This window comes from Eumetopias jubatus, unplaced genomic scaffold, assembly GCF_037043125.1.
Source record: "Eumetopias jubatus isolate StellerSeaLion01/CBP00866 unplaced genomic scaffold, mEumJub1_p1.0 scaffold_16, whole genome shotgun sequence".
NCBI classification, from domain to species: domain Eukaryota; kingdom Metazoa; phylum Chordata; class Mammalia; order Carnivora; family Otariidae; genus Eumetopias; species Eumetopias jubatus.
Genome location: NW_028274822.1, coordinates 59,909,619 through 60,053,797, shown reverse-complemented (window position 1 = coordinate 60,053,797; position 144,179 = coordinate 59,909,619). Strand labels below are relative to the sequence as shown.

At 43.2% G+C, this 144,179-nt stretch overlaps 4 long non-coding RNA genes across 8 annotated transcripts; 2 read left to right on the top strand and 2 right to left on the bottom strand.

The window, feature by feature from the left end:
- Positions 1-51,590: 51,590 nt before the first annotated feature.
- Positions 51,591-57,749, bottom strand: LOC148162278 (uncharacterized). Its single transcript, XR_015766978.1, has 2 exons — positions 57,510-57,749; positions 51,591-52,839 (listed from the first exon to the last, which is right to left on the bottom strand). It is a non-coding gene; the product is annotated as an uncharacterized LOC148162278 (long non-coding RNA).
- A 1,414-nt stretch (positions 57,750-59,163) lies between these two features.
- LOC114224709 (uncharacterized) lies at positions 59,164-105,762 on the bottom strand. Its single transcript, XR_015767031.1, has 10 exons — positions 105,596-105,762; positions 105,212-105,392; positions 99,942-100,067; positions 91,571-91,738; positions 88,865-89,066; positions 88,542-88,740; positions 87,347-88,120; positions 77,203-77,464; positions 69,190-69,298; positions 59,164-64,594 (listed from the first exon to the last, which is right to left on the bottom strand). It is a non-coding gene; the product is annotated as an uncharacterized LOC114224709 (long non-coding RNA).
- Positions 77,807-79,233, top strand: LOC148162277 (uncharacterized). Its single transcript, XR_015767032.1, has 2 exons — positions 77,807-77,874; positions 79,021-79,233. It is a non-coding gene; the product is annotated as an uncharacterized LOC148162277 (long non-coding RNA).
- Positions 105,763-105,848: 86 nt separating the features above from the next.
- LOC114224708 (uncharacterized) lies at positions 105,849-123,643 on the top strand. Of its 5 annotated transcripts, XR_003612440.2 has the most exons (7): positions 105,849-106,101; positions 106,773-106,921; positions 113,656-113,802; positions 114,978-115,101; positions 120,835-120,894; positions 121,611-121,743; positions 122,430-123,643. It is a non-coding gene; the product is annotated as an uncharacterized LOC114224708 (long non-coding RNA). The 5 variants fall into 5 exon arrangements; XR_003612442.2 differs by lacking the exon at positions 106,773-106,921; XR_003612439.2 differs by lacking the exons at positions 105,849-106,101; positions 106,773-106,921 and adding an exon at positions 106,928-108,121.
- The last annotated feature ends 20,536 nt before the right edge of the window (positions 123,644-144,179 follow it).

Genomic DNA, 144,179 nt, shown 5'->3' with positions numbered 1-144,179 from the left:
GCCCCCATATTTAGTTAGATTTGTAGGATCATTTGCTTCTCACATATGAGGAGGTTCTCTCCTCTCCTTTCCTTTTACTATCACTTGGCTAGACCCTATCTTCTCTAAAGTATTACTGGGGAAAGGCTTGACATACACGGCATAACCAGAAGCTCTACCTGGTTTTCATGCCCTGCTTTGCTCAGATTGCCATATCTTAGGTTTCCCAGTGGTGATTTCTCCATCATCAGCAAGCTGGGATCAAGATTCCTGGCTCCTGTTCTCTACTGGCTAGTGGTGTCATGGATGAGTTCTGTAATAGATGGGGAAGTTGGTACATTTCAAGAGCTGGTTGATGGTCCCATCACTGAATATGCTGATGGTCTTCCCTGTTGTCCAAGAGCACTTTATGAAATGGGAAAGTGTGGATGACCCCTGGAAGAAGCCCTTTGTGTCAGGATGGACTTTGCAGGCTTCAGATGAATCTCAAGGTGGGTCAGAGACCCTGCAAGTGGTGATGGTGGCCTGGGGCTGGGGTTTGCCTGGCCTGAGATCTAAGAAAATTACTCTACTATTTCAGTATTAACTAAGGAAAATTTAAGAGTCTAGTTTTACATGTGGGACTTGGTATGATAAATGTCAGCTATAACAAACTTACTTATAACTCATTATGAAAATTAGTGTACCTGGCTTAAATAAATAAACAAACAGGACAGACTCTAGCAAACAACTTACTACCACTTCTTTCGTTTGGAAAGAGGTTTGCCCTTTTGTGGATGAAAACAGAGACATTTTTGTATCAGAGTTCCAAAATAACTTTTTACAATTTCTATTCCTTTTGGATGCAAAGCTCTTTGAAGTTAAAATAAATAGAAATAAGAAGACAGAAAACAAACAGTAAAACGAAAAACATTTCTCTGGACTACAGTAAGCTTTGTGATTCTTTATGAGATAGGAAATGCAAAGAAAAGTGGTACTTTTTTTTTTTTGTCCTACTGAGAGGTGGGCTCTCCATGTTTATTTAAAATTTCCCTTTTGTTTATTTTCTTCTTTCAAAGTAGAACAACTTCTTCTAGTAATCTGAAGATGTAGCATTTTCAATGTATTCAGGTAATTTCCTATGGAAACAGAAGTTGTTACAAAGGAGAAATGGAGTAGTTTAGCTTTAACTCATTTGCTTTTGGGGGCTTAGTTTTACTTATAACCCATAAAATATACAGCATGGCTAAAAAGCTAGCCTGAAATTACACACACAAAGAAAAATAATGATCATATTAAAGGACATTGTATCTTACTACACAATGAAATGATCTTCAGGCAGTTGCTAAACAATCAAGCTTTGTGTGGGTGTGAGGCTGGGAGGTGCCTGCTTCATACATTCACGGAATACACGTGGCAATATGAATAAACTGGAGAAAAACACAACAGGACTGGATGAAGTTCATATGCCAGCCAGTTGACAATCTCCTGTGAGCATTTTAGCACTAACATTCATACAAAGAGGGAAAATATTAAAATCATGGCGAAGAGAACCAATTCCTTTCTTGAAGTGTATGAAGTGTAGATGGTGTCACTAGATTAGACAACACAGCTTTGTAAAAGTAAACTAAACCATCTGCTCGGCAAGACCAGTGCACAGGGAGGCGTGACCAGGGCTAGGATCTGCAATGAATGAGCATTCAGTGCACTGATTTTCTATTGTCCCAACGTCAGTGATGGCATGGCTCAGCCTCAAGACAGATGACAAAAGAGATGTTCAATTAGGTAGCACCAGCGAAGCTGGGACTGACTCAGACAAAGCAGGAAGGCTGCTGAGTAGATGCTTAGGACAAATTCTGATAATGTCTCCTGGTAAGTGTTTGGTCAGATAAGATCACTCGCCACCTGATTCATTGATGGAGTATCTGGCCCTCAGGGAGTAATCTGTCCCAGCAGAGAGAACCATGGACCGCTGCAACTGCTGCACGGTGGGAGACAGGTTTCTCTTCTGCTACTTAAGGCTACGGAGTCAACCATGGTTTAGGCTTTTTTTTTTTTTTCAGTGACACTGTAAGTCATGGCCATAGCTACAGTGACCTGAACCAGCCAAGTTGACAGCTATTTCTCAAACCTGCATTTTGGCAGCAAAGGTCTGAATGTCTAGGTTGAAAACTGCTCCCAGTTTTAAAATTAGTTCGTACTGGATCAAATTGTGAGGTCCAGTCAGGGTCAGGAACGTGTTGTTGGTCTGCATGGTGGTAAATAACTACGCATCTGGGGGAAAGAGAAGGCAGGACTGGAGGTCAGTGCATGGACTTGGGTCTGTGATGGGCCCGGTTTTGAATCTTTCCTATAGCTGTGGGGCTTTGGCACATTATTCAATCTTTTGAAAACCTTATTTTCTCGTTTGTAAAATGGTAAGGACAGCAGTGTGGATCTCAGAGCATCGTGTGAGGATTAGCTGAGATGACACAAAAAGCTCTGCGCACCATGCCTGGCACCTAGCGGATGCCAGTAAACGAGTGTTTAGTGGGAAGAGCTGAGCAGCCTTTGAGATAAGCGGGGCAGATGAGTTCTTAATGGTGCTAACTCGTGCCAGCAGCCAGTCTGAGAGCCCGTGGCAGCTCTTCACGTTTTCCTTGAAATCTATTTGAATCGCTCATTGTACAAGTTAGGGTTCTTGGCTATAAAGCAACACAGACCACTTTCGTTGATTTAAACTGAAAGCACACAGCTGGTCTGGTAAAGACACAGGCACGGCTGTCACTGGACCAGACCATGAAGATTGCCCCATGGACACCACTGACACTGAACCCCTTGGGGAAGTATGGGCTATTCTTATTCAGGCTGTCTGCACTACTGCCCCCTAAGGACTGTATGATTCTGCAGTGGAGAATCAAGTTCATTCCAGCACCTGGCAACTGTGGCTCAAGAAGGGATATTTGAGGATGGGACGGTGGCTGGGCTCTTATGTTTCAGCCCACCCATCAGTAATGGTCTCAGTCTTTCCTGAAGCTTAGAAAGTGGGAACTGGTAGGTCTCTTTGCAGAAGACATCTAGGGGGTTAAATGACAGAACACACAGTGGGAATAGAAAGCAATACGTGGGAATATGAATATGGAAGAAGACACCACTGGATTTTGAGAAGGGAAGTCAGCTGAGGGAACAGGATCCAAATCCCCAGCGTATCACTGGCTATCCTCCCGTGCAGGAGAGCACCTGGGTTGCCGGGAGGTCAGCTCAGAGTAGCTTACGCCTTGTCACATGGCTCCAGCATGGATTGTCCCAACCCTGTGTACTGATGAGGGTTGAAGAAGCTCCTCGTACCCCTACTGGGTGCTCATGGAGCTTTTACTCCTACTTAAACCAGGAAAATCCATGAAAGATCATCAGTGTTTTTCCCCACTCCTAGGTCCATTATGTGGAGAGGAAAGAGTTACCGACATCAGCTTTCTCCGGATATAACTGGCAGGGGCTGATTTAACATCATATAACATGGTTATACTTTTGCTTCGCCCCAAACCTTAGATCAGAGACAGGAGGATGGAATACACAAACATGACTGGGAAAGCCACAAAACAGTTATTTCCAAAGTGGTCCGTGTGCACTTCCTGCCTCATAAGGGGACAGCAGCATTTGTACTTACTTTTACTCTTGTGTCAAAAATAAGAAAAAAGATGGAGCTTTCTTAACTTTTCATACAGAAGCTGACCTGTTACCCTCATTTGGTCTGTGTATCGCAGGGTCTCAGGGCTCAAACGCGCAGCCTGGGCAGGACCCTCACGGGTGCCGGTTACAGCCCGCTGGGGCACAGCTGTGCACGTCCCAGGAGTCTTTGATTTGCTGTTTTCACAAACTAAGAACTTCAGATGGGGAATGTTCATAAAACTCTGTAAGGAGATTGTGAGTTAACAGATCTTTCGTACCACCCTGAGGTTGACTGTTAAGTCTTATGGGAATGTTCTTAGGAGAGTTATCTATTATAAAATAAGTCGTATCTTTTCTCTTATTAATAAGGAACAACATGCTTGAGAAACTCTGACCTTTCCTTTTTTCTTTTTAAAGATTTTATTTAGAGGCAGAGAGAGAGAGCAAGCAAGAGCATAAGAGCAGGGGGAGGGAGAAGCAGACTCCCTGCTCATCAGGGAGTCCGATGCAGGACTCCATCCTAGGACCCTGAGATCATGACCTGAACCAAAGGCAGACGCTTAACCTACTGAGCCGCCCAGGCACCCGAGAAACTCTGACCTTTTCTTTAACCATAAGTCCATGTCAATGGAAAGCTACCTAGCAGGGTGTTTTGCGGGGACAGGTGGGGAGGGGGCGGATGAAAGAAGTAATCAGACAAAGCGAGGCTCAAAAATAAGTAATCAGCAGTTACTTATTACCCACCAAGCAAAGGTAACTTTAAAAATAATAAATGAGAAACTGGTTTTCAAAAGAGACTATTCTACCCTCAGATATTGAAAATATATCCTTGCAATTATTGTAATCACTATATGATTTTGTTGCTAACATAGTATAAATACCTTCATATCTCTACCCCTAAAACACTTGGAAAGAAAACTTTCTAAACTGTCCAACTAAACCCCAAATATTAAAGTGTAAAACTTTCTGATTAGTTTGCAACGAAACAGAATAGTTCAAAGTCTTGATTGACATAAGAAAATGGAAATTTTTTTAGCCAATTTCAATGGAAACTTTGATAAAATTGGTAGATAGGATTGAAAAATGAATGCCATGATTTAGAACACCCAACCAATACAAAGTTTCTTCCATTTGGAGTGATGTAACATTGAGTATTGCCTGCTTCAGCCACCACGGCTCTTACAGCCAAGAATGAAGATAACCATTTAACTCTCTTTATTACAAAGGATTAAAGCAAGATTTTCAAAGATTTTTCATAAAAAAAAAGCATGGTCAAAAAAAAAAGCACAGTGAGTCATAAAGCAAAAAGATACTGTTTAACACCATTAATAATGTTTAAGATACTGTTTAACCTTATTTCATCCTTTTAAAAAATCGTCTTTTTATGTATGTTTTATCAAGGATGTAGTAGAGTGCTGCCTTTTTTTGTTTTAACTGATAGGGGTATAAGAGCAAAAATGTTAAGAGATCTCGGTTGTAGGTGTTTTATAAAACAGGCAGAAATTGGATCCCTTCTATAGGAAAAGGCAGATGGAAGATGGTCTTCTCCCCATCCTTAGAGGCATGAATCATGTAAAGCTAAATTTAAAACCTCAAGGGGTTTACTGAACTTTGCTAATTTTGTGTCTCAGAAAGTTAAGGACAAAGTTTAGAGTATTAACTTGAGAAAATGTGTATAATTTTACATGCTGAACTATTTATAAATATGTTGATTATTAAATTTTTTTAAACATTGCCTGAATAAGTGAGGGTCAAAAATAGCTGGTTGTAGTAGATTAAAAATTATAATAAGACAGACATAATTGACCAACTGAATACAGTCAGAGGAATTTTAGCCTCTTTAATTTCTATTTATCTTAAAATACTTATTTTCAGCTTCTAATTTTGATACATTTTAGATAATGGTTTACTAAATATCAGGGCTTTTTTTTAAAGGGTTTTTAGAGCAAAAATAATATGCTCTAAGGCGGAAGTTTGGGGAATGTTTATGCCACATTAACTTTATCAAAAAGATTTATATATTCTACAGGTTCAGTGAACTCTACCTATGTCAATTTAGCTCTTCATGATTAGCATTCTGCCTGATTTTAATTACAGGATCCTGTGGAGCTAGTAACAGCAGCATTTGGGTTTTTGGCTTATTCACCTGCTTACTTTTGATCCATCAAAACATTGTTACTTCCAACTAGTTTCTCCTTAATCACCACCCACATCTATATATCTATGTGCTCTTTTCATATCATGTCTCCGAATGTAGCCAAACTGGATAACTTTGAAATATCTGGTTGAAGTTAAGTTAAAAAGGCAATATAGTACAAGATAATATCTGTTAGGAATTTACAATAGTGATTGAAAAATTACTAAAACATCCAATCTATTAAACATCTGTAATGAACCAACCACTATTTCAGCTGTAAGCAAATAAACAGATAAAGCAAAATGCTTATTTGACCTGAAACTAACACTTCACTCTATGTTAACCAACTTGAATTTAAATAAAATCTTGAAAAATAAATAAATAAATAAATAAATAAATAAATAAATAAATAAAACTAACAGGAAAAAAACAACAAAAACCCCAAAATGCCCATTTGAGCTGTCATAAATTTAGAACATTTTCTGTATGAACTATATTGTAGGTTATTACATGATTGCATATGAGTTTATTTTGTGTCTATTCAGCAAAATGAGACAGATAAGCCCTTTCAACAAATACCAATAACGTGGGTCAAGCTGAACAAATTTCAAACAAAATCTCAAGCATTGCTATTAATGCCTTTAAGATAATTTTTAAATGAATTTCTCATATTATTGCCTTAAAAACTTTCCACTTAATTCTGACCCTAAATTTTCCTAGTCCTTCAGAAATCCAGGGCCCTGGCATAGGATTTGCTTTCTAGTGAGTACTGGGGAAGTCTTGCCCCAATTGCTCCCAGATGTCTCTCCCTAACCCAGAGCAGCAACTCTGTAACATATGCACTTGTTTGGGGGAGGGAATAATCCTTTCGAATCAGAATCTGTTTTTCCAATGTTCAGTGTATGAACTGGACCATTAGGACTTGGACATTTGATGTGGTCCAAATTGCATCTCTCCTTCTTATGTATTTGATGAATGTTAATTAGTTGTTTTAGGTTTTCTTCTAATGATTTACTTTTAAAAAAATCTCCCCTAATGTATACTCTTTCAAGACAATACCATATAAAACATACATCTGAAATGTCACATGTGGTTTGCTGAAAACAATCATGTTTCTTCATTGAAAGTTTTTTCTTTTTTTTTCTTCATAGTTTCACTGACTCTTAAAATGTCAAGTAAAAATGCTAGGGGAAAAAAATCAGTTAAATTATATTCACATGAACAAATAACACGTTGCCTCAGAAGGCAGATTATTTGACCACAACATACAAATACCAGTATCAACGTAAATGTGCACACGCATATGCTTATGTGTGTACTTAGATCTGTATCTTCAGACACCAAATGGCAATCATAAATCTTTGAAGATTAAGTCTATTTTAAAAAACAAAACCAAAAAAAAAAAACTATAAAGGGGAAGAAAGCTTTGAAACATGTCTGTAAACCATGTGAATTGCATTTAGGTTTTTCAAAGAGAAATGAAGGCTTTTAATTTCAACAGAAGTAAATTGCTGTCATTATTAATAGCAGACATGTGGCAATGTTTTTAATTGAGACCAAAAGTGTGGGTTCTTCATAGCACAAAGACGGTGCAAACTCGGAGGCTGTGAAATATTCAAGTCAAGTTTTAGGCCCCCAGAGGTTTTTTTTTTATGCCTAAAAATTTAGTGTGCAGCCTTAGAGCTCAAGGAATAAGATATTTTGAAATGTAGTGATAATCCTTTGAGCAGGAAAAGAATGTCTATCATTACAATTAAATGAGGGGAGCCAAGAATTGTGGCTTTTAATGAGAATTAGGGCAAAATCTACTCATACAGATGCTTCCAGGCAGCACGCAAACACCTGCTTCTTTGTCAATCTCTGACATTTCTTTCTCCTAGGATTACACACTTCTCTACAACGTGGTTTGATTTAGGGAACTAAATATAATCTAGTAAGTCTGTTCCCTTCATAAAAGAGTTAATCAAACTGCCCCAAATTTATAAATAGACTGATATTACCTGGAAAGCAACAGAAAGTGGCCAGGCTGCCCTCAAAGAACTTTGTAGTCAGACTGGGGAAGTAGCTATGTAGGCAAATAATTGCAGTTTAGTGTCTAAGTACAATGATACAAAGTGAACTGGCCCGGTAATCGAGAGCAGGGAGTTGGCAAGGTTGCTGAGGGAGGGGCCCTTGCTCAGGGAAGGTTTCTGGAGTCATGGTTCTCCTACTACAGGGAGCATCAGAATCCCCTAAAGGGCTTGTTATAACACAGATTGCCCAGCTCCACCCCAGAGTTGCTGGTTCAGTAGGTCTGGGGTGGGACCCAAGGGTATGCATTTCAGACATGTTCACAGGGGATGCCTACCCCGCTGTTAGGGGCCCACCCTTTGAGAATCAATGTCGCAAATGATGAGGTGCTTGGTTGGGTTTTGTTGAAGGAGAAAGAGAGGATCATTCTTTGTATAGGCTTATAAAATACCAAGGGTGAGGGCCCATTTAGGGAGCCTTTGGGGAGCTATAAATAGCCCTTAGGGCTGTAGAGAAGGGTCCCAGTAGGGATACCAATCCTTCTGGTTGTCCAATGACTGGGAGGTTCCCAGGATACAAGACTAAAACCAGGACAAACCTGGGTGAACCTAGATGATTGTTCACCTGGGAACAACAGGGGATGAAGCTAGATAGGTGGGCATAATTCACACCCCGATCTTCCCTGGAGCCAAGTCACAGGGCTTTAACTCCAACTGGGAAGCCACGGCAAGCCATAAAAGGACCTTCAGCAGAGAATCTTAATAAGGTTTATGTTTTAGGAAAATCACTTCAAAAGTTCGGTGGATGGTCTCGATTAAAAGACGGAGCAATGGAAGGCAAGCAGGAGGAAGCTGCTGTGGTAAATTCAGGGATCCAGTGAGAGCCAGCATGACCTGGGGCAAGGTGTTTGAGTTGTGACGGGTAAGGGGGAAAGACGCCAAATACACTCGCTGACGGAATCGCTGGACCCGCTGTCCTGGGTTCCAGGCATCGAAGCCGGACGGTGGCTCCCAGGTTTGAGCTTGGGAGCTGAGTGGATGGTGCTGATAAACAGAGCATCCTTTCGCGGGAGGAGATAGGAGACTGTGAACGTTTGAACGAGTGGCCTAGGCTACCCTGTCCACTGGGGGAGGAGCTAGAACCGAGTATTTCCCAATAGCATGCATTTGCTACCACACTTCTCTACCTCTTGGTTCACGTTTTTTTTTTTAATGCGGTGTTTATGTTTTTGTTGTGTTTTGTTATGTTTTTGTTTATGCGGTGACTTTGACGTCCTCCTAGGCTGTGGGGGCGGGGGGTGCTATAGCCTTCCTTCTTCATGGAGCCTGAGGACCTGGGAGGAAGTGAGAAGCTGTTTCAGCACCTGTGTCCACAACACTCTACTCCTCGACTTCCTTTAAGGGAGGCATCTTGCCCCTTCAGGGAACACCATTTATTATACTTCATTTGTGGCTTTTTTTACTCCCACTCCTACTCTGTGCGTGCTGGCTTGTTCTAATCTTTGTTCCAAGTTTCACATCAGTGAGGCGGCATGCAGACTCAGGCTTTGTTAGCTGTTGGGTATACACTAAAGTGACTAATATTGGTTTTTAAATGAGTTTCTATTGCTCCGAATTAATCCCGTCTCCATTTGACACAGTGGGTAATAATGCTTCCAAACACAAGCTTTGTGAACCATGTTGACACAGTGGGAGTGTTTCAAGGCTGTCTGAGGAGCACATTCTACTTAACATTGCTGCTAATTGGAAATAAATCCCGAGTTTCAGTGTGAGTCAGCTAGCTTCATAGGAGCTCAGGGCCATTTCTGTACCACTGCTGTGCAAACAGGGGCCAAGCAGGCTTTTTGCCTTTGGCTAGGGTTAACCAGTTTAAAATCCAGAAACAGGTGAGGGTCTTGGAAACGGCTGTGTGTACAGAGTGACCAGCACGGATATATCCCCTCCCCTGATCAAAAGGAGACCAGTGCTTGCTACCTAAACAGACTTTTTCTAGTAGCTCTTAGGCATCTATGCCTTGGCTTATTTCAAGTTTCAACAGGGGCAAGGCTAGCTGAAGATAGGGGAATGTCTGAAGACTATGAGGCTGATCTTTGGGGCTTGATTACACAACGCCCTTCTCTACAAACACCCCTCCTTTCAGGCTATGCAGTGCCCACTCTCAGTGGAGACTCCGTCTCTGCCACTCCCAGGCTACTGTGGGACGCTTTTCCAAGTCAGCCTAATTCAAACCATGCTAATATTTGAGCCTTTTGACTACACTCCTTGGGACCCCTAATTTGGCAACTTGAGCCTGGAATGTGAGCCAGGGGCCTCTCAAAGAAGGGTCTGGCAAACAACTCTTGCCCAAAGGAAATTACTCATAGTGTCCCCATCTCGAATTTATACTTCCATCCTATCTGCCCCTTAGTTCCTTATTTGACTTTGGCTCTCAAACTGACCTCCTTTGCGGATGTATTCAGTCTTCGGGGTCTCTGCTTTATCAATACCTGTTCCTTGGCCGGTTTTGCTTTCTGCCCACCAGCTCTGCTTCCTTCCATCCTCATACCCCCAGGCACCTGCTGCTGACCTTGGGCATTACTTTTATTAGCTCAGTCCAGGCTTCCAGCATACATCTATCGTCCCTTTGGATCTTTGTCTTTCACCTACCAGCAGGTTGATAGGAGAAATGATAAATGAATTCATGTGGTTGTAACCATAGTTGATTAATTCAAAGGGTTGGTAATTTTCGATGGGCTGGTGTCTTTCTGTGTCCTTCAAATCACACAACATAGGCAAGTGCCTTCTCTTTAAGGTTAGTTCTGTGCCCGTGGGAGCGCCTTTTAAACTGATTATTGGTGTACATAACCCTCTCCCTCCAGATCCGCTAATTTTTCACCCCCTGAGGCCAATTTATTTTCCTCTAAGAATGACTACTGTATACTTCTTGTAAAAATGGTTCATAGTTGATATAAAAATCTAAGCAATGCAGAAAAATATAAAGAAAGAAAAAAATCATCCTAAACCTCATCACCAAGATGATGAGGTTTAAGTATTAAGTATTATTAAGTATATGCTAAGTATTAAGTATTATTAAGTATATGCTAAGTATTATTAGCATTATGGAACAAATTTCCAGCGATTAAGTATTATTAAGTATATGCTAAGTATTATTAGCATTATGGAACAAATTTCCAGCGATCTTTCCAGGAACATATACAAAGAAAAACATAGACTCACAACATTGTCTTATAAACACGACATCATGCTGTCCATTCTATTTTTTAAAAAAGAATTAAAAATCATCTTTCTTAAATTAAGCAGAAACATGTAAAATAAAGGGATTTCAGGAATTCAGATTATTTTTTTCCTCCATGAAAGAGTCTTTCCTGAAGAGAATCTTCTATGATTGATGAAAAAGATCCAGAAAAATTTAAATGGCAGGAGGCGTTGGTTATTTTAAAGTCCATTTCACTTTTAGATGGGATAGAGTCACTCTTGTGAAAGTGGGATATTTGTGTGCTTTTATTCTTCTTCCTGCCTCCTCTCTTAGGTCCTATGTGAGTTTAAGTTTTGTAACATTGATATTTCATTTTGTAACCGTAGTTCTCTTTGTAAATGATTCTTTGCTCACTTTTACTGTGGTTATTCTATTCCTTGTTTTTTTTTACTTTGATTTATCACTTAATTGGCTGGATTTCATTCTTAAATGCTTGAAAGGAAAACTTGGCCAGATATCATATTCCTGGATCACTTTCCTTTAGCATCTTATAAACATTGCTTCACTATTTTCTGGCATTAAATATTAGTCCTCGGTTTGTCCATTTATCCCTTGGTTACATCAATACATAGTTTTTCAAGAAGGACTCTAGGGTGCTGTATTTCTTGAGTTCTTTCATGTTTGGGACTTTCTGTACTTGAATGACATCTTGGTTGGGTGTAACATTCCTGGATCATGCTTTCTTTCCCTTATAACATTGCTCCAATGTATTTTGGCTATGAATGTTGTTGTGGACAAGTCTGAGGCCTCAGATATTCTCTAGAAGCTTCTCTATTTGGATGACTGAAGAATTCTTGATTTTTACTTGGAAGGTTAATACAACCAGGATAAGTCTCAGCAGTCATAATTTTTGTATCGATTTTCTGGAAAACGTGTCCCCGTGGTTAGGAAGTTCCCTTGTCCCTACATTAGAAAAATTCATTTCTTGATGTATCTTTGAATATTTTTAGTTTTCATTTGCTGGCTTTTTTCCTTTAAGGGTACTAACTTTTACCTATTACATTCTTTTTATTGTGATTTGTCTTTCTCCTCTCCATTTACTTTGATTATTTGAATCTGTTATTTTATGTTAGTAATTGACTTCTGACTTTAACTATTTTGTTTCTTGCTATTTCTAATCTATTTATTGGTTCTGGAATGGTATTATTTCCATGCTTAATTTATTTCTTCAGTTCTGCAATTCTATAAACCTCAATCTGCGGTTTTTCCACATCCTATTTCGCCTCTTGTTTTCTGGAGTTCTTTTTAATGTTAAAGCAGTGACTTTATGTACAGAAAGGATTATTTATGAGTTATTTGGCTTAAAATGAATATTTGACTGACTAAAATTGCAAATGTTAAAATATAATTTCAACTTCGTTTAATCCACAAATCTAACTGTTCTATTTATAAATATAAAATTTGCACAAGAATTAATAATGTAAGTTTGAATTACTTTATCTCTGTACTTATTTCTCAAAGCCCCATGATTGATATATTTCCATATTCAACAAAAAGGAATAGTTTTGCCTCCTCAGGTAGAGTGGCATTTTCAGAACCAAAACACTCTGGGCATCAGTGCTGTTGTTTATCAACCAGGGATCCGAGTGAGGATGCAGGAGCTGAGTCTACACAAGCAGGAGGAGTTTATCCACGTAAAGAAGTCAAGCATAGTTGTGCAGGTTGTGCCCCACACCAGAGTATCTTCAAGGGCGCCTTAGCAGAGTTGAAATCCAGCCGGCACTCTGTGAAGCCCAGCCGGCAAGGGTGCGTGTCAGCCTGGAGGAAGGGCGGTTGCTAATTGTTCTGCCCAGGGGGCTGGCCTCTTCCTTGTTGTTGTTTTTGTTTGTTTGTTTTAATTTTAAGTAATTTCTACCCCCAACGTGGGGCTTGAACTCACAAGTCCCAAGATCAAGATTCTACCCACTGAGCCAGCTAGGTGCCCCTTGCCTTTTTCTCCCTGGTCCAGCCAGAAGGGCACTTTTTTATTCATCAACTTGTTCTCCTATTGCTGGTGACTTCTTCTAACTTGTACAAAAGCATCTTACATTGTCAGGTGTGAGTGGTGTCCCCAGACCACAGATGAATATGCTCCACCTCTCTGATGGCTTTAGGTCAGCAGAGGACCCCAAACCCCTCACTTTTAGGTGGCATTTAGTTTTACAACCAGCCCTTCCTGTGCTCACCATTCATGCGTCCATTTCTGCTCTTCCATTCAGTGCTCATCTCTGACTTGGATAAATGTAATTGCGCACTGTGCTCATGTCCCTGCCAATTGATTTTGTGACATGATAGGTTCAGTGAACCTCTCTACTGCCTTATTGGATTCGGCATTATTTATTTATTTATTTAGGCTAGATCATTGCCATTCTACAGTCATTTGTTAACATGTGTTTTCAAAATTCCCGTAGTATAAATCACTTGAGGAATTTCTTTTCCTTTAAGTTGTATTTAAATTTTTTCCATTTCTTAAGTTATGTGTTTTTCCTAATTGGATCCTTTGTCATATAATGTTTCTTTCCTTCCCTCCCTCCCTGTCTCCCTTCCTTCCTGTCTCTCTTTCTTTCTCCCCCCTTTCTCTCCTCTCTTATTTTGTTGCAGCAGACTTATATACCAAGAGGAGGCTTTTTTTCCCTTAATTAAAATACTTTTTAAAAAATCAGTTTTAAGTTTACAGAAAAAATTAAGGGGAAGTAAAGAGTTCCCACATACCCCCTCACTCTGTGCCCCAGTTTCCCGTTTTTAACATCTTGCACTGGTGTGGGGTACATTTGTTACAATTGATGAGCCAATATAGATACCTTATTAGTAACTAAAGTCCCTGGTTTACATTAGGGTTCTCTCTTTGTGTTGCACGTTCCATGGGTTTTGACAGATGTATCCACCAGTACAGTATCATACAGAATAGTTTCACTGCCCTAAAATTCCCCTGTGCTCCCCTTATTCACCAGAGGAGGCTTTTATCACCTGAGCTGGTTTGGGTGGCCCCATTGATTATATCTGATGTTTGCTGAGGTTCTATCTCTACCACAAATTGGAAAGAAGATGAATGGTAAACTCCAAAATATCAACCATTCTGCTCTGTGCTGCAGGTAAGAGGGAAGCCAATGGTATAGATGGGGGCATTGCCTTGGGACAGAAATTGTGGGTTCCATTACCATGGTCCCTACTTAAATGTGAATGCCCCACTTAAGTCCTGGTAAAACCAAGCTGACAAAAATGAAGTTGGTTTACAACACATTTCCTGAATAAAATTCAGTAAAGTATGTTTTAAAATACATAACTGAAAAGAACTGGTTTCCTCATGAGTGCAATTTACCTGCCCTTATTTATTGGCACAATGGGAAGTTCATTAAAATCTATTAGAAATGCCTTAAATGTCTGACAGGGAGGGACATCCATCTTTGGAGCTTGTTTTGCCTCATGATTCTAGTAACACTATTCATAAATAGAATAATCGAAGATAAGATTTTGACCTCATTACTGGTAACATTACTGACAATATCCTACAAAAACATATGATGAGAATTGCCAAAAGTATAGAGATGTGAAAACGGCCCCAACTTTCAAAAAAAGGGAGAAAAGTTGATGGCAAAACTCAACAGCAAGTTATTCAAGAGTCATGTATAAGCATTTCTTTTTTTTTTTCTTTTTTTTTTAAAGATTTATTTATTTATTTTGAGAGAGTGAGAATGAGAGAGAAAGAGAGTACATGAGAGGGGGGAGGGTTAGAGGGAGAAGCAGGCTCCTCGCTGAGCAGGGAGCCCGATGCGGGACTCGATCCCGGGACTCCAGGATCATGACCTGAGCCGAAGGCAGTCGCTTAACCGACTGAGCCACCCAGGCGCCCCTGTATAAGCATTTCTTAAACAAAGGAAGTTAAGAGTTCCATGGGGTACCATCTATGTAGAATGGCAGAGGATTCTGAGTAGCCCATTCTGGCAAGTTTCTTGGCATTTTGAATCATCTTTGGGAAAGAAATATATCCTTGCTCTCCAAGCCTTTAAAGGCTCCTCTTGATCTCAAGAGGAAGTTGGCACTTTGTTATATGACATAGGAAGCCACAGAGAAAGGACTAGTTTATTTTACCTGTTTAGCTCTGATATCAGCCAGATCTGTTTTTGAATCCTGACGGTGCCAGTTATCAGTTGTGTAACCAAAGGCAAATTAACTAGCATGTCTAATCCCCAATTTCCTTATCTACAAAATAGGGACATTGGTAGTTCCTATCTAATAAGTCTGTTATGAAGACTAACTAAGAATATGCAAGTGAGACACTTAGCATGATGTGTGATAACTTGTGTGCTCTCAACAAGTGGAAGCTACTCGTTTGGGTTTTAAGATTTTTTATTTATTCATTTTAGAGAGACAGAGGGAGAGCATGAGCAAGGGGGAGGAGCAGAGGGAGGAGGAGAAGCAGACTCCCCACTCCCTATGCGGGGCTTGATCCCAGGATTCCGGGATCATGACCTTTAGCAGAAGACAGACACTTAACCTACTGAGCCACCCAGGTGCCCTGGAAGCTATTAGTTTTGTAAAGACTCTTTATGGTCATGCCCTGGATACCTCTTCAGCTGGAAAGTTTGCTCATCCTTGCAAAGATTTTGTACATCCTGCTAGGGATACTTTAGAGAATATTCCTGGACTGATTGAATGTTGGAGTAGATGATCTTAACATCCCTTCCAGCTCTAAGATTCCATGATTCTTGAGCTTGTACAAAACCACAGTTCCCAGGCAGAACTGAAATGGTATTGCGCCCCAGAATGACTCCCTTTTTTTCACTAATTTGGGATACTTGTGTTGCTGTGCCTTCCTCTTGCCTAGTTATCACCGTGACTCTTCCACACGGTGGGTGACTTTCTTTAGGGGAAAACAATCCTCTGGCACCCCGACTTCAGAGAACATTTTGCTGCCTCTTATGAAACCCAAAGGAGAGAACTGGGCAACATGTGTCCCAGTAGCCTCACATGGAGGAGGAAGGACAGGGTCAGAAGGGTAAGGTCCTTCCCCCAGGAATCTCTGAAAGTCAAGGCTGCTGCAGTTGGCTCTTCCTTATGCATGGGGTTCCCTCTCCCACTCCACCTCTATTCTGAGTGTACCTACTGGGTCATGAAACAGTAGTTCATAGAGTCTGTCCCCCAGAAGCCAGGGAGTTGCCTATTGCAGGCTTAATGCATGTATTAATTCATCCAACAAAAGGCATGTGCTCACCTCCTTGGTCACTGCAGAGGAAAACCCTCAGGGGCCAGGCACAGTGGGTATTTGTGGCCTCAAGGAGCAGGGCTCAGTGGTGGGTGTGGGTGTGGGGCTGGCAAACACTGGGGATGCTTTTGCTGCCATTTCCCAATCTGGCAAAGGCAATAGTCTGCATCACCATTTTCCTAAATTGGGAAGAAATTGTGCCTAGTAGGAGCTATTCAACCCTTTAATTCTGAGCAGTGAAGTATTTCCCAGGATTTGAGACAAGAGGAGACAAAGGGAAACAGGATCATCAGAAATACAGTCAGGCTGTAAGGAGGAATGTGACAGTAGCTCTAGTCGTGTTTTTGTTACCACACATGTTTATAAATGTAGATTTTTAGGCAGAACAGCCATTTCAGCAATTTAAGCTAGTGCTGGTTAGGCCACTGCTTATAAAGAGTACTTTGCCCTCAAACCTCATTTTCTAACCCAAATTTCAAAAACAAAAGAGATCAGAAATTTCAACTGCAATTGTTTGATTAAGTGCCTCGGCTTGGCGTTGCTGCATGTTCGAGAACATCATAGCTCAGTGTCAAGAGTTCTGGTAGAGGTCACAACTAAGGAAGGAAAAAATCAAAAGCAGCAGCAGGGAGTGATCTGAACATGGAAATCCTGCCAAGATATATCCTTCCAGTGACATAAAACTGAAACCAATCAGTAAATTTGCTTCATAATGAAATGCATACTGCTTTTAAACTGTGCTGTCTTTTCTGGAACATTTATGAATTCTGAACTTGTATGTTCATATGTTCATGGGTTTACCATTTGAGAGCGTGTTCCTTCCTAGCCCAAGTGCCTGTCCTTGTGGTTTTCTGCGTGTTTGCTAATCTGTAGTAGAGTCGGCCACCCGGTGGAGGTCAGAGAGAAACCTCCCATGTCCCACTGCCCACATCCGGCCCCCATGTCCTCTGCCCCACTGTGTCGTCTCTGAGTAGCTCTGTGCTGAGAACCTTCCTTTTATCTGAAACTGAACTTCGGTTTGGAGTCTGCCTAAAATCTGACTTTCACATTCACCTTCTGGAAGTATTTTTATTATTTCACTGTTTAGGGTAATTCCCTTATTACACACTGCTTTCGAGAAAGTAAAAAATGCAACATTAGGGGCATTACCAGTGTTACCAACTCTCTTTTTTCCGGAACATATTTATTGAGGACTGCCTATAGGTCGACCACCACGCAGGCACTGTGTAGGCCACCAAGGAGAAAGATTAAATATAAGATCAAGGCCAAGATCAGGTGACCATCCTCTTCACTAGGGCTGGCTTTGGGGTTTGAAGGACTCTGGGCCAACATTTTGTGTGAGGTCCCTAACTGTACAACTTGATTTAAATATTACAAAGTATACTAATACTAAGTATTAGTATAATACAAATAATACAAAGTATACTAATACTAATACTAATACTAGTACTAAGTACTACATTACATACTAGTACAAAGTATACTAATACTAATACTAATACTAGTACTAAGTACTACATTACATACTAGTACAAAGTATACTAATACTAATACTAATACTAAGTATTACAAAGTTCATGGGTCCATAAGAGGTATAGTGATTTATCAAAAAAAAAAAAAAAAAAGACTGAGAATAATGGAGAGAGAGAGGTATTTATTTGCTGGCTTATTGTCCATCAGTGAATGTGCTTCTTGGGCTCCAGGCACCATCTCTGCCTGTTCTTTACTGTCAAGTCACTGTTCCTGGCTAACGTCATAGCTCCTATTTTGAGAAAAAGTAGCCATATGGGGTTGGGGTGGAGTGGTGGGCACAGGGCAAGGTCTAGGGGACTGAGCACATTTTGTTCAGGCCAGGCCAACCTAGAAAAGTGCCCTTCGAGGTACAGGAGGTGATGCAGCTGACACCAAGCAAAGGCCCCTGGGGCTGTGTGGAGTGTTATGTTGGCCAAACTTGGGTCACCTCTTGGGGACATGCTGTTAGTGGAACTGTGTACCCTAGCAACTTTCTAAGCACTCAGCAGTAGTGAACCAAAGTACATTTCTTTAACCAAGACCCCCAGGAGAAGCTCTATTTGCCATCATAACCTGGTTATGCTTAACTGAAATGATGCTTCACAGAACAAGCCATACTCTTACTCCGTAAAATATTCTTCCACGCTGTCTTATCCTATCCTAGCCTAGCCTAGCCTTCAAAAAGCTGGCCTTGAAATAGATCAAGGAATTCTTCCAAGTTCAACCACATGCCACACTTCTGCTCAATTGCCCCAAACCTGATTCCCCTTGTGCCTGGATCCTCACTGGGAAGGACTGCCTCACTCTTGATTTTGGTTTCTACATGAGGTGTGTTCTCTTGCCTGGTTCCCTTGTCTCTAAGCGTCAGAGCCCAGGGGCAAGTTCTACCTGAACTGCCACACCCAGTCTTGGCATGCAGACCCCACCCACCCCAACTCAGGTGCAGCGCCCCAGGTTCTGTCGTGTGGGAGGAAGGCTCAGATAGTGAGCGACAACTTATGGGCTTAACAAACGGGGAGTCTACCCCACGCTTCCTGAGTCAGGGCAAGCAGGCTCTGTGACCCTGAGCATGATGGCTCATTGTCTGGGACCCTGGAAGAGCCCAGTAGCCAAAAATAAAGGCACAAAGACACCACTGAATGACCACGTGAACTGACCACCCCTGTCTGGGTCAAATTCATTCCATTCATCGGTTTGGGATTTTCATGCTGCCTGTCTGTCCTGGTTGACTTTTCCTTTGGGAATGTTTCAACTGCTAGCTGCTTGTACTTTTTACTTTACTCTTTATATACTGTGTGCAAAGTTGTCACAGATGTAGGTGCAGCTCCCACAAGCTCGGTGTATACTTACTGATAAATCTGGGGTAACCTCTGTCCCTCTGAGGGCCTGGGTACTCTTTCTCAAACTACCCGCCAAGAGTGTACATGTAAACCTTGGTATTTCTTATGCTTTTCCTTAAACCCAGAAAAAAATATCATACACTATTGGTTCAGATTCCTTCTCGGAATGTCTAAAACCTTTCCTTTTGAGTTCTAGGGCTTACCTCATATTAAGAAAGAATGAATATATTAATTCCAGCGTGTATCTAGCCATTTAACTTTGAGCTTGGAATTCTTTGGAATTATCACCTCATGAAATGCCTTTCCTCTATGTATGAGATCTTAGATCAGCAGGTCATTTCTCTTTGAGAAACATGTTAGAAAACAAATTGTTTTACAATGTTATTAGCCCTCTGGGGCACAATAATCTATACATATATACATACGTTGCTAGGCTGAGGGTCTGCGTTTTGGGAGTGTCATTAACTCGGAGGGGGGCGGTGGCCTATTGGGTAAGCAGATAGACTGATCACACTGGAGTGGAAAAGGCATCCTAAATGTGATGTGGTGTCAGCAACTTGACCTTGTCTATGAACTGCTAATTGCTGAACATTTTGAATTTCAAAGGTTACAAAAGACAGTGCTTTAACCAATGGAATTTCTTCCCTGGTGATCAGAGGTTCACACTGGTGACTTGAGACAATTGTTCAGATAGGAACCATAAATCAGATGCTGGGTTCTATCCCAGTTCTGTACTAGCTATTGGGCCCTGAGCAATTCACAACCTTCTGGGCTGTCTTTTCCTGTGCAAAAAAAAAAATAAATAAATAAATAAGGGTTAGGATCAGAATCAGTGTTTTCAAACTTTAGGTTATAAACTTAGTGGGTTGTGAAATCAATTTAGTGAGTAGAGCCATGCTTTTAAAGAATGGGATGGGATGGGATAGAATCAAATCGAACTGAACCGAATCGGATCGAATCGAATCGAATCAAATTGAATAGACTAAAAATATAAGAGACCATTTTATGTACTTAGGGTACGGATTCTTCCATGAATTCCTCATTTCAGCTACGTATGTGTATGAGTACCAGGTTCTGACATAAAATGTGATTCATACTGTGGGTCTTGGTTAAGGAAAAAAGGAATTAAAAGCCTCTAGGCTAAATAGACAATCCCAAGTTTCCTTCGAGTTCTGGTTATATGTTCAATGATAAGTTAAGACCTAAAAATTACTTTTTCTTTAGTTATCAATATATATGCGACCAAGATACCTTTTGGATCCCCAAAGATGAGTGGCGTAGGGACTGGAATATATTTTTGTCATAGAAGCATGTTTTGTTTTTAAATGTCAGAGGAATTAGGTCTCCACTAGGAGACCCAAAGGAATAGAACAGTGGTGTTAAGCAAACATTGAAGGCAAAAACATTGTTCTTATGATTGTGTTCTTGGAACATATTTTTCCTTTGCTGGGTTCAAATGGTCATTTATATTATGCAACTAAATTTTGTTCCCATGTGTGACCAGAAGAGCATCACATTCCTGCAAGTTTGTGAATAAATAAGTGTGCCTATGTTGAGAGTCTTATGGGCACAGAAATTGGGGGGGGGATTCTCACAGTGTTCTATAGATTCATTCATTCTTAAAAAGGAGTGATGGAGTATATCAATATCCCCCAGGACTGTCCTAGACGATAAGGACACAGTTGGCCTGTCCTCATGGAGCTTACATCCCGGTGGGAGAGATAGACAGTAAGAAAGAAAACAGCAAGCAGCAGTAAATGCAAGGCAAGGAATGAAAACAGGCTTTTAGGGCCTGGGTAGCTGGTCCAGTGCTAGTGCGGATGATCCAGAAGGGCCTCTCTGATGGCTTAACTTATCAGCTGAGATGTGAAAAGCAAGAAGGGGGACCTGGGTAGCACAGTATTTTAAGTGTCTGACTCTTGGTCTCAGCTCAGGTCGTGATCTCAAGCGTTGTGATCTCAGGGTCCGGCTCCATGCTCAGAACAGAGTCTGCTTGAGGATTCCCTCTCCTTCTCCCTCTGCCCTTCCCCCTACTTGCTCACTCTCTTGCTCTCTCTCTCTCTCTCTCAAATAAATAAATAAATAAATCTTTAAAAAAAAAAAGGAAAGGAAAGCAAGAAGAACAATTACTCAAAGATCAGGGAAGATGAGTAAGTATTTGTGAATTGTGGCCCCACATCCCTTGCTCTGTTAGTGTTGATTAAATACATTTAAAATAAATAAAATCAGAGAAGAACACTGGACAGGCTAAGGGAGGAGTGAATGAAAGCTCCAAGGTGAGAATACGCTTGGCAAGTTCAAGAACAAAGAAAGCAGGCCTGTGTGCCGGGGCAGAGCGGGTCCAAGAGGAGGAGCCCCGAGGCAGGGGCCAGGCAGGTGTGGCAAAGTCACAGCCTGCAGGACTCTGCATCAGGTCAGAGAGTCTGAATTGTGTTCTGAAAGGGGCATGAAGCCTTTGCAGGCTCAAGCAAAAAGGGGCATGAGAAAATAAGTGTCAAGAAAATGAGTCTGGCCACTGGATGGAAAAGGGATTGTGGAGAAGCCACACTGGGGAGGGAGACCAGCCCAAGCAACAGAGAAAGAAATTGGGGTGGCCTCTGGGAGGATACCTGCTCCCCACTCCATGCTTTTGGTAGCCAAAGCCTTCTTGCTTGGCCAAGTAGTGGAAGTTATGCCTGCCTTCTGTGGACACCATTGGGATTCTTTTCCGCAGCCTCCATAGTGTTTTATTTTGGAAGGGAAAGCCAAAGCCCATTGCCTAAGGATAATTCAAACTACCTGGTACTACAGGAATTTTCTTAGGGAAAATGTGAGAATGTCCAGTGCACCAGCTGCTTAGCAAAGGGACAGGTGATATTCCCACACCAGCAGACAGCTGGGTTGGAGCACAGGCTGCTGTGGCCATGCGGGAGCCTGGGGCAGGCTGGCGGCGATTACTTGTTGGTGCCCAACTACCAGACTGTCAGTGGAGCGCCCTGCCGTTGGGGCCCACACAGGGCTCCCAAGATCAAAACAGCCATTTGTACTTCAAATAATAGCTTTGGTGCCATTTCCGAGATGCTTCTGAATGCTGTTACCTTCAAAGAACCTACTTCCCCCATGAAAAATGGGTATTTTAATGTGTGCCAAGCCACCATTTTGTGAGGTGTGATAGTGTCCAGAATGTTCTGGAGGCTTCCAGATGAAAGATCTCTAAGGGGCAGAACTTACTGAAGTCATGTAGGCCACCTCTAAAAGAGGCAAGGCTCAAAGGTAAATACTAGCATCAAGAGAAGTCCTTTGTCATGATATGTCCCGTATCACTCAGCTTTGCTCCAGCTGGGCTCGTTGTGGGCGATGAAGGAGGAACCAAGCAATTCTTGATTTGGGGAAGGAGAGCAGAGCACTGTGAATGTATGGATGTGATTGTCTCCAGAATGGTGGTGATAAGAGGGTTGATAGGAGGGTCTGAACTCAGGGATACATGCTTGCATGACGTGTGTCCAGACAGCCTTGCCTTCTAGGTTTTGCAGATAGCTTAAGTGGGGATCCTGTCACCGGTAAAATCTACCAGGGCACCCTGAGATAGAGATGAAGGAGAGATTTCTCAGCCTGATTCTTTTTTTTTTTTTTTAATAAATCAGAAAGAGAGATGCAATGTGGGGTTTCCTGGGGTTGGGACTTGACGGAGAGGTTCCCTATCTCCTACTTGTGTTTACTCCATTCCAGCCACCACTGTTTAAGGGAGCCCCGGGGCCAAGGAGCGCCCACACGGCCGCGAGATGCTGGATTTCACAGCAAGCTCATTAGGCAAGGGTGCCCTTCCCACACAGTGGTGGTGCCTTGCAGGCACAAGGACGGGAAATTATGTGAGGAATGTGATAGCACCAAGTCTGAACAGAGAGGATGGGACGTTGGCGCAGGCCTGCTCCGTCTTGATTTCAGCCTCTGGAGGAGCTGGAGAAGGTTGGCCTCCTTTCTCTGCCTAACGGATGGGACAGCCAGACTGCCAGTGGCTCTTCTGCACTCTGCCCACATAGCAGTGCCTTTGGGGGAGGACGAGGAACACACCCTCGTGACTTGGAATCCACCATGTCAATTGGGAGGATGAAGAAGAGTTGGCCAGGCCCCTTGTTGGGGTGCAGGTGGCAGGGGACAGTGAGGGGAGCAGTAGCGAGTACCCCTGGGGCAAGCACCTGGCTTGCTCTTCTTCTACTTCTCCGCACCCTGAGGTGAGATCTGCAGCATGCTTCTAGAATGACAGACAAAAACATGTCCGGGAGAGAGAGGTGGAAAACCTGCCCCGGATGAAGACCTGGGAGTAGATAAGACAGAACAATGACTGTTTGCAAATGTGGAGGACTGTTAAGGAGAACAGAGATGAGACTCGTTTTTTTTTAAATCAATGAATAGCACCTGGGGTAAGTGGAAATACCAGAGAAAAGGTGCCTCTCAATATGTGTGTTTGCTGATGATAAGAACAGCAAAGAGTGGGGGCTCCAGGTGAGGGTGCCCAGAGTTCAAATCCCAGGCTTGTGACTAACCAGCTCTGCCACCCTGAGTAAGTTAGACAACTGCTGAGTTTGTTTTCCCATCTGTAAAATGGGCATTTGTTCAACAGTTTCTTACTCAGCACCAATTACAGGCCATGTTCTAGGTATGAGAACCCCAAGAGTGGGGAAGAAAAGAGACAAAATCCCACCGTCTGTATTCTAATGGGGAGAAAGAGTAAGGAACAAAGTACAGTACCCACCATACTGTACGGTGGAAAGGATAATGAGAGCAAAAGATGGAGACGCACCATAAAGGGTGGGGATATGGATGTGTGTGTTCGTAGTAAAAATCTCTACCTCCTGAGGTTTTTAAGATTGAATGAAAATATGTGCATCAAAAGCCCTCCACATGGTAAACGATAAAAACTAGACTCTTTCTTGTCCTTTCCAACAATGGAAAGGCTGTTGAGCCTTCGATGGCCCAGGGCTCTCTGCCTCTGACTGTGTGACAATGGGCAAGTTACTTCTCTCTTCATGAAAATGTTGTATTAGGAGTAAATGAGCCGGTGTGTGGCCTGCTTAGAGCAGTGTCCAGCACATAGTAGTAGGTGCTATGAAAGTAATAACCAGTGCTGTGAGCGCTTCCCCCCGAGTAGCAGGACCCCCTCCCCCCCGCCCCAGCCCCATCCATCCGCTGTCCTGTCGTGGAACACTGAAGATGCAGAGCAAGGACTCGGTCAGAGTAAGAACACACAACCAGCCAAGAGGAGGCTTGCTCCAAAATATGACCCCATCACCCTAAAGAAAGTCCTGAGCAGTAGCACGGCCTTCCTCTGGCAAAGGGCTGATTCTGTTGACGGCATGCGTGTGGACCCTCAGGCCATCCATCCCAGAGCTGAGATGATGATGGGCGTGCAGCCTGGTTAGCGATGCTGTCAAGGTTATCCCGTTGCCAATGTCACAGGCAGGCTTTGTTGTTCAGAGGGGTGACAACTGAGGTGTGAATGAGTCGGGGAGGCTTCCATTAGCTAGGTGGGGTGCACTGAATTCGGGTTTCTCTTTTGCACGGGTGCAAACCGTCACCCACATCCTTCTTAGCCTCTATCAGCTGCTTGTTTCATGCAAGCTGCAGTACCAGACAGAGAGCTGAGACAAAGCCAGTACCATCCATTTCCCACTTACTGTGGAGGGGATGGAGGCGTGAGGAGGATAAGCAGTTTATCCAGCCCATGTAGCCAGGGGTGGGGAGCTGGCAACAGAAACTTCGGGATCTGATTTCTGATCTCAAAACTGGATTTTATCAAACTTTACAAGTTATGTGTTTCTTAAAATAAGTTATAGTGATGTCATGGTTACCCCTAGATCCAGTATCCTCCCGCACTTGGCGGGGGGGGGGGGGGGGGCGGATGGTGGGTGGGAGCCAGCGCCACCAGCCTGGGGATGTGGGTGCATGGCACGTGGGAAAGTACTGGGTGGGTGTCATGGACCGGGGCAGGGCATGCTTACGGAGGAGCAGGATTGAGACTTGCAGCCCTAGCTATCTCCCTTACCCAGAATCATAGCATTCTCCTCTTCACCCTATGGACCCTCTGGAGAGGAGAGGAGGAATTCCTCTGGGAGCTGGGATTTTATTGTTGCTGCTGGCCAGAATGGTGGAGTTGAATTGGCCCCGAAAGGAAAGGCAGTCCCTACACTTCCGATGAGTATGGGCCCCCTGCCCTGTGTCCAACAGCTGCCATATCAGCTGTACTCAGTTGGCCTTCAGCACTGGATACACCCTACAACGCGATGGCCCTGTCCCAGGGACTGCTGCCCCAGCTCTCAGTGGGGCTGGCCAGTCACTCTCTTCATTCCTCAAACTGTGGGGAACATGTGCAAAGCTGCCCGGAGGCTGCAGTCGTTGGCTGAACTTAGCCTGGTCCTATTTGAGTGTAATTGCAAGCCTGTCGGAGAAAGGGGAGTTAGAATCGAACTTTGCAAACCTCTTGCCAGTTCACAAGGCTGGAGATACGTTACGTCCGCATTTGACTTGACATTCATGCCTCTGAGAGGGTATTATTGAGGCTTCTATTTGCTGCTCAAGAGAAGGGAGCTCAGGGCTATTAAGTTACCAGCTTAAAAAGATCATAACCATCAAGAAGCATCCATGAAGCCAAGTTTTATGATTCAGAATCCATGTTCTTCAGGCATTCCTCAGTAGGTGGTAATGAGATATAGAATAGCATATGCATGTAAAATAACAATAAGTAAAGAAGCAAAATTTACATATTGTATGTAGCCAGAGTGCAGGAAGCAGGAATACATAGCTGGGCATTGATAAAAGTAAGAGGGAAATGGAATTGATGGAAACAGAATCTAGTGATTATTTGCTCTTACTTCCTGTTAAACTTTACGCACATCCACCTTAAATAAATGTTTGTATATAAACGTTCATCTTACAGACATGGGTTACAAAATGGTCCTGCTTTCCTGAGTAGCGTCCCTGGATTTTCTTGTGTTTGTTTTCCCTTTTCCCCGTATTCTATGGGAAAAAGAAATAGGAATTGATGTGTCATTTGCAAAACCCCCTATTATTGGGGAACTCAGATCATCCAAAGTCTCTGTACCTTCATGCTGGTAAATTGTATTTCCAAGGAAGAAAATAGTTAAGTGTGCAGCTCATCACGGAGTGTATTCAGTCTCTAAAGCTGCCAGGTTTTACCCTGGATGGAAAAGAAACATTAATACCCCTTGAGGGAACTCAAAGGTCGTATCTGTTGATGAAGTGGAGACTTCTTTTCTTCTCTGTATGAACTATCTACTGCTGTGTCACAAATTACCACAAACTTAGTGGCTGAAAGCAAAACCCATTTATTGCCTTGCATTTCTGTACACAGTAGTCAGGGCATACCTTGATTGGATCCTTTGCTCAGGATCTCACAAGACTGCTATCAGGGCGTCAGCCAACCCCACAGTTCTTAGCTGGAGCCCAGGGTCATCTTCCAAGTTCATTCAGCTTCATGGCAGAACCCAATTCCTCATGTTGTAAGACTGAGGTCCCTGTTTTGTGGCTAGCTGTGGGCTAGGGACCACCCCCAGCTTACTAGAGGCTGCCCCTAGTTCCTAGCCAGCATGAGGACACCTGGAAAAGTCCAGCTGGTAACTTAATAGGGCTTATTTATTGCGTGAACATTTTGTAACAACCTCATAATAGAAGCTTGGGAATTTTTTAGGAGCTTCACAAATATTTGCTCATTTAATCCACACAAGATATTAGGAGGTAGGCAAGATTCTTATTGCTATTTTACAGATGGGAAAAACTGAGGCACAAAGAAGATAGGTCATGGCCCACACTCACACAGCCAGCACATGCAGCCCCAATTCAAGTCTGTGCCCTTAACCCCTGTCCTCGCTGCCTTGTCTATCTTCCCCGGCAGGTGAGTCCTTCCCACTGCGGGCACTGTGGGTTGGGCATTCTTTCCAACAGCTTGAGGGGCCTGGCTGGGGAAAGCAGAGCTCCTTTTGCAAATAGACCCTTCCCCCTCAGCTCATCATTTCACCCGGACGCTCCATTGTACAGCCATGTCCTCATGCTTGAACCTGCACATCGTGACTTTGAAAGCTCCATGACATTACCTCCATTGAAACAGTGTGAAGGGTGCAAACTATTATGTACAAAAGTGGTCTGGAATGCATTTAAGTTGATTTTAATTTTCCTCTACTTTTTCACAAGAGTCATTTAATTTTTTCTTAGATTATTTCTGGATGTTGCGGGGGGGCTGATATTTAGAATGATGAAGGCCAAGTTTGAACAGTCAGCTTTACTCTTCAGACATATAGCGCCAGAAATACTGGGGCCATTCACATTGCCACAGAAAATTGAAGGGTTTACTTACTATCCTACACAGGCTAGGTTTGATGGTTCTTAGATTTTTTGTTAGGTTTATGATGATTATAATGATGTCTTAGAATGGCTTCAGTTAGCATTTCCTTTATTGTCAGTGATATGGTTAGTGTGCACTTGTAGAATGGAAGTTTTTACTTTTTGAAATCATTTCGTGTGTACTTCCTTAAGTAACATTACAGAACTTTAAACTAGAAATATCAATCTATGGTATGGTAGCATGCGCCTTATCTCCATATAGTTTATGTTATGCTGAAACCGGAGTTTTGGACTTTGGGCTTACAGGAAAGCTAAAACACAAGAGGTAACCCTGGGCATTATGTGATTTTTTGAGCCCTTATACGTCCCTGGTAATTGACTGACTTAATGCAAGTGGCTTCTAGTGTAAGTTCAGCACGTAACAATTCCTTCTCATACAAGCTGAGAACAACACATCACATCATGGGGGATTGAGGAAGCAGGAAAGGGTATGCAGGGCAGATGGGAGTATTGAAATGGGAGCTTTAGAGAACTGCTTGGAGTCCAGAGGTGCTTCTAACACTCCTTTCCTCTGATGTTTAAACTTGGATTCTGAGTTTACTTTATAAACAATGGATCTCAAGCATCCTGGCTGAAAGTGCTGATGAATCAGAAGAAAGCACCCAGCTGGGGTACTTCCAGTAAAGTCCTTGATGTCAGGACTGAGTGGGAAGGTTCTCCCTCACCATGGGGAGAAGCTGAAACTTCCTTGGCGGGGGCTGTGGGGCTGGCTTCCTCCTGGGGAGGGGGCTTCGTGGACTGCGCTAAAATCAGGCTCAGGTTGAGGGGGAGCTTCTGCTTAAACAAGGTCGAGGTGATTATGGGGTCACTCTCGCTGTGACAGACATTTACACAGGTGCCAGGCCGCCAACACCTCTCAGCTCCTTTGTGGAGCTCCCAGCCAGCATTTCCTGGCCACATCGACAGATGGTTCCCTGAAGCTGGCTGGAAAGAAAGACCTCTTGATAATGAGCCCAGCGCTCTCTCCCTCCCACCCCCAGGCTCTCCCTTTCTCTTTCTCTCACAATTTCTCTCTCTGACAATTTACATTCCTGGGCATGAAAGGTGTAAGCACTTTAGTTTTACCTTTCTGACCAGCTCAAGAGGGGAACATGATGGCCCACCCCCCACCCCTGGTGCCCACATGTGATCATGAGCACACCTGTTAACACAGGGAGAGGGTCTGAAATCTCAGGGCTAGCACCTTCTGATGGATGGGTCTTCTGTTTCTGCTGGGCTGGTGTTGGAGCAGAGGCAGTACTCCTAGACAGAAACCAGTTTCCCTGCCCAGTGTAGGACTGCACATCCTGAGCACCAATTTCTAAGGTTTTTCAGAAACCCGGTGTGGATTCGCACAGCAACAGCTATCTTGTGAAGGTCGGTATCCATCCCGGTTTGACAGGGTCACGGCCCTTAGATCAGTGGTTTGTAAGTGGAGTTGGATGCCATGGGCAGTGTCTGTGGGAAAGATTTTCCTTGAGAGCCCTTACAGCTTTGGGGGTCCCATTCTGAGAGAAGTTGGTCTTGTTTAAGTTTTCCCTTTGTAGATAATAATATGCCAAAAACCTGGCTTTGTGGCCATGACACAAACCTTCTGAGTGCTGTTTAAGATACACATCAACTTAGACCTTGGCTTTGCTTCTTCTCACATAAAGTGGAGCTAAATTTCTTATCTTCCGGTATAAAAAAGTATACCAAAAGCCACTGCATTTAAGGGAACATGCCGCCCCTGTCTCCTTGTCATATCACCAGGAGAACTTCAGCTTTCATTTCATATCCCTTTCTTCATCCTTAATTATTTCCTCTTCATTTTGATTTCAAACATTCTTCACCATCAGTTGATAATTGATAATGAATTGGCTAGAACATAATGGATCCACATAAAGGATGAGGCTATTTAATGTTTTCCAGATGCAGGCAGTTGTCAGGAGAATCAAACAAGGCTGGAGGTCCCGGGACCCCATGACTCACATAACCAGGACTCTGAGGCCATGCTCTGTTTTCCAGAATCCACATTCAAAGCATGGGATGAGGTGGGAATGAAGGGAATGATTAGCAGTGTGTGTGAAGTTTTACCACGGTGCTGTCAAATCTTATCTCCTAGTTAAAAAAAACAATAATACTGGGCACCATTTCTATCACACTGCTGGAGGGTTCATTTTTGGTGAAATTACAGTCCCAGAGCTGACGGATGCTGGACTGCTCACAGATGTGAAGAATGGAATGAAATGGCACCCGTAATGATAACTACACGGCCGTCGGTCATCTTTAGCTTCCAAATTCCTATCTCTTTAATAAATGATAAGCCAGGTAGTATTTGAAATCCATTTCCGAGCTAGAGGACGGTGTGGGGGTGACCACAGATGGCAGGTACAAGGCGTCTGGGACTCGTTCTAGTTGCAACTCTGATGCAATAGTATGTAGTGCGACTTTGCTTCGTGCCGTAAATGTGCCAGTTTGAAAACTGATGGCGTCTGCAAATAAATATTATATTTTAAGTTACTCTGGAAGCCTGGGTCGTTTTTAAGCCATTTTTCCTAGTTATCACATCCAGGAGCAAAAGGAGGGGTTAGGGACCCTGGTCCCCATGCACGACGTTAGAACGACTTACAACACAGCACCTCTGTCTTCCTCATTTGCCGCTAGAATTGGAGATGAGATGATACAACAAAAGCTTACAGCCTTCACCATGGGTGAGCCCCCCTCTCTCCAGCGCCTGCCGTTTGTTTTCGGCGTCTCTCCTCAGTGGACAATTTAATCCTCTTAGGCTCCCATTCTCTCGGGTTGCCCTGAACCTCTGGGAACAGAAGAAGGAATTGGCTGTGATCACATCCATTGGCAGGAAGACCAGGCGGGGCTGGTTATCCTGCCTGGGACTCTGTGCACCGCAAAAGGCATGGTGGGCTTTGGGGCACCATGCTGGGGGCAGACAGTCGGGCTGCGGCAGGCGGGTCCCTTGGCTGGATGAGCCGGACCCGCCCAGGGCAGGGGGCTGAGTACAGGGCCAAAGCATTAGTGCGGAAGCTGCTTTAAGGGCTGGAATAAGATGTTACTCTTAAAAGGCCTTGTCTGAAACTTTAGCTTGACACAGTGCATTTTAGGGATAAGGGTTTCTCGGAGTCTCCCTTTTATTTTATTCCTAGTAAGTCAAAGTGCTTTTGAGTTCTTCGCGTGAAGGGCACTCAGGGCATTCAAGGCTATGTAGCGTTATTATGATTTTGATGGGTGGAGTGCAACCCACTGCTTCAAAGCCCCAGGAAAGGAAACCCATGCAGTAAATTAGCCACAGACTCAAAGCGCCAGCTTGGGCCCAGCTAGTCACACTACGCCCTGTGTCACGTGTTTCGGCTGCTCTTTTCTCTGCCCTCCATGTAATCCTTGGAAAAAAAAAAAATAGAAGCCTTTTTGTGTGCCGGGAATGGGTGGGGGTGGGGCCGGCCGTGCAAACTCCCCCACCCCCCACCCCCCCCACCCCCCCCCACCCCCCGCTGGATGCAAAGCTGCCCGGGGTTGCCAGGGAGATTTTTCAGCCTCTGCGGAAATTAAAGAGCTCATGGAAGCAGCTTATTCTCCATTTGTGGCGAGTTCAAGTGGGACAATGCATCTGTGTGGCAAAGGATTACCCAGCCAGTCACAAAAGCATCAGGACCTTTTAATCTGAAAATCAGAATTGTGTACCCAGTGACCCCACCACCAGAGGAGGGCGTCATGCTGGAATGAAGGGACATTTTCTTTCTCTTGCTGGCAGAACTTTCTCGTGTGGAAATATCACTGTGAAGCTTCTGACATTTCAGAACTCAGGGTATATGCTAACATTCCCTCAGGATCCCAGCAGGGTTGGATCTCTCTGCGAGGAGCCGTGGGCTGCCACCTTCCGACGTGCCTATGGCCTGGGATGCCCCAGGGAAGGGGGAGTTTGTGTTCGTTTTAGAGGAACAAAGGATGTCTGGGGCGCCAGGTGGGACTGTCCATTCTCCCCCGACACATGGGTTCCTCTGAAGAATGTGCAAGGGCTTCATTTTATTTACCAGCTCACTTCTTGCCAATTCTTTTAACTCAAAGGCTTTATCCACTGGGAAGGCCAACATATCAAAGTACAAGTCAAAAGAATAGTAAAATATATGTCATGTGTCTATGAGATGTATTCCAAAGCCAAGTGTAAACTTTTTGCTAACTCGTTGGCTAGGATTAATCATTACTTTTTTTGTGTGTGTATAGATAAGAATGCAGTTTTGAATGTCAAGAAGATGTTAAATCTTACCAATGGCATTCATTCCAGTGAGGCATTCAGAGAGCCTCAAACTTCTCTGGAGATAGCCCTTGCTTTAATGTCTATGTCTCTTAGTGATTGGGATACAAGGGTGCACCTCTTTACGTGCTTTGTCAGCTGTGAAGTCCCTAAGAGCATTTCCGTGAAGGAACACATCAAGGTGGCCAGAAACTCGCGTGCCTGATCATGGGTGTTTCGAAGTTTGGTTTTAATGGCTCCTCTTTATGAACCTGTGTCTGTTGAAAAGACCAAGGCTGACCAAAGTACTCCTGAAACCCAGAGAATATGGCAAATGAGTCTGTGTGCAAAGTTTACAGTAATGCCTTTGGGGCATAGTGTTCTTCTAAGATGATGGGCTCTGAGTTCCTGGCCTTAGGAATTACTATAGATGTGTTTCTGGAAATCATCAGCCCATTTTCCGCTGTCCTATGGAAGGCCGACCGGAAGACAGACTGAAAGCTGACCGTCGACTGGAAGATCGTGAAGCTAGGAACAGGACCCCTTGTGGGGACCTGTGGATGTGCAGCTCTGGGTGCCCCAGTGAAGGGTCCCCGAGGAGGGTGAGGAGAGGAGGAGAGGGTCCGGGGCCAGAGCACCGAAGGTACTGCTGCTTTGGGGGGTGATGCCAGGATTATGGCATTCTCCACTGGCTGCTCTACAGTGAAATCTGACAACATCCTGGGAGGAAGAGCAAGACCAATATGGCTTGACTCCGTTTGTCATAACAGAACTGAAGACTCAGATGGTTGAAGTGACTTCCAACACAACAGAGGCTCGCCAGAGTTGTGCTGGAATTCGAATCCAACATTCTTCCTTCCTTTTATTGGTCATGTTATTACCATTGTGAAGTAAACAGATTGGTGGGTATTTGTTTCTCAAATGACCAAACACTATGATTAAGTAATACCGTTGGGTCATTACTTAAGAAATGGGTCATTTTTGTTGAAACAAAAGGAAAAACAGATGGTAATGAACTTACCTAATTTATTATTCCAAGAATAATTTCAGCCTAAAAGAAGCCTTTATCAGGAAAGCAAATGCTATGTTTCCTCTTCTCCCCTCCCATCCCCTTCCCTCTCCTCTCCTACCCCCCTTCACCTCCCCTCCTTTCCCCTCTCTCTCCTCCCCTGCCCTCTCCTCCCTTCCTATTTCTGGTGTTTCAACCTAGCCTCCAAAATGGCAAATTCGCTTTAATAATTGAAAATTTATTTCTTTAATTTTCGATTAGGTAATACATTAATGTTTTACCCATCCGAAAATATAAAAAATTATGGCCAAGACCTTCTTCCCAGCACATTCCACATCTACCCAGTTTTCTCCTTTATCAAATTAGAACAAAGCAACAAGTAACCATAATAAATGGCCTCTTGTATATCCTCTTAGAGATTTTTTTCATCCTTCCATAAGCAAATACAGATATACATTCTCCCCTTTGGAAATGTGCCCTATATGTCTGTACCCTAACGTAACAATGCATCTCACAGACTTTTCCCCATCAGCACATACAGAGCTCCCTTATTCTTTTGGCAGTTGTATCATACTACATTGAAGCGTGTGCCGGAATATGTTAAATATAACTGATGAATGTACCAGCCTCCTACTAATGGACACTCAGATTCTTTACACTCTTTTGCAGTTACAACAATATATTTCATAACTTCATATATATGTGTATATATGATATACATACAACATATATGTAGGATACATTCCTGGAAGTCAAATTTCAGGGTCAAGAATGGATGTGTGTATAATTTACTAGATATTTCCAAAGAGCCATTCCCAGTCATCGTACATATTTATACACCTGCCATTCTATATGAAAATGCTCTTTATGCCACAGCCTTAACATAGGTGTTTTATCAAACTTTATTTTTATCAAACTGTTAAGTTATAAATTGCAGCTTAACGGGGTTTTATTTAGCATTTCTCTTACTAGGAGTGAGATTGTTTCTTCTCATGTTTAAGATGCATTTTTTTCCTAATCATTTCTGAGATTGACATTAGGAGTATGTGCATCCCTCATGTTGTTACCAGGACCAGAGCACTTAGCAGTGAGGGTCATTAGTGAGCATGAGTCCCATTGACAGAGGGAGGGAATGGCATTCTCAGCTGAAGGAATGGCCAAGCAAAGACACAGAATTTTGTAGGTCCATGGCTTGTTTGGAAATGGATCAAGTCCATATGACAGGGCCACAGGTGCCATGAGGTGGCACATGGGATTAGACAGCTAGGATGGAGCCAGATTATGGAGGGCACTGACTGCCAGGGCAAAGAGTTTAGACTGTTCTGCCTGGTGTGGACAACAATAGCAAGTTACTGGATAGAAATCAGTATCTCGATTGCCTCCAACTGTTAGTGCAATGTGCACTGCTGTGTCCTGGACATAATATATAAGTTTATACTGACAAGCAGAACATGTTAAAAAGTCAGCTACTAAAAATAACATTAGTTGCAGAAAATCCTGGAGAGTCACAGATTGTTGGCGATTTGTGTTGTGGTCCAATTTCTGGTATCTTAGCAGCCCTCCCAGGCATCGGCTTTGCTGATGTCAGAGATCCTACCTCCACTCCCAACTCAGTCTCAAAGATAATGCTTCCGGGAGGTGCTTGGTTGGGTCAGATCGTTAAGCAACTGCCTTTGGCTCAGGTCATGATCTCAGGGTCCTGAGATCGAGTCCCGCATTGGGCTCCCTGCTCAGCAGGAAGTCTGCTTTTCCCTCTGCTCCTCCACTCTGCTCGTGCTCTCTCTCAAATAAATAAATAAAATCTTAAAAAAAAAAGATAATGCTTTTGGGAATTGAAACTGGAGAGGGGAGATGGAAACCATCCCCCTTCCCTAACTTGGGAGCAGTCAGAGGGCAGTACCCCTAGGGCACTTTCTTCCTAAAGGGGATTCCCTAGGTTAGTAGATAAAGGAGAGGAAAAAGAGAAACTAGGTCAACTGAAGTCCAGAAAAGTTAAGGGTTTCCAGATCTCAAGATTTTCATTTCTGATCATTCTTACATGGATGAAGTCCAACATCCATTGATATATCCTGTTTTCATAGATATGAAGAGCTTATCACCAAGAAATGGAATGGGTGTTCATACCTAAATATAAATTGTTTTTTGCGTTGGCTTCCGATCTGGGTGATTTTTGTGTTATGTGTTTCTTATTGGCATGAGCAGCCCAAGTTGAGAAATGTACACTGATTTCTTACTGTGCTCAGGGCTTGGGGGAAGGGAGGAGGTCCTGTCACCTTTACTGAAGTCCACATACTCATTCATCGTGCCTTCAACAGAGGGGAAGAGACCTCCGGTCCCTGTTTTATGATCTATTTTATGAGCCTGGCTTTTTCATGTAAACTACAAGCTTTATAATCTTTCAACCTGTTCATGAACATTTATTAAGAAATGATCGTAGAAGTTGATATTATTTAACCAAATTATGAGAACAAACGTGCAAGCAGAGACACACAAGACAATTTGGATAATTCTGCTTTACACTTGGACGTTTGGAAGTGCGTGAACAGGTGTGAGTGTGTGTGAGTGTGTGAATGTGTGTCTGAAGAGACACCTAACAGGAGCAGGCCCTTCAGTTGCTCTCTTACCCCCTGGTACATCTTCACTCAGCATTGTTCGTTACCTCTCCTGCCCTAAGAGACAGATGGTGTCCATACTCATGCTTTGCCAGAGATAATTACATGGACTCTCAGCAATTCTCAGATCTCCTGGTCATTCCAGTCTCACAGCTGATGGGGAGGACTCCCAGGGTGGATGAGTCTGTGAGAAATTGGCTTTCAATATCAAAATAATGAATAGGCTTTAATGTGAGTCTAAAAAATCATTCAACCAGGAAAAGTTGGCTCCGATGAGAGAAGCTGTTTTCCCTGAGTTCTCATTTACATATGGTTTTCTAACTGCATTTTCTTAAGAACACAGAAGTACCAGTGGCTTGCCCAATAATTGAATTAAAAATGATTTCCTTATTAACTGTAGGTACTCCCTACCAACCAAACAAATACCAGTTTTTCTATGCTTTATAACTTTCTTCAAGGCCATAATTTCAAATTATCAAATGAAAACAAAATCAATGAGGGATGCCTGGGTGGCTCAGTTGGTTAAGTGTCTGCCTTCCACTCAGGTCTTGATCGTGGGGTCCTGGGATCCAACCCCGTGTTGGGCTCCCTGCTCAGCAGGGAGCCTGCTTCTCCCTCTCCTTCTGCCCCTCCCCCCGCTTATGCTCACTCTCTGTCTCTCAAATAAATAAATAAAATCTTTAAGAAAAAGAAGAAAAGAATATCAGTGAAATTAGGGACTTGGCTATTCTATCACCATGTTCTTGACTCCTAGTAATCACAGTCAGAGTGCTCACCTACATAAGTTATTTTATATAATGGAAAAAAAAAACTCTGCAAATATGTCACTTGGTCCTCATATAACCCTACAAACTATTGATGTTACTGTTTTTCAGATAACAAAACTATCTTGGGATGGTTATTGAGTTTCCCAAGGTTCCACAGTGGTGAGTGCCTTTTGTCTGAATCACACGATCTTTACTGTCATTGTGTGTTATACCTTGATGTGAAATTTTAAACTTGGCAAGACAGTGACTCTACATTTTTCTTGCATACATTTTATTCCTAGGGAGCACAGTTCTCTTTTGTACACAGTACATGGTTGTATTAATGTCTGGAGCAATAAAAGGGCAAACTTATGCCCGTTTTTAGGTGAGATTCTAGAAGGCCATCCTCCCAATTGTCAACATTACTGAGATCATCACCTCAGTGGAGTAGACACTCTTTACCTTGGCAGTACCTGAGTGCCTGCCTGCTTGGGGTCTTTTTCCTCCCTTTTTGTTTTTTTTAAAGCAGAATATACAAATACCCAACTACTCACTTTAAAAGACAAAAAAGTTAACATTTAGTCATTTTTTTTTTGTTCTGGATTTTATTAAAATGGAATATGTAGAAGATGATAAAGTTGCATCTGGCTTTAACACCCAAGTACAAACCTGTTCACCTCCTCTGCATAGAACCACTGCCACAAATTTGGTAAGTGTCCCTCTAGTTTCTATCTTCTACATTTTCATTACTTATATCCTCTTAAACAATATGTACTACTGCTCTTTTAAAATTACATTATAGGTTATATCTATCATCTTAGAAAACAATTCATTTTTTAGGGGCTCCTGGGTGGCTCAATCGGTTAAGTGTCTGCCTTCAGCTCAGGTCATGATCTCAGGGTCCTGGGATTGAGCCCCATGTTGGGCTCCCTGCTCAGCAGGGAGTCTGTTTCTCCCTCTCCCTCTGCCCCTCTCCCTGATCGTGCTCTCTCTCTCTCTCTCTCTCAAATTAATAAATTAAAAAAATCTTTTTAAAAAATTTCATTTTTTAAATTCAGCATTACATTTCAAAATCTATTTATTTTCATTTATATAATCAGCATGTAGCTGACTTTTAAAATTCAATCTCTGTATTTTAACATGTGAGTTAAATTAATTTATAGTTCATGTGATTATTGGGCATGTTTGTACTTATTTCTACAATTGTATGTATGTTTTCCATTCACCATGTAAAAGACATGTTCTAACTTTCATTCATTCATTTATTTAAAGCCATAAGTTCATTAAAATGCACCCTTATGAAAAAATCTCAACATCACTAATCATCAGAGAAATGCAAATCAAAACCATAATGAGGTACTACCTCATACCTGTCAGAATGCCTAAAATCAAAAACACAAGAAACAAAAAGTGTTGGTGGAGATGTGGAGAGAAAGGAACCATTGTGCACTACTGGTGGGAATGTAAATTAGTGCAGCCAATGTGGAAAAATGGAATACTACTCAGCCATAAACAAGAATGAAATCTTGCAAGATCTAGCTGAATCTAAAGGGTATAATGTTAAGTGAAATAAGTCAGTCCGAGAAAGACAAATACCATATGATTTCACTCATATGTGGACTTTAAGAAACAAAAACAAATGAACAAAGGAAAAAAAGAGACAAACGAAAAAACAGACTCTTAATTATAGAGAACAAACTGATGGTTACCAGAGCAGAGATGGGGGAGGATGGGTGAATGCTTACCATGATGAGCACTGAGTGGTGTACAGAATGGTTGAATCACTGTGTTGTACACCTGAATCTAATACAAATGCAGTATGTTAACTATGCTGTAATTAAATTTTTTTAAAAAAGTGAACCCTTATGCATATTTTCATTTTATCCTTGCAGCAACCCTTCTAGGCATATTTTTATAATCATCTTAAGAACTTAACTCATGTATGATCCTGGGCAAGTTTCTCCCTCCCTCCATTATTTTTCCTCTTCCAGTTGGCTAGTTACATGTCAGGGGTTTTCCCCACATGCTGGTCATCTTTGATAACAGTACCAACCACAGCAGTAATGACAGCTGTCTTTTATTGAGGGACTGCTATATTTTAGAGAGCATTTCTAAAAAAGAATAAGTTCTTGGTAAACACAAGGTTCTGAACCAATTGCAAAATAGAGCAAAAGTCAGAGATGGTTGCCTTCTCAGCTGGACTAAGAATGTGTCATGACCACCATCTCAAATGAGACTTCTCATTCCTTCCTTCTCAGTTTAGATGGGAAATAAAAATGAATATATAATCACACTGGGAATCTCTGGCCTATGAGACTGTGAATGCCCTTGAAACTGTCATCCCTCAGATAGAGAATAGAGACGTTATGATAAAAGACGTCTCACTTTCAATTCATGCTCATCTTATTACTGTGATAAATTCTTCTTGAATCAAACACTTCCACATTCTTATCATTGGCAAGGTGCAGTGGTGGAGACGATACTCTGAGCTGATAACTCATTAAATGTCTAAACAAATCACCAAGTAGAAACCAATTCATAATCAATCTTTCCATCTCTGTTTACTTATGATCCAGATCATTCTGGTAAAACCAACTTATTGCTCGTTCAGCTTTGATAAATCTAAAGAGAAAAAACTTTATAAATTCAAACAAAGAAATGATTGAGCAGGATCATTTGATAGAATAATATCTCTTAAATATGTGGGGCTTGAAAGAATGAGAATTACACAAGCTTGAAATACCAACTTGTTCTCATTTTTGGAAGATTTTCCAAGAACTACTTATTGGTGAATTGTTACTTTCTAATGTAAACTTCAGTGCTATTATTTTCTCTCAGCACTGCTTTAGCTGTGTCCCACACATTTTGGAATGCTTTATTTTTATTTTTATTCAGTTCAATGTGTTCTTTTTTTAAAGATTTTATTTATTTTACAGAGAGTGAGAGAGTACAAGCAGGGGGAGCAGTAGAAGGAGAGGGAGAAGCAGGCTCCTTGCTCGATCCCAGGACCCTGGGATCATGACCTGAGCTGAAGGCAGATGCTTAACCATCTGAACCACCCAGGTGTCCCAGTTCAATGTATTCATTTTTTTTTTTTAAGATTTTATTTATTTATTTGACAGAGAGAGAGCACAAGTAGGCAGAGTGGCATCCAGAGGGAGATGGAGAAGCAGGCTCCTCACTGAGCAAGGAGCTTGTTGCGGGGCTTGATCCCAGGACCCTGAGATCATGACCTGAGCCAAAGGCAGACGCTTAAGCGACTGAGCCACCCAAGCATCCCACAGTTCAATGTATTCTTAAAAATATTTTCCTTGAGACTTTTCCCTTGACCTACAGATTATTTAGAAGTATACTGTCTAGTTTCCAAGTGTTTCAAGATTTTCCTGTTATTTTTCTATTGTTTGCATTGTGGTCAGAGAACACACTCCGTATGGTTTCAGTTCTTTAGTATTTGTTGAGGTTTGTTTTACAGCCCAAGATATGATTTGTCTTGGTAAGAGCTTTGTGAACACTTGAAAAGAATATGTCTTCTGTTGTCACTGGGTGAAGTATTCTATAAATGTTGACTATATCCTGTTGATTAATGGCATTACTGAGTGTTCTATATCCTTTCTGATTTTCTGTGTAGTTGTTCAACAGTTGTTGAGAGAGGTGTTCCATACTTTTATTTTTAACTTATCTATACTGTATTTGAAGAGAATTCCTTTCAGATGTGTGTGTGTGTGTGTGTGTGTGTGTGTGTGTGTGTGTGTGTATAGTTGGGACATATTTACACATTTCTTTTTTTTAAAAATCTACTTTGCCAATATCTGCATTTAATTGATATATTTAAACCATTTACACTTAGTGTAATTATTGATATGTTAAAGTTTAAGTCTGCCATTTTATTTTTTGTTTTCTTATTGTTTCCTGTTTTTCTCTTTCTCGTCTATGGTGTTTTTGAGTGTTTCTTTTCATATAGATTTTTAGTGGTTCTAAGTATTATATTATACATGTATAATGTATCACAGTCTATTGATGTTGACATTTTATCAATTTGAGTGATGTGCAGAAACCTTACTCCCTTTCAGTCCTTTTACCGTCCCCCATTTATAATAGAATTGACTTTAATATTTCCTCTACATATGTTGGAAACACATCAGAAAATGTTATAATTTCTGCTTCAAAATCAAACATAATTTAGAAAACTCAAGGAAAAGGAGTCTATATAAAAACATATTTTTGCTTTTTTCATTATTTTTCATCTTTCCTAATATTCCCCAAATTCCTTTTTTTATCATTTCCTTTCAGTTTCAAGAACTTCAATTAGCCATTACTAAGGGTAGGTCCACTGGTGACAAATTCTCTTAGTTTTCCTCTATCTGAATATGTATTGGTTTCCCTTACATTTCTGAAGGACATTTTTGCCGAATATAGGATTCTGGGTTGACAGTACTTTTATTTTAACACTTGAGAAATCTTGTCACACTTCCTTCTGGCCTTCAAGGCTTCTGATGAGAAATCTATTGTCATTTAATCTTTTCTCCTTACAACTAAGGTGTTATTTCTCTTTTGCTGCTTTCAAGATATTTTCTTTGTTTTTAGTTTGCAGAAGTTTGATTATATTGTTTCTTGGCATGAATTTCTTTGGGTTTGGAGTTCATGCTTCTTCTTAAATGTTTAGGTTTATGTCTTTTGCCAACTTTGAAAAATTTTAGTAATTACAATTCTTTGAGTGCCTTTCAGCCCTACTTTCTTTATTCTCCTGAGGCTATCATAACACAACTATTAGGTTTTTGTCATAGTACCACAAATCCCTGAGGCCCTGTTTATTTTGTTTTTTCAAAACAAAAGACTTTTCTTTATTGTTAAAATTAGATAATTTGTATTGTTCTCTCCTCAAGGTAGTTGACTGCTTTTTTTTTTGTCTTCTCTATTCTTCTGCTGAACTTATCCATAGAAATTTTAATTTCAGTTATTATATACTTAAGTTCTAAAATTTCCATTTGTTTCCTCCATATTTCTTGGTATTTTTTTCTATTTCTTTGCTGAAACTCTGTATTTTTAATTTGTTTCAAACATGTTCATAATTGCCCAATGAAGCATTTTTATGATGGCTGCTGTAAAATCCTTAGATAATTTCAACATCTGTGTCACCTCAGTGTTGACCTCTTTTAATTACCTTTTCTCATTCAAATTGAAATTTTCTGTGTTCATGATATGATGAGTGATTTTCAACTATATCCTGGACATTTTGGGCATTATATTTTAAGACTTTGGATCTTATTTAAGTCTTCTGTTATAGCAAGTGTGTGTGTGTGTGTGTGTGTGTGTGTGTGTGTGTGATGTTATTATTGTCATTCAGTTTATTTCTAAATATAAGTCCCACATTATTAATATTTTTGCTTTATATATTTAATTATTTTTTAAAAATATTAAAAGAAAAATGTCTGCTGTATTTAATACCATTTTTATTATATCCATCACCCTTTTCTTGTGAACATCCAAATTTCCATCTGCTATCCTACTCTGTCTTCCTGAAAAATTTTCTTCAGTATTTATTGGCAGTAAATTCTTTCAGCTTTTGTTTGTCTAAAAAGTCTTTGTTCTGACTTAATTTCTTTAAGATATTTTCTCTGGACATAGAATGCTGGGTTGATTGATTTTTCTTTCAATACTTTAAAATGTCTCTCAATTTTCTTTAGGCTTGATTAATTACTGATGAGAAGTTGGCTTTAATTTTCTTTTCTGTCTGTGCAAGTTTTCTTTATTCTCTGGCTGCCTTCCAGAATTTTTTAAAATCTATTTTTTATAGTTTGATTTTGATGCACTTAGGTTGTTTTTTTTTTTTAAATCTTGCTTCAATTTTTCTGAGATTCTTGTTTGTTAACTCTTATTAATTAAAAAAGTTCTCCAGCCATTGTCTGTTCAAATATTTCTTCTGCCCACTCTCTGTCTACTACAATTATATGTATTTGATAATGTCCTACAACTTTTATGTTTTGTTCTATTATTTTTTCTTTGTTTTATGTATTTCATTTTAATTTGTATTTACCTACGTGTTTTCACTGATTTTTTTTTATTCCTTTATGTCCAGTTTGCTGATAAGCCCATTGAAGGATTTCTTCATCTCTGGCATCATGTTTCTTTCTTTTTTTTTAAATTTTTTATAGTTATGTTAATCACCATACATTACATTATTAATTTTTGATGTAGTGTTCCATGATTCATTGTTTGTGCATAAAACCCACTGCTCCACGCAGAACGTGCCCTCTTTAATACCCATCACCAGGCTAACCCACCCCCACCCCAGAACCCTCAGTTTGTTTTTCAGAGTCCATCACCTCTCATGGTTTGTCTCCCACTCCGATTTACTCCCCTTCATTCTTCCCCTCCTGCTATCTTTTACTTCTTTTTTTTTCTTAACATATATTGCATTATTTGTTTCAGAGGTACAGATCTGTGATTCAACAGTCTTGCACAATTCACAGCACTCACCATAGCAAATACCCTCCCCAATGTCTATAACCCAGCCACCCCATCCCTCCCACACCCCACCACTCCAGCAACCCTCAGTTTGTTTCCTGAGATTAAGAATTCCTCATATCAGTGAGGTCATATGATACAAGTCTTTCTCTGATTGACTTATTTCACTCATAATAACACCCTCCAGTTCCATCCACGTCGTTGCAAATGGCAAGATCTTATTCCTTTTGATGGCTGCATAATATTCCATTGTGTATATATACCACATCTTCTTTATCCATTCATCTGTCGATGGACATCTTGGTCTTTCCACAGTTTGGCTATTGTGGACATTGCTGCTATAAACATTGGGGTGCACGTACCCCTTTGGATCCCTACATTTGTATATTTGGGGTAAATACCCAGTAGTGCAATTGCTGGATCGTATGGTAGCTCTATTTTCAACTTTTTGAGGAACCTCCATACTGTTTTCCAGAGTGGTTGCACAAGCTTGCATTCCCACCAACAGTGTAGGAGGGTTCCCCTTTCTCCACATCCCCGCCAGCATCTGTCGTTTCCTGATTTGTTAATTTTAGCCATTCTGACTGGTGTGAGGTGGAATCTCATGGAGGTTTTGATTTGGATTTCCCTGATGCCGAGCGATGTTGAACACTTTTTCACGTGTCTGTTGGCAATTAGGATGTCTTCTTTGGAAAAATGTCTGTTCATGTCGTCAGCCCATTTCTTGATTGGATTATTTGTTCTTTGGGTGTTGAGTTTGATAAGTTCTTTATAGATTTTGGATACTAGCCCTTAATCTGATATGTCATTTGCAAATATTTTCTCCCATTCTGTCGGTTGTCTTTTGGTTTTGTGGACTGTTTCTTTTGCTGTGCAAAAGCTTTTTATCTTGATGAAATCCCAATAGTTCATTTTTGCCCTTGCTTCCCTTGCCTTTGGCAATGTTTCTAGGAAGAAGTTGCTGCGGCTGAAGTCGAAGAGGTTGCTACCTGTGTTCTCCTTTAGGATTTTGATGGACTTCTGTCTCACGTTTAGGTCTTTCAAACATTTGGAGTCTGTTTTTTTGTGTGTGGTGTAAGAAAATGGTCCAGTTTCATTCTTCTGCATGTGGCTGTCCAATTTTCCCAACACCATTTGTTGAAGAGACTGTCTTTTTTCCATTGGACATTCTTTCCTGCTTTGTCAAAGATGAGTTGACCATAGAGTTGAGGGTCCATTTCTGGGCTCTTGATTCTGTTCCATTGATCTATGTGTCTGTTTTTGTGCCAGTACCATACTGTTTTGATGATGACAGCTTTGTAATAGAGCTGGAAGTCCGGAATTGTGATGCCGCCAGCTCTACTCTTCTTTTCCAACATTCCTCTGGCTATTCTGGGTCTCTTCTGGTTCCATACAAATTTTAGGATTATTTGTTCCATTTCTTTGAGAAAAGTGGATGGTATTTTGATGGGGATTGCATTGAATGTGTAGACTGCTCTAGGTAGCATTAATATCTTCACAATGTTTGTTCTTCCAATCCATGAGCATGGAACGTGTTTCCATTTCTTTCTGTCTTCCTCAATATCTTTCATGAGTTATCTAATTTGCTGGCATAGATTTGCTCATAATATGTTCTTATAATTGTTTGTATTTCTTTGGTGTTGGTTGTGATCTCTCCTCTTTCATTCATGATTTTGTTGATTTGGGTCATTTCTCTTTTCTTTTTGATAAGTCTGGCAAGGGGTTTATCAATCTTGTTAATTCTTTCAAAGACCAGCTCCTAGTTTCGTTGATCTGTTCTACTGTTATTTTGGTTTCTATTTCATTGATATCTGCTCTGATCTTTATTATTTCTCTTCACCTGCTGGGTTTAGGCTTTATTTGCTGTTTTTTTCTCTAGCTCCTTTAGGTGTAGGGTTAGGTTGTGTATTTGAGACCTTTCTTGTTTCTTAAGAAAGGCTTGTATTGCTATATACTTTCCTCTTAGGACTGCCTTTGCTGTATCCCAAAGATTCTGAACAGTTGTGTTTTCATTTTCATTGGTTTCCATGAATTTTTTAAATTCTTCTTTAATTTCCTGGTTGACCCATTCATTCTTTAGTAGGATGCTCTTTAGCCTCCATGTATTTGAGTTCTTTCCGACTTTCCTCTTGTGACTGAGTTCTAGTTTCAGAGCATTATTTCTGAAAATATGCAGGGAATGATCCCAATCTTTTGGGATTGGTTGAGTCCTGATTTGTGACCTAGGATGTGATCTATTCTGGAGAATGTTCCATGGGCACTAGAGAAGAATGTGTATTCCGTTGCTTTCGGATGGAATGTTCTGAATATGTCTGTGAGGTCCATTTGGTGCAGTGTGTCATTTAAAGTCTTTATTTCCTTGTTGATCTTTTGCTTAGATGATCTGTCCATTCAGTCAGGGGGGTGTTAAAGTCCCCCACTGTTATTGTATTGCTGTCAATGTGTTTCTTTGCTTTTTTTATTAATTGCCTTATATAATTGGCTGCTCCCATGTTAGGGGCATAGATATTTACAGTTGTTAGATCTTCTTGGTGGATAGACACTTTAAGTAGGATATAGTGTCCTTCCTCATCTCTTATTACAGCCTTTGGCTTAAAATCTAATTTGTCTGACACAAGGATTGCCAACCCAGCTTTCTTTTGGTGTCCATTAGCATGGTAAATGGTTTTCCACCCCTTCACTTTCAATGTGGGGGTACCTTTGGGTCTAAAATGAGTCTCTTTCAGACAGCATATTGATGGGTCTTGTTTTTTTATCCAATCTGATGGCCTGTGTCTTTTGATTGGAGCATTTAGCCCATTTACATTCAGGGTAACTATTGAAAGATATGAATTTAGTGCCATTGTATTGCCTGTAAGGTGAGTGTTCCTGTATATTGTCTGTGTTCCTTTCTGGTCTATGCTGCTCTTAGGCTCTCTCTTTGCTTAGAGGACCCCTTTCAATATTTCTTGGAGGGCTACTTTCGTGTTTGCAAATTCCTTTAGGTTTTGTTTCTCCTGGAAGCTTTTTATCTCTCCTTGTATTTTCAATGAGAGCCTAGCTGGATATAGTATTCTTGGCTGCATGTTTTTCTCGTTTAGTGCTCTGAAGATATCATGCCAGTCCTTTCTGGCCTGCCAGGTCTCTGTGGATAGGTCTGTTGCCAATCTAATATTTCTACCTTTATAGGTTACATACCTCTTCTCCCGAGCTGCTTTGAAGATTTTCTCTTTGTCTCTGAGTCTCATAAGTTTTACTATTAGATGTCGGGGTGTTGACCTCTTTTTATTGATTTTGAGAGGGGTTCTCTGTGCCTCCTGGATTTTGATGCCTGTTTCCTTCCCCACATTAGGGAAGTTCTCTGCTATAATTTGCTCCAATATACCTTCTGCCCCTCTCTCTGTTTCTTCTTCTTCTGGGATCCCAATTTTTCGAATATTGTTTTGTCTTATTCTATTGCTTATCTCTCGAATTCTGCCCTCATGATCCAGTAGTTGTTTCTCTCTCTTTTTCTCAGCTTCTTTATTTTCCATCATTTGGTCTTCTATATCGCTGATTCTCTCTTCTGCCTCACTTATCCTAGCAGTTAGTGCCCCCATTTTTTTATTGCACCTCATTAATAGCCTTTTTTATTTCGATTTGGTTAGATTTTAGTTCTTTTATTTCTCCAGGAAGGGTGTCTCTAATAACCTCCATGCTTTTTTCAAGCCCAGCTAGTATCTTTAAAATCGTGATTCTGAACTCTAGGTCCGACATCGTACTAATGTCCGTATTGAGTAGGTCCCTGGCAGACGGTACTACCTCTTGTTCTTTTTGCTGAGGTGATATTTATTGTCTTGTCATTTTCTCCAGGGGAGAATAGATGAATGAGAGAACAAAATGCTAACAGGTTAACAACGTCCCCAGAAAATATACTCTAAACAAATCAGAGAAGACCTGAAACCAGGGGGGGAAAAAGGGAAAGAAAGAAAAAAGAGAGAAAAGAAAAAAGAAAAAGAAAAAGATAAAAACAAACAAAAACAGAACAAAGCAAACAAACAGAATATGATCAAATATGATCAGGCTAGTGCATAGATCAGTGCCACACACTAGATTTTGGGTGTATTTTGGTCTGTTAGAAGATAGTGCCTCCTAAAATTGTAAAGAAAGACATACACGTATGTACAAAATAAGGGTTGATACAATGAAGGGATGGAAGATGACTGTAACGATGAAAGTTATAAAAGATTTTATAAAAGGAATTGATAAGTTGTTTGAAAAAAGAAAGAAGAAAATTTAAAAAAAAAGGGGGGGAGAATGTGATCAGGCAGGAGACTAGAACAAAGCCATACACTAGAGATTCAGGGTATATATTGATGTGTTAGAAGAAACTGTATCTCAAAATTTTAAAGAGGGAACAACTTATATATATATATATGCCAAAAATAAGGGTAACTACTATGAAGGAATAGAATATGACTCTAAAAATGAAAAATAAAAAAAAATTTTTTAAAGGGATTGATAAGATGTTGGTTGAAAAGGGAAAAAGAAAAATTCAAAAAAAAAGTTAAAAAAATTAACTTTGAAAAACTAATGAATGATGGTAAAAAAGCCATGAATTCTATGTGCAGTATTCCCCTAGCGCTGGAATTCTCCCATTCTCCTTGATCAGTAAACTTGGTCTTGGCTGGCTGTTAGTGCTGATCTTCTGGGGGAGGGGCCTGTTGCCGTGGTTCCCAAATGTCTTTGCCGGAGGCGGAATTGCCCCGCCCTGTGAGTCCCGGCTAAGCAATCTGCTCGGGTTTGCTCTAGGGAGCTTTTGTTCCCTGCAAGCTCTCGGTACAGCTTTGGAGGATGAGAGTGAAAATGGTGGCCTCCCAATCTCCACCCAGAGGAGCCGAGAACTCGGGGCCCTGATCCTCAGTGCGCCCCCAGAGAAAAGCAGTCAATCACTCCCGTCTACCCGGTCTCTGGCCGCACACCGTGCTCACCCGGCCTGTGACCGAGCGTTTGTATCTCTGGCACCCTACCCAGTGTGGAGTCTCCAAACCCAGCAGATCCCTGCGGTGCGCTCCCGCGCCGCTCCTCCCCGGGGGAAGAAGGGGAGTCTCCCTGGCTCTGCCGCTTGTTGGGTCCCTGCTGGAGGAGCAGTGGCCCAACTGTCACTGATCACCGTTTATGGCAACCCCGAGCTGAGAGCCCGCTCCTCGGCTCTGTCTCTGCAGCCAGCTTCCCCGCTCCGATACCTGGGAGCTCTGCCGCATTCAGGCACCCCCGGTGTTTCTGTGACCCCGAGGGTCCTGAGACCACACTGTCCCGCAAGGGTTCCACCCCCCCGCTTAGCCACTGGAGCGAGGTCCCTCAGCGGAGCCGGCTTCTAAAAGTTCCGATTTTGTGCTCCGTGACTCTATCACTTGCCAGAAGCGGTGGAGACCCCCTCCCCCGCCGTCTATCCTCCCGAATATCGCCTCGGATTCACTTCTCTGCACGTCCTACCTTCCAGTAAGTGGTCGCTTCTCTGTTCAGAGAGTTGTTGCTACTCTCTTCTTCGATCTCCTGTTGAGTTCATAGGTGTTCAGAATGGTTTGATCCCCATTCAGCTGAATTCCTGAGACCAGAGGAAATCCAGGTCTCCTCCTCCTCTGCCATCTTGCCAGAAAATCGGGCATCATGTTTCTTATTACTAGCACTCACATTTGACTCTTTTTATGGTTTATATCTTTCTGTCCAAATTCCCCATCTAGTCATACATGTTGTTCACCCACTGTACTAGATTTCGCAACACATTTAACATCTTTATTTAAATATTTATTTAATTAAGTATTTAACATATCCCCTATGTTTCCAATATATGGGTGATTTTTGGGTCAAAGTATGTTGTCTGCTTCCTATCCTTGCTACATCTTAACCTGGTACTCTAGATGCTGGCTATCATTATCAAGAAAGAAAGGGGGGGAAAGCAGCATGATGATTGAAAAGGAAGAAATAAACCTATGATTATTTCAGACACTATGATCATAGAAAATTCAGTGAAACCCACTAAAAATAGAAAATTCAATGAAACCCACTAAAAACAGTAAGAGTTTAGTAAAGCCAAATTTCAAAAATCAATACCATTTTTCAAGCTGATCAACTATCAATCAGAAAATATTAGGAAAAAAATCAAAATTATAACAAAATATTAGGAATTAACAAATCGTGAACAAAAGCTGTTCAGAAAATGTTAAAATTTAATTAAATTTTGTAAAATATAATCTGAATAAATGGAGAATTAATCATGTTCTTGGAATGACTAATTTTTGAGGATATTACTTCTCCCAACAGTGTTCTGTAATGTCAGAACTACCTCAATCAAATGTCATATATATAGTTTTAAGGCACTTGGTAAACTTATTCTAAAATGTATGTGGCATAATATTCTAATATTTAATGGTCTATGAAGAGTAAATGAACTTTGAAAAAGAGGAACACAGAGTGGGATCTTGCTCTACAAGCTATTAACATATGCTTCAAAGACACAGTACTAAAAAAGAAATGAGGTAAGAAATGAGTTTCCTTGAAGCTAAATGTTTGATCTCACTTGGAATTATGATGAGATGGTCTATATCATTTAAAGTGAAAATGAGGGGCGCCTGAATAGCTCAGTCAGTTAGTTGTCTGACTCTTGAGTTCTGCTCAGATCATGATCTCAGGGTCATGGGATGGAGCCCCATATCGGGTTCCATGCTGGGTATGGAGACTGCTTGGGATTCTCTCTCTCTCCCTCTCCCTCTGCCCCTCCCCACTCATGCTCCTCTCTTTCTCTCTATAAATAAATAAATAAATAAATAAATAAATAAATAAATAAATAAAATGATAAGAAATTGACAGTAGGAAATAGGTGAATAAAGAATAAATGAGGGCCTAAGGGGGTATTAGCAATATGGAAACAATACTGAAATTAAGGATGGCTGAGAACAGATAACCTGAAGGACAATATGAACACCATACAACAGGAATCTAAGAGAAAGCTACCAAGCAATGGAACACACTAGGGAAAGGGCAGTAGTTAACTCAAGAACATCCATAGTGCTCAAAGCAAATGTTTCATATCAGGGTTTAAAATGACTCCTGCCAAGAGCCACAAATGGAAGGGGAGACAAGATGCCCAGTTCCAGAGGATGAGTCACTGTGAGCATCGTGCAGGGAACAGAGGAGGTCCCAGTGCTAAAAAATGTAACTTGTGATTTTAAGAGAATAAATCAGATTTTTGGAACCCAAATCACCTTGGAAAACCTTAATGCTTATTCTAATTATGCTTCCATTGCTCAAATCTTCTTTTGTGGAGAAATCTTTAGACCCTAATGTAGGTTCTGTGGGGAATGCCTAACCTGCTGGCAAATCTTTCTTAGAGTGTCTAGATTTGTGATATAAAATAAAATCATGTTGAGCAGTCTAGTGATAAAGGTAGGGGAATAATCTGGGTGATAACATTTTTGGCAAAAAAACATGAGAAATAAGTATCAAGTAATAAGACAGATTTTATGTGTGGTTAATATCCCAGCATCAACGATATTTCCCAAAAAAGAACAGAGGTAAACTGTTAAAATATCTTCACCAACTCCTAAAGTAGCTAACCTCAACCAGAAGAATTCTTGGTGTGTTTCCTGAAAGCGGGAAAGAACATTTAATGAGCTCTAAAGCTCTTCTATTACTCAATGTCTATTACCTACTCACAATGTTGTCAGAACACATGGAATGCACTTAGCACAGTACGGGGAATATAGTAAGGGCTTCATAAATGCTAGTTAATATATTGTTGGTGTTCAGAGCCTTCCATATTCAAGTCACCCTGCTGGGAGCACCTAAAAATTACCTTATCTAATGCACATAAGAGTTAGAGATTATAATCTTCATATTTCAAGTTGAAATCCTAAATCTCATTAATGGAAGTAGCAGCAGTGAGTAAGTGGTGAGTGGGAGGATTCCAGCCTGAGTTATTGTGGCTCCATGCTCAGCGCTCCTTCTGTTTTGTGTTACATGCAGTATTGCTTCAGGTAACTGCAGATTTAGGTAGGTTAGATGTTACTCTCCCACTTAATAGGTGAGGCGTTTGATGAGGTTCCCCTCACCTAGTAAATTTGGGAACCTAAACTTGAACCCACATTGATGGCCTTCCAGTCCAGAGTTCTTTCTAAAACTGGTATATACACTTTCTCTCACACCAAGTCAACAGACATGGTTCATTTGTAGATTTCCACTCTGAAAATCATAATTTGCAACCCTCACTGATTTCCTGAAACATGGCCCCAAAACATCATGCAATAACATAAGATGCATGGAGATATTATTCACTAGGACATCTTTGTGATGAGCAGGGAAGGATTTGGCTAAAATCACTTACCATGGGTATCTGTTGTAAAACGTTTGTGGAAAATGGTCGAACTTCTTTAGAGAAAAGATCTGCCAATATCACCTGCTTGCTTTTGCTACAACTTCCCATTTCAAATTTTTATGTTTCTGTGTGAATCTGGAGTCTTGTCAGCTCAGTAGGAAATGATCGTTGCTGGGTGAAATGCATGAAATTCTCAACACATGAAGCAGTCTTTGATGGAGCCACTTTTGGTTTGTTGTGAGGCACCTCACTGGTCTGTATGACAGCACTTAGATTTATCTGGGTGTCAATGACTAGTCATTTACAACCTATAGATTATGCCATCACCATGGGTTCCAAACCATGGCACGTTGTTCTTCCATTATTATGGTGGTGCAAATTTTTAAACAGCTGTTCATTTTTTAAATTCTCATAGAATGGTTCTAGTGTGTAGATGCTTCTGCTGTTTACACTATTGGGCAAATGGTCTTTTACTCTATTTTCTTTTGGAGACTAGGGTGTCATTTGGTAAAAATAGCCCTTATGACACCTCGGGCTCCCTGGTGACTGCTGTGCTAGAGGATTAACAATGACCTAGACCTTTGAGCATTTTTGTGCTTTATAGAGCCAACCATGTTTATGCTATGGGATTGTGCCACGTGGGAGTTCTCCATTAAATGCTGGGCTTCCTTTGTACTGTATGCTCATGAGACACCATTACTCTTCTGACTGTATCTACCCTCCTGCTTACCTGGAAGGTGCTATGGCTTTGGATTGGTTAACAGTAATTTTTGTAGTTACGAATTAAGACAAATCTAGACTCTGTTTATTTAGTTGGTTAATGTTTAAAACAACTAGGCATTTGGGTTGAAGAAAGAGGTCTTTTTGGTTAGTCAGTGCTTGGGGCAAGTGCATTCATTAGTGAGCACATACTTACATTAGTTTCAGTAAAAACACATTTGTTTGTACAAACATGGAACAGAATAGGAAAATGTTTACAGCATCCCCATTTGCCAACTCTTACCCTGCAGACAAATAGATGAATCAACCTCCTCCTACCCTCCGCCTGTATATTAGCATGGAAAGTAGCTGCAGCTCTTTGGGGTGATTTGTAAACGTTGAATTTGCCTTTTAAACAAGGAGCTCTGGCTGTCCCAAATTGGAGGTGTGTCCTCCAGCATCCTTGACAGGTGCTTCTCTAGCTCTTCCTGAACAAGTTCAAAGATCCCTTCCTCCTTAGAGAAAGAGTATTGCTTTTCTAAACAATTCTGCTAGAATATTCTTTTTACATTGATGCAAAGTCTGGATCCTTATAACCTCTTACTATCTGTTCTCATTCCATCATCTGGAGCCAAGCAAAACAAAGCTTTTTCCTCCTCCAGACAATAGTGCTTAAAACATTTGAAGGAAACTCTGTCATCCACCCTTTGTTTTTTGTCTCCAGTAAACATTTAGTTCGTTAAGCAATTCTTCTAAGCCATGGCTTCTAGTTCTTGCACAATCCGGGTGCCCTGCCCTGCCCTTGGGTTTGGTCTGGTCCAGAGACAAGGACACCCCTTCACCTTGAACTTCTTCTGATAGATTGTAAATACCTAGCCACCAAAGAAAGTCAGAAAGTAATTGTTTTTGAACATAATATTATCACTAGAAGGTCATGGAAATGTATCTGATCTTCGGATTAATCAGTAGTTGGGTAGAGATGTGTGTTCCAAAATCTTACATGGTTCAGTTGCTATCACTTCTCCTTCTGAAAAAGTAGTGTGGATGGGCTCAGCTGGCATTGCCCCGGGGCGGAGGTGAAGTGAAGTGAGGTGATGGAGCAGCTGGAAAGCCCATTCCTTCAGGGGGATGGAGGCAAGGAGACAGTCACAGAAGGCTTCCAGGTGACCTTGATATGCACATGTCTCTTTCAAGGATTGAGAACTCCTGATGCAAAGATTGTTCTGCCGTTGGAGGAAAGACAACTGATTTGTCCTTCGTGGGTTCCATGGAGAAATCCTTCTCACCGCCAGAGTGAACCTACTTATACCCACCGAACTGCTTTCTCAGAATCCTCAGGAAAGAACCAAAAAAGTTGTCTGTGAATTTGGAAGCTGATTCTGGACTCTGATGTCCACACACAAATGGTTAGGAATGTTGTATCCCATGGGAACACCAAGCGCCCAACTGCTTATGTTCCCACTCAGCACGACCCGTGTGTGTTCCCTCCCAGGACCCCCTGCCAATCTCTCCCTTGATGTTTTAAGGGGGCCTAAATGCTATCCAGACTCATGAGCAGAAGGGATTACAGTTGGAGATCATTTTGAAGTTTAATGTCTTGGAACATTTTTCTTTCAAATTTGTTATTTTAAGCACACATTGTGATTTAATGACTCTTTTTGGGAGTTCAGTTTGTGGTTAAGGTCCAAGCACTGAGGAATGCATGTTTAATTTTTTCATCCTATAACTAGCATTTCATCTTAGACTAAATAGATGCACATTTTAGAAATCCCACAGAATCGCTGAAACGCTATGTTTATATAAATGCTTGCATGTTTGAGTGAATTTCACTAAAGGAAACAATCAGAGCTGGTTCCAAAGGCTTTGTGGAACTTTGTTAAGTTCTTAATTCTCCATCTGTACCAATCCCTACCTCATTTATGTCCCCACAGAGGACTTTATGCACATATGTAGCACCAAACCTACTGAAGGACCCTGGGTCTCCCCCACGGATTCTGGCCTTTGTGACAATAAAGAGCATGTCTTGTGCATCTGAACCCAGCACCTCGCACAAGAGTGTTCACGTGTTGGACTGAGGCTGCGCTCTGGCTGAGTTTGGACCAGGGTTGGAGTTTTTAATCCTCTTAAAGAAGCGTTGAAGGGAACTGGATGGATACCTGGATGGAAACTGAGACAGAGAGACATTCACAGGAGGACCTGTGACAATCAAAAAAGCCTCCATCTTCCCCAGGAGGAGAGGAAAGGAAATGGACGCCCTTTTCAGTTTCCTTATGATCTTAACTGAGGTGAAAGGCTATGTTTTCATTTGGGTAAGCATTTTTAACACCAGAAAGGTGGAGAGCTATTGGCCACATCTGAAAAGATTGTCTAGAAACATCTCTTTTGTTGGCTGGGCTCAGTGGGCTGTGTTTCTAGGAAACAAATCCACCCCTTTTTCTGTCTCTGAATCAACAGCGCAGAACAGGCCAACCATGCTAGTTGCACAAGAAAAGTGTGCTTAATTTTAATGAACCAAAAAAGTGAATCACTGAATGCTCAGAGTGGGATAGAAACACACAAGAATAGTTCCAGGGGACCTCTCAGCCACACGAGTAAGAAAAATTATTTAACAATATGCACATGATTTCCCGGTCATACGCACGGAACTCCTAGACCCAATTACAGCCATTCCCACTACTGGACACGAATACGCAAAAAAGAGGCAGTATTACCCAAATAGATGCAGGACGTATACAGAGAAAAACACATTGCCGATAAACAAATTTTAGCTTGAACACTGGTTCAGCCACACAAAGAGATCGTGGGTGAATTGAATGAGACTGGAGAGTTTTCTAAGTTCAGTGAATTCTGTGGCAATTGGAGAACAAATGTATTTTTTGGCAGAATTCTGAAGTGGGAAGAGGTGGGAAAAGAGGGTCACTCCCAGGCCCACCAGCTGGCAAAGAAGCTCAAGCCATTTTAATGGTAGTGAGCAGAGCGCTGTCAGGGTTTCCGAGGGATTTTAATAGTCCTGTGGTCAGAGTTCCCTGAGTAAATAGCTCCCATTTCCACTCCGGCTGCCAGCTGGCCAAGTGAGGGACCACCTAGGTTGCATACCCCCCAAGGAAATGCGGAGGCAGGTTCTCTTCTTCTACAGTTTGCCTGCCCACCACTGTCCCTAGCTGCCTGACATTACACCATTAGAGTGACATGCTCTAACCCACACTTGGCTCCCAGTTAAAATTCAAATCCTACTCTCAAAGACAGTATTTTAAACTTTTGTTACTCCTTTCAAACTGATTTCTGCTTATGAATGGGCTTTAGCACCTGTTCTGAAAAGAGGGATTGGAGGTGGGGGCGGGGTGTGGAGAAGGGGAGAAGAGCAGAGCAGAAATGCCCTGGTTAAGGAGCACTCAGGGGTGGTGGTCGAGTATCAGCCTTCCCTCGGCGCAGCTACTTCCCATGTGACTCTGCAGCTTGTGCGATGGAGAGGTAGAGTATATTTGCAACCCCTGGACTCTGAGCTTGGCCTTCTGTCTTGTCTTGGCCACTGGGACAGACGAAAGGCTAGGAAGGCACATGGGAGATTGGGCTTGCTTGCTTTTCCACCTTTGCGTTGTCCCGAGAACATGCCCAAGTTAGCCTGTGGGAAGCTCAGAGACATACAGATCAAAGCTGCAGGGCACTAGCAAGCCCAGCCGGCATCACCCTCGGGCAGCCAAAAGCCAGCCCAGTCCCAGAAATGTGAGGGAACCGCCCAGATCACTTGAATGCCTGAGGCTCGGGGACTAAATAAATGTATATTGTTGTGTGCCACTCATGGTCTGGGGTTTTTTGTTGTGTGGTGTTATTGTGATCATGGAGAGCTGACACATTGGAGAAGAAAGGGCCCAGGATAGAGTAGGTTGAGAAGTACCAAGGCCAAGTTTGCCTGCCTCACAGTTATAAACATGTGGGCCTGCCTCCACCTTTGGGCGGCCAGAAGACAGCAGAACATAAACATGATCATAACACCACAGTCAGCCTGCCCTTTACCGCGGGAGGGAGACTGGCTCGTCCTCCCCAATATGGGGATGTCCCATCATGTCTTCATTGGAGGGGGTGGAGGGAGGGACCCAGATTCATCTCGTGGCTACTGTGTGTTAGTGACTGTGTTACAGTTTCATCCAATCCTTCCACAGTCCTGTGAGTTGGGAATCGTCTTCCCCACTTTACAGATGGGAAGACTGAGACCCGGAGAGATCAAGTAACTTAACCATGTTAAGCATCGGGTGATGGCAGACCTGTGGGCAGCTGGTAACCAGGTTAGGCTTTGCAGGCCTAGGGCAGCTTCTGTTACAACCCAGCTCTGCTGGTGCAGCGTGAAATCAACTGGAAGACAACACCCCAAAGAATGAGCGTGCACCAACACACACGTAGTTATGAACGTGAAACTGAATTTCATGTAATTTTCACATGTCACAAACGATATTCTTTTTTTTTTTTTTTTCCAACCATGGTAAAAAATACTCTTAGCTCATAAGCTGTACAAACAGGGCAGTGGGCCAGAGCTTGCCAACTGCTGGTATGAACGTCAGGGCTTAGATTCAAACCTACAAAATTCTGCAAATGGTCGGGAACCCAAAAAGTCTTTGTGGAGGAGTGTGAATGTTTCTTAGGTCCTGTTGCCTTTATTACTGCCGCTGAATACTTCCCTATATAAAAACAGATAAACATCAAGCAAATGTCCAACTCACTTTGGAATGTGTTAGACAAGCATGCCCAGCTCCTGACCCTTGATTTGCAGTTCACTTGGGATCAAGTAGATTGACTCCCAAGTGTGCACTGCATGGGTATGCATGTTCTTGTGCACATGTGTGTGCGGTGCATGTGAGTGTGTGCATTCCTGTGTGCATGTACGTGTGTGTGAGTGGGTGCTGAAGACAGACTTTAGTGAAGTAATGGCAGACAATGAAAGATAACATATACATATAAGGTAGGTACACAGTGCTATTATTACCTCCATGTGGCAGAGGGGGATACTGAGGTTCAGAGAGGCTAAGCAACTTTTTCAAATTTATTCCATAAGGGGAGACAAAATTCAAATGCCATGATGCCTAGCTGCAGAACCAGCACCTTTGCTACCAACGTGCACCCCTCACTGTCCTGGGGAGAGACAGTCCCCCCTGGTCCTGGCTGTCCCGTGAAGCCCTAGCCCGCCACCGGCTCCCTCTGACTCACACCCTGCCGGAGGCAGTCCGTCCAGAACAAACAGGAAAATTAGTAGTCAGGACAAGATTAGAAGGACCAGGATGGACTATGTCCAATCACGAGTGGAAAGTCCTCGTAAAAGACAGTCCCTTCTGCGGGCCTCTGTGCCTTGTTTATGAAGGTCTGATGTGTGCCGGGGTCTCACATCATCCCCTGATAAAGTGACTGTGTCAGAGAAGCAGATCCAAAGCAACTGTGGCACGTGCTGTCACGCCCCATTGCCGGACTTTCACCCACAAGACTAGCTAGGTGCCCTTCCTGACCCTGGACGACATGCCCCCCGCAGCTTCCCATCAGAACACAAGCACAGGCGTCTCCCGCCCGGCTTGTCCAAAGGGTTCTCCACCTGGCGAGAGTGCTTGTCTCTTCCAGGCCACTCCCGCCCTGCCCATCCCTGCGCCAGCAAGGGCCTGGGCCAGCAGACTGGAGGATTGTCCTCCCCTCGGCTCGTGACTTCCCATTAACAAGGCATAAAGCCTACACAGAATTGTTCATTTTCTAGATTTTTCTATCCCATGTGACAGAGTGCAATTGGACACCAGCATGTGTTATAAGTCAGATTCTGAAACCCTGGTCTCCATTTCCCCGTTTGTCGGCCTTGTGAATTTAGACAAGGCATTTCAATTTCTGAGATGTGGTTCCCTTCTCTGTAGCACGAGTGCTTGTAATCATATTTGTGCAAGCATTTTAAAAACTCTAAAGGCCCACATGTAGATAAGCAAAAATTACATTATATCCACCAAGGGTTAGCAACTTGTTTACAACAGCCCTTACCAGTAGCGGAGGCATTTATGAGACAGCATCTGATTGCGGTACAATCACAAAGCTCACTGGGCTGGGCCTCCAGTTTCAGCATAGGGCAGTCCACCAGGCCAGCAGCATCCATGCTAGGGGTCCAGTGTCCCCTGCAGGCACTCTGCCGCTCCCATCACTTCATTATCCAAATGCTTTCAGTGCTGATACGTGCAACTTTTAAAAATCTGCACCACCACCTTTTACAAGCAGATTCTACAACATTACTGACTCTTCCTAACCTACTGAAAGCAAAAAGCAGAGACAGTTTTAAAGTATAATATGCAATTAGCATATGCGATGGAAGAGGTCTTGCGTTTTTCCTCTTTCTTTATGATTAGTCATAAACAAGTATGATTTTATCTCAACAAATAAAGTAATAATGAAATGCATTTTTATCTTTTCTATTGGATCTCTTTTCAGGTTGTGGCAGCCACACTGTTTACCTAGGCAGTTCACTGCTGCCCACCATCTGTAGCGTAGTGCTAGCCATATGAGAAGGAAGCATGACAGTGCCATGAAACAGCTCTCAACATGCTGGTCAAGGTGTCAGGATTGGGCAGGTGGGATGGGGCCAGATAAGGAAAGATCTTACCCTCAGAAACGATCTTAAAATTCATGGAGAGTTATTGGAAGGTTTAATGCACTGGGTTAACGTGGATTTACTTGAATCTTAGAAAGATTAGTTGGGCAGTGGAGTGGTGATGGTTTGAGAGGAACGATCAAGTCAGGGAGATCAGTTAGAAATCGACTTGAATCACCCAGCAGAGGAAAGATGACCATTTAAACCAAGACAGTGAAGCTGGAGCAGGGGAAGTCGATTTTATGGCCACTTAGGGAAAAAGAGTTGACGGCACTTGTGGATCAGTTGGATGATGAGGGCAAAGGAGAGAGAAAACTCCCAGGTTGGGCTGAGGTCAATGGGTGAACTCAGTGATGGTATCTGTAAGAGGGGAAAAGGAATGGGAAGTCATTTGTGGGGGAAGAAGGTGTGTTCAGTTTCTGCCATGTTTGGTTTGAAGTGTTTTGGAGACATCCAGGAACCGGTGTCCAGTAAGCACTGGGTAAAGCATGTCAAGGCCAGAGAGAGTAACAAGGTTTCAGGTGGTGGCAGAAGCCTTGGAGTTGAATGAAATCACTGGGGAGATCAGAGGGTGTGAGGAAAGAAGGCTGCGGATGAGACCATAATGAATTCTAACATTCGTGATGTGGACACAGGAAGGGAGCCCGTGAAGGGGGCTGGGGAGCTGCGAGCAGGGAGGAACAGGACTCAAGACCAGAGCTGGGAGGGAGTCAAGGGAAGTCAGAATGTCAAATTAAGGATGTCCAAGAGTGTCAAATGCTGTAGATGGTGTTAAAAAAAGTAAGGACCCAAAAGTGTCTGTTGGAATTTGCCATCCAGAGGCAACTCAAACTTTGTGACAGCAGTTTCACATGAGAAGAAATTACCTTTATGTTCTCGTTCACTCTGAGATTGTCTGAGTCTGTGGTGGCTAGTGACTGATTCATAAGGCCTGTGTTTGAAAGAAGCTTAAGAGTGGAGCTCTAGATATTTCCGTCTCTAAAAATTCCCAATAACCATCTTCCTTTTCTAGCCAAGTTATGTTTCAGTTTAACATTATTGAGAATTCAGTTCTTTTTTACTTTCTGCCAATTTGAAAGGTGGTTAAAATCAGGGTAGCATTATGTGAATGAACCTAGGGTCGATCGTACCTAGGAACCAGACTCAGCTCCAAATGACTGCTCATGTTGGCTGAAATCTCGATGCCAATTCCGATTTTCCACTCAGAGAAACAGCAGTGAACTGGATTTCCTCTTTAACTACGTGGTCCAGTGCCCATCCCTTCAAGCAGTGCAATAGTTTTCCCACTGCTGAATTAAATGGCCCGATGTCCCAGTATTTGTGGGTGGGAAGGCAGGAAATAATAAGCAGTGATTTCATTTGTTTCTGCAAGTTACAGAAAATGTGCTGGGTCCTTCCTTGGAGTCTTGTATCAGGAGGTTGGGACCCAGCTGTGGCACGTGAAGGAGCTCCTGTCTAACTGCCATTGGCGATCCGTGCAAAGTACAGCCCGAGCAAAATCCTCAAAATGTTTATTTACGTGCCAGGATGGCAAACCACATGAGGTCAGCATTGAATCAATACATGCTCCTTCATTAAAGGACTCAAAATGGTCTCTGCAGAATGAATGTAGATTAGCGAAGGTGTTGAACTTACCACGCACGTCCGGCAGGTAAAGAACTATCTTAGCACGGTGGAGACAAGTTCCATAAGCTGGAATAAGTTACGTGTTATGGTGACATTTTTTTTAAAAAGGTTATTTATTTATTTATTTGACAGAGAGAGAGAGCACAAGCAGGGGAAGCTGCAGAGGGAGAGGGAGAAGCAGACTCCACCACTAAGCAGGAAACCTGATGCAGCACTCGATCCCAGGACCCTGGGATCATGACCTGAGCTGAAGGCAGACGCTTAACGACTGAGCCAGCCAGGTGTCCATGATTATGTTGCATTGCAAATTCTTCACTGGCTGCTAGAGTCTTTACTGTTGTCTAAATTATTTTTCAGATAACGTCACTTCATATTGCTCCAAAAATAAAGAAAAGCCATGTATTCAGAGATCATGTAAAGTGCATTATTCATTTGCAAAGTGAACTGAGGCGATGTGCCTGTAATTGTTTGTGTCTCATGGATAGTCACAGACACACTCCCGTAGGCTGCAACTGTTCTAAATCTGTGAATGGGATCTTCAGTCACAAATGTTTGAGGACAAATTTGTAACTAGAATTAAAAATTTCACCACTTTCCTTAACTTTTTTTTTTTTTTAAGTTCTGAAGAGTTGGTTTCAAAATCAGTCGTGTCATGGAACTTTCATTCTTAGAATTTGAGAGCCCCATATATATTTTCAAGTTGCCCGGAGCTCAGTACCTCGAGCCTAGATCCTTCCTAGCACCAGGTGGGACACACACCACAGGCTCAGCTGCCTTCCCTCCCCCACGCCTGAACCAGAGAACTCTAGAGTTTAACTGATTGTCTGGCTTATTTTATCCACAGTTGATTTTAATTTGTTAGGAGAGGAATAATTCCTTTTTATCTCTGTCTTTTTTTGGCTAACTCAATTAAATCAGCCCTCAAATATACTGTGGGATTAGTGTAGGCATATAATTTTATTCTTGAAGACACAGACCTAATTTTTAATTTCTAATAGAATATATTTTTTTAATTTAAAACTTGCCTTTGACTTCCTGATGATTTAAAGAAAAATTCAAATATCATAAATAATAGTAGGCCAAATGGAGCTTAAAGGACTACAAGACACATTCCAAAGGAAAAGTGTTTTCTGTAAATGATTTGATCCTTGATATTGATCAAAGCCTCATGGGAATCACGCTCAGAAAAGTCAGACCAACCTGCAGGATTTTAACAGTTTAAGAAAAATATGTCAGTGGGCTTTATCTTTTGCCTCCATGCAAACATTTTGCTAAGCTTGTGGTTTTTCAACTGGAGTTGTAAACATTTTGTGGCTGTCTGGGGCAGGGCGTGGTACAGCTCCTGATGAGGCGCCCCAGGGCTGCTAGAGGACAAGTCCCCCTCCCCACGATGACAGGCCTCCGTTCCAGCAAGGGGACATGAACACTGGGATCACTTTTTCTTGCTAACGGGCCAATAGAAATGAGGAACAGAGGTCTGTAGAAAGAGCAGGTTTTATCCCAGAAGCTCGTCCAGACACAGAAGGGCACTGACCTGGAAGCAGGGCTGCTCCCACATCTTGCTCTGGGAGGCCCAGGAGACGAACCCTGAATCCCGAGGCTGCAGGTGCTCGCTTCAGGAAACGCTAGAGCACAATGCACCAAGACGCAGGGTCACGGGCTTGAGATGTGAAGGCAAGAAGTGACAAAAATAAACCTGCGAGCAGGCGGGGAGCCCACATCACAGAGGATCCTGTGAGGTTTCTGGAATAGCTGATGCCTCACTTCCCATCAAATTTGGATTAGCCATGGCAAGAGAGGAAAGAGAACAAATAAAGGAAATCCACAGATAATCCCCAAACCCCCATTTGAGCTAATAGTTTAAATTCCTTCGATGCCAAGTCAAGCCGTTTTTTGTTTACCAGAGTTGATAATGAGGGACAAAATAAACCAATCTCACCTTAACCTCCTTCCTGTGCATGTGGATGGAAACAGGGTTTGGCCTGAGGTAATCCTTACTATGGGTGAATCTGCATGAGCCCCACCCTGGAGTGGGGTGGGGGTGTAGAAAGAGGACTGCCTGCCCCCACCCCCAGTGGGATGGCCAGTGTCCCCTGAGGAGGAGCTGTTGGAAGCCAGCCCCGCTGGGGGGTAGGTCTGGAGTGCAGCCAGCAGGGAGTGAGGGACAGTGTGGGGGGTACTCTGGTCATCCTAGCGGGGGGTGGATAGTGTGAGATGGGACCTACTGATGCAGCCCAACCCAGTCCAGAGCCACTAAGCGTGGCATAAGGGAGAGGCAAAGAAGGGCAAAGAAGCTGAGAACAGGAAAGGTCAGTGAGCGGCACGGGGTTGAGGCAGAGATCTGTTTCCTGCTCTTCCTGTCTTGGACACCCACTACATTCAAACCACAGTACTGGCCATGACAAAAACAGCCCCCAACTAGAAGTCTCCTCAGCCTGTCACTGCATTTTCAATGAGTCTGGAACCATAGCCCCAACACCAATGCTCAGTAGTGAATGGCTTTCTTCACATCTCTAGACATGGAGCCTCTCAGGGCCGGGTCCCAAGACGTCCTTTCCCTGGTGAACCCCCTTCTGAGATGACTTCACCTGCGTTTTCTGACCTTCTCAGGTCATTTTGCCTGGGGGCACTTCCCCAAAGAGTAGAAGCAGCTCCAGGTCTGTAGGTCTGGGCGGCAGCCAAGCTGTGTCACTAAGGAGCTCAGTAAGTCGTTTTTCTGCTGTTTCTTTTGCCTCATCTGTAAAACGGGAATAAAATTAGCTATCTCTCTTCATCTTGCAGCTGACGCAGACTAGAGCAACTTAACCTTTCTATTTAATAAACAAACTCTGAGAAAACATCTCAAGGAATTTCTTTCCTTCTCTCTCACTCCCTTCTTCCTTCCTTCCTTCTCTCCCTCCTTCCTTCCCTCCCTGTTTCCTATCCATTTTTGCTTTTCTTTTTCTGTTCTTCTTTTTGGAAGTAGCTCTGGAAGAAACTTCCAGCATTCCCCTATTGATATTCTGGTGCTTTTCAACTCTTTTCCATTTGGTAATAATTTTATAAATGTGTTCTGGAAAAAATTTTAAAAGATGTAAGTACAATGAAACAGTGGATAGGAAAGCCTTTTAGACACTAATACTCAACCAATATAAGCTGGTGAGTTGTTACCACAGAACAGGAATCTTCTGGGGGCACAGGAAGAAAAAAGGTCCGACTGGGCCCCAAATTCCATGTAGTTTCAACAGGACTCATTTTCATACAAATTCCTCCTAGAAAGTAGATCTCCTGAACAGCCCTGGAAGGACATTTGTAACCACCTCAAGTTCTTTTCCCTTTGGTATCTGAAATGATTTAGCCTAAAAAGGAGCCTCAGTGGGCCTCTTGTCAGCTGTCAATAATTTTAGGCTCTTAAGTCAGGATTGCCCCTGTCTTTCTTCTGAAAAGAGAAAAATCCAGCCTCAAGTTAACTGCTAAGCCCTTAAAGAGTTCCTAGTTCAAGAAGTCAACTCACTCTGCTCTGTCAGCCTCCCTCTGAGGACAGAAAAGGAGCCCAGCCCTTCCCCAGTCCCCTTCGAGGACCCTCCCCATCTTCTGCTGCCCCTCATGTCAGTCCAAGAGCCCATGGAGGAGGCAGAAGGAGGAAGAAGACAGCACTGCGTATTCCCCGAAGATGCTGAGGGGGACAATGCGTTCCTCACTGGAGAAAGGCCGTGTCCTAGGCAGCACCCCTCCTCTATCTAACGAGTATTCCACTAGGGTTGAGGCACCTCCTCCAGTTGGTCTCTAACCTTCCCAGTAACCCCCTCTCAGAGCCCCGTGCTCTAGGGCCACAGGTGCAAATGGCCTGTGGCCTGGAATCACCATGCCCTCGTGCTTCCTCCTAAGGGAGAAGGCAGACGACCCTGCCCAGCATCTGGGCTTCCTGAGTGAGCACTGCTGTCCCTGAGAATCCAAGGCATGCAGCGCTTCAAACAACATCTGCACATAAAAGTTGTTGGAAATAACACGTCCACCAAGAGAGTTCAGGCAGCTATTCAGGGAAAACAAAACAGGGTCTGCCTGTCCCATTTTGCTTTGTTTTGTATTGTTCTCTGCTTCCTCTTCTTCCGCCCCTGCCTTCTCTCCCGCATCTTGCCACCTCTTTCTCGTGTTAGGACATTAGGTGCAGCACATAAATGTAGCTGTTATGATGACTGTTACTCTGTTGTTTTGGAGAAACAACAGCGATGAGTTCCAGCCTGAGGGCCTCGCCGGCATCACTCTTCTTACCTGGCAGTGGGAGACTAATGCAAGCCATCCCACCAACAGCAATGAGCAAGGGCCGAGAGCCCCCACTCCCAGAGAGGGGGTCTCCCGGTTTGCAAACAGATCTTTGTTGTGATCTTCAAGGTATTTGCCTGGCCTTGGCAGTTTGGTGTCCCTTGAACTTTTTATAAAACATGAGACTCCTTCCACATCAGGCATTTGAAATCCAACCACTTTTGCAGACCATCTGTTATTTAGTAATGTGCAAATTACCAAAAAATAATTCCAGATTCTTTTTTGCAAACCCAGCTATAAACAAATGCTCCACATGCTGAAATGGAAGTCATTTTCTCTTTGAAAACTCATTAAATGGTGCACAATGGGAAGAAGTTGAGGGAGAAGCTCCCTAGCAGATTCCAGGGAGCGGTACTACTGCACACAGATAATAACATGGAGCCAAACATTGACAAGTCTTCAGGAATCTTCTGCCTGCTTCATATGGACTCCTTTCCTGCTGCACAGTTGCTCCAGTGTGTTACCATCTGGTGCATATGTATGCCTGTAAAACCCCTGAGGGCCGATCTGTGTGCGGTTTGCCCAGTTAAAACATGGGCAAATGGTGATTTCTCACCTGCAAAACAATAAGATATCACAAATAAAAATTACATTTGACTTATTTATTCCTAACAGGTCATCAGGAAACCAAGTTTCCTCAGTGCTTCACAAACCGAGCCACTACCATTTCTAGAATACTCTGATTGACGTCCCTGCTAAATGGTTCTCAGGGGAGGGTTTATGGGAAGTAGGAGAAAAGTGGTGAGGAGGGAAGTCTAAACTGAGTGGATTGCAACTCTCACCAATGTTAATTGTTTATTCTCTTGGAGCAAAATCAAATTTCCAGGGGCAGCATTCAGGCCAAATTGGGATGTGGGGCCAGTTCTCTGGGACTGACTCTGTTCCTTTCTGAGGGGTGTCTCTTGGAGTGCTAATTCTCTTATACAAGTGAGGTCAATGAGTCTAAAATCAAATAGTTAATTTTACCTTATTTTCGGTAAGGACTTTTTTTTTTCTTTGAAGAGACTCATTCTAGAGCCCAGGCAAATATGAACTCATTGACAGAGAGTTTTGTCTTCTAGTAACGAATAGAAGTTTGGCTAGATGAACACGCCTCCAGATTGTATTTATAAAAATCCGCACAAAATGCCCCCCGACACAAAAGTGTCACAACTAGAATCCACTGGAAAGTTACCAAAAGCAAGCAGAAACTGAAGGAGAGTGGACCTTGAAAGATGAGAACTGAACTGGGTAACTGTATGAGTTTTCTATTGCTGCACAATAAAATCATCACAAAGTTAGCAGCTTAAAGCAATACAAATGTATTTTCTCATAGTTTCTGTAGGTGAGACATCTCTGGATCTTCTGCTCAGGGTCTTACCAGACTGTAGTCAAGGTGACAGACAGGGCTGCAATTTTGTCTAAGGCCTGGGGTCTTCCTGCAGCTCACAGATTGTTGGCAGAAGTCAGTTGCTTATTGCTGTGGGCCTGAAGTTCTCAGGTCCTAGAGGCCACCCACTGTGCCCTGCCACATAGTCCTCCCCACTACATAGAGGTTGCTTTTTCAAGGCCAGCATCTGCTGCTCTTGTCTCTCTGATTTCTTGTAAGGGCTCACCCGATTAGGTCAGACCCACCTAGGATGATCTTCCCTTTGGTGAATTCCATGTCAACTGATTCGAAACCTTAATTATGTCTGAAAAATCCCTTCATCTTTCCCACATAATTAACTTAATCACACGAGTGAAATCCCAATCCTATTCACAACTGTCCCCCATGCCCAGGGGTGGAGATTTTCTAAGACATGTGCACTAGTAGTGGGAATCTTGGGAACCATTTCAGAACTCTGCATACCACAGAGAAATTTAAATGCCTGATGGCACTCTCCAATTTTAACTGCAAGGATAGACAGTCTTATTCAAGTTTAAGGAGTCAGAAGTCATCTGACAAGATAATTAGAAGATTAGGAGAATACCAGAAGGAAAGAAACTGCAGATAGAGTAAGCCCATAACTCTGCATATAAACTCTTCCTGAATAATAAACTCTTCTAACTATGGAGCCAGGAATGTGCATGGGAGGCTTCAAGAGGCCTGGCAGGGATGCCTGGGTGGCTCAGTTGGTTAAGTGTCTGCCTTTGGCTCAGGTCATGATCTCGGGGTCCTGGGATAGACTCCCGCATCTGGCTCATTGCTCAGTGGGGAGCCGGCTTCTCCCTCTGCCTGCTGCTCCCCCTGCTTGTGCTCTCTCTCTCCCTTTCTCTCTCGGTCAAATAAATAAATAAAATCTTTAAAAAAAAAAAAAAAGAGGCCTGGCAAAAAAAGCAGCTGGGAGCTAAAAGAACTGAGATACTTTTGCCTGCTGGACACCACAGGAGAGGCCATTTGGAGACCAGCTAGAACAAAACCTGACACTTCTCAGAGGAACATAACTAAATCCAGGGTCTCTACATGTATTATTCACAATATTCACTACACAATAAAAATTTCCTAGACATACAAAGAACAACACATGTGACCCTAGCCAAGAAAAAAGTCAATAAATAATGACTCCAGGATAAACCAACATGAAATTAGCAAACAAGGACTTTAAAACAGCTCTTATAAAGTTGTTCAAGAGCCTATAAAGAATAGTGCCACCACTGCTCTCCTTTTCTTTGCATTTGCATACCTCCTTGCTTATCCCTTTATTTTAAATCCCTCTTGTTACTTTAAATGGTTTTCTAATATTCAGCATTTAGCTGGTCTTTGTTTTTTTAGTATAATCTGGAAATGTCTGGTTTACAATAGGAAAACTTAGCCTTCTTTATGGTTATCATAACAATTTTTTCCTTATTAACTTATGAATATTATTTCTCCTATCTGATTACTTTCTCTTTTTCTCATTTTTGTTTGTATGATCAGGTTTCATTTACTGCCCCCTTTTCCTTCTGTTAATGGTTATTTTGTCCTCCCTGGTGTTCGTGAGCTTTACAATACTTTCAGGGCCCCACTCTTCTCTCTCAGCTCCTCACTCATCCCCGGATGAGATATTTGGTCTTTTTTCACTTCTTGTCTTCCTTCTTTATCCTCCCCAACATCTAGGTTTTGCTGAGATATATATTCCATTCAATGTATCAAAACTCACTTGCAGTTGTCCTCTGTTTTAAGTATTCTTATGTTGAATTTATATGGCATATCCTTAGGAATGTTATCTTTGACTGTTAGATTATCTATCTATCTAGTCACTTATTTCAAGTTTTATTGCTTGTTACTTTTCTTTGTCTCCTTTTCACCTTTCCTTTCACTTTTTGATTCACTTGTTCTTTGTTTAGAGCTCTTTAAAAATTGTTTTCCTAATAGGTATACACAGGTGGTATAGTCTCTGAATCTTTGAATATTTGCAAATATTTTTCTTTCAACCTGACAAATGAATGAGATATTTGGAATACAGAATTCTTCAATTGAAATGCTTAATTCTTTCTAGTCTATAGATATTATTCCACCATTTTCTAGCATCCTGATGCTATAAAAGAAAATCTCTGTTGCAATTCCAATTTCTTTTTGCTTTGTAAATAAATAATTCTTTCTGTCTGGAAGTCATCATATTTTCTATTTTTCCTCAGAGTAGGATACACCTAGGTGTATGCCTTTTCTCATTCCAATCTGCCTGGAACTCAGCGATTATGTGCAATTTGAAATGTTACATTATATCATTTCACTTGTGATTATTGCATCTGGGTTCATAAATGAAGTTAATTTTCTTTTATTTTGTGGTCCTTGTTGGATTGTGATATCAAGATACTGACTTTGTAAAATTAATTTCCTATCTTCAGGAGCCACATCTTTTAGGTTTCCATGGGGGTTGTCAACTCCTTGAATGTTTGATAGACTTTATTTGTAATGCCGACATAAGGCAATTGTTGAATTTTATCTATCTAGTTAAGTTTAAACAGGCTTTTGTTTACCATTTTAGTTAATTTAATGGCTATTAGCTTATTTGGGATTTCTATTTCCTCTTTCATTTTTCTAGAAATTCATTTTATCTAGGTTTTCAGATATATTGGAGTATGTTTGTTTATAATATTTTTCTATAATTTAAAAAATGTTTGTTATATCTAAGGCTAGTTTCCCATAGCGATTTTTAATTTGGCTTATTTGTGTGCTTTTTCTTTTCCTCATGATCATTTTTTTCCAGAGATCTAAATTACTAGCTTTTCAAGGAATCGGCTTTTGTTACTTTACCCTATTTTTTTGTTGTTGTTGTTGTTTTTGGTTTTATAAATTTCTGGTTTTATATTTTCTTCATTAAGGTTTCTTTGGGTGCCCTGTTATTTTTTTTATAGTATCTTGAGTTGAATCTTTAGCTCATTTATTTTGAATTTTTCTTTGTTTTAGATATATGTATTCATAATTATTAATTTCTAAGTTAATCCCACAGATTTTGAATATTTTATAACTCTTATAGTTTCCCTTTTAACCTGGATTATCTAGTAACTTTTCAGATTTAGTTTTTAGTCATACAGGATTATGTTAGCCACCTTGTCATTGCTGATTTGTTTTCATTATTACATTATTTTCAGAAAATATTGGATATTTTCTGAATATCCACTGGATAATGTAAAATATTGTGGCATATGTTATGAATTATTTTGGTAAGTGTTTCATGTGTGCTCAAAAATAATGTGCATTTTACTGATTGGGATCAAGTTTGATATATTAGGTTGAAATATATCAAAAACTCCAAATGCAAGTGTTGAGCTATATATTTCTCACGTTGGTCCTGTTGGTTGGTACTCTATTTCAAGACTGTACAGTAGTATTTTCATGACCAGTACAACCCTTGGCCCTTGCAAGAGATTCTCTCTCCTAGATCCCCATACCCTTGAGACCCTTGTGTGTCACAAATGCACAAAAGTGAAATTAGTAACCTAACCTTTCACTCATGACTAACTCTGTTCAGGCCTCAGGAAAATACTTGCCTACATCTCTTGTGCTACACTCTTGACATAAAAGGCAACTATTTCAAAATGACATGAAGGCTTGTGGGTTGTGCTACTGCTGACCTTGGAGAAGGACATTGCTTTTGGAGTGCTGGGAAGGATTTCAGCAGTGGAAGAACGTAGGTAAGAGAAAATAAAAATGAATTAGCTTGTCAAATTCTTCCTTTCAGGGAGCACAGGGCAATAGATACTCACATAACAAGGCAGGATTACCCAGTAGCGTGGAGCGTCATTTATTTTAGTTTGACTCTCTTGGTTTCTAATTTCCAGTTCTAGAGGTTGGACATAAAAACCAAGGAACATTCTGTAATAAAAAAATATTGATATTACTCTTAAATTTATAAATATGTTGATCTAAACATAAGACTAGCATGTAGATAATGTTAAATGCTAGATTCATAAAACTGTTTCAGAACATTTATTTAAATTTCATAAAGTAAAAACAATATATTTTTATTGAAAATGTTAATATTTATTAAGTATAATGAATTCAATGTGTATTTTGCTTTTGGATTTTAATGGATAATTTTGAATACTTTAGAAAAAATAAATTTTTGGAAAACATGCAATAATTTTAAATGTTTTGTTTTTCATTTACCTTAATTTATATATACACATAGATTGAGGAAAATACACCCATACTTAAAACAATTATATTTTAGCACTTTATGTTAGGTAAAAGAAAAGGAGTACAAATAGAGGTCAAAATGGAAAAAAATGCAAAAGTAGAGCCTCAAGAAGAAAAAGTAAGAAAGGAATAAAGGACGTTTTCCAAAATGTGGTCTTCTTAAATGTTTAAAAACTGGAAAAAATTAAAATCAGCAGATTTCTGTTAAAGGCAACATAAATTGTAAACAAAACATTAGACACTTTATTTATAAATATTTAATTCTTTATTAAAATAAAAATATGAACAGTAAATTATCTTCATCAAATTCACAAGTTGATAAAGTCATATGAAATCCCTAAAATTTTGTAATTTTTGCTAAATGAAGGTTGAATTACTGATTTTGAAAATGACAGAACAAGTCAACCTGAATGCACTAATTACAACTCTGACCTGTCTATTAGGGATAAAATTGGCAAATTCAAATAGAAAAATGAAACCTGAGTGATGTCTATTGCATAATGATTCTGGAAAATGGCCATCATATCCATGTGATGGTGTGAGGATGTTTCCAGCAAACTACAATGCATTAAAATTTACAGTCTTCCATTGGTTGAAGTGGCAGAAATTTTGAGATTTCATTTTATACCAAAATCTTTTAAATGGAGGAAAAAAATGTACCTTTTATATGCTACGTTCAAAGAAAGCATTTTGTTACTACAGTCAAAATGTTTTACAACCAGTCTTCAGGTTAATGATCACATTTGTAACTGGGGAAACTTGGTTTCTTGATGAAAATAGCATAAAATGTCATTTGTGTAACACAAGAAGTGACGCATGCTTCATGTACAATTTTTAAATAAAGCTGATTAAAGGGCAAACAATAGATAGTATTCAACAGTGACAAGTAAACATTCATAGAGAACATTGGTGTGTTATTCTTATGAAGTAATGTGTCCAGTATTTCACTAAGCATGACATTGCTCTTTAAGGCGTCAACAGCACAAAAAGAATATAATGGGACATTTATAGATTTACTAGAAATAACTTCATAATTTGATTCTAGAAGGATAAGCACAAAAGTCAGTTAAAAAAATAAAGCAAATGCTAATCTCTAGGATGGAGAACTCAAAATGAGATTAGCATTTTAAGGAGTGATAAAGTGAAAGAAAAACCATGCATAACATTTAACAATTTAAGTATTATTTATTTCAACTAGGTTATAGCAGAGAAAAAAGTCAAGTTGAACAACTAATATTTATTATGTATGTTGCTACAAGCAGAACAAAAACAAGGAAACTGGGATTTGTGAGCAGCTCCTGGTTTTATACCTGTTATAAGCACAGGTGTGACTTAAATCAAGAACTGAAGAAATAAGAAATAAATTTTAGCATGAAGAACTGATTTGAAAGTCTTTCTAGAGGAGCCTATGAAAGCATAGTCACAAGTTAGCAAAGGAAAAGGTGCTGCCAGAATTTTGGCCAGAAATCCAGAAGTATTCTTGTGTCATTGGCAATGTCGATGTTTTTTAGTTTGAATTTGTTACCAAAGAGACATGTGGGTGTCGATGACATTTTTCAGAACCTCTCAGTGATTATCTGTGATATTTCTTTGCATTTGCCCAAAAAGAACATCTCTAAGAAACACAGAACATATGGCCTTGTGGTCACTTTTGAATACATGACAAGATAGCCAATGAAATGCTTTAAAAATTGGGTTAATTTAGAAAAGATATGACATGCACTAGAAGAGTTAAGAAAAGCAATAGAATATCATCAAATAAAAAGCACATTGTGGTCTTTGGGTAAAATAAATTTAACTTTTAAATTGTGCTATTCACAGTTACAATGAACTCCAACTGTTGGTTACTATTAATGTAATGTTATTTCAACAGATTTAGCTTTAGCTATTTCACTTTCAAAAGTATTAAAACTATTGATTTGTAGAGATTAAAGTCAAAGGAAATTTCATGGTATAAAGTATTGAGCAGAAGTGTTTTGATATCTGTAATTTACTTTATAATGCATCAAAAACAAGATGAATTAGTGGATGTGTACCTTGATGAATAAATGGAGACATATAGATAGATGATAAAGCAACTGTAGTAAAATGCTAAAGGTAGATATACATGTCCAATGAAAAATCTTTCAACTTTGTTGTCTCTGAAAATATGATAAAATGTTGGGGAAAAGAAGAAATTGCATGTGAAATTTGCAATGAGTAACATTCCAATAAAGTAGAAGAGAATTTTTAAATGAAAATGTTCAGATGACTGGAAAGGAAGAGATTCATATATAAAGAAATTCATATATAAAGGAAGAGATTCAGATATATAGAGATTAGTTTTTGGCCATCAAATTACCCAGCAAAATATAATCTTAATAAAAAGGAGACATCCAGGTGGGCCAACAAACACATGAAAAGATGTTCAACATCACTCATCATCAGGTAAATGCAAATCAAAACTATAAGGTGATATCATCTCACACCTGTCAGAGTGGCTAAAATCAACAACACAGGAAACAACAGTTTTGTTTCTCTACAGGGATGTAGAGAAATAGGAACCCTCATGCACTGTTGCTGGTAATGCAAACTGGTGCAGCCTCTCGGAGGTTCCTCAAATAGGTAAAAATGGAACTACCCTATGATCTGATAATTGCCCTACTGGGCATTTACCCCCACAATACCAAAACACTAATTCAAAGGGAAACATGCACCCCTGTGTTTATAACGGCATTATTTACAATAGCCAAGATATGGAAGCAGCCCAAGTGTCCATCGACTGATGAATGGATAAAGAAGAGGTGGTACAATGGAATATTATGCAGCCATAAAAAAGAAGAAAGTCTTGCCATTTGCAACAATATGGTTAGAACTAGAGAGTATAATGCTAAAAAACAAGCCAGTCAGAGAAAGACAAATACCATATGATTTCACCCATAGGTGGAATTTAAGAAATAAAACAAAAGAGCAAAAGAAAAAACAAAGGAGAGAGAGACAGACACTTAACTATAGAGAATAAACTGATGGTTACCAGCGGGGAGGTGGGATGAAGGAAGAAGGTACTTGCTGTAATGAGCACTGGGTGATGTATGGAAGTACAGAATCATTATATTGTACATCTGAAACTACTGTATGTTAAGTGTACTGGAATTATTAAAAAAACAATAAAAATAATAAAAAAGAAAAAAGATTTCAAAACTGACGAATGAAGAACACATTAGAAGAAAGTGACAGAATAAAATAAAAGTAAATAGACAAAAGCCAAAAAAAGAGAGAGATTTAAATAAATTGAGCAATATAACTGCTACCTTCAACTTTCCTTATAATAACTCCAAATTTAAAAATTTAGAAGAAGAAAAACTGAAATACTGTGTGGATATAGATGGTGAAAATCATAATATAAATGATATGATAAATTTTAATTATGATTAAAAATATAATTAAATTTATAGGATAGAATAAAAATATTTCCTAAGATTTTCTGTGATGAAGATAATTTACCACAAATAACCCATTATGAGGTATGCATCATGATATGTCACATTTATGAATATTTTTGATCTAAGAATTCTTTTTTAAAAGATTTTATTTATTTATTTGACAGAGAGAGACACAGAGAAAGAGGGAACACAAGCAGGGGGCGTGGGAGAGGGAGAAGCAGGCTTCCCGCTGAGCAGGGAGCCTGATGTGGGGCTCGATCCCAGGACCCTGGGATCACGACCTGAGCCGAAGGCAGACGCCTAAGGACTGAGCCACCCAGGCACCTGAATCTAAGAATTCTTTTAACAGTTTTTTCTTTTAACATTTTTATTGACATCCTAGTTGCTATTCTTTTGGCAGAATATTTTCTCCAAATTCAAATTAATTAAATTCAATGTAATAACTACAACGACTCAAAAAAGTTTGCTTCATTCGACATTACTTCACTGACATTGGTGACAACAGAATAAATTATGTAAATATTATGTAAATAAGTTATGTAAAAATTTGAATTATGAAAGCACAACTTGTGACTCCATTGAAAGGAAGACAAGAAAACAAATTTCACAAATAAATACATAATAATTTATTAATTACACGGATCTTTATTGTTTTACTCTCCCGAACATCACCAGCCATCATTTCACTCGGGCATATGCAATAATAATTAAATTCAGTTAACTTTGATATTCTGCCAACCTTCACTCTACACATATTTTTTGATTTAGATAAAATTACTTGAAAAACACAACTTGCTAAAAGCAGATTCTAGAAGAAGTAGAAAAACCAGAATAGTACTATTCTTAGTAAAGAACTTGAATTTGTAATTAAGCACATTCCCCAAATCTCCAGGCCCAGAAGACTTTGCTGGCAGATTCTTCTTACCAATCATCCATAAGCTTTTCCAGAAAATGAAGAAGGGCCTACTTCCCAGCTCATGTTCTAAGTCCAGAACAACTAACAATGAAACCTGCCAAGGACACACCAGTTCAGACCACTCACCATCGTAAGCAGAGATGCGAAGCCCTACATAGAGTGTTAGTGAATACTTTACATCATACATGCTTTCTGGAAAATCGTACACTTTGAAGTATACAGTGAATACCAGCAATATATAAAAATGATCATCTATCAGAAACAAGTTGGGTTTATTCTATGAAGCAGGGTTGGCTTAACATTGGACAATAAAGGGCGCCTGGGTGGCTCAGTCGGTGAAGTGTCTGCCTTCGGCTCAGGTCATGACCCCAGAGTCCTGGGATTGAGTCCCACATCAGGATCCCTGCTCAGCGGAGAGGCTGCTTCTCCCTCTGCCTGCCATTCCCCATGCTTGTGCTCTCTCTCTCCCTCTCTGACAAATAAATAAATAAAATCTTAATAAAAAAACTACATTGGACAATGAATCCATGTAATTTACTACATCAACAGAAAAAAGGAGAAAAAGCCATGATTGCATGGGCAGATGTGTGAAACACGTTTAAGAAAGTTCATTGCCAGTTCATGAGAAAAAACATAATAACTCTTTGCCAAGTGAGGAATGGGAAGGTGATGTAGTCATTGTCGCTACCTCACACATGTCCCAACCGTGACTCGCGCTCTGGCTTTTTTGTAGCCCCTGGTGGAAGGATAAAACTCCCGAGATTCCTCACCCTTCTGCCCAGGGTACCTCTGAGGTATGCTCTACACTGCCCCCCAAATATTCCCAGGGCACTGAGCTCCAGTTGTCCCCGGGGCTCACTGGTTGATCCTGCCCCCCACCCCCCGGAATTGATCTCTGTGCATCTCTCTGCTATACAAGATTCTGATCCATTATATCCAGCCAGCCTGTCCTCCACAGACTCTCACTCTGCCTGCCCCCCTCTGGGTCAGACCCAGGGGTCTCCACTCGGGTGCCCTCCCTGTGCTGTGGTTTGGGCAGTGAGCTGGGGTGGTCATGGGGCTTACCTCATTGTTCCCTTTTGTGGAAATAAGTGAAGACCACCCAAATGAGAACAAGCAAACACCCTGCTTGGAGGCTGCTGGCTTGGGAAGCTGTAGGGGGGCTAACCAGAATTGGGGCACCCTGTCTGATGGGTTAGGGATACATATTTGCCTTTTTCCAGTTGTTCCTAAATTGGAGATAGAGGCAAAATTTAGGTAGGTAAGCTATCAGTTGCTAATCAAGTCCTGGCTATTTGGGGACGACTGTCACAGGAGCATGTTTAACTTCCTGAAAGGTTGCTTGAGATAGAGTCTCACTTCCTGGGCTGGTTGCTGCAAAGAGTGGGTCACCCTCCTGGGCTGGGTGCCACAGGCTTTGGTCAGACTGCTATTTTTATATGTAGTCTGTTTGTATATTTCACCTCTCACCTCTCAGTCTGAAAACTGTCATTTCAGATGTTTTCCTCAGTGTTTTAGCTTTTTTTGGTGGGAGTGTAAATCCTGCCCTGCTACCCTATCTTGGCTAGAAGAAGTCTCAACATCCCAGAGTGAGTTTTTGGGTTAATCACCATTCCTGAAGTGCCTGTTTGCTTTGCGTCCATCCCTTTCTCTCACTTCCTCAGCCTCTTGACTTAGACCTTTGTATCCCCCTTCACTCCCTTCTGTCCCTAGTCCTGGGCAGTCAGACCCTGAAGTCTCTGGTTGGCATCCTGTCATACACATAAAGGGCTCCTGCAAACAACACTGTAGCGCCCATTTCCTGAGCCACTCACTGGGGACTTCTCACCACACTGTTCTGGCCTTTGCCTGAACCCTGGGGCTCTGATCCTTCCCTGGACTGTAGCAGGATTCCCAACGCCTTGCTTTGGCTCACCTGGTCATCAGTTCATGCCAGCTCTGCACCAGACAAGATGCACCCCGACCCTTTGTCTTGGTAAGTAGAACTCTGTCCAGCATTGGGCACCCCCTCCCTATTTCCTATTCCTAATGGTCCAGAATTGCTTGTTTCCAGATGGGCTCCTTTTCAGGCCATTCAATTGACTAGGGTTTCTGAAACACCTGAAAACATCACATAGGAAATCTCAGCCTTTACATTTTTCCACACGATGCTCTTCATCTTGTGCCTTTTCTCTCAGCAGGCCCTGACCCAGATGGCAGGTTGTTTTAGGGGAATGATTTTCAGAGTATGGAAAAGTGGCTATTTCCCTTGTACACAATCATATGTTGGATGTGGTCATTAGATTTTTAAAGAGGTTTTTTTTTAGCTTTTTAATGAAGATATATATATATTTATACACATATGCATACACACAGCGAGAGAGAGAAGTGTACAATTCATTGACTTTTCACTAATTGAACACACTTGTTTAGCCAACGCCCAGATCAAGAAAGAGAACACTGAAACTGCATTTCATTTATACTTTACTTGTTTCTCTCTGCTCTTAGGCTAATGGTGAGCTCAATGAGGACAGGATTGCATTTCTGTTGTTCATTTTTGTGTCTCCAGGTTACAGCAGAATGCTTGACCCATGTGAGGGACATAATGTATTATATATGTTTTTTAACTGGTATTGAGGAGATGGAGCCATTCTCTTATTGGAAAGAATGTGAATCACATCTGTAAAAAATGAAATTCCTTTCTCTTTGGCTGTTACTAATATATTTCTCCCATGTATGTTAATACACAACAGAACTCAGTAAAATTACTGTAATTGAAAGTAAATTCAAAAACAAAACAAACTCGCTCTCTCTATTGTACCTATGAACAAAGCTGTCGCGGCCCCTCCCACTCTGGTGACTGTTGGCAACTGAAAGGGCTTATAGTCAGGACCGTGTGAATAGCGAGCTGTGTGTATTTGTGAGGGCAGATGTGTTTGGGGAAGAAAATGCACTGAGGTTGGCAAAATCCATTATTGTCTGGCAAGCCAAGTGATGATAAGAATCTTATTCCACTCCTTTTAGATGAGAAGGTGAATCTTGCCGCTGCTCAAGGGAAGAGTGGGGAGGAGTTTGAGCTCAGACAAACTCAGGATGAAGTTTTATCAATGGTGAATGTGGTGCATCCTCACCAAGCTAGGTGCTCATTATTTTGTATTTATCTTTGAGAGACAGAAAGGTGGAGAAACCTGTGGCCTTGGTTTGTTCATCTGCAAACTTGGAAAAATGGGTGGCTGTGTTATCCCAAAGTTCTGGACACTTACCAAGATAATCAGGGCTGGAAGCAGGTGAATTTTCTGTTTACTTCAGAGAAGAACGATGGGAAATGGCCTGATGAGGGGATCCTGAGCGCCCTTGCAGAGGTAAATGGACACAGGGAAGTAACGCAGCATGCCTGCCACCATCTTGTCATTAGTCCCACCGCTGCTGGGTTTTTCCCTTTCATGAAGGCTGTCTTTGTTCACACTCTTGGGAGGAAGAACGAAGTTAGAACCTTGTTTATCTTGTTAAGAAAATGCGGAAAGCCTGGTGTAGGTGAGAAAAAGCAACAACCCTTGATTAACTAGAGACATGTGGTGGAGGGCCTCCAATGGGCCACCCCACTAGATGTGGGGGTGAGTCGAGGTGGGGAGTGGGCGGGAGAAAATGCATTGTGGTGTGAGCAGGAGTTGTGCTCTGTGTGAATTTTTCCATATCTTTCAAGGCTCCTGCCAGGACACTGAAATCCTTTGGCTTGTTGTGGAATTTGGATCTGGGACAATTTGCTCTAATGGGGGTTTGGCATCCATAAGTCATTATTATTAATAAACACTTGGTGAATGCCAACCATATGCCTAATGCTGAAATAAAGCTCTTTTTTTCCCTCTTAGGTTAAGTTACCAAGTAAAGGAGAATGCTGCTCAACTCTTTGTTATCACAGAAGAGGCAATTTCTTGGTACTCCTGAACTTACACTTATGTCTTTGAGCCCCTGGGTGCATTTTCCAAGGGTCTTTTCTCTTTTAAGAAAACATTCCAGAACATCATAAGTGGTGACTTTAAACTCTTCACCCCTTTCATTATCAAAAGAATGGATTTCAAAGAAGGAATGTAAGTGTCTTCTGACATAGCCTTCAGTCCAACCTGCTCTTATAAGATGACTCACTTCATAGCGGCTGGGTTTTAATGCTATGTGGCATTGAGTGGGGCTGCTTCTAAATGACTGATCTTGAATTACATGGATGAATCTTTAAAAATATATACTAGACTGAGATATGTTTATTTTTAGTGGGTTTCTCCCCATAATGTCTATCTGCATGTCTCCCTGCTGTACCCTTGATCACATCTGGAAAGCAAGGAAGAGTGGGCTTCTCTAAGGAGGACGTGCAAAAGATGTTTGAAAAATTCCCTTCCTTCATTTCCAGCAGTGACTTCTGTTTAGGAGAACTGGCACCCAAACAAGCTAGTTTGACTCTTTATTTTTTAAGCAGTAAATGGCTCTTTTAAATGACAGTGATCCCCACTAAACAAGGTTGGGTAAGGAACCAGAAGGAGAATGAAAGGAGAACATCAAACAAAGAGATAGAGAAGCAACAGCTTACAGGGTCTCCATGATGATTTTCATCTCAGAATTTCTAAATGCCTTATCAAGACTTAAAATTTACAGAATAGGGAGACTACAGGAAAGCAGACATTTTTTTTTTTTTTTTAAAAAAGAAGGGTTCCCATACATCTGTATAGTGTTTGGGGACTCTGGCCACAAGATATCCCTGCTTCCCTGACTGCCTCTGACATGCCAGTCCTGTAGCTATAGGCTATGTGAATTGTTCCTTATTGGTATAATTTGAGAAATCAAGCTCAGAGCCACCACCACCACCATCACCACCACCATCACCATCACCACCACCACCACCACCACCACCATCACCATCACCACCACCACCACCATCACCATCACCACCACCACCACCACCACCACCACCATCACTACCACCATCACCACCATCACCACCACCACCAGTATTCCTTCCTGGCTAGCCCTTCAAGGTGCTTGAAAGTTTACCACTGAAGAATCACTCATTTATTCATTCATCTGTTCAACAGGTTCTTACTCTGTGCCTAAAATGTGCTGGAGCAGAATGATGCAGCCTCTTGAGATCCTGGCCAACATCCCTAAGAGCTCATTCTGTTGTTTCTTAAAGAACCAAGATGCAGGCAGCCATCCCAGATACTGTCCATTTTTTCCTGTCGCTTCCCTACTTAGAATTCTTCGTGGCTTCCCTCATTGTAAGTAAAGACCAAAGTCTATACACCATAGCCCTGTGTGATGTGTCCTCTAGTCTCCTGCCCTGGGACCAGCCTCATCCTTGCCCTCTGTACTCCAGCTGCCCCAAAGTCCTGTATTCCCTATGGCTTTAGGATCTTCAAACTTGCTGGCCCTCTGACTAGAACAGTCATTGCCTGTCCCGACACACCCTCTTTATCTAGTTAACTGCCATTTATTCTTGAGATCTCAGCTCAGACGTCACTTCCTCAGGAACCTTCCCCAGATCAGACAAGCAGATTGAGAGATTAAGAGGTCACACAGCTAACTAAATAAATGACAAGGTAGGAGTCAAATTCATGTCTGCCCAGTGACAATGCCTATGCTCTTGAATACCCCCTATATTGTTTAACATCTGCAAGCGTCCGTTTTCTCATTTTGCAATGAGGCAATCATTTTCTAAGTGTCTCTACCATGAGAGCTCACCTCTCACGGTCTTCTCTCCCTGCTCTGTCACCCATTTGCCATTATCAGATTAACCGCTGCGCTCAGATGAACACTAGAGGTAAATGCTTCCTAGGGTTTGGTAGAGTGGGATTGGAAATTGGCCAAATTCACCATTTCCACATTAGGTGCATTTAGCCTTTATTATACCCCCAAAGCACCCCAAAACTGGTGAACTTAAAACAAGAGCTATTCAGGATTTCTCACAGTGGTGTGGGTGGTCTGGGTGGCTTCTTAGCTTCGTGGGGCTCATTCAGCTGGAGGGTTGGATAAGCTGGAAGGCCCAAGGTGACCCCACTCATGTGCCTGGCTGTCAGGATTGGCTACAGGGCGGGGTGCCTCCGCTGTCACCCTCAGGGGGCTCAGCCTCCTCGTGCCACTCTCTCAGGACCCACCAGGGGGTGGGGAGGGGACAGAAACTGCAGGGCTTCTTGAGGACCAGCTCAGGGGGTCCCCCAACATCATGTCTACCACATTCTGTTGACAGGCAGCCTAAATTCAAGGGAAACAAAGAAACAGGTACCCCCTCTTGAAAAGGGGAGGCCAAAGTCTCACTGCAAAAGAGCATGGGAGAAATTGTTGTGAACACCTTTGGAAAAAAATACACAACCTGTGATGGTATATGATGCAGGGACTGAAAATAATATTAACAAAACATTTGCCACCGATATAAAAAAAAGCCTCATGAAAAAGAAGAGAACGATGATCATAACAGAGTTTAGAAGCAAAGAAACCACACGTAGACTGAAGCGCAAAATGAAAGGATAAGACCACATAGGAGAGGAAAAGTTGGAGCGGGGCCTTGCAGGCATTCCCGGGTCTCACAGCACCAGGCAACTGGTCCAGAGAGGACGCAGCTTTGACACTTCCCCTTGGAGACTGCCTCGTGGGATGGCACCTTGCACGTGTGGGTCACCTTCACCCTCTTCCCAGCGGACCTGCTGGGGTTCCAGAGGGCTGGGCCGGTTCTCTGCACCTTTCCTTGTGTTCCCACTTCCTGCCAGGTCCTCTCTCACCTTTCCGGTTCTCTCCATCACCCTCCCTACAACAACCATCAGCTTTGAAGCCTGGTGGGTTGTTGTGGTTGCAATTTTGCTCTCCTCTCTGATAGAACTCCACCCCCCTGCCCCACACCCATGCACACTTCAGCAACCTGTGGCCGACTGCCCACACTGTGCAGCTCCAGCCAAGAGCCACAAGCCTGAGGGAATGTGCAGGGGCAGGTGCCCATGGCATCCCCCAGGCCTCTCCAGGGTGCTCTAGCCTCCTGGCGGCTCTGCTTGTGAGGAAGCACAGCTGGGAGCAGAGGACCCTGGAGTCCAAGTACCGGGACTGGAGAGGAGCAGGGAGGTGGTGTTCACCCTTAGCCAGGAGGGGCTTCTTCTTCCTTGGATGGAAACCCAGACCTCAGTTTAATAAAAGGGCTACTAATGCCGGTTAGGCTCTCTGGGGTGGGTTGTTCTTTCGTGAAGTGAAAACTTTCTTTAGTGCCTCTGGATAAGGCTTATGCTTTCTTTGTGGAATCTTCAGGCTTTAGAGCTGAAAAGAATGCTAGCCATCACTGTGCTCTCACAGTGATCTCGACCCAAGGGCCCTGGGTGCCAGAAGGCTCTGCACTTAACCAGAAGTTTTTGCTGACTCTAGGACATTTCTCTTTTTTCTTTTTGAGAACTCATATGTTAGTTTTAATTCTTTCGTAAATTTGATATTCTGCTCTGTTATAAATCTGATTGCTTTAATGAAATAGTAAATGTTTTCCAGTTTCCATCAAATAATGATTTTCCAGGAAGAATATTTGACATATTCCTCTGCATCTTCGTGTGTCCCAATTCCTCTGGGACTGAGGAATACAGATAAAGCAGCATCTCTTGTTTTCCGGGTAAGGGACCAAGGCCCCAAGGTTGGGTGACCATCCTCAGTCATGGATTGAGCCGGCAACACCAGGCCAGCCAGCTCACTGTGCTGACCCCTGCCTGGGCATCCTCTCCTCGTGAACATTTGCTCGGGGGTTCCCGCTCAGCCCTGGATGGGGGCTTGGTTGGAGAGAAAGGAGATGAGTGGTAATATCTTCCAGATGTGAAAAAGATGATGTTACTTCTGCAATTTAATTGCTTATAATAATGAAAGGGTTGAGAGAAGCAGGGAGTAATTAAAGATTTTGAGCCAAGCAGAAGTTCAGGTTTAGCAAGTTAACGACATTGGCAGGCGCAGAGGACAGGGAACTCCAAAGCCACAACCACCTACTCTTTTTGAGAAGAATGTGGCTATGGTGACTGTATTTTATAAACCAAAAATATGGCCTGACAAAGGAATCAAAAACATGCTTTAAAAAACACCACTTTTGACTTAGGAATTTATTTTTTATAAGACTTACAAAGGAATAAAAATAAATCTATAGACTTATACATTTTAAATGGCCTTTGAAAAAGAATAAAGCACCTATAATTGGTACACTCCCAGAAGATCTGCCTTATAAATATGCCTCAAGAGAGAAGAATGATTTTTTTTTTTTTTTGCTATGCTATAGACATGAGTTTGTGGGGTTTAGATGTTTTCATTTTGCTACATACCTACTCCCTCTATCAAATCCCTGAATTGACCCATGGGTCAATTCTCAGGTCCGTAAAATAGCTATGGACCCTTAAAGTTTTGAAATTCCATGAGTCTATTCCTGCCTCTGGCATTTCCTTTCAAATGCACCTTTCATATTTTATTTAACAAATCACTCTTGTGGTTGGTAGAAGTGGAGATCAAGGAACAGGTTTGTGTGCCCCATGTGTGCTATGAAGGCTGTGGGGGGTGAGAAAATGATGTGGTGAGGGCAGGGCCATAGTCTCTTCTGCTCACTGCTGGATTCTCAGCAGCTAGACAAGGGATGGTGAATGGCAGGCATGCAATGGCTACTGAGTGAATGAATGGATGGATGAACAGATGCACAGATGGACAGATGGATGGATGGATAGATGGATGAAAGGAAGTGTCCATATTTATTGTTACTAGGTATATTAATTCAGGGAATGGGTTCTTTTTTCTGGAAGGACACATATCATTTCACTAAACGCTATGTGAAGTTTCAATCTGAAGCAAAGTGATCACCCTTACAAAATCACAATTTATGTAAGAGACGAATATAAGCTGATATTCATTTTAATGTAAGGTGATGGAAGAAAACTGCAAACAAAAAGTGGATTTTATGCTGTGAAATCTTGGTGTATAACTATCTGCAATATTTTAACAGCTTTATTAATACATAATTCACACACCATAAAGTTCACCCAACTTATGGGTACAATTCAATGGTTTCGAATAATTTTACACGGTTGCTCAATCATCACAATAATTTAAGAACAGTTTTATCTGTTAGCACACACTTCCCATCCCCTTGCATTTCCCCTCCCCACTCCTCAACCACTAATCTACTTTCTTTCTCTATAAATTTGCCTCATCTGCACATTTCATAGAAAGTGGAATTGAAAAAAATTATTGTAGCATCATCCCAATTATGACATATCCAATCTATCTCTATGGATACGCAGATGCATATTCCTATATGTCTCCAAATTGAAGGAAGCACACCTAAATATTAAAGTTGATTGCCTTCAATCAGTTATACTTATCTTTATTTTCCAACTTTCTACACTGACAATGTGTTGGTTCTCTATCAGAAGTGGGATGTTCTTTTTTAATTTTAGACATTTAAGTTTTATATTGATGATGCTATGAAATGATGATAAAGGGTACCTATGATCTTTATTTTTATGAAGTAATGAAGTATTAAAGTTAGGTTGAAATGTTTTTACTTATTTCTGTGTTCAACTTTAGTAGCTTTGCCTTTTGGTCTGTATTTTCCCAATCCTTTATCATAAATTTTATCTCAGATTATATATGATGCAGTTTGCAAGAGGCTTTTAAATCCTTCTTGGAATGAGACCCGATAGAAACAAATAGGTAAACAACATAAAAGAGGATGAATTTAATACAGATGCATTAGCTAGAGGTGGATGGGGGGGCGGAATGTCATTAGAAGTTGAAACCCATAGTTAGATATATCGGTGTGCCTTTCCAGATATGCTAACAAGGAGAAACGCTGCCTGATCTGGGTTCTCTCTTCTTTCTTTTCTTGTTCCCTTAAGGGTTTCCTAATTTGCAAAGGAAGTTTTCAAATTGGGGAATTAGACAAACTCTATCAGATTTATGTATGGTGTCTATTACAAATGTGAGACTTACTGAAGCAAAAGCTCTTGAGGCAATGTCTAGGAATTTATCTTCCCTCCCCTGGGTGCTTCAAGTATACACAGAAAATTCTGACTCCAGAATGGAAGCAATGGTGAGAGCGTTACCACCTGAAGGACACATGACCCTACCAACCACCTCCCCTACAGTAGGACCCTTCTTTTCTGGGGAAGACACAGGTTGACTAGGTGACTGCCAATCTGCAATCAGAATAGTCCAGAAACTATTGGCCAGAAGACTTCTCTGCTCCTTAGCGCCCCAGCATTACCTAACCATGAGCTCAATTCTAAAGATTTGCGGGCCCCAGGTCCTGAGATTTTATCAATATTGATAGACAGCATTCATGTATAAAAACTTGGCACCCTCACCCTAAGCCTGCAAACCTACTTTATTGCACTTTTCCTAAGCGTAGCTATTCTAAAGCCAGGTCTGCTTTCTCCCCAAGGTTTATTTTTCCAGAATGGCCTTCCTCTGGACCAGCTTGGCTCTCACCCGGGTTATTCTGGGGCCTTTCTGCACACAGATGAGGTCTCACCAGGAACACAGTTTCAAGGGCTTAACTTGTCTCCAGCTTGGTCTTGGAGAGAAATTTTTTATCCCCAGGTGCAAATGTAGAAAACAGGTAAACATAAGCTCTTTGCTAATGTGAAAGATGTGAGCATGGGCATTCCTTGAAATATGGGTTATATTTCAACATAAGTTTTCTTGTAATATTACAGTCAAAGGGGAAAATAACTTGAACTGGAATTGATCATTTGCTAACATCCATCCTGCTTCTAGGTTTAGGCATCCAGAAAAAAACAATTGCTTCTTTATCGAGAGAAAGAAATCTGAAGGCACTCTCATACTGCAAATTCGTCAGTGAGTTGTGTGTGCGTTATGTGTGTGAGAGAGAGGTGTGTAATTCCAAAGATTCTTTCTGCCCCCCCACCCCCACTTTCCACAACCCATCAACAACTTAGACTATCAAAAGCTTTTTCTTTCTTTTTTCATAGGGAAAAAAACCCAGAATTTGTTCTGCTTGAATTATGGAAAACAAAGAGGCTTCGGGATGACTCTTTTCTATGAGACTCTCCCATCTTCAGATGTCAAAACACCTTTCTCCTCTTCAAATGGACCATTGTGTTCTGGGGTAGCAGTAAAGGCAGGTACTTGAGGGTGTATAAGTGGATGTGTGAGTGTGTGTGTGTGTGGATATTTGTGCACATATGAGTGTGGGAGTTTGTGTGGTGTGTGTATGCTCTGTAAACACCCTACAATTATTAAGATCTAGAAAACAAAGGAATACAGGGTTTTCCACCATCTGGTTGCTGACAGACTTCATGCCTGAGTTTACCCAGTCATGTGCCTGGTGCCCGGATATAGAGTCCCCCTGGCCCCGCCCAGCGCAGCTGGAGCTAAGCATACCTGGATCACAGAGGCCTCTGGAGCCCTGAGTCCTGCCTCATCTCTGAAGGTCTCAACGTCACTGTCACTTCCAGTCACACAGACTCTTGCCCAAGACTAAGCAACACTCAGGAGCCCGGACTGTTCATTCCTGGGAGAAACTGCCTGTTCTGATGCAATTGTGCTATTCTCACTGCTGCTGATAAAACTTAATAGGGGGAGAAGTCCTCACGTTCACAGGAGAATTTAAAGGAGGAAATGCTCTTCATTTAAGTGTTTCATACTTTTTCAAAACTTTCGTGCCTGCAGTCACTGTTAAATGTAACATAGGTGGTATCTAACTTAGACAAAAGGATACAGAGTATTTCTTTCACTCTTAAATGTACCCCCAACATTCTGACATCCCTGAATTCAGGATGCAAACCTCTTATCGATGGCATATTAGAGTTTAACTGGCAGCATGTTTTCATCGTCTTCAAAGCATAAAATATTAGCATGTGATGGCCCTGTTGTCATTCCTCATGGGGCAGGACATAGTTGCAAGCCTGACAGAACCACCCCAGACCCGTACTGCTGTTCCCTGTCTGGAAAAGCTGGGCGCCCCTGGGGGAACACACATCCCATCTGCAAGAATCCTGCTCCGGCCCACAGCCTCCAGCTTCCCCAGCTCAAGCATTTCCCCATTCCTCCTCTCTAGACAGTACCCACGGCCTTGGGGGAGGACGGCCCGGATGAAAGAATTAAATGAAGTCACATTACGCTGTGGGGAACAGATGGGCTTTGGGGAGTTTACTCCCAAGTGTTCGGCAGTAATTCCCATTTTAGAAGAGTCAAGAGTAGGCAGCAAGGAGCCGAGAGTGAGCAGAGGACGAAAGGGTGGGCTTGCTGTGAATGAGATGTGGTGGGGCTCTGGGGAGGGGGGAGCTCTGGTTCCAGGCGCTCAGCGGGTTCCCACCAACTCTGTCCACTGGCCATTCGTGCGGAACAAGCCCCAGAACCCACTCCGGGACTGCGCTGCACCCAGCACCCCAACAAGCGGACACTCCCTCTTCTAGCCCTAAGGCCAGGGTTCAAAGGGCAGAGGTGAGGCCTGGAGAGCCTGAACCAGGCTCATTCTGGCTTCAGACACCTCCCAGAGACTGGGCTCCCTCTGCACTCACCATTTCAGCCACTGCTTTCTCTTCCTGGAAATCATCCACCCTCCCTCCTTCGAATTCTTTTTGCCACAGCAGAGCTAGTGGCCAACTCCTTCTCTAAAGCCCCCTTGTCCCGGCCCCTGTGGATGCACACAGACTGCGATTGAGCAGCGCCCCACCCGCTGGGCCCTGGCCCGGCCAGCCTGGTTGGAAGAGGAGGTCAGGCTCCCGTGAAATCCCCAGTGATGTGGTCACCTAGCCCCAAGGATGCCGCCACAGCCGGTAATGAGGGTAAGAGGAGGGGAAATCGGAGCTCCCCAGCGGTCACTCGGAGTGTTACTGTCTCCCTGTCTTTCCCTCACCACGCACCCCCCCATCCCAAACATTTTCTTTTTCCGAGAACCAGGTTGAATGGGTTCATTTTTGCATTCATTTTATCCCTGATGGACTGCACAGCTTCAATGACAAGTGGCCCTTTTTTCTGGAACTTGCTGCTCCAGGAAGACCACAGGCACACAAGGCCCTCAAGATCTCGCATGCCTTCCTTGCCCAGGAGGCGCCTCCACCTCTGCCTCTAGGGGACCATCTGCAGCTCTGCCCTTCTTCCCTATTCACTAGGGGGTCCCCCTGGCCAGCACGTCCACCTCCCTGCTCCTGGCTCCTCCCCGCCGCCCCAGCCCTCACCATTACTTGACACAGTTTTACCTTACTTATTTATTTTATTTATCACTAAAATGCAAGTCTCACCGGGGCTGGGATTTACTTCTGTCTGTGCTACTCATCACTGTATGAGCATTGCCTGAAAGAGCGCCTGGCAGCATCAAAGCACTCAAAAATATTCCTGGATGAATAAGAAGTTGGAGGACACTCCTAATTATAACAATCAGTTTGAAAATGACCCACTTACCCATTCATCTGCTCTCAACGGAGCCATGTTTGTTGAGCACTTGGTATGCTTGCTGGGCCGGATCCGGTCTCTGGAGGGGTTTCCACTCTCTGGGGGGGCCCGCGCTGTAAACAGATGGTTCCGGCCCAAGGATGCCGGGGTCTAGTCCAGAGAGGGGCATGTGAGGCTGGCGCGGGGATGGAGACACCACTTGGGCCTCCCGAAACGACTGAAGGGGAGGGAGGAGGCACCCTGCGTAGGACTGCATTCCGGCAGAGGCCATGGCTCCGCCGAGAAGCATGCCCTTGGGATAGTTCAGCAGGAAAAGGGGAGAGCGAGGATGGGGGTGGGAAGCGGCTGCGGGAGGCACAGAGAGGGAACCCTTGGGACCGCGTCACTTCCGGGGATGCTGGGGATGCCGACGCAAGGGGCGGGGCCCGCAGCGGGCACGGGACAGGACCCCACAGGCTTGTTGGGACGACTGAGGGTGCGATCATGGCCTCTGCTGAGAAGGAAGATGGAGAAGAGGCATCTGGGAGGGGAGACAACCAGTTCTATGTGGCCTGCGAGCCCCCAAATGGGGGTGCAACTGGCTACTGGGAATGGAGAGCTGGTTCAAGAGAAGGGTCTGGGCCAGTGTGAGAAGTTTAGGACTTTGAACATACAAATGGCAGCTGAAGCCAAGGGGATTAGGGTAAGTGGGCAGCGGGAGGGAGCAGGGGACTGGTCAGGCTCCTGCAGGGGAGAGAGAGGGAAGGGCAGCTTCAGAGGAGCCAGTCTGTGGTCCTGGAAATGCTGGAGAAAGAAGAGATTTAGGGCCACAGATCAGAGAAGGGGTTGCAGAAGTATCTTCCTCTGGCTGTGACTCAGGCCCAGGCACCCCCTGCTGTCCTCATCTGGGTCCCTCTGGTTTGGGCTAACTCCACATATTCCCTCTGCGGGACTGACCCCTGATTGCTGCTGGGAAACCCCTTGTCCTGCATCTGTGTGTTATCTAGGGACTGGCTTGGCCCCAGGGGTGCCTGAAGCTTATGGAGAGAGGTCCTTGACAGTGGTGGGCTTCTCATTCCAGACCTTGTCACTGAGCTCTGTTGCCACACCCAAGATTCGGATGGGGGCAACCCTGAGAAATCCCAGGACATGAGGAAGGCAGCTCCTCAGTGGCTTCAGGGCCGCCTCCCCTGCCTTCCTGGGCCTTCCGGGTCTTTCCAAATACCTGGCACTGTTCTGCTGTGGCCTGTGAGCGACGGCCCCAGGCTTCCCGGCTGATGGGGCTGATTTTCTTGGTATTTTCTTTATTACTTTTTCACTCTTGTTCCCATCCGAGGACTGGGAGCCGGACTGGGCTTCCTCACAAAGTGGACTGGATCGTATCCTCTGCACCAGGTCACCAGCGGTGCTGCTTCTGCCACCACCTGAGGAAGGAAAGGAGAGGAGCCTTGGCTCCAGGTCACTGAACAACGGCCAGTTCCTGGACTGCTGAGCTGAAAAATAAAAAAACTCCTTTCCAACCAGACCCTCACTCCCTTCACTTTTTACCTCACTTGATTATCTACACAATGAGTTTGTGGCGAGGCCTTCTCCAAAGGCTCTTCCAGAAGCAGGTGGGTGGGTTCTGCCCCATGACAGATCCTGAGCCGAAAATGACGCTGCTCAGAGGAGGATTCCACTGCACACCCACCGGCGTGAATAGTCCCCGAGGGGCCTTCCCGGTTGCTCTGTGCTCGCCTTCACTCTTCTCCTGAGAAGGACAAGGACAGGGCAACTAGAAATACAGTGAGGAACGAGAAACTTCTCAACTAAGCAAGATAGATGGGGCGAGCAGCAGCTTCCTGTCACAGCCCTGATCTCCAATCTGCCATCTGACACCTCTGCATGGCTCTATGACCCTGGCATGATACTGAACTCTTGAGTATCCAAATCTGAAAAAGCTTTCAGGGGTGTTGTAGGGGCCAGTGACGGGGTATACAAAGTGCTTGAGCTCTAGTACGTGCTTAGTACACTTTACCTTCCTAGCCATTGATTGTCACCGTGGGAATCCACACATGCTCCATAAATCGTGAGCATGGCAGCATCCAAGTGGGATGACAGATGCCTGACCAAACACCAGCTCCCTGCACATGTCCCCGTTCTTCTGTCTCATCGCACACCTTCTCTCTGCCCTCCTCCTCGATGCCTGGCCTTTCCCTGTGGGCCCCCAGCCTGCTGTGTCCACGGACTCCAGTGTTAAGTCATTCGGGGGTCTGGCTCTGCTCTCCAGCTGGTCTGACCCCCAACCATACTCTTTCTATGTCAGTCCCGGCACATGAGGCGTGGCCATGCCGTTGACCACCGAGGTGGCAGGGGAGAGGAGACATGGCGTGGAATGGGAATTCTTCCTAAACATCCTTTCAGTGGCCTGGGCACTTCTAATCATTAAACAGAAAAATTGAATGGGGAGTTGAAAACGGCCTTTATGGAGAGCCTGCTGCATGTCAGGGAACATGCCTCCTATCAGTCCTACTAGCTCTACTTTACAAGTGTGGATATTGAAGGGAGGAGAGAATTAGTATTTTGCCCAGGAGACAAAGTCAGGATTTGGACCCAGTTCAGTCTAAGAGTTTGTGATTTCCTGTCGCCCCACATTGCTCTTTGAGGAATAACCAGACATAACCAGAAGGAAGCCCATCCCCGGGGCGTTATCACTACAGAAGTTCTGCTCTCCATCACCTCCCATTTCCTGCCTCTACCATTAGTCAAACAGTCACCTGCCGAGGAAAGACTTTGAGTGGGAGAAAGAAGCAAGAATCTCCTAAAGGCATATAGCAGCAACAATGGACTTGAACTCTGCTATTTGTTTTCTGCACTCTCTGTGCTGGCTTAGGACCAGATATAAATGGTGGGAAATAGCCCTAGGAAAAATGAGCTTACCATTTATCTGTCCATGAGTTCAGTAAAACACAAGCTTCCACGGACTACACACTTCAGAGGAAAGTCATGGAGCAGGAATTCAAAGGGGAGACCAGTGTTATAGACTCTACTTGGGCAAGTAGACATCAGCTTCTTTCCTCACATTCTCACGGCTCCTTACCGAATCCAGGCCTCAGTGAGTTCTCGCCTGGGTTCAGGTGAAATAACTCCCTGGCTACCCACCATGGGGTCTCCACTGGCTCCTTTCCCTAAACACCGTGCCTGACTCCACATGTCCACAAGCATGGGTGAAGCAACTGCCGTCCCTCTGTGGGTTTTGGCCTTCTCTCCAGCTCCCTGTGGACCTTGTGACCCCAATGGGGAGAACCAAACTGAAAGATCTGATCTGGGGGTACTGGGAGTTAAGGAAATATTTTAGAGTTTTTGCCACGCCTCAGATCCTATGGATTATAATTACACAATCCACCAATACATATGGCCAATTCTTTCCCTAAAAGATTTCCAAGAAGAAAATCTTTGCCCTCAAAATATTATCCTTAAAGAGGTTGTTCTGAGCTACACTACCTTCACCTTCCCCATTATAGCACCCTGTTCACTTATCACACTTTACACATAAATATGTCTTGGTTTGTTCGGCGTTTTGCTCATCTACTCTGTAAGCTGTTTGCTTCATTCTGTTCCATTCTGTGCCCTGGAGTCCGCCTGGAACCTTGCAGATGGAATGTCTTGAGTTGGGATATCCAGTGTAACAGTAACTGGGCTTTGAGGTGATAGATACGACAAAAAGAAATACAAACCTTTGTCTCTAAATTCATGCTTTTGTTCATTGGTCTACATAGTCACAAAGCAAAACCAAATCCTCCGCCCCGGAAGGATGGAGCTACATGAGCCCTGAGGCGGCTGTGCCTTTCCTGAGGTTCCCCATCAGAGCCCGTGGCCTCTGGAAGTGGGTCATGCGCATCTCCCCATGCGGCACCAGCCAGGCTGGGCAGAGGCCCGTGGCATTTGGCCCTGATGATTCCCTCTGAAGATTCTTCAAACCCAGATTCACTGAGGTGGCTTGGAGGGGCAGCTCTCCCTGTTCCTTCCTCCTAGAAGGCACTGTCCCTCATTTGTTATACGGAGACCTCAGATTTTTTTTTAAAAAGATTTTATTTTTAAGTAATCTCTACACCCAACCAACTTGGGACTCGAATTTACAACCCCAAGATCAATAGTCACACCCTCCAGCGACTGAGCCAGCCAGGCACCCCTCAGATTTTTTTTTTAAACTGAATAAAAATAATTTTTCTAGATGAACACTGAAATGAAAACAGACTTAAAAAAATTTCTCACAGAGCAAAAATGTTCAGCCTGAAGAGTTCCATAGCTTGAGAAACCCAGAGAGTTCGGGTAAACGTGTTATTTCCACCAAGTGTGTTTTCTTTCTCTCTGTGTGGAAACAATGTTATTATCTTCATCGAAGTAGAATTTCCTAGCAAATGACACCACGATGGTTGGTACCTGAAATGATTTTAAATTTTAAAGGTTGTGTATACATTTGAATATACTGTAGCAGGTACATTTTTTCCTGAATCACATAAACAGGTGTACAAAAATGCATCCCTGTATCTCTAAAACTGTAATTACCTTTTATCTTGAGCCCCCATCCTGCCTAATGCTAGAAACTTGAATCGTGTTGCCTCCAGGGTTTAGCATTGATTAACAGTGCAAGGACTCTCTATATAATTTAGTGTTTGTGGATATTTAAGTGATCCTATAACAAAATAGGTTTAAGTCAACTCTAGGGGTTTAAGTCAACTCTAGGGATGCAAAGGAATGTTTTTCCCTTCGAAGAGGGTCCATACGTTATTCACATTCAAGCACTGGGTTAGTACACTTTAGCAAGACTTGATAGCCCTGGTGAGGGAAATGCTTTGTTTTTAAAGTCTCAGGCCTATTTTTGATTAGTATTTTGAAGGCACACAAGGACTATCCCCTGAGAGTTTGGGCCTGGGAGCCTTGCAAAGTCTCCAAGCCCTCTGCACACCCACATTCTCACCCTCTGGATAGGTGATGTGTCCAAGTGCACATGCGTGTTGGTGTGGCATGTGACAACAAGAAAGCACCAGGTGGGTCCCGTGGGCACAGAGCTCACAAGCCAGCACCCAGGGCGTAGAGGCCAAAGTGGGGACCTTTTATTAGGTCACAGGAGAGGACACTCAAGGACAAAGAGTCCTCTCTCTAACTGGTTCCCACACCACATCTGGCTTTTCTTGTTGCCAGACTGGAAGGGTTGATTTGCTCAAATGAATGTGTTCTGGAATTTGGGAAAAGTTTCCAATTGTTCATATCCCTGGAGACAACCTCTTAACACTTATGTGCCCATCTCTGTGAAGCTGTTATATTTCAGTATACATTTGCAGGTTGCTGTCAGTATGTATTTATACATTTTATTTGTGGTTACATCTTCTTTTCCTTTTTGTGGCAGTCAGTTCCTTAAAGACTGGTCTCATTTTTCTCTTTTTAATTGTTAACAAACTTCATATCATGAGAGTTAAGTGTTGGCTTGGTATACTATTAACAAAACAAACAACTCATTTCTTAGGGGAAAATCATTAAAACCTTCAGAGTATGAAAAACTCGGACATTCAAAAAACTCCCTAGAAATAACAATTTCATCAGTCACACAAGTGGGTTCAAAAGATAGAGTAGGTCTGTTCCCATCAGACAGGCAGATAGCTGGAGAAACAGCCCATACTCTGTATTTTCCTGGGGCTGAAATGTGAAGAGGACCCCGGAGTTGACAATTACTATCATTCTGCTCATCGTCCCTATCGACCTACTACCAAGGCTTAGATAATTTTTTCACTGGAAATAACAGAACCCTTTGTTACTGGGTCGTATTAGTGACATTTTTGACCCTCAAGTATACTTCAAGTATTTCTCATGGAATTCTATAGGTTAAAAATATGGCTCCCCCTTCCCCCCTGCAGATTTAGGTTGATATTCCACCAAACAAATTAGAGCCAGCTTTAATGTTCCATAAGCTAACACCAAGGCCAGAGAAACCCAAGGGAGCCACATCAAGTGGTATCATTCTTTTCGAAAAATATGCATTGAGCTCTTAACATAGGCCTGTATTTTGGCACAGAGCATTTTTTTTTTTAAGATTTTATTTATTTATTTGGGGTTGGGTAGGAGCGGAAGGAGAGAGAGTCTTAAGCAAACTCCACGCTGAGTGCTGAGCACGGAGCCCAACACAGGGCTTGATCTCAAGACCCTGAGATCAGGGTCTGAGCAGAAACCAAGAGTCAGGGGCTTAACCAAATGTGCCACCCAGGCATCCCTGCACAGAGAGCTTCTAAGATAGACTATAGCATGGACCTTATCAAGAAGCGGATAATCTAGGGGAGCTCCAAGTGTATTTTTTAAAAGTGAGTTATAAGAAAAGAAAGTACAAAATAAGTTCTACACAAGAGGTAACATCAAGATATTTTAGGAACATAAACAAGGGGGAAGGATGCCTGGCTGTGGGTGGGGATGATGAGACCTGCAAGTGTCACACACCCAGCAAACACAGCCCCATGCAGAGCGCAGATGGACCAAGGCAGGAGCTGGGAAAGTCATTACTCAAGAAGTTGCCCAACTGAGGTCCACGCTTCAGGGCAGCACGGCATCCGGAAGGTGCTCTGAAAACTTTACACAGCAGCGGCTCTCCTCCTCGACGTCATGAATTTTTGAGTTCCTGCTGCCTGTGGGGCACTAGGCTGCACACTGGGTGGGAAATACAAAGAAATCTAAACAAGGTCTCGAATCTCTAAGTGCTTGGGCTAAAGTCAAACGAGCGCTCTTCAGACCGGGGCTGGCATTACGCAAAGGCCTGCCACTGAGGCAGCAGCCTAGTGAGCTACAGACATCTGGGGTGGTCCTTAGTCTGGCAGCCATAGACAGAGCGGCTGACGGGCCCCTGAGCAAAGAGCATAATGTCCACAATGGACTCACACTGACCCACTTCTGGAGAGGCTGCAGTGTGGCCCAGACCAACAAAGTAATTTAGTGTGAGGAAGAATTCTCCGTGGATTGGACTGTCATTCATCCGGGGTGCACCTTTCAAGATGCCTGTGAGAGAGAAGGGGGGGTCAGAAGGTTGCTTGGTGATGGCAGGTTTAAAGAAAGAAGTAGATTGTCTTGAAACATATTGCAACCAGTAGAACTGGATGAAACTACTGCTGTTGGTCAGAGAGCTTGTGCCCTCCAGAGACTGCATCGCCACCAGGGCCAACTTGCCTCTCCATCTCCCCCATTTTCTCCACCCCATTGGCACATCTGATAAGAGAGTCTTTCTTTAGATTGTCCCATTTGTTTGTTATAATTAAACTAGAATCCAGCTGCTAGTTACATTGGCCATGGAGATATTTTTTCCTCCACATATGTATTGGTATGATTATTTTCAGGTTCTTGGCAAGGCAGGGGGTGAGGGACACTTCACTGATATTCTTATCATTCATGTACTTTTACCACCTAGTTGAGCAAAAGACCTGTATGGAAACATCACTTAACACTCTTGCTGTCTGTAGAGACTATGGATCTCCTGCACATGTATTATCTCATGAATTCTCAAAAACACTTTGTAGACAGTGGAAACTAACACTCGTCTCCAACCTACTACGTGTCACTCTCTTCAGCTGCTTTGCAATTTTCCTCGGATTCTTGCCCAATTATGTAATGTCGATATGATTCTGCTCGTTCACCTTTGAGAAAATGGGAGCGCTGAAGTTGCCACAGCTTAGTCAGTGGTAAAAGCCTAAATTAAGTGAGGCAAAACACCCAACACTCCTAACTCCGAGTGCAGGGGTTTCCAGCTACCTTCATGAGAACAGAACGGATCACTCCCGACAACGCATGAACAGGCCCGTGAGCGCCAGTGTCTCGCAGTGAGGCAGAGCCGAACCCGGGAAGGCCGGGAGCATGCGCAGGAACGTCAAACCATAAAGCAAAGGTCAGCAGAAAGACTTTGATGAGAAACATTATAAATGTGGCGACCGACAGGTTAATGATCCTATTACATCCCTTTTCCAAATGAGCATCTAGAAGGAGGTGAAATGGAAGTGTTGGTTTTGGATCGTGTACCGAGTGGCCTCTTTGTTGGCTTCCTTTAATCAGGAACGTTGTCTTAATTACTCTTCTTTTTCCTCAAACCCAAAACCCATCTTCATGTAAGTTGGGCAAGAATAAAATTTATTTGTTTGTTTGCTTGTTTATTTTATCATTATTATTTTTTAAAGAATAAAACCTATTTAGCATGCATTGGCCCTCCTGTGTTTCTTGGAGCCCAATTTGATTTGTCATTGGCCTGTGGTCGCATGTTTCCAAGGTCAGGGCACAGGTTTTAGTGGCCCGAAGTGGCGCAGAGGAGAGCAGCTGGGTTCCCTGGGGCAGGGCGGCGCCCGGGGCTGTCACCCAGCGCACAGGGGCTGCCCACGGGGACCTGCCTCCAATATTGCCACTTGGCAGGTGTTGTCTGATCTGCTGGGAATCTAATGAGAAACGGGGAGACTCTGGGAAGCCTTTCAACTCTAACCCGGGTTTGCAAGGACTGCTGATAGGAGGCCAGGGTGACCCTGTGGACAGTTAAAGAGATGAAAGGAAGCCTTTCGGATTAACTAAGATTTAGGAAATAAAAGGATTAGCAGGACACAAAAGGAGATTTACGGGTTTATTTAGCCAGGGCAGTGTGGCATGCCAGGATGTGGGACATCCAGAAAGAGATAAAAGGGGCTAACTCAGGAGGTCGCAGGGCAGCAAAGATGAGCAGGGTCCCCCCAAAAGCCTGCTAAATCTTCTGATAATTGAAAATGGGCCAGAAAGGGACAGTGCCCCATTACTAATCCCGACTCCTCCACCAAGCAGTAAGAAGAGATACAATGACCGGCCATCTCATGGAGGGAGGGTCACTGCTCAAATGAGCTTAGGATGCAGAAAGTTCTTCTTCTGACAAAGTCTTATTCACAGATTGTTTCTATCTTTGGCAACAATGCAAAGTTTAACATTAGGGGGTGGGAGATTTAATATCATTTGCAGGTAACAAAAATCCCAAAGATGTCCTCTTTATGTTGGTAATCTTTGCTCAGTATTTGTCTTCTTCCCAAACTGTCAGACCAGAGATCCCGAACACTAGAAGGGGCAAAAGTGTGTCTGGTCTAACCAACTTTGTAAGGTGGGGTGTCCACTCCAACACCCCAATGGATGGGTTTGCCCTCTGTCCCAGGCAAGGACCATCCTGTTCACAGTGTGCGTTAGAAGCAAGCTGCTTCTAGTTTTTAAAGGTTCTTCCTTACACTACACCTAAATCAACTGGCCGTTGTTTTGCAAGATGGAGAAATTTAGAATGAGTCCACCTTCCTGTTTACATAATTGTCATCCAAACATCTGAAAATAGCTAGTACAATGCCCTTAAATATTTCTTTTCCTTGGCTAAACATCTCAGTCCCCTTGATAATTCTTATATTAGATTTCAGGTTCTGCTGGGACACTGAAAAGAAGGCAGGTGTTCTTCTGAGCTTCCTTCCACACTGCTCTACAAGCCATCCCTAGAAGCACTAATGAGGTTATCTCACTGATCAGATGCCTTCTAATTCCTGCCCCACCGTGTTCAATAAACATATTCCATGAAGCTATCCTCACCAAAGTCTTCTCCTCCCAGTATGAGACTACCAAAACAGATACTAGACAGCTGCCTTAAGAGCTATAATTAATATATGTTACCGCATCTATTCACTTGGTATTCATCAGACATTTATGGAGCACCTGCTAAATATCTGGTGCCCACTTAGCACCAAGAATAGGTTATTAAGACATGGTCATGGCCCTGGAGGAGCTCACAGTTTTGAAGCAGACATGGACACTTAAGTAATCATACCTAAATGTGATATAAGCTACAAAAGAGGTAAGTTCCAGAGATCAGAGTATGGGATATCTGAATGTTTCACAGATAAACGAGAAGGAAAGAACATTCTCAGGAGGAGAGAATATGCATATAGGGTTATGAAAGCAGGTAGGAATTTGCCAGAGTCACAAACAAGTAGCAAAGTTGAGAGGCTTTCAATCCAGAGTGAACTGTTGTGGTGAGAAGGAGAGGTAGAGGAGGGGTAGGGAGAGGGGCAGGAGGAGGGGAGGGAGGGAGGCGGGGGGCAGAGGAAGGCAGAGGGGTGGGAAAGAGGGAGAGGAGGAGGGAAAGGGAAGGAGAGAGTGGGAGGAGGAATGGAAGGCAGAGGGGAGGGAGGGGGGAGAGAGAGATAGAAGGAGGGAGAGGGAGTTAGAGAGAGTGAGAGGGAGGGAGAGGAGGAGGGGGAGGGAGGAGAAATAGGGGAGGGGGAGGGGAGAGTAAGAGAGAGAGTGTGGGAGACAAGGGGAGGGGGAGGGGGAGGCAGAGGGAAGGGAGAGAGGGGGAGAAGAAGGTAGAGAGAGGTGGAGAGGGGGAGGGGGAGAGGAGCAAGAGGAAGGGGAGGGAGGGAGAGAGAAGGAGAGAAATAAAGATGACCTCCAGCTCTGGCTAGGGAGGTTTGATGGAGATGACATGTTCCCTGAAACTAGAGAATCAGCTCAAGATGAAGAATGGGGCAGACGAGTCAGGAGGGAAGGGAATATCCATGGATGCACCTGTTATTGCTAACACTGGTAAAAGTCACCCTTCCTTTCGCTGCTTTATTACTCCTATTTATCTGTATCTTAAACTCATTTCCCTCTGATCATATTTTTGAAGTTATAGAAAAGATAAATAAGCTTCTAAAACATAAGCGGATTGTGTCAAAATGCATCCAAGCCAAAAAAAGACTTTGACAGTTATTTGGTGAAGTGATTCTTAAAAAATTTTAGCAGAAGCACCTTTCTTTCCAATGTGCAAGTTCAAGGTGTACAGCAGGTGTAGGGAGCAGCTTTGCCTGGGGGCAGGAGGAGGGTCCCAAAGGTCGCCGCCCATCTCCCCTGCCCCCCTCCAACTCCCTCCAGCCCTGCCCAGCCTCAAGAAGGCAGCCCAACACTTTCCTTCCAGGGATAAGGAAACTGAACTCAAAGGCAGAAGCCAGGATAAAAGCTGGAAAGGCCAACCTATGACAGAGATAGGGCCAGAAACACAGACTCCCCTTCGAAAAGCTATGTTCAGATGTGGGTGGGGTCTCCCCTGCCATCTTTTCCATGAGCCGAATGGGTAGAATGTCTGTGAAGTGTCCGCCTAGTGAAAAAGCGATCGATAAGTGAATAATATAGGCAGGCAGCAGGCTGCTCGGCCTTTCGAAATGGAGCATTAAATCTAACTCTGCAAACTCAAGGTTCATGGTGCCCATGCAATCCTGGGTCCCTCTCCATGGCTCAGGGAGCATAACTGGGGAACGAGAACAAAAATAGAGGGTCCAAATGAGGAAACCAAGAAATGACGGCTTTCACATTTTTGCTGTAAACGGTGCGATATGAAAGACGTTCAGTTTGTAAAACTGAAACCCAGGCTTTGAACAAGTATTTCTCATACACTTTCTGCTGCAGCACGCTGTTCATCCCGGCGTGGCCTAGAAGGTCAAGCAGACACGGCCTCCAAGGTGCATCATGAGGTGGGAAGGCAGTCAATACATAAACAAACAACTTAACTTTTTATGGGGCAGATACAAGTTCATGGAGCCCTGACCACATTTCAGCAAAATCACCCATTCTTCTTGCCTACGGTCTTGTTGCAGTCAGTCCCAGGACGCTTGAGCACCACGTGGACTGCCCCACGACTGGGACAAGTGAAGGCCATGGACAGGAGCAGAGGTGAGTACCCTCTGTCTGACCACCTCAACTACAGCCATTTCTATTTTCCCTTCTTTGCTTTCATTGTCCTCAAACGGGCCCTCTTGAGGCTGATTTAGTGGCACAAAGAGTATATGCATAAGGGAATGCATGATTCACATGTCGATTAACCATACCCTTGTTAGATATCTGTGACAGGCCCTACCGACCCCCACAAACCTGTCCAAAAATATCCGGAGTGGCTTTTTAGGGTGCACTTCCGGGAGTACTCATTGGATCAATGGTTCATACGAGCTTCTGACTCAGCCTCACGGTGTTGTAAGACGAATATTGTTCTCTCTGGAACCTGAGGTTTGATTTCTGAGGCCCACTGAGAGAGAAGAACTGGAGGCTTATGGAGAAGTGGAAATAGAGGCAGGAGGACAGATTTGGGAGTAACGGTATGAAAATGTTCACACACACTTCTTGTATGTAGCAAAAACTAAGCAATCCAGACCTCTAGCCGGCTAGAGGTCTCAACTGATGATGAGGAAGGGCAGTTGAAATTTGTTTACCAGCCCTCCTTGGTCTATGGAGCCTTTTCAAACCATCACCCTTGGCAGGACACGCCACCTCTGTCTCTGCATTCCTACATGTGAGCCCTGCACCTGCTTCTGTCACAGATCTCCAGACACTCCTTGCTGGAGCAGGTTGCCTCTTCCAGCCGGAAAGCCTTCAAGGTCAGGAAATGGGCTCTTGTACCTGTCAAGACCACTACTGTGGGTGGGGAGGGGGGAGGGGGCGCAGGGGGCACACCCTAAGTACTTCCAGAATGTTTGCAGTGAATGTCTCATTGTCTTCTTTAGGATTTCAGTTGAAGTAGTTTTGCTTTATTGTGAATACCCGGATATAACAGTCTCATTCCCTTCAATTCAGGCTCTCTGTCCAAATATTCCATACTCACATGATCATATGATTCTGACGTCTGAACTCCTCACTCTCACATTCCACAGGGTCCCAGATCCCCGAGAGAACATGCTGTAGGTCTTTACGCACGCCTGAGTTCCGAGTTCTTCCTGCAAGACACATCCTGCAAGCGAGTGTTGCAAATTCCTCTTGTGGGGCTAACACTTTGACTCCTACACAGCTGACCTGTGTCTCCCTCTTCTCTTCCTTACCCCGACTCCCCAGTCTTTTCTTTCACTGCTTATCTCCCATGGCAAGGAGCAGCAGGGGATGGGGGTGTGGTGGAGCTTTCCGGACCTGACAAGAGGATCCCATCTTTATTTAAAATTTCAATATTCTATCTATCGTGACTTTTTTTTGCATTAACTTTTTAACTTTCTGAAAAATGGCATTGAAATATGACCTCTCTTGATTATGGATGCTACCCTTAAATTTTATGTCAGCAGGGAGTGCCTCAAGCTCCTCACGCAGGACCCAGGCCTGAGCCTGGGAGAGCCAGTATGCTTAGTTTGGTCTCCAAGGGCAGGGTGCAAGCCCAGGAGAGTCTAGCAGAAGGCACCCCGTGGCCTCAGTGCCTATGTGAAGAGTTGCCCTCGTGGTTTTGTTTCTGTCGTCATTAAGAGTGTGACAACGGTCATTCTATTCTGCAGTCTCTCCTGTGGCAACCAGGCGTTAACGTAGGAAGTACTTTGGGTCTTTCTCTTGCACTAAGACCCATCGTATCAATTATTCATTAAGAGTCTTTCCCCAGGCACGGTCCTTCCACAGGAGACCGAGCCCCAGCATCCTTCTCTCAGCTGGAAACATCAGAGTTGTCCTGCTGGCTCCTGCCTCTCCCAGGTTAGAAGTGGGAGGCCAGGGCAGAGGTTGGTTTCTCCACCAAGGCAGGTCTCTCCTGCCTTGAAACGTCCTCGAGAAATTCTACCAGTAGCATCACACTTGTTCTGCATTCTTACTAGGGATTTATTCTCTTCTTTAAAAGCCTGGTTCATTGCCATAGAATTTGGGCTGGAAGGAAAGGTAAATATATCCTCAGGCTTCACCCTAAACTTGAGCCCCTTGGGGGTTTTCTAAAGTTTTCCCATCATCTATTTAGTTACTGCTGCTAGCATGCTTTCTGTCTCGTCTTGGATTTCAGCCTTTATCTATTTGGTCATGAAGTTCACATTTTGTTGAGATTTACCGAGCTTCTCAGGTGTTTGCTAAAACTTCTTAGTATTTCTCATAGTAAAATGTTGGTCCTGATATGCCCTTCCTTTGCTCTTGAACGTCACCAGCTCTTCCTCTGTGGCTCTATGCATTTCATTGGCCTTCTTTTTTTTCCCATCTTGATGGAGAAGAAATGTATCCAGACATTTGGTCAATGGGATAGGGGAAGTCCTCTGATATTTACAGATAGCCCCAGTTGGCAGCGCAGTTAGGATTCTGCTTTTCCTTGTGTACTTTTATGAGTAATTTGTTAGGAATCTATAAGAATGACTGTCTTATTACCATCTTAGAGGTAAACATGGAATGACCAAGGGCTCAGAGCTGGAAGTGTCGTTCCCACTGCTTTTATCTGGAAAGCCAGACCAGGCTCAGGCCATTAAAATACTTTCTCCATGACCACAGAGCTGGAATTCAGAGTTTCTGTCTTTAATCAGTATTAGCTGTATTCATTTTGGTTTAAATTATTCTCAATTTTTTCCATGAATTCTTACTGTGAATTAGGAATGGGGATGAACTTATTATATTCACCTTAAAAACCCCAGTCTTGTAGCTGGAAGCAAGGTTTTTGTCAGTCGTATTTACAATCTTCTTAGAAATAAACTCTAATGGGAATCATATAATCTTAAAGAGACAATTGAACATTTAGTGAAGAAAAATGGCCCATTAGGCTACAATATATGCCTAAGGGGGAACCAGCTACCATACAAGGGGCCCAGACATAAAAAATAGAATAAGAATTAAAACCCCAAGTCTCTTTTTAAAGAGTGTGTCTTTCACAGCAGAAGATTAATTTAGAACATTCGGGAGTCTATTCATCTGTGTTGACTGTTTCCTTGGTCATTCCATGTTTACCTCTAAGAAGGTAAAAAGACAGTCACTCTTAGATTAAAAAAATTAAAACATTTGAAGCATTCAGAAAAAAAAATTCTTGTGCTGTATTTTTATTCTAACCTAGTGAGGTTATCAATTTGAAAAATGAAGAAGACATTTCATAGTTAATCTTTTATGTGTATTTCAAAAACATTTAATCCTAAATACATCGGTTTATTACAAAAATTGAAGACAAGTTAGTGCGTTTGAGGACCTCAGCTCATGCATAACTAAAAGATATAGCTATGAAAGCTTTGTGATTCACTCTTCTAAGAATACTTAGCCTAACTTTTATTTTTAGGAATTCTCAATTTAAAGCTATTATTGAACAATCTCTTGAAATTCTTCTTTCCAAGTAAACCCCCTTTATTGGACATCAAATAATAAATGCTTTTTCATTCTCTTTCTCTCTCATTTTCTATTTTTTTAAGTAGGCTCCATGCCTATGTGTGACAAACACTTGTCTTTGAAAAAAGAGAATGAGAGGGGCACCTGGGTGGCTTAGTTGGTTAAGTATCAGACTCTTGATCTCAGCTCAAGTCTTAATCTCAGGGTAGTGAGTTCGAGACCTGTGTTGGGTTCCACACTGGGTATGGAGCCTACTTTAAAAAAAAGAGAGAGAATGAGAAAGCATTTATTATTTTTTTCTGAATGTTTCAGAGTAATTACTCAATAACAATTTCACAAGAAGTCTGCTGTTTTAGAAATCTGAAAATGACTAATCCATTTGTGGTTCACAAAACAATAACTGCATAATCACTGAAGGAAAACACTTTCAGAATTATCAACAGAAGGAGTATTATAGTAATTTTTAATTTGTTTAAAATAATATAGTTTTCCTTGAAAATTAAACCCAAGAAATTAATACTACCCTAATTGGGCAGTGCATGCTAGAGTCACATACTTAGCAAGAAAGATTTGTGAGCCAGAATGAACTATTAATCATACTATTTATCTTACTTTAACAATGCTCAGTATTATACATATTTTACATAATATTTATGTAACTTTAACTGTGCACAATGTACACTTACTTTCATTTCACTGATAAAATCCATTAAAATGTTTTTAATTTTCTTTGACTTTTGGAATTTTTGTTTATATAGCATAACTTATGTATATACTATTTTATCTTCTCTTTTTGACATTCATTACAAGAATAATATATATAAAAGTCTACAGCAGAGAGTTTAGGTAGTCCACTTGTTCGTGACTGAATTTGGTTGATACACACTATACTATCTACTAAGGGTTATGTCACCACCAATATTTCAAAATAGGTTCAAAAGTCAAATACAATTACATATAAATTTTGTGCATTTGAGTTAGGCTAAGACACAGGTGAAACTAAACAGCAAAGCAATCTTTAGTCTATAAAAGAAATTAACTTTTATACCCCGATATTAGAAAACCTCTACATAATTACCATAAAGTTAAGATAAATGTTTTAAAAGGCATATTTTTGGCTATAGTTCAAATCAATTTTCTGTGCTTCACTCTTACAAATTTACTACCAGTAAAACAATTCTTGCTCTTGTCTTAGCAATGACTGGTTAACAGAGTTAGCAATTATGTTATCACACTTATCCATTCAAGAAAAGAGCAGACTGAACAGCAAGACGATGCCACACAGGTCCTTGAGATGGAAGGGTGAGAAAGAAACGAGCTTCTGGAACATAGCCGTTAAAGATGCTAATGCTCTCCTATTTTGGGTGGGACAAATACTAGTCAAGCTTATAGGAAATGGATCGATTTTCCTCCATGTCCTCACCTAAAGAATGTCGTGCTAACTAAATGTGAAGTTTGTATGAACTGATTATTGGAAGACCACTGGAAAATACTGCTGACTTAGAGTCTAAGATGAGCGTGGTTGTGTCTTATTTGTCTTCTACAGTGGCCATGACATCTCTTTGCTGTCTATTGCCTTAATTACTTAGTCCAAAAGAGTAAGGAATGCTACAGGTAATGAACCTCTAATGAATTAAATATCTGCCTTCTGAAAGTGTATAAAATTCAATAACTTAAGATTTAAAAATTTACTTCAGGGCGCCTGGGTGGCTCAGTTGGTTAAGCGTCTGCCTTCGGCTCAGGTCCTGGGATTGAGTCCCGCATCAGGCTCTCTAATCAGTGGGGAGTCTGCTTCTCCCTTTACCCCTACCCCCTGCTTGTGATCTCTCTCTCTCTCTCTCTCAAGTAAATAAATAAAATCTTTAAAAAAAATAAAAATAAAAATTTACTTCAAATTAAAACTAAATGGTAAACGCTTACAAAGCACGTTTTCAATTCAGAACTGTTTAATAATAACGCCTCTGGCTTGTGAACAAGCAAGGGTTGCAAAGCTTGTTCACAGGGCATGGCTTCATTTTAATCTCTAAGAACCTGGCAAGGCGGGTGGTGTGAGCCTCGGTAGAAAAGCAGAAGAGCTTATGAATGTAGTCACAAAGCTGGTGACAATGAACCCGAGGCTTCAGCTCCGTTCCCATGGTTAGAATCTTCTCCTCTCCCCCCACGTTGAGGAGCAGGTATAAGACCTTGGCCCTTCCAGAACCATAGTGCTCCCGAGGGCAACAGGACCCATATCACTGACAGATGGCATGCTGTGGGGTAGCACCCACCAGTGCTCCAATCTTTATGTTCAGCTATTCTTCATTCTCACATTTATTTGCCATCATTAAACACAAGGAAGGAAAAATTAGACTCAACGTTATTTATTATTACCATGAGCATTATTGTTACTATTATGCCAGTGTACTTTAGAAGAAAAATAATTTGGGTTCAGAGGTGAATTGTGGGAATTTATAGCGTAGTTGTGGGATTAAACAGATGAAGGAACCAATAGCATTAAACAGTAAGAACTTGGTAGCTTTGTTATCCATAACCAAGTGACATAGAAACATCCAGAAACTTAGGGTCACACAATACATGTTAACCGGGTCACAGTCAGACACTCGTGGCTGGTGGACTCTGGAACCAGATCGATCTGGGTTTGGTCCCAGACTCCATCATGTACTCTTTATTACCCATCTTTAAAATGGGTATAATAATAGGACCTATCTGGCAGGGTGGCTATAAGGTCTGAACGTTTCAGACATGGAAGAACTTAGCACAGTGCCTGGCAGGTAGCAAGCACTCAGGAAAGGTCAGCTACTTTCAAACTTTCTAGGAACGGAAAAGAAGGGTTATACCTACTATAGCTTAAATTCCCGAAGTTTTGCAGGACAGAATGATGATCCTCATCATGTGCCAGGAGTTTCCATCTGTTATCTGATTGGATCCTTGCATCACATTGTGTGGGCTCATCACCTCAAAGCAGAGACCTGAGACTCAGGGGTGGACACTCCACAGCACCACCTTGACCCACATCGATCAGCTGTGGAAAAGGCAAGACAGGATAAGAAGCCAGGGCCTGTAGCCATGGCGAGCACCATGAGACTCCAAGAAAGGGGAAAGCAATACGAGCCAATGTGGTCAAGAAAGGGGTCCAGGCCCTAAGCTGGTTGGGAAAAAATGAAAGGATTTGTCTAGATGAAGCGAAAGGAGAGCACTCTTCAAAGTTCAGTTCCAAGCCCTCACCCTTGGGCAGAGTGCCTTGTGTTCCCTTGGAAGCCAAGTCCTTCTGTGTCAGTTGAGCTGACAACTGGCCTCTGCTCTGAGCTCACTGCAGCCGTGAGAAAGGCCTCGGTCGGCATGAGAAGGGGAGCTCAATCTGGACAGAGAATTACCACCTCTCTCCGCGGGGCCATACATAACTGCTTCCTCCTCAGGCTGGGGGAGGCCAGGCCCATTTCTGAGCCCGGACACTTGCAGCCAGGCTGTGACACAGCATTTAGGGGAAGCCTGTGGGGCGGCCTGGCCCCTCAGCTCTGACAGCCTTGCTGGGAAGGGCGGACACCGGCAGTGGAGAGTGCGGGAACAGGTGGTCTTCTGGAGGGTCTGCTGTCTGAGTGATGGTGTTGGGCCAGAGAAGTGACTGGATCCTTCCTTCAAAGGAATAACCAATGCGTGATGGAAAAATCGCTGGCCAGCATCCCAAGAAGAACATGAATATTCATAAAATATTAGAACTAGAAGGGGATTCAGTGAGTATCGTACTCATTTTCCTTATTTTCTTCCTGAGGAAACAGGGGCTCAAGGGGACAAGAGTGACATGCCCAAGGTAATGTAGCAAATAGTGAGTCTCTCAAGGCTAGAACTTTGGGTTTTTTTGGTTCTTAAGCCAGCTCATAGCTAGCTCAGATTTAGCGTGTATCAAAATAATCTGGAGAGCTTATTCAAAACACAGGTGTTTCAGGTCTTGCCCAAAATATTTCAATTTAGTGTAGCTGGGGTGGGGTTCCAGAGTCTTTGTTCATTTTGAGAAAGACAACCCAAGTTCACACTGCCAAACTCAGACTTTGGAAAAAACTTTTCTCTCCTACATGAAATAGTGCCTTTCTGGGTGTTATACACAAACAATGAATCATGGAACACTACATCAAAAACTAATGTTGTAGTGTATGGTGATTCACATAACAATAAAAAATTAAAAAAAAAAAAGAAAAGAAAATAGTGCCTTTCGAAGTCCCAAGAAAATATTGTAAAGGATAGCAAGGAAGGATTAGGTAAATATTTTAACAAAATGATAAAGAAGAGGAAAATGGTTCTCTCGAGTGTACTGACTCTTCCCAGAGCCCCCTGCAGCCACTGCATGTGTGTCAGAGCTGAAATAATGTACATGGGCCAAGTTCCAACTGCTGCCCTCTCCTTTTAGGGTGATCAGAAACCACACTGACATGGATCGAAAACTGGAGAACTTGCAGTAACCGATGTCCATGGTTACACAATTCTTCCCAATAGCAGCCCCCAGAAGGGCCTCCAACACTTTGGGCCTCACACTAAAACATAAAACAGTGGTATATGGTAAGAGGATGTACGAAGAAAACCTTTGGAAATGACCCCTTTTTCTTTTGCAAATGACAAAAGGAAACATTCCTTTGAGGTCCTCGGTAATTCAGAAGCCACTTGGGTGGTATGTGCGCTTTAAAAAAGAATAAGACATCTGGCGCGGATTTCTCTTGATTACTATGTTCTATCTAAATTTCTTGCTTTCCATTCTGTTTCTAATGCTCTCCACAAGGAGCAGGGTCACAAGGAATAATTGGAAGCATGGGTTTCGGGATGAGATGGGGGTGTGTTCTCATGCTGGACCGCCATATTGGTGATCTTGGGAGATTCCATCTCTCTGGGTTTGCATTTCTCCACGTGTATTTCCAGTGGTGCCTACTGACATGTGGATATGATGATTCCAGGTAAGGTGTTCAATATGTGGTTCCTCAGGCCCAAACCCTTAGCACACTGTTGACTCTCACACCTTATATCCATCAGCAATTCCTGCAGCTCTACCTGTGTTTTGCTGTTTACCTTCTCCGCTGCCCCACCCTAGCCAAAGACCATCTTTCCTCCTCTGGGCTGTTGTAATGGTTTCCTAATTGGTCTCCCTTCTTCTGCCCTTGCCTTGCTCCTTCTGACTTCTCTCAGAACAGCCAGAGCACAGTACTCCTTTGCTCAAACCCTCCTCTGGCCTCAGTAAAACCAATCTTACCTACAGTACCTGCAGAACCCCACATATTTGCTCCATCCCTGCCCAAAGATGACTGTCCTCATCTCCCATTGCCCCCTCTCTTGCCTGCTCCTTTCAGCCACTTGGGCCTCCTCACTATTCCTCAAACATACCAAACTCATTTCTACCTCAGGCCATTTGTACTTCCTGTTCCTTCTGCCTAGATCACTTTCCCTTCAGATATCAGCATAGTTCACTCTCTCACCTTTTAAGTGAGATATTCTCTGCAACCCTATTTAAAATTGCATCCCCACCCAACACTCTCTCCTCTCTTTCCTCGCATTTTCCTTTTTAAGTTAGTCGTTATCACCACCTTTCACACGATAAATTTTGTGTGTTTGTCTTTTTGGCCACCCATTTCCTATCACATCATGGTTAATCTGGCACACAAATATTTGTTGAAGGAATAAATAACCCATAATTATTTTCATTTCAACAAGTTTAGATATGTCAGCAACAGACAAGTGTGGAATCCTTTAAGTGAGAAGGATTTTGGAGAAGTGAGTATTATCTGTAAGTTGTTTTATGGTGTGTCTGGAGTCTCACTACTTTCTGACTCTTTCCTTATTGATTAGCAGGACCCTATGGCCACAATTGTTAACAGGTAATTTAGTGATGATCTTTCTTATTTTTTTTTAATCTGTTGCTATTCGTTAGTTCTTTTGTATTATTCAGGACAGACCAGGTTACACTGAAATAACAAAGGAACCGTGAAATTTCAGTGACATCACACCATAGGCTTATTTCTCACTCATGTCCAACTTGGTGCAGGGGGTGTTCTGCTCCACATGGGCTCCCAGGGATTGAGGCTGGCAGAAACTCCACCATCTGGGACATCTCTGACTCAAGGAGATTAAGAAAGAGACTGCAGGCTCCTGCTGGGGCTTTCTGCCTCAGCCCAGAAATGACACAAGCCTCTTGTGCTCCCATTTAATTGGTCAGATCTAGACATGTGGCTCCATCTAACTGCAAGGACGCTATGAAGTGTGGTCTCCTGTATGCACAGAGCAGAAAGGAGAATGAGGACTGCTGAACCCCAGTATTGCCCAGCACTGTTTTAATTAAGTAGAAAAGTTTAGGTGCTGTATCTAGGACTGACATGCAGTAATATTTTCATCTATTTGCTACCACCAAAGCAAAATACCATAGGAAGAGAATCTTATAAAAAATTAGCAAAAAATAACAATTATCATAGTTACATGAAACGCCAACATCCTTACTCAGTTTAAACTTGTATTTTCCACATATCCCTCTGTGGGCATTATTGAACAAACTTGTAACCTTTTAAGTTGTTTTTCTTCTTCATCATCTACTTAGCTGTACTAAAAGTTCTTCTGCTTCTGTAAATACCAACTACAAAGAATGGCCCCCACTGTGTAGGAAATGGGCCAGGGTGGGAGGGCCTGTGTTCCAGGCTCTATGCAAGGAACACTCACATGCTGCGTCCAACTTAACCCTCACTGTGACTCTGGGAAGGTGACGTTAGTTACCTCTGTGACTTACTCAGTGGCCACTGAATGATGAGACAGCCGTGCTGGAACCAAAACTCAAGTGTCTTGAACTCCAAGAGGACAAAATGCTAAGATAGAAGACTTATTTTCATAAACTAGGCAAATCTCAACTACACCAGGCAATGGCAGCTTCAACACCAGAAGGTTCGAAATGGAAGAGGTCTGGAAAGAACCATTTTGGTAGAAATTCCTTTTTTAAATGGATGATAAATTGAGCTCAGTGAGTGCCAGAGAGGGCCTGGATATTTTTATATACAGTGGGGCTGTTTCTTAAAAACGAACAAAAAGAAACTCTTGCTCTGTAACTGGTCAGGTCTGCAAATTATCTCAAACCTACTAATCATTACCCCTGAGGGCGATATGATTCTACAGAACAGAGAAATGGGTAAAAGGGAGCAGAGGATGCGTAACTGTCTCTTTTCATTCATTGAGCCAAATTATGTTGAGCTCTTGGCTCAGAGCCCACTTCCTCCATCTCATTCACTCCAGCATTTCAGAGAGATGGTACATGCACAGTGGAAAGGAGGAAGAGAGTCTCTAACTGCAAAACTCTGACCTTCTGGTTTCATTCTTAGATTCACCAAAAAGTCAGGGTTTTTGTTTTGTTTTGTTTTGTTTTCATTCCTATGTACCCAAGATATTCCCCTCAAATCCCCAGAACTCCTATCCACCTGCTTGATGTCAGTTAAACCAGAAAGTTTGGCCTTTTCTACCCTGTGGAGGGTATATCTTAAGGTTCTCTCTTTGAGGGTATCTCCTCCCTGAATCTAGGTGTGTGGGAATTCAGCTTTGCCCTATCACCCCCCGCTCCACAGCCTTACCTGGCCACCTGAGCCATACCACAGAGCTCTGGTGGATACTGACTCCCTGATGCAAAAGTGAGCTCTGGGCGTGTGGTGGGGAGGAGGTATAACGTCATTTTACACCGACCAGAAGAATCTGAGAGTAGTTGCCAAGGTCTGCTGTTATCCTCTCTCCCTAACATGGGGTCTCGTGTTGGGAGGAACTGTTGGGAGGGAGGGAGGGAAATTATGTTCACAGAAGCCCCAAGGTCAGTTGATATGCACAGCTCTGTCGCACGGTGCTCTGTGTTGCGAGGTGGTATGGGAAGCAGGCTGAGGGCTTTGTGAGCAGACTTGGACATGGAGTTTTAAATAGTGCCTTCACTTAAACTCAGGAATGTGGGAATGCTGGGGGCTGCAACACAACCTAAAACTCTGAGTAGGCTGGATCGTTAATGTGTGTGTCTCTAGGATAGAAGATGGAGATGCTGTTGCTATTCATTAGTTCTTATGTGAAGATGGAGAACCTTACGTGTGGGATTCCTGAAGATAATTTACTTCTGTTTTGATAGATGCTGAAACTTGGAACATCTATCCTTCCTCTTCTTTAGGGCCAAGTCCTAGCCCAAACCACCTAATAGAGCATATACAGTTCATATGACTCATGACCAAAGGAGCAGATGGGGTGGTCCTGACATTGACAACTCAATTTCCTATCAGGATTATCTTTGCCTGGAACACCGAACTGTGGAGGAAGTTTTGAGATGCATGCAGGTGCTGCTGCCTGTGTGTGCCTCCACGGGCAAAGAGAGGCAGGAGGTCAGCACCTGGCTATCCCCTTGCCAGGTACCAGTAAGGGACATGGGAAGCAGGAAGGTGGCTCTGGCTTAAAGCCCCACTTTTGCAGGACAGGAGCCTGGGGAGGCCAAGAGCCCTTTGAGGAGGCCTGTGGGCCTCCAACAAGGAGGCCACAAATGTGTTTGTTTGTTTCCCACCCCTAGAAGCCGGCAGCTTGGGAAACTGCCTGGGTGTGGAGGACAGGTTGTGAGCCAGGGCCCAGCATCACTCCGGACCTATCCATTGTGTTTCTGTTTCTGCCGTGTTGTTCTGTGTGTGATGTTTTTGTTTTGTTAGAGTGTGTGTTTGGTTGTTTCTTGAGACTATACGAGCGCTGGCGGCATCAGGATGTCCTGTGAGCAGGCCCATGAATCTGTGCAGCAACACCGCACATCACGTCCTAGAAACCAGCCATCCTTAGATGGACCTCTGAAAAACCCCAAACCACAAACCCTTGTGATGAGTTCATTTTAGACTTAGAGAAGAAATGCAAAAATAGGTCAAAGAGTGTTTACAACTCCTCACTCCCTTCCCCTGGTGTTCAGACCTCACCTAACCATGGTAGCATTATGAAGAACAGAACTTAGCAGTGGCACAAGATATTAACCAAACCGCCAGCTCACTGGAAATTCAGCCATTTGCACTGATGTCCCCCTTCGGCCCCTTGCATGCAGTTGTGGTTGCCTCCCAAATCCCCTCCACATTCCTCTCATAGGTCAGAGATAACTTGTTTCTCAGAAATTAACTCTTGGAAAAGAGAAATTCTCTCCCAATTCACCAGGACAGAGTTCTTTGTTCCATTTAAATTATCTTTTGCTTGTTGATAAGCACTCATGTCTCACTGGACAGAGGCTAGTAACAGAGACTTCTCTGCTTCACACTTCCTGGGCACAAAATAACCTTTGGGTTCAATGCCAAGTCCCATTGCTGCATGATTTGATGGCTCCTCTTGACCCTGAAAGGCAGGTTGCCTAGTGATTTCTTGTGCAAAATGACAATTTTCTTCTCATTCTTGAGTGGGAGCATATTTACTTGAGCTGTTTGCTCTTCTCTCTTAACATTTTCTCTTCCAGCTTACTGAAAAGTCAATCCTCAGTGCTTTTCCTGCTCCTTTGAAAGCCCCCCCCTTTTTTTCTCAGGGAGCTTCTGAGACTTTGCCTTTAGCCATTAGTAGGTTTCTCTTATGGTCCTGGCTATGGTTTCCTTTTTTATTAGCACATCTTTTTTTTTTTTTTTTTGTGAGGCACAACAGGAACTAACATGGGCTAAGTGCGCTTTATTATCCAAAATTCCATTGCATGGGGACAGCTCTCTTTTCCAAGACTTGCCTAAAACTCAGATGTCCTGGAAATGAAAACAACTTGCTGTGGATTTCACACTAATGTGAAAATGACCACTATCCCGTCCTCCTTAGAGGAGAGATTTTAACGGGGAAGAAAAAAGACATGGTCAGAGGGCTCACTAGTTAGTCGAGCTGCTTGATAGGGTGGAAGGGCTGACCCAGCAGGTTGGGCATCAAAGGCAGTGGAAGGATCTGGCAACTCAGATGTCTGACTTCAGGAGACTGGGGGCTCTCACATCCAGCCATGCTGCCTGCACACTCTGGTTCCTTGCTCTCTCCAGGGGCAGGTTGTGACTTGGCTTCCACAGCGGTGGGCTGAGTGTCACCTGGGATTCATCCCACCTGCATCTTTGCTTTGAACTCCTCTTCCCTACATGGCTGCAATGGCAGGAGGGGTGGTTGAAATCATAAAGCGGACTTTCTGTTGGTAAGCAGGGCATACTGATGGTAAAGCTAAAAACAAATTGTTGAGTGCAGACAGGCCTGGCAGCAGGAGAGAGAATGCTTTGTCTGTCATTCATAAGAGCCAAAGAGGGGAGCAGGCAGAGGGTGAGGGAAGACTGTGGGATGGGCAGCTGCGTGTTTCATGGGTGGTGGAGATCTGACCCTCAGGCCACACGGAGGACCCCTTGCACTCACAGAGGTGGCTCCCTAAGGGTGCTGGTGGGTATAGTCTGGGAAGGCCACCTGTAGGACTCCTAAAACATGGACAGCAAAAAGAAGAAAATGAAAATGAAAAACATTTGATTTGAAAGACTTTAATGTTTATTATCAAAGCACACTGATAAAGTTGTCCTGGGGAAAAAAAAAACCAGAATTTTGCTGCATTTCCAGGCCAGAGCCCCTACAGATTCACCTGACAGTGTTGTCTCTGAGGACACTGGAGTCTTCTGTATGCCCTGGCAGGGACAACCGTGGCTGGGTCTCATGACCACAGGAGTGGGGTAAACCATTACTAGGGCCACTTGGAACAGGAGTCAAGGAAAGCAATTGAGGCCTTTGGCGATGGTAGAGAGCAGATCCGGGTTGGAGCATAGACTGAGCATTGTATATATCCATTGCAAAATCTCCGTTTGGGTGGTCCTGTTATAGTGTAGTGGATGATACTACCAGATCCAAGGGTTGTAATGAGGACTGACTGGAATCATAAATATGACACGCTCAACCAAGCCTCAAGCACACAAGGATTGTTTAGTGCATTTTGGCTCATGCCATCGGTATCAAGCCAGAGGCATACGAAACAATCAACACCATGTGTGCAAGCATGTATGGGCAAATGTGTGCGTGTGTGCACGTGTGTGTGCATATGTGTGCCTGTGTGTATGTTGCATGAGTGTGTGCATATGTGTGTGAAAGGTGGCCAAGATGAGAACAGAATTAAGCAATGCCTCTGAACCATGAATCAACGGTTCTATTGTTTCTCCACACTCTGTGTCAAACTGGGCTGTCGCAATTCCCTCAATTGTACATCCACCTAATTTTCTATATTTTTCACGGTCTAACAAAAGTTGTGTAATTGATCATCTCTGTAGTTTTGAAATGATAATATCGTGTCCTTTCAGGCTGGAAATCAGACATACTCTCCACTGTAGCTGTAGCCCGAGATTGGAGAAACCCTTTCTATTAAGTTCACGCTCTTGAGATTGCCTGAGAGATGGTGACACTCATGAGGAAGCAAAGGGGAGACCACTGAAGTGGGACGAAGACAGGTAGGATTTGGTATTTCTGCGCAGAAATCCATTAACATGGCTTTTCGTGCTGTGGCCTTGCCAGGATGCGGTTTGACAGAGAGCTCTCTGGCCCGGCTGTGAGGCTGCCCCTCAGATGCCCTGGAGCAAGTGGTGGGGCCTGATGCAGCCAGTGCCGAGCGGGTACAGGTGGCCCCTCAGCAGCGAGTCTCAGAGACACCCCCTTCCGTGGGAGCAGGGTGGGGAAGTGTGCTTCGCGCCCACTCACACCAGGAGAGGCTACAGCTCCTGATTGCTGGGGAGGAAAGCAATGGAACTTACCCGAGTCCTCAATACATCTTCTTACAGGGTTCCTTTGTGTCTAAAATCTCCAGAATGCACATTTCATTCCTCCTCACAATGCTTTCATCTAAATATTTCTTTGAGGCTAGGAATAAGAGTTCTTTAGAAACACAGCGGTGTGTGTATGTGACATTCTGTTCCTAGCATTCGGTGTGGAAAATCTCCATTCCGGCTCTGTGTATTGTTTGGTTGTCTTTAAATACCATATTTCAAATTACATTATGAAAGAGCAATAGAGAACAGGCAGAGATGGACAAACCATATAGTAAATACCCTTGTTACCTGTAACACTTTCAGGCAATGAGCCATAGGTCCGTGTTCTCTAAAGGATCATGCTTCCCTGGGTTTGTTCTCTGTGCTATAGGATCTTGCTCTGAAGGGTCCTCAGGATTTACCCAGTTCAGTTCAAGGTAGAACAGTCCGGGAGGAGGCTAAGAGTATAGCACACACGGTTGAGCTCATGGACTCTGAGCTTGGGTCCAAATCCTGCTCCTGACCCCTCCAGCCCTCAGTCTCATTAGCCACGAAAAAACAAGATAAGGACAACAATAGTCCTTGCCTCCCAGGGCTTTACAGGGATTAAATGAGCTCAAATTTGTGAGCTCTATGTAGTGTTTGTTATGACTCAGGACTGCCTGAGCACAGGGCAAGAATTTGTTGGAAATGACTTTAACTCATCTTCCACAAGGAGAAATACAAATCTCTTTATTTCTTCATCTACTTACATACAATGAACATAAAGGCTACACAGTGAGTTCACGTATGCAGGTCCACAACCTTGTCGTTGAAAGACTATTGATGACCCTTATCAATCATGGCCAAGAGAATAATTTCTTATCCATCTTCTCTTCCAGCCCCAGAGGACTTTCTCTTGTGTGCCTGTATCTCAGCAGTCCATTCTTGCTCCATTCAAAATGCTAAGATATCTGCTTCCTGCTCCAGCATCCCTACTATTAGCCATAGCAAGCTAGTGGCCAGGTATGAACTTGCAAAAAGCACATTAAGAACTGAATGTTTGGTAATGAATTTTCACAAAAAGAATGATTTTCCTCCAATTATCACTGTCTTGTTTACCTCTGTATTTCCACCTAAGCACAAATAAACAGAATAAAGCAAATGTATACATGAATAGAAAATGGTCGTCCTCTGACTGCTGGTTGTGGGAACACCCACATGCTGCTGCAGTTATGTCACTTTCTAACCAGAGAGTTCTGTGGCCATTCTCTTGATTTAATACATGTTCTACTGTAATCAGTATACTCTATATACTATATGCCACTTGAAGTTCTAGCAATCTGGGGACCTCTCCCCTAACCCCGAACTAAACAGCATAAGACCCTTCCCTTGTAATATCATGAAATATGCTCCCCCTCTCAGTAAATGTGCCTAAGAGAATTTTTACTTTGCCCATTCACTTCAATAGTAACCCTGTATCAATGGCAATGGCTACGTGGAAATGTTTGCTTTTTTTTTTTTTAACAAAGCTCATATATTGCTTTTATAATTTAAGAAGAAATGCATCAGTGGAAAAAGTGGAGGGAGATGTGATTGTGATTTTGGAGCCATGTCACTGTTGTTATTAACTCATCTTCGCGTCCACTAGCAAATGAACAACAGAGTCCATGTCTGTCTTTGGTGTCAGTGACATGGGTCTCAATTCTTAATGCCACAGCACAATGTCAATTGATTTTCAAGGTGGCAACCTGGTTATCTAATTACGTTCAAACTCTTCCAGGTCAACACTCTTCAGAAAAAGATCTAAACTCTTTAAAACTTTTGATATTAGTGTGATTTATGCCTTATGTTTGATTTTTTTATAGACAGAAAATATAGTGTCTATTAAATAAACTCTATTGTAAGTCCACTGGGCTCAGTAGTTAAGATTTAACTATGTAGACAATATTTTTGAAATGCTATTGCATGAAAGTATTATCTTACATTTTATCCTATTTTTATAAGAGATATTCAGCCAAACATACCCACATGTACCCTCTTAGCCATATACATAAGTACTTCATCAAAATGTTATGATTGTGATTTTTAATAGTACCATATTTTACCCAACTTTAGAGGAGGCAATTTCTTACATGACCAGTGAATTATTATAACACCATTTAAATACAGAAAATGTTATTCTCATATATGTTAAAATTCCTTAGTGTAGTGGGTGAACTTGAGGGCTCTGACATTGAAACACCCGACATTGAAACATCATGGTTATCAATTAGGATCAAGTTCAGCTACCTATAATAGAAAAGCTCAAAAGGATAAAGGCATAAACAAGATAGGAATTTATTTTTCTTTCAGAGAGAAACCTAAAGGAAGATATTCCAGGGCTCTACAATTATTTACTACCCAGGCCCCTTGCTAACCTCCACATTACACTCTCTAGAGCCTGACCTGCATCTTAAGGGTATAAGATGGCTGTGGGAGCTCTGGCTACAATATCCATATTCCAGGCTATGCAATGGAGAAATCAGCAAAATGGCAAACACCTCCTTTTTTAAAAGACTCCTGGAAGTCCCACACAATACCTCCTCCTACACATCATTTTCTAAATGTTGGTCATAGGGCTGCATCTAGCCATGAGGAAGGCTGAGAAATGCATAATTTTAGCAGGGAACAATATAATCTAATATCTTGGGCTGAAAAAATACCCCATCTACTAGTGAGATTATATGGTAGGATTTAAGGAAGATGTTGATTACTGAGACTCAGCCATTCAAGTACGGATTTATTTAGAGGAGATGTTCCTCCAGGCCACACAGAAGTCCTGGGATCAGCGTGTATTTGTCGATGAACTTATCCGATCTCATCTAAAAGACACGGAACTGTACATTTTAAAAGGGCGGGTTTTTATGGCATGAGAGTAGTAACTCATTACAGCCATTAGTAAAATGAAAAGAAGGAAGAGTGGGAGAGAGGGAGGGGGAGAGAGGGAGGGAAGAGGGAAAAGAGGAAGGGAGGGAGGAAGGAAAGAAAGAAGGAGGGAGGAAGTTACTGAAGTGTAGCTGAGCCTGTTGAACAGCCTGAGCCGAGCTCTGTTCTCTCTGCTGAAGGGAGATGAAAAGTGTTCAAGTTACTTTAGAGACATCCCAGCATGTCCTAACAGACAAGGGACTTGAAAAAGCCGTACCCTGGGGCGGGGGGGGCGTGTTTCCATCATTAAAGGAGCACAGGGGGCTCCAGGGATTCTGGGAATGTTCTGTGTCTGAGTTTGGGGTCAGTTTCATGAGGTCCTTACATGCTAAAACCCCTCAGGGGGTACATGTGTGATTTGTTTGCTCTTCTTTGTTAGACCTCAATAAAATTTGCTTTAAAAAACCAGAGGTCACGCTGTTACCTTTGACTTTCAAAGGACGGGGCTTTTTAACAAGTTAAGTCCAAGTGCAGTGTGGAGAAGCTCAAGAGAGTTACGAGTGCAGCAGTTATACCTGGAAGAGCCACGGCTTCAAGGGAAGAGAGGACAAGAGGCCGAGGGGCCGGTGAGCCTCAGGAGGCAGGCCAGGGCCTTGGCTCAGCATCTGAGGACAGACCCCTCTGACAGGCAAGCTTGGTTTTGCACATGCTCAGAATACAAGGCCGGAAGCAAGCTTTTCCCAGTCTCCCTGCAAGGTTACGAGGGCCGAGAAGGCAGGGCCCCCCCACACACCTTGTCCTTTGCTGTGTCTGCAGTTCCCACCACTGGCTGCACACAGTACACACTCTTTTAAGTGAATACATGAATTTTTGTTCACTGATCCCCACGTTCACAGCACAGGTACTTTCCCATCCTCGCTGGAGACGGGAGTGTCTTGTTCGTGACAATGAATGTGTCACGAACATTCACGCCTCGGTGCCTGGCAGGACAGGGGCCCCAGCAGGATCCAGGGCCACTTGGTCTCCCATGTGGAAAAGTGAGTGCGTGTGGCCAGACAGATGTTCCTTATGCAACACGGCCACACGAAGGAAAGTGGCTAACCATACAGAAGACGCTAGGCACAGAGGACATCAAATGTTGCGAAAGTAGCCCCTTTTAGGGGCTTTGCCAAATTAGTCACAGACCACCTGTTGCGGGCCTGTATCATGAGGACCAGCTCTCCGGAACAAAGGCCTTTATCCCTCTCTCCTTTGGTGTCTGAGCTCCCACACACAAGGAGTTCATGGTTGGGGGACTGGGCTCCTCCTGGCTGGCTTTACCTGGAACATTACCTTGCATGGTGAACTCCCCGGAGACAGATGGCACAGTGTGCCTTGGTCAAGTTCACATTTAGGAATTGTTAATCCAAGGTCATAGACACCACATAAGTGGGCCTTCCCTATGAATTTGAAGATCTTAAGAAACTACAGCTTTGAGACTTGAACTTCCTTTCATGACTTCCATCTCAAACATAGACTAGTCTGCATTTCCTCTCTGAAGCTATTTGCATTCCCAACCAAAACACAAGGTTCCTGAAAACTCTTTTCAATTAACTTTCCAAAGGGTGAGGCTAGTGGTCTGAGCAGTGCAGAGGATGGGCAGGACAGAGTTTTGGCCCTGACTCTCAGCTGGTTCATGTGTGACCTGGGCCAAGTCTCTTTCCTTCCCCGTTAGCAAAGATCCACAGTCTAAATGATGAGGAAGCCCAGACCCCCCCACCGTCCCTTTCAGTTACAACTGTAAATGGTCCAGAACTGCCCTACAACCTGCTAGAATCCAAGTTACCAGACTCTAAATCTGGAGAGCTTAAAGATATGAGCTGTGCTCAAGTATGCATAATAAAACCTCGTTATGTTATTCTCCAGGGGCAAGAGCAACAATGATTTGGTAGAAGTTATTCAGGAAAAGATCTGGCCAACTAGAAAAATCTTTCTCTAAAAACAGATATGAAATTGGCCAGCTTGTCCTAGGAGGTAGGGCATGACTCATGAGGGCAAGCCTATGAGGAGTCATCAGCACTTGCCAGAGATGCAGCACTGGGTTTTCGAGAAAAGAGTGAGTCTGGATTAAGACCCACCTGGGTCTGACTCTTGACTCTAAGACTGACATAAGCATGTGACCTTGGACAAATTATTCAACCTCTCTGAGACTCAGGTTTCTAGGATATAAAGTAGAAATGATGATGATAGTTGTCCAGGGGTCCTTGGAAGGTGAAGGACGGAATGCTTTAGTGCAGTAGAGGACACGTGGTAGGGGGCAGGGGATACGCCTTCAGCTCCAAGGGCAAGTCTCATCAGTAAAGTTTGTTTGTTTACCTGTTTTAAGAAAGGGAGGCTTAAATATGTTTTTAAAGAGAGGGGCAGGATTTTAGTCCAAAGGGAGCTGGTCTGAGGAGAACGTACCCCTTGGTGGAATCATGGGAGGGAAGGGCAGAGGTGGAGGAAGGAGGTTCTGTGCAGGGCAGTCCATCAGCACCAGCTCCTCCTTTCACCCATGCTTTTCAGCTAACACCCTCTTCCCCGCCCACTGCCACCCCCTGCATGTCTTCCTGCTCCTGCACCTCCAGTAGAGATGAGAACTGCCTGACTGACCAAGCATTGGGTCTTCTGAGTATCTTTTGTGTTTTTATTAAGCAAAAGCCATATTATTTTCCGATGAAATGTCATTTTTGTGTCACACAATATGCTCAGCTCAGTGTCACCAAGGTGAATAAAACCATGAGCCAGCAGAGCCTCAGATAACTCCTGCAAGCAAGGTCAGTGGTCCCTATCCTGACCACCCTCAAAGATTTTACTTTGCCCCCATGAGGCCCAGAGTTGAGTTGGGAAAATGAGGTGTGAATGCATTAAAAAATCAACAAATGTGTAAGGCAATGCACGGCAAGTGCAAAATGAGTGGAGACTCACAGGGCCACAGAAACTCCTCAAAATGAAAGGAGACCTTCATGGACTGGGGAGGATGGAGAATAATCCAGAACGGTCTCACTAAGGTCCCAAAGCATGAGGAGGTATAAAGAGGTGGGCGGGGAACTCAGAAGAAGGAAACAATTGAAGGTGAGATGGTGAACACATAAATGGACAATACTTCTAGTACACAAAATTAGCGGCCATATCCAAACTCTTGGCCCATTTCGAAGCTCTGAAAGATCCCTCCAGGTCCTCTCAGCCATATGTAACCATCTATTGGGCTTCCTGGCTCACCTTAATGAGCGCAGGGTGCTGCTCACCGTGGCCACATAGCTCCCACCCACGATGGCCTGGAGAACCACAAGAACCTACAACACTTACCGTATTTCCAGTGTTTTATCTCAGCCATGGACATTTTCCTGCTTCAAAGACATCCGCTAGGTTTTGGAATCATAAGATCTGAGAAGGGGTTCAGGAGTAAGATCTTGATTCCAGTCAAATATCTACCACATAGCCGTGTGCAAACTGGGTGGGCCACCCCCAGCTCTGAGCTTCCCTCTCCTCACCTGTGAAACAGATGAAACCACCCTGGGCCAGCCACCTTCCACTCAGGGTTATGGGGAACGTGAGACAACATGGCACCAGAAATGAATGCTCTTGTGCACTAGCTCACAGACTCTCAAACACTCCTAAACCCTTGAGTACCGCGAAGTATCTCAGGGGTAAAGGAGCCAAACAGGGTGAACCCCAGCTACAGCCTACAATTCCAGCAGCCTTGTTTTGGGTTGCTATATACATAAAGGTTTTACATTTATGCTTGCACTTTAAGGAAGAATACTATCCATTAGGGGGAAGTCTTTTCTAAGTTATTAGTAAAGTTTAATCTTTAATCTCCTCATTTTATAGGAAGGAAAACTGAAGCCCAGAGAGGTTGCTCAGTCTTCCCAGGGACACACAGTGGCAGAGGTAAGATCAGAGACCTTGTCTAATGCTCTTGCTTCTGTGCTTTGTCCACTACTTTGTTATTGGTGCACCAGATGCTGGAGTGTTCTATGAACAAACAAGAGAAAACAACAACTCCAAAGTCCCTGCCCCATGGTGTAGGTATACCCCTACAAAGGAACAGCAGTGTGGTTTATAAACCACAACTCACCCCCAAGACAATGGAGCAACTCCAGAAAGTTGGAGGCGGAGCTGCTGAGCTCACGTGGTGGGCATGTGGACGAGGCTCTGACACGTGGCTAGGACACACTCTCCAGCATGTCTTGCTTCCAGCTCCTTGGCATGTATAGCCGCTGCCTAGCAAACAAACAGCACCAGTAACACCATCCTTACTTCATCACCTGCATACTTCAGGCCATTCGAGCAGATGTACTCATCAAAACAAAAGTGGCATTAATTTTCACCAACATTCTCCCTTCCCACCCCCCACCCCCCACCCCCCATTCCCCAAAGGACTCAAATTCCTCCTTCCGGCAAACTCAGTTCTATTGGGTTCAAGACTAAAGTTCAAACTCCAGATTACCATTTGGTAATACATTTGGAAAATCATCTCATTCACAAACAATTGAGGTTTTATGAGATAGTGTGTGTTGTTAAAAACATCCCAGTATTTTTAAGGAGGAAATTCCAGAAATTCTATTTTTTCTTCATTCTTATCTGATATTTCTTGTTTTCTACAGGATGTGAAGGTTTTCTCTTTGGAATATTTAAGAGGAAATATGCATACGAAATATGTCAAGCCATGACATCAATGTGTACCAAGGTCTGAGAAATGGTCCCTGATCTCAAGTGGCTTCCAAGCTTAATGGAAAGGTATGATACCATAGATAGTTGCATATTTCTATATACATGCATATACAGGACTTGTGTGTTTGTGTGTGTCTGTGCATGTTTATATGTGTATATGTGCATGTGTATGTGCATGTATGTGCTGTATGTCTCTGTATATGTGTATAGGTGTATTCATGTATGTGCATGTCCCATCAGTTCTGCTTGCTGTAGAGGATCTAAGGCCATCACTGTCCAGAACAGGAAGAATTAGTGTGGTCCTGAGAGGCAGTGGTGCCTGCACAAGGACCTGGAGGTAGATTGGGAAATACAGATGAGAGTGTTCTAAGCCAAGAAAATAAGTGAACCTAGACACAAAGACAGGACCAGGGGCCTACAGGGTCCAAGGGGGATTTTGTATGTGAATGAATCTTCTAGAACTGATTCCAGGATCGGAACCAGAACTGGTGCTTTGTCTAATGACATCCATAAGCAGAAGATCAGAAATTAAAAGGATTAAATCAGCACAAAGCCTACGTATTATGGGCAAGTCTTCATTCACTGCCTGGGGGAGGTACGCATGATTTATACCCAGGGTTGGAGGTACAGGGTCCGATCCCAGCCTCCAAAGTTGCATCGAAAGAGCCTCACCTGGCTATGTGAAGGGGGACATGCCCATACCTGGGGCTCACCAGCCACAGAAGCACAGACTTCCCTCATTTTGTCTTCAGTAAAAGAAACCCAGGAGCAGAAGGGAGCAAGATGGCGGAGGAGTAGGAGACCTGGATTTCATCTGGTCTCAGGAATTCAGCTGAACAGGGATCAAACCATTCTGAACACCTATGAACTCAACAGGAGATTGAAGAGAAGAATAGCAGCAACTCTCTGAACAGAAAAGCGACCACTTTCTGGAAGGTAGGACGTGCAGAGAAGTGAATCTGAGGCGATATTCGGGAGGATAGATGGCGGGGGAGGGGGCCTCCGTCGGCTGCTTCTGGCAAGTGCTAGAGCCGCGGAGCACAAAATCGGAACTTTTAGAAGCCAGCTCCGCTGAGGGACGTCGCTCCAGTGGCTAAGCTGGTGGTGGACCCTCGCGGGACAGTGTGGTCTCAGGACCCTTGGGGTCACAGAAAGACCAGGGGTGCCTGAGTGTGGCAGAGCTCCCAGGTATCGGAGCCGAGAAGCTGGCTGCAGAGACGGAGCCGAGGCGCGGGCTCTCAGCTCGGGGTTGCCATAAACTGTGATCCGCAGCACAGTCAGGCCACTGCTCCTCCAGCAGGGACCCAACAAGCGGCAGATCCAGGGATGCTCCCCTTCCTCCCCTGGGAGGAGCGGCGCGGGAACGCACCGCAGGGATCTGCTGGGTTTGGAGACTCCACACTGAGTCGGGTGCCGGAGATAGAAACGCTCGGTCACAGGCCGGGTGAGCATGGAGTGTGGCCGGAGACCGGGGAGACGGGAGTGACTGCTTTTCTCCAGGGGCACACTAAGGAGCGGGGCCTCGAGTTCTCAGCTCCCCCGGGCGGAGATTGGGAGGTCACCATTTTCACTCTCGATCTCCAAAGTTATACCGAGAGCTTGCAGGGAACAAAAGCTCCTGAGAGCAAACCCGAGCAGATTGCTTAGCCCGGACCGACAAGGGCGGGGCAATTCCGCCTCCAGCAAAGACATTTGGGAACCACGGCAACAGGCCCCACCTCCAGAAGTTCAGCATGAATAGCCGGCCAAGACCAAGTTTACCGATCAAGGAGAACAGGAGAACTCCAGCGCTAGGGGAATACTGCACATAGAATTCATGGCTTTTTTACGATGATACATTAGTTTTTCAAAGTTAATTTTTAAAAAAAATTTTTTTAATTTTTCTTTTTCCCTTTTTCAACCAACATCTTATCAATCCCTTTTTAAAAAAAATTTTTTTTATTTTTCATTTTCAGAGTCATATTCTATCCCCTCATAATAGTTACCCTTATTTTTGGCATATGTATATAAGTTGTTCTCTCTTTAAAATTTGGAGATACCGTTTCTTCTAACAGTTCAAAATATACCCTAAATCACTAGTGTATGGCTTTCTTCTAGTCTTCTGCCTGATCACATTCTCTCCCCCCTTTTTTTTTAAATCTTCTTCTTTCTTTTTTCAAACAACTTCTTATCTTATGAATTCCTTTTATAAAATCCTTTATAATTTTCACCTTTACAATCATATTCCATCCCTTCATTGTATCAACCCTTATTTTGTACATATATAAGTCTTTCTTTAAAATTTTAGGAGGTGCTTTCTTTTAACAGACCAAAATACACCCAAAATCTAGTGTGTGGCACTGACGTATGCACTAGCCTGATCATATTTGATCATATTCTGTTTTTTTTGTTTTGTTCTGTTTTTGTTCTTATCTTTTTCTTTTTCATTTTTTTCTCTTTCTTTTTTCTTTCTTTTTCTTTCTTCTCCCCTGGTTTCAGTCTTTTCTAATTTGTTTAGAGTATATTTGCTGGGGACATTGCTAACCTGTTAGCATTTTGTTCTCTCATTCATCTATTCTCCTCTGGACAAAATGACAAGATGAAAAAAATCACCTCAACAAAAAGAACAAGAGGTAGTACCGTCTGCCAGGGACCTACTCAATATGGACATTAGTGCGATGTCGGACCTAGAGTTCAGAATCATGATTTTAAAGATACTACCTGGGCTTGAAAAGAGCATGGAGGTTATTAGAGAAATGCTTCCTGGAGAAATAAAAGAACTAAAATCTAACCAAGTCAAAATCAAAAAGGCTATTAATGAGGTGCAATAAAAAATGGGGGCACTAATTGCTAGGATAAATGAGGCAGAAGAGAGAATCAGCAATATAGAAGACCAAATGATGGAAAATAAAGAAGCTGAGAAAAAGAGAGATAAACAACTACAGGATCACGAGGGCAGAATTCGAGAGATAAGCGATAGGACAAGATGAAACAACATTAGAATAATTGAGATCCCAGAAGAAGAAGAAAGAGAGGGTAGGAAGGTATATTGAGCAAATTATAGCAGAGAACTTCCCTAATGTGGGGAAGGAAACAGGCATCAAAATCCAGAAGGCACAGAGAACCCCTCTCAAAATCAATAAAAATAGGTCAACACCCCGACATCTAATATTAAAACTTACGAGTCTCAGAGACAAAGAGAAAATCCTGAAAGCAGCTCGGGAGAAGAGATATGTAACCTATAATGGTAGAAACATTAGATTGGCAACAGACCTATCCACAGAGACCTGGCAGGCCAGAAAGGACTGGCATGATATCTTCAGAGCACTAAACGAGAAAAATATGCAGCCAAGAATACTATATCCAGCTGGGCTGTCATTGAAAATACAAGGAGAGATGAAAAGCTTCCAGGAGAAACAAAACCTAAAGGAATTTGCAAACACGAAAGCAGCCCTCCAAGAAATATTGAAAGGGGACCTCTAAGCAAAGACAGAGCCTAAGAGCAGCATAGACCAGAAAGGAACACAGACAATATACAGTAACAGTCACCTTACACGCAATACAATGGCACTAAATTCATATCTTTCAACAGTTACCCTGAATGTAAATGGGCTAAATGCCCCAATCAAAAGACACAGGCTATTAGATTGGATTAAAAAACAAGACCCATCCATATGCTGTCTGCAAGAGACTCATTTTAGACCCAAAGACACCCCCAGATTGAAAGTGAGGGGGTGGAAAACCCTTTACCATGCTAATGGACACCAAAAGAAAGCTGGGTTGGCAATCCTTATGTCAGACAAATTAGATTTTAAAACAAAGACTGTAATAAGAAATGAGGAAGGACACTATATCCTACTTAAAGGGTCTATCCAACAAGAAGATCTAACAATTGTAAATATCTATGCCCCTAACATGGGAGCAGCCATTTATATAAGGCAATTAATAACAAAAGCAAAGAAACACATTGACCACAATACAATAATAGTGAGAGCCTTTAACACTTCCCTGACTGAATGGACAGATCATCTAAGCAAAAGATCAACAAGGAAATAAAGACTTTAAATGAAACACTGGACCAAATGGACTTTATAGACATATTCAGAACATTCCATCCCAAAGCAACAGAATACACATTCTTCTCTAGTGCCCATGGAACATTCTCCAGAATTGATCACATCCTATGTCACAAATCAGTCTCAACTGGTACCAAAAGATTGGGATTATTCCCTGCATATTTTCAGACCACAATGCTTTGAAACTAGAAGTCAATCACAAGAGGAAAGTCGGAAAGAACTCAAATACATGGAGGCTAAAGAGCATCCTACTAAAGAATGAATGGGTCCACCAGGAAATTAAAGAAGAATTAAAAAAATTCATGGAAACCAATGAAAATGAAAACACAACTGTTCAAAATCTTTGGGATACAGCAAAGGCAGTCCTAAGAGGAAAGTATATAGCAATACAAGCCTTTCTCAAGAAACAAGAAAGGTCTCAAGTACACAACCTAACCCTACACCTAAAGGAGCTGGAGAAAGAAGAGCAAATAAAGCCTAAACCCAGCAGGAGAAGAGAAATAATAAAGATCAGAGCAGAAATCAATGAGATAGAAACCAAAAGAACAGTAGAACAGATCAACAAAACTAGGAGCTTGTTCTTTGAAAGAATTAACAAGATTGATATACCCCTGGCCAGACTTATCAAAAAGAAAAGAAATGACCCAAATCAACAAAATCATGAATGAAAGAGGAGAGATCACAACCAACACCAAAGAAATACAAACAATTATAGGAACATATTATGAGCAACTCTATGCCAGCAAATTAGATAACCTGGGAGAAATGGATACATTCCTAGAGATGTATCAACTACCAAAATTGAACCAGGAAGAGATAGAAAACCTGAACAGACCTATAACCACTAAGGAAATTGAAGCAGCCATCAAAAATCTCCCAACAAATGAAAGCCCAGGGCCAGATGGCTTCCCAGGGGAATTCTATCAGACATTTCAAGAAGAAGTAATACCTATTCTCCTGAAACTGTTCCAAAAAATAGAAATGGAAGGAAAACTTCCAAACTCATTTTATGAGGCCACCATTACCTTGATCCCCAAACCAGACAAAGACTGCATCAAAAAGGAGAATTACAGACCAATATCCTTGATGAACATGGATGCAAAAATTCTCACCAAAATACTAGCCAATAGGATCCCACAGTACATTAAAAGGATTATTCACCACGACCAAGTGGGATTTATCCCTGGGCTGCAAGGTTGGTTCAACATCCACAAATCAATCAACGTGATACAATAAATTAACAAAAGAAAGAACAAGAATCATATGATCCTCTCAATAGATGCAGAAAAAGCATTTGACAAGGTACAGCCTCCTTTCTTGATCAAAACTCTTCAGAGTATAGGGATAGAGGGTACATACCTCAATATCATAAAAGCCATCTATGAAAAACCTACAGTGAATATCATTCTCAATGTGGAAAAGCTGAGAGCTTCCCCCCTAAGGTCAGGAACGCGGCAGGGATGTCCACTATCACCACTGCTATTCAACATAGTATTAGAAGTCCTAGCCACAGCAATCAGACAACAAAAAGAAATCAAAGGCATCCAAATCGGCAAAGAGGAAGTCAAACTCTCACTCTTTGCAGATGATATGATACTGTATGTGGAAAACCCAAAAGACTCCACCCCAAAACTGCTAGAACTCATACAGGAATTCAGTCAAGTGGCAGGATATAAAATCAATGCACAGAAATCAGTGGCATTCCTATACACCAACAAGACAGAAGAGAGACAAATCAAGGAGTTGATCCCATTTACAATTGCATCCAGAACCATAAGATACCTAGGAATAAATTTAACCAAAGAGGCAAAGGATCTGTACTCAGAAAACTATAAAATACTCATGAAAGAAATTGAAGAAGACACAAAGAAATGGAAAAACGTTCCATGCTCATGGATTGGAAGAACAAATATTGTGACGATGTCAGTACTACCTAGAGCAATCTACACATTCAATGCAATCCCCATCAAAATACCATCCACCTTTTTCAAAGAAATGGAACAAAGAATCCAAAATTTGTATGGAACCAGAAGAGACCCCGAATAGCCAGAGGAATATTGAAAAAGAAAAGCAAAGCTGGCGGCATCACATTTCCGGACTTCCAGCTCTATTACAAAGCTGTCATCATCAAGACAGTATGGGACTGGCACAAAAACAAACACATAGGTCAATGGAACAGAATCGAGAGCCCAGAAATGGACCCACAACTCTATGGTCAACTTATCTTTGACAAAGCAGGAAAGAATGTCCAATGGCAAAAAGACAGTCTCTTCAACAAATGGTGTTGGGAAAATTGGACAGCCACATGCAGAAGAATGAAACTGGACCATTTCCTTACACCACACACAAAAATAGACTCCAAATGTTTGAAAGACCTAAACGTGAGACAGGAGTCCATCAAAATCCTAAAGGAGAACACAGGCAGCAACCTCTTCGACCTCAGCCGCAGCAACTTCTTCCTAGAAACATCGCCAAAGGCAAGGGAAGCCAGGGCAAAAATGAACTATTGGGATTTCATCAAGTTAAAAGGCTTTTGCACAGCAAAAGAAACAGTCCACAAAACCAAAAGACAACCTACAGAATGGGAGAAAATATTTGCAAATGACATATCAGATAAAGGGCTAGTATCCAAAATCTATAAAGAACCTATCAAACTCAACACCCAAAGAACAAATAATCCAATCAAGAAATGGGCAGACGACATGAACAGACATTTTTCCAAAGAAGACATCCAAATGGCCAACAGACACATGAAAAAGTGCTCAACATCGCTCGGCATCAGGGAAATCCAAATCAAAACCTCCATGAGATACCACCTCACACCCGTCAGAATGGCTAAAATTAACGACAGATGTTGGCGGGGATGCGGAGAAAGGGGAACACTCCTACACTGTTGGTGGGAATGCAAGCTGGTACACTCTGGAAAACAGTATGGAGGTTCCTCAAACAGTTGAAAATAGAGCTACCATATGATCCAGCAATTGCACTACTGGGTATTTACCACAAAGATACAAATGTAAGGATCCGAAGGGGTACGTGCACCCCGATGTTTATAGCAGCAACGTCCACAATAGCCAAACTGTGGAAAGAGCCAAGATGTCCATCGACAGATGAATGGATAAAGAAGAAGTGGTATACATACACAATGGAATATTATGCAGCCATCAAAAGGAATGAGATCTTGCCATTTGCAAAGACATGGATGGAAGTGGAGGGTGTTATGCTGATTGAAATAAGTCAATCAGAGAAAGACATGTATCAGATGACCCCACTGATATGAGGAATTCTTAATCTCAGGAAACAAACTGAGGGTTGCTGGAGTGGTGGGGGGTGGGAGGGATGGGGTGGCTGGGTTATAGACATTGGGGAGGGTATGTGCTATGGTGAGCACTGTGAATTGTACAAGACTGTTGAAGCACGGATCTGCACTTCTGAAACAAATAATGCAATATATGTTAAGAAAAAAAAAGAAGAAGAAGATAGCAGGAGGAGAAGAATGAAGGGGAGTAAGTCAGAGGGGGAGACGAACCATGAGAGAGGATGGACTCTGAAAAACAATCTGAGGGTTCTAGAGGGGAGGGGTGTAGGGGGATGGGTTAGCCTGGTGATGGGTATTAAAGAGGGCACATTCTGCGTGGAGCACTGGGTGTTATGCACAAACAATGAATCATGGAACACTACATCAAAAACTAATGATGTAATGTATGGTGATTAACATAACAATAAAAAATATTTAAAAAAAAGAAATGATGGTGAAATTTAACTAGGGAGAGTAAGAGGCTGCTTTCCCCTCAAAGATCTGGGGCAATGAGAAAATTAAATATCTGGAGCTTAGTGGCACCTGGGTGGCTCAGTAGGTTAAGCGTCTGACTCTTGGTGTCGGCTCAGGTCATGATCTCAGGGTCATGAGATTGAGCCCTGCATCGGGTGCTGTGCTCAGCAGGGAGCCTGCTTGGGATTCTCTCCCTCTCCCTCTGCCCCTCACTCTCTCTCTCTCAGTGCATTTTTTATGCCCTTCAGCTGGGAGCACTATGACTCCAGAAATGGCTCCAGAAGGGAAGCAGGTCCCATTTGGGTTCAAATGGCCTGTTTATTAGTTAGAATTAGGTCTAGAGCAAATAACAGAAAATATCCAAATAACAGGACTTAAAATACAGGGAGTTGAATGTCTTGCTCACACACAAGTCTGGAGGTGGGCATTCCAGAGCCCTATGAGTCCTTGGAAACCCAGGTGGCTTTCAGCCATCCCCGGGGTGGTTCTCACCCTCAGAAGTCAGTATGGTGTCTTCCAAGGTGTTAGCAGCCAAAGGAGGGAGGACATGGGAAATGGGGCAAAGGGCATGTGCCAATTGTCTCTTAAGGAAAACACCCTGAATTTGCCCCAAGACTCTTCTGCTTGGATCCTATTGGCTAGAACGCAGTCTGCTGGCTTCACCTTTAAGGGAGACTACAAAATGCAGTTTTTATGTTGAGAACCCATGGCTCTGGCCAGAATGTCTAGAACCCTGGAAGAAGTGAAGAGTGGCTTTGAGAGGTTCTCTGGCAAGCTCTAACGAAGCCCCTTCAAGAGAAGTTAATTTTTTCCACAAACATGTGCATCCTGCAGAGCCTCTGAGCTTCTTATCCCTGCCAGAACAGTCTTCCTAAAGCAGATGGACCCATGTTCCCCCCTTCTGTGAAACCTCCTATGACTCTCCACTTTGGATGGGAAGACTTGCAGACTCTTTCCTTACAACTGCACACAAGATTCAGATCACCTGTTGCTTCCTACCGAAGCTGGGTCGGCCTCACCCCAAATGACAGCTACCATTTCCTTCCTAGCATGGCTCTAGCACTTTCCACCTACCACCATGGCTCTAATGAGATTACAACAAATTGTTAAATTTCGTGAACGAGGGACTAAACAGCCCACATACAGACTCATGGATGAGAAAGACAGCTGGATATTTTGGCTAGAAGACCACTTAGGAGTGGGACAGTCACAGCCAAACTTGGGGAGGGGGCGGAGCTGACAATCTCTTTGTGTCCTCTTCCCAGTATCCTGCTGCCCCTTAGACTGCCACATTCTCTCGAAGGCAGGGTGGGTAAATTACACAGCTGGATAAGTCGTGTTTGCACAATGGTTAGTGGAGTTGGCAGTTTTATGCAGGGTTGCCATCACAGCCCAAAGACCGCAAGAAAACGAAGTCCATGCACTGAGTGTCTAGGAAAGTACAGTCTTACTCGTGAGACAGGAGAGAATGCTGGCAGGAGAGGGACACATGCTGGCACTAGTGTGGCTTTGCTTCTGCACGGATAATTATTCTACAAGCAGATCTTGTCCTTGAGGTATAAAAGAATAAGGAAGAAAGAGCCACACAGGGTAGACCAGAGAGTTCAGAGTATCACTGCAAATCGATAACGGACCTTTCTCTTCCAATTATCAAGGGGAGTGGGTTACCCAGGGTCCCATGATTATCCCCAGGACAAATCCCTTTTGTGAAATTGAGCTCACTGACACCTGAGTTGTGTTGCCAAAGCAAGTGGACATGGACTCATCTGGACCAGCTTGCGAGCATGAAGGTTCCACTCAGTAAAGCCCAGAAGCATTGCAGACAGACAGCAAAGAATCTAACTCTTCTCACTGCTCATTGCCATTCCCTCCCATCTTCTGAGAGTTGGGAGCTCAAGTCACAGGCCGGTTCTGGTCACCATTCGGCAGGTATCCATTTACAGGAACTCTTCTATGCACCGGTGACAGAGTGGGGAATAGCATGTAAGAGCGTATCACATGGGAATCCCCATCTAGAAGCCCAGCATCAGAGTAAATTCAACGTCCACTCAGATGATCAACCCAAAGTTTAGCCTCCAGCAAGTTCGAGAGGCAGAAAGTACATCAGTGGCTGGGGCAGGGGAGGAAGGTGTTGGTGATCCCAACAATTCCTCCTCATTGCTTTCCCCCATAGCTTTTCTTCCTTTCCATCCCTGTTATCAGCACCTAAAATTAAGCCCCATCATTTCTCACCTGGCCTCCCTGCCTCCAATATCCTCCCATTTGATCCATCCCCATGCTGCCATGGAGGCAATCCCCCAGAAAGGCACATATGGTCACATGGTCTCTGAAAGATTCTGTGATATCTCTCTGCTACTTTACAGCGCTCTGCGCCCTGGACTACACCGAGCAGACCCCTGCCCCCTGCCTCTCCTTCCTTCCCTCTTCCCTCTTAGAATTCTTTGTTTGTGGGATATTGACCTGCAATTTCCTCAAAGTGCCACACGGGTTCCTGTCTGGGACTCTGCTCACAAAAGCCCCTCTGCCAGGATGACCTTCTCCCACACCACCTTGTCTTGATCATGAACTCAATTAAGCTTGTTCAAGTCCCACTGTTTCCCTGAAGACTTCCCATTTCCTCAGAAACCCTGCCTCTCCTGACAACAATGATAAGCCGTCGAGTGTGTGGGGAATTTGTAACCTCTAGACCGCAAGGGTGACTTTTCTCCCTCTGCCGCACTCAACACTGGCTTCCTGCAGTGTGAACCAGCCCCAGGAGGAGGCTGGAGGGAGTTCTGCCCCAGGGAGGAGGGAAATTTGGGGTCCTCTTCTCCAGATTGTGGCTTCTTTCTTCCCAAAGTATCTAGAATCAAAGATAACTTCTGCTTCAAATATTAATTTCCTTCTGAAACCCCCCCATCCAGTCTAAACAAGGCATTTCTCTTCTTCCTATAAAACTAGCTTTGACCCTACTTCTTGTGAAAGAATAGTCTAGCCTTATGCTCCCTGCCTGGATTTCATTACAAAGCTCTTTTACATCAACTAACAGAGATGTTTTCCCTAATCATTCCTCCCTAATCTACAGGATTCTTCCCTGCCTGCAGGGAGGGACAGAGGCAGTATCAATTTCCTCTATCGCAGAAGGAAGGAAGGGAGGAAGGAAGAAAGGAAGGAAAGAAGGAATAGAGAGAGGAAGCACGGAAGAGGGGGAGGGAGGGAGGAGAGGAGGAGGAGGAGAGAAGAAGGAAAATTCCGTTCCTATCATGTGCACATGCGCTCCTCAGGCCTGTACTTTTCTTATTCCCATGAGAACCCACCCATGTCTATTCCTTCTCAATTCCGTGGGTGATCAGATCGTCTCAGGTTAGTCTGAATGTGTGATTATCACACTTTAAACTGTTTTTTTCCCCAGTAAAACTTGCATTTGGGTAAAAGCCTACAATGAGTCAACTCACAGAAGTAACTAATTTCAAAGACATAACTAACGTTTCTGGAAAGATAGCAGGACCGCTGGAGAGGAGGTGGGTATTTCTGGTGGCAGAAGGCACCCTTCTGCAGTCACAGGGACTGAGGTAACACATGACAAGCACAGACCTGTTCTCAGGCAAGCGTTGTGTTCTTGCTTTTATGGTATCTTCCCTGTGAAGAAAGCCCTTCCTTACAAGAAAGTCTTCAGTCACGTCACCAGGCTGCTAAATGGAATTGGAAGTAGGTCTTAGAGATAAGCGGGAGGTCGGGAGAGTCAAAGGAAGAACCCCGCCTGGCCTGAGGCGCTCAGGGCCCGTCCATTGGTCCATCTAGAGCCTTGCCATCATCTGATGGCCGTGGGACCCGGCACAACCTACAACAGGAATTTCACCCTGGGGAGCACCGCCCCCCCAACACATGAAGAACATTAACTCCATGAGCCGGCGTGCTACCGCTTAAATGCACCCATAGGCCAGTTCCTTTAAAACAAAGTCCTCATAACTGATGCTGAGGGTTCCCATAGTGCAGGCAGGGACGGTGCTAAGAGGTTAGCCATGTGGGTAGGTAGAGAGGACATCGAAACTTAGGAAAACGAAGCAGCTCCCCGGAAGTCACGGGCTGATAGGCTGGGTGCTGACTGGACTCCCCCCCTCCACTCACCACACCCCCCACGGGAAAGACGGGGCTGAGGCCGAGGCCACACCTCACCTAACCAGAGGTGAGGACAGTGGGAACCTAATGATACACTTATTAAAGCAACGGTTTGGGGGTTATCAAGCATATTTGTATTGAGTCTGTTGCTCTGAGACAAGTCCTCTAAAAAGCACACAAGAGAAGAATCTTGTTCGGGGCCCTGCACAGACTACATCTCAGCAAAGCAAGCCATGCCCTCCTGATGACGGGCCGGGGCTGGCTTGTGTTCTGCTTAGCAGGGTGGAGGTCCGTAACAGGCCCGAGGGCCCCAAGAGCCTCTCCTTAAGTACCATAGAGCTCCATACACATCTAGCCAGGCTCTCCTTAGCTGAACGTTTAAACACACTTTTTCGTTTCCAGGAAAAGTTCAGCTGGGTCTGTGCTGATTCACTTATGTGTGAAATCAGCAAGGACATTGTTCCGGAAAGCCAGCGAGGGACTCTGTATCTTTCAAAGCTGGCCCTTCCCCTGAACCAGAAAGCAGCCCTTTCCTCAAAGCAGAGGGAATGCAAAGTCAGCCCCTACCTAGCAGAGCGTGGCCTGGTGGGTGGGCCGGAATGCAGCTATGGCTGGTCCCAGTTGGGGTCTGCTCTTGAGCCCCTCAGGGACCTGATCCCAACACCACTGATGATGGAGGGTCCACTGCAGTGTAACCAAAGGCATCATCTCCAACTTTTCCAGACAATTTAACTTAAAGCAAAGAAGAGTCTTAAAATCCTGAGATTACACAGGTTACTTGATATTTATGAAAGAATTTTAAATCTTTCTCAGCATCTCTAAATATTAATAAAAGTATTTCCCACCAGAGATCATGGCATATGCTAAATCACTTTGACATGGGGAGGATGCCAGTTCCTCCAGCAGATCAGCTCTTGCCACACCAGTTGTGTGTTCCCACGGAATCTTCAGACTGACATGAAGATTGGGGGGATTATAACCTCCCCCTGGAGTCGAGCATGTGGCTTGCAGGCTCAGGGAAGCCAGTGTGGGGGCTGTTCTGCCCAGAGGAGTCCAGCTAGAGAGCATAGTGGATGGTTCAGCCAGTGGGCTGCCTATCCCCCGAGACTCACTGGCTTCCAGATGAAAGCCACCTGCCCCGGGGTCGCTGACTAGTAGCGGGGAGAGGAGCTAGGTTCCACTTTTCTCCTGTCATGCTGGGACCATCCCACCGAGTCCTGGGAGCACCACAAGGTTGTACCATGTAACTTCATACTTTGTTTCAGCAGTGACCCATCAATCCCTTTTCAATCCTACTCTGAAGAAGGTCAATGATACGGTCTTAGAAATATGAGGTCATTGGTCAGTGACATTAATGTATGAGAAACAGCCAGACTAAGCACTGCATCACATCCCCCCATTAAGATGTCCCTTCGGAGCTGAAGGGCTTGGGTGGTGGCTGCCTGTGGGGCTGGCCCGGGGCTGTCCTCTGGGAAGTCCTGCACCAGAGACATCCTGGCTGTGGGCCGTTGCATCCTGGGCAGGGGGCCTGAGCTGCAGAGGGCCAGCAGGCAAAGGATACGGTGCTGCCCGATGATGTCAAGGGAAGACTGGTGCTCCAACACAGGGAATCTGCTGGTCAGAGAGTGGGGGCGAGGAAGGGGCTTGCTGCTGGGCAGAGACATGGCTACTCTCCTTCTACCAGCTTTCCCCAGGCACACCCTCCTTCCCTGGTCCTTTCCTGCTTGGCGTGTTCACTCTGAACAGACTTTGCCATGGTTGGAAATGTTAGATGGCCCACTCATCACTACCAGTTTCCTTGGGAGGAATGATTTGGATTCTCTTGCTTAATTAAATGATTAATTAATCCAACAGATATTTGTAAATGGCTTGCCCTGTGTCAGGCATCATGTCAGGTGCTGGGGCTGCTGAACACTCTGCCTCCCAGTTATGGATGCTACCAATTAGGGATACTCCAGTGAAGGTAACAGGGTTGTGTGAGGGACCGAGATGGGGAGTAGAAGTACTACTGTCCCTGGTCTTTATGCTCCCAGGGCTGATGGTCCCCTTCACACCCAGCCTGGGCTAGTGGCATGAGGTCCTGCCCCAGAAGGGAGCCTGGGGAGAGTAGAGTGCCTTGTCCCCAGCCTGCCCCTAGATGTCCAGCCCATCCAGCAGGGAGGATAGGTCAGGCAATTAGATGAGCCCCATGAGCTCATAAACCAAATGTGCCAAGCAAATGTGGTTCCAGGAAGCAGAAGACTTCATTCCCTCTTTGGAAGGGACTTACATATCTCTTCCTTTGTCAGTTCAATTCAATGAACATTGTACGACTCGACTACAATAAGTCAGGCCTGAACTAGGCTGTGAGCACCTCAAAAGGAATTAAGACATGTTTCTTGCCCTCAAGAAGTTTATAGAGGAAACAGACATAAGTGTATTTAATTTCAAGGCAAAGGAAAAAAAAATCTCTGTTCATTTTTCAGATGTGTAAGAAACACTATTTCTTACTTTTTTCTATAACTCAATTTAATTTGTAATAGCCTGGACCCAATTAAGGTAGGACAGCAAAAGGCTCTAGCAGAGACATCACCAGATATAACAGTAATGGTAATACTAATGACAAGACCTTATGCAAAGCTAATGAAACACACAACAAGCTTGGGAGTATTAAAAATAATTTTTCATTTCTGTTGAAGATTTGGGAATGAATGAGTGCTAGATATTTAGAAAGCCAAGCACACAAAAAGAAAATGAGACCATCATTATTTCAAGGAGGAGAAATTTGCACAAAAGGAAAAGTGATCATACTGTGTTATATGACTCAACTATAAATCAAAGTGGTATAGTCCAAATAACATAAATGTGGAATGTTGTTTTAACCAAAAAAAATGGCAGCAGAGCAATGTCGGCAGAACAGGATGAGGGGAAGCACACAGCTAAGGGAGAAGGGGGGCTGGCAAGTTGTAAGAAGGCAAACTCTTCAACAACGAGTCTTCCTCGGAAAACTGAGAAGTGGCTGCAGAGATCTGTAGACATTTGGACACAGAGAGTTCGAAGCCCAAAGAAGCAAGTAATTCAGTTGAGCGAAGTTTCCGAGGGCGAGCAAGAATCAGGAGTTGGAAGTGGACAGAGCAAGTAACTATTTTCTCATTAAAAGCCTCTCAGTGCTCTTGGCTTCTTCTACTCTGTAGAGGCCATCCTTTACTTTTTTAAAAAGGGACAACCAGGGGCACCTGGGTGGCTCAGTCGGTTAAGTGTCTGCCTTTGGCTCAGGTCATGATCCCGGGGTCCTGGGATCAAGTCCTACATTGGGCTCCCTTCACAAAGAGTTTGCTTCTCCTTCTCCCTCTGCCTGCCACGCCCCCTGCTTGTACGTGCGCTCTCTCTCTCTTTCTCCCCATCTCGGTCAAATAAATAAATAAAATCGTAAAAAGAATAAATAAATAAATAAATAAATAAATAAATAAATAAATAAGGACAACCAGATTGTGCCAGAGGAAGAGACAAGACTTGGTGGGAATAGTTGTTTGCAAGAGGTTTTCATAACAGGTGTCAAAGCTTGTCAACACGAGCCTAGTTGTTGCAAGTTTTGTTGCATGGTTGTGGTTGTTGTTGCATTCTTTTGACAACGGCTTCCATGTTTTGAGTGTCCAGTCTTTGGTGCCATGTCCCTCTCTCTGCCTTCTGGCAAATGACTGCAGCATCCAACACCCCACAGATGTGGTGAAGACAAACATGTCACCTGCATTAAATAATCCCAATCCAAAATTTACATTTGGGGGAATGTTGTTAATAAATGTCCATTTGGAAGGCAGTTGTAGTAAACTGTAATTTTTCAAATCAGAGCTGATCTGTGCTGCAAACCCAAATCTGCAAGCGTTTGCAAACATCAACCCAGTGGAAATGGCACATTGTCATAAATTCTTCATACAGGTTAACACAATGCTTAAATGTAACCCTAAATTTTATTTTTAGAAAGTGATATAGCTGAATTGATTTTTAATAGAGTATAAAAGAAAAATCTAAATCTTGGGAACTGATAGGGCTAAGTTATTTACCATTTTTACTGTTCAGTTTCCGCTGATAGAAACAGGAAGGAAGCTGTAAAGGGCCTATCCATTGAAAAGAGACCAAACGAAGAATGCAAATAAATCCTGGAACCCAGTGGTTATGGTAACTGACAAACTCACAGATTTTTCACATCCTCTCTGGGGAGAAGAATATTTTATGCTAATTTTTGAATGGTGATTGATGGCATTTAGCCTAATACATAGATCCCAGTGAGAAAATAAAAATTTCCATGAAGAAAACACTTTTCTGCTTGCTGCCAGTTCCAAAGCCTCAGAAACTTAAAAAGGCAGATGTGTTTTTGTCCCCACCAAACTTGCTTGATAGTCTTGAATCACTATAATTCAATTTTCAGTGGTAATGGCAAGTTCTCTGTTCCATTTTGCTTGTGTCTGAGCCTTCCATGCAAGACCGGTTGTGTGGAGCCCATGGCCACGATATTTCCTCTCGACAGACGCTACGATGCCCTGGGGTCTCTGGGCTTGTTTTTGTGTCCTTTAGTGATCAAAGTTGAGTGTCCCTGGGCCACCAGCAGAAGCCCCCGTGGAAAGAAGGGACATTCACTCGGCCACAGGATTATGCGTGGACGCCTCTGTCACAGAGCCCCAAATACGCTGCCCCAATCACACCGGCTGTTCCTGTTTGGCTTCCAACTTCAAAGCTTCCTGCTTTCCTGAACAGGCATTCCGAGTTTTATTTTCCAATGCTACAAACCATGCAGTTCCCCAAGAGCACTAAAGGTCAAGCTTTTATCCCAGGCCTAAAAGAATATGCACTTGGATCCTTTCCTTTTTTGTTTTCCTTTGGGGAAGTCATAAAAACAGCTTTGATAATTAGTAAACAGCCAACATTTTCCTAACACTCATGAAACATAAAGGCGATGTGAAAACCCAGCTTTGCTTTCAAGTCTCTTGGAGGCTTTCATTCCAGCGGCCCCCATTCTTCCCAAATGCAAGCTTGTTGTTCAAGCTGCTTTTCGAGGTCTGTCCATATGGCCCAGTTCTCCCTGGGGGAAGAGTGATCAGGTTCACGTTTCTGTCCTGACAACGGTAGGTAAATTCACTAAAGGTAAAGGAAACCAGCCCAATTCCTGATAGATTAGAGGCTAGAATCAAACCCTGAAGACTGAGGACATTTTTTAACTTTTCATTAGACACAGGAGCTCCATATTTGTTGTACATTTCTCTGTCTTCCTGGTAAACCCAGTGAAATCACTAAAAACACATGGAAGAATTTTTAATCTGTTTTGAATTACTTTAAAATTCTCAACCCAGTTTCTTCATTAACTCAAGGAAATGAAAATATTAGTGGCCAAATTTGAATCCATAATATGTGGTTGCTGGATGCCACATCACAAGAATTGGCAGACTGATCACCTGCCTGTTCATACAACCCGATGGCTCTTCAAAGAGCAAGCAAGATGAAAATCTGTTATGGCCAAGTCTGGGTGACAATCCCGTTTCAGCTAAGAAGGCCTTGACTGTACAAAGGAGAGCATGAATGGGGAGCAGAGTGCCTCCTGGGTCTTCGAAGGCACAAAGTTGAGCTCTGTGGGCCACAGTAGTTTAACTCCAACTAATTTCTGCTAATAATTGAGTGCAAATAGATTAACACCCAACGAAGGGGAAAATATGTTGGCTCCCTAGTTTACAAAAGAAACAACAACTTCAATTCATGGACTAGATGAGAAGCATGCAGAAGAAAAAGAGAGAAGCTAAATAATGCAGTAAATTAATTAAATTAGACAACACCTGGTCAGATTTATTCATTGTAAGTACAGAAACATTGGCCAGTATGAGCAGTAAATGTATTTATTGAAACCTAAAGTCACATCCCAAGCGAGACTGGTGAGGACACACAGGTCTCCCTGGCAGGCACTGCAAGCTGGGGTCGGTCCCACCGGCCATCTTGACCCAGGACCAGAGGTTTGTGTTCAGCAGTGTTTGGGGGAAATTTCTGGAGTTGTCAGGCTGATTCTAATTATCAGAAGATGTGTCAAAGAGCAGGACTCTTACCCCTCTGAGGACTGGTGGCTCATAAAGAGTTGGAAGCCTATATGACCCACCATCCCAAAGAAATGTCAGAAAATACAGTATTATAGGGGCACCTGAGTGGCTCAGTTGTTAAGCATCTACCTTCAGCTCAGGTCGTGATCCCAGGGTCCTGGGATCGAGCCCCACATCAGGCTCCCTGCTCAGCGGGAAGCCTGTTTCTCCCTCTCACATTCCCCCTGCTTATGTTTCCTCTCTCTCTGTCTCTCTCTCTCTCACAAATAAATAAATAAAATCTTTAAAAAAAATACAGTATTATAATGATTTTGATTAAAATGCTGATAACCTAAAATAAATCCACGAGTGGATTTAGGTGCTACCGCTGCCAACAGCAAGAAGGAACTCACTCTATAAGAAAACAAAGAAATAAGATTCTTTTGACAAAAATGACTTTCTAGCAATTTCTCTTTGGGTTAAGCAATCCATTCCAAGAAGAAGGGAGAACAGAAGTGTGGAAAAGTTCAATGCCCACATTAACAGGATTTATATTTGACAAGGTTCATATGTTACCTTCAAAAAGAGGTCAAACTATCTCAATAACATTTCTGTGCTCCAAATAATACTTGACTATAATGGTGTTTGGGTGTTAAGATTCGGGGAATATAGATTCTCACCCAGTGTAAGATTTACTCTTTCAAATATCAAGGGCACCCCAATATGCTAACTGCTAACTGATGTAAACTCTCCACTGGAGAAACATCGGTGGTATGTCAATAGCATGTGAAATGGTAGAATCACGTCTTAGAATCTGGTGATTTACCATTTATTTGGTGGTGACTGGCAGGCAGTGCTGTTACTTTTGCTGGGTGGAGGTCAAGGCACCCAGGTGGACGCCTGGACACCTCCCCTTAAGATGTTGGCTTGAAAGGAATCTCTGAGGCCATGGATAATTTTCATCTCGCTGGAAATAGACACAGCTTCGGAAATTTCACCTAAGCATTTTGTGGGCGAGTGGGGTAGTGAGGATCCAAGTTTCATTATCCCAATCCCCTTGCAGATTCCAAAACCCCTCCTGAAACAAAGGGCATGGTGGCAGATCCATCTGCCCTGAAAGAAGAGGAAAATCCGGGGAGCTCAGAGCACAGAGCACTGTGTGTTTTCCAAAGGTCCCAGATGGGTCCCTTGTCCCTTGGCTTACGGAGGGTGTCCAACCACCACAAGGCTCGAAGCCCTGGGTTTTATGATCACCTTAGCATGCACCCCTTCTAAAGTGCATTTTATAAATTGAGATGCTCCCCACATGTTTCTGAGCATTCTTTCCTTCACACAGGGCTTGGAGCCATGGATTCAATTAACTCGAGATCCAATGCAGAATGTTGGGAAAGAATTTTTTTTTTTTTTTTGGTAAGTCTTCTAAAAATCTTCACAAGTTCCATCTGTGTTTATCAGGGTCAGCACCACTCAACTGTACTTCCAAGACTGGTGTTGAGACCTACAGCTTCGGCCTCTGAGCGAGCAGAGTTTATGAGCTAATGTGGATTTTCACAGAAGTCCATTGTTCAACTGAGACCGAGTAGTCCGGAAGTGTGAAAATTATATTGCACTCACCCCATAATTTACTTTTGACCCTCTTGTGAAGGGCAAGATTCATTGTCACAGGCTGACTTACAGTGTTCACAAATGTTACATCTCTTTTCTTTAAGGGAGACCCCCACAATTTCACAGCCCCCCTCCTCGTGCCTGTGTCTGAAGCAATCCCCCCTGCAACAGAGCACGGGCCTCCCCCATCCAGCCTCAGAGCAGGCTTCATGCACACTAACAGGAGATCTGATCAAGAAGGGAGAAAGAGGGCATGGAGGGACAACTATACTGGTCTGCTGGGTTTTGCAATTGCTTTGGAGCTGTTGCTGAAAGCCTTATGTCGCTGGAGTATTTCTAACATCCAAAACTGCTAGATAGGGAGATCACTGGAGATGTTCCAATGCAATGGCTTACCTTTTTTTTTTAATGAAAAACAAACAAACCAATTTTTTTAAAGTGAAATTATAGAAAGATCAAAATAGAATTAAACCTCTCTTCAGGCAGTTTAAATGTTCAGTGTTTAAGAAAACCCTGAATACTTATCCAAGCCCTAGGTTTTTTCAGAGGTGGTTGAGGACCCAGTGACATAGTTCAACTTCTGTATCCTCCAGAGGAGGCAACTAAGGTCCCAAAGGGGCAACAAGTCTCCCCCATGGCCACATATAAAGGCAGGGGCAAAAGCTGGTGGAGAAGCAGCATCTTTCAGCCCTTCCTCTGCACCCCATGGCCCCTCCCCATCTCTCCAGCGACAGACTCGTTGCCTTCAAGTAGCCAGATCCTTCAGTGTCTCAATAAAATGGCATTAAATCTCTCTGTCAGCTCCCAAGAGCTGGAAGCCAGGCTATTTCTAAGCTTCATTAAACATGAGCGTGTAGAAATCCAGTTACGCAAAAAGACTTCTCAAGGGCCCTAGCCACATCTTAATAGCCCCATCCTCCCTTGCCTACAATGCGTGAATAATAAATGTTTGCTCAATTGAGAAAAATAGAAGGGGTGGCCTCGGCTTCCAGGTTTCCTTTTTGTTTTGTTCTGCTTTGTCCCGTGTCTTGGGGCCCCCCGTGCAGAGAGTATGTTCAACACACCCACCAGGCCGTAGCACTTTATTACTACTGGTCTGTGCAAAGTGCCCTGATGGTATTTGTTTCTTTATTCATTCTTTCTTGTCCTCTGTCCTACTTTCCAGGATGGTCTAGGTCCCTGCTACAGGAAAGCATCTTTACCTCTTCTTAAAAAAAATTTTTTTTTATTTATTTGAGAGAAAGCGCAAACAGGGGCAGGAGCAGAGGAAGGGGGAGAGAGAGAATCTCAAGCAGACTCCCGGCAGCGACCAGAGCATCGTGACCTGAGCCAAAACCGAGAGTCAGAAGCTTAACCAACTGAGCCACAAAGGTGCCCTGCCTCTTTGCTTCTTATTAGTCATTATGTAACAACTTTCTGGCCCTTGCAAATATTTCAGGAATTGTATCTCATGCTCTGCTTAGAGACTCAGAGATCCTAATAATTTTCTATAAAACTAACTGTTTATTTTGATGGTGCAAAAGCTTAATAAAGCTAGACTATACTTCCCCTGAATAGTCTCAGCATTTACAGGCATTTGCAGATTTGTGGCTCTGATTGTTCAAGTCATAAACAAGTAAATGCAGAGAGATGGATGCAGTTTTTAGGAATGCTGCACCCTTTTCTGTCTTGGTGTACTTAGAGAAGATTCTTTATAACATGAGGCAGAAAGAATTTTAATAAGGGGGGGCAATAATAAAGGAGACAGTTTTCAAGATGGTGGAGGAGTAGGAGACCTGGATTTCGTCTCGTCTCAGGAATCAGCTGAATAGGGATCAAACCATTCTGAACACCTATGAACTCAACAGGAGATCGAAGATAAGAAGAGTAACAACACTCTGAACAGAAAAGCGACCACTTTCTGGAAGGTAGGACGTGCGGAGAAGTGAATCCGAGGCGATATTCGGGAGGATAGACAGCGGGGGAGGGGCCTCCGCCGGCCGCTTCTGGCAAGTGATAGAGCCGCGGAGCACAAAATCGGAACTTTTAGGAGTTGGCTCCGCTGAGGGACGTCGCTCCAGTGGCTAAGCGGGGGTGGAATCCTCGCGGGACAGTGTGGTCTCAGGACCCTCGGGGTCACAGAATGACGGGGGTGCCTGAGTGCAGCAGAGCTCCCAGGTATCGGAGCGGGGAAGCCGGCTGCAGAGACGGAGCTGAGGCACAGGCTCTCAGCTCAGGGTTGCCATAAACTGTGATTCGTGGCCCAGTCAAGCCACTGCTCCTCCAGCAGGGACCCAACAGGCGGCAGAGCCGGGGAGATTCCCCTTCCTCCCCCGGGAGGAGCGGCGCGGGAACACACCGCAGGGATCTGCTGGGTTTGGAGACTCCACACGGGGTCGGGTGCCAGAGATAGAAACACTCACTCACAGGCCGGGTGAGCATGGAGTGCGGCCGAAGACCGGGGAGATGGGAGTGATTGACTGCTTTTCTCTGGGGCCGCACTGAGGACTGGGGCCCTGAGTTCTCGGCTCCTCTGGGGCAGAGATTGGAGGCCGCCGTTTTCACTCTCGTCCCCCAAAGCCCTATGGAAAGCTTGCAGAAAACAAAAGCTCCCGAGACTTCTTCTCCCCCTTCTGCTGCTCCGACCTGGAGTCCCAGGGACCAGCCAACCCGCTGCTGGTGTTCTAGACCTAGCGCCACTTCACTTAACTGCAGAGCCTTTGTGATGAAAATGCCAGGAAAGATTTAAAGACCCTACCAGCCTTTCCAACCAAAACTCTTCAGGAGCATCCATCCCTTGCTTACTGTGAGGACAGGGTAATTGAGCATTATTTGAAAATCAAAGGTCTGACTCGGGGTCAAGCGGTGGTTCAGTATATGAAAATAGTAGAAGCTCTACCCACATATGGAGTCCATTATTATGCAGTAAAGGACATCGAAGAGGAGAGTAGCAACAAC